This window comes from Electrona antarctica (genome assembly GCF_951216825.1).
Source record: "Electrona antarctica genome assembly, chromosome: 4".
Lineage (NCBI taxonomy): Eukaryota > Metazoa > Chordata > Actinopteri > Myctophiformes > Myctophidae > Electrona > Electrona antarctica.
Window position 1 is genome coordinate 27717233 of NC_136809.1, and position 135970 is coordinate 27853202.

At 42.9% G+C, this 135970-nt stretch overlaps 2 protein-coding genes across 4 annotated transcripts in view; both read right to left on the reverse strand.

Moving 5' to 3' along the window:
* Positions 1-823: 823 nt before the first annotated feature.
* sh3gl2a (SH3 domain containing GRB2 like 2a, endophilin A1) lies at positions 824-64609 on the reverse strand. Of its 2 annotated transcripts, XM_079500319.1 has the most exons (10): positions 64366-64609; positions 10584-10652; positions 10201-10273; positions 9562-9705; positions 9000-9133; positions 8197-8355; positions 7953-8056; positions 7557-7681; positions 6518-6532; positions 824-5013 (listed from the first exon to the last, which is right to left on the reverse strand). In XM_079500319.1, exons 1-10 carry the CDS (start codon positions 64408-64410, stop codon positions 4820-4822), a joined length of 1062 nt encoding a protein of 353 aa, XP_079356445.1. In that variant the 5' UTR covers positions 64411-64609; the 3' UTR covers positions 824-4819. The 2 variants fall into 2 exon arrangements, with proteins under 2 accessions (XP_079356445.1, XP_079356446.1); XM_079500320.1 differs by lacking the exon at positions 6518-6532.
* Positions 64610-96984: 32375 nt separating this feature from the next.
* The window catches only part of cntln (centlein, centrosomal protein), a 174971-nt gene continuing 135985 nt past the window's right edge, over positions 96985-135970 (reverse strand). For both annotated transcript variants that reach the window (XM_079499232.1, XM_079499231.1), the window contains exons 24-26: positions 130661-130861; positions 118379-118453; positions 96985-97920 (exon numbers count right to left, since the gene is read on the reverse strand). In XM_079499232.1, the coding sequence (XP_079355358.1) occupies positions 97810-97920; positions 118379-118453; positions 130661-130861 (387 nt within the window). In that variant the 3' untranslated portion in view covers positions 96985-97809. The remainder of the gene's footprint in view (positions 97921-118378; positions 118454-130660; positions 130862-135970) is intronic.

A 135970-nucleotide genomic window follows, 5' to 3' on the forward strand; every position in this document is an offset into this window, starting at 1 on the left:
AGTAGGTATAGGTATAAGTTTACACAGTAAAATCTCCGGTGTTGACTGTAAGAGTGACATGCGTCTGGCTATACCACAGGGGATCTGGCTTGGCAAGCACTCTTCTAAAAAATATCTAGTAAATATATTTTCATTTTCAAAAGATGAAAGATTTTTTCATTTTCAAAAGATGAAAATCGTGAAAAACAACATACTATAGTATGTTGTTGAAAACCATGAAAAAAAAGTCAAATGTCAACCAATATTTCTGTTATATCACTCTACTGTACATACTGTATCTTCTATTTTGGATCTTGCCATCAAGACATGACAGAGGTTATATTTTACATTAATTTCAGTGTTGATAAATCTGGTCTTGTTGCAGTGCTCACCTAAAAACTGGGGAATAGCTGTAACTTCTAGATCACTGCCCTGCTACAAGTAGTTCCTTAATGTGTCCATGTGAGCGCTACTGTATAAATTAACATTTCATATATTTTTTGGTAAATGTCTTGTCATGTCTAGGGATCTGAATATGAAAAGACACCATTGTTAGCATCCTACAGTACCATGCGGTTTCTTTGGGAAAATACATTGCTGCAGTTATTTATTTTTCCACTTGATGTCAGCAGATGCACAGAATTATACTACTGTTGTCTAATTTATAAATTCAACAGTAGTACTGTATGCATCCATTATAAATTAATAAACACTCAAGCCCACAGTAACACCTGGGCTCGTGAAAATAGTAATAAGTTACTTTTGGAAAATAGTACTTTAGTTACTTTCCAACATCGCTTAGAATACAAAAAAAGGCTGACGATCATCATTGGCATTAACCATGTCTGTTGTTTTATTAACATAACTTACACTGACAGAGTTTTGTTGTCAATCTTTTTCTTTTTCTTTTTCTTTTTTTTTGTACCGTCTTGTAATCCAGTGCAGGAATGGAAAGAAACTTGGTCAAATGAAACCAAAATGACAGTGTTCAACTACACTGGTGTGCAGCATGAAGAATCCCATCCTCTTCACATTGCTCCTCTATATTCACTGTATTATTGTATACGGTAGGTGTATATACATCTATTATGTGTATACTTTATCACAGTTACAAAAATAAGATACAATACTGTGGAAGCATGACTATACATACAAGGTGAAAACAGAACACACAAAAGCTGTACAGTCCTCATTGAGGGCAAAGATACACACACAGTTTAAAACAGTTTAAAAAAACAAAAAATCAAATGCACGGACTCTTTCAAGCTCTGACCATTATATTTCTTCCCCTGACCCACAGAATAATGCGTTCTCTTGAATGTGGTGCTTCGTTACAAATAAAAGAACAAAACATTAAACATGGGTTTTGCATTAACATTAATATCAGAGTTGCACCAGTGTACCAGATGAAAAACTTTGCCATTTGCCAATCATTTCTATATCAGTGATACTTATATTCTTGGTGTGTGTTATCACACAAGTGAGACAGATGATATATATATAGCAAAGCTTTGCCAGTATATTGTAAGCCAATCATTTTCATACCGGTGCAACCCTAAATCCTGAGTTATACTTTGGTGCGTAACTAAGTATAAATCAGGTGGAATTGATATACTGTAGTTTATTTTCTATTTATACTGATTTGGTCCTCTGTATCAAAGGGACATCTACCGTGCATTTCCAGTGTTCAAATAAATAGTGTCAGGAACAACAGAACATATACGCCTAAACTTTGGAGGTGCTTGTAGGTCCTTTTAATATTCCCCTACCTGTACAATTGCCCATATCACAGCCTTTACCCAAACACACATAATCACAAGATATTAAGCTATCATGCAATTATACTCATTGTTATTTTTTTTTTCATTATTGCCCCACACTCACAGATTATTTTGCAGAAATGTGATACATTTACAAACAAAGCCATTCAGGATTCATGAATTATGTCCCAGAAATGGTAGGCATAAAGTGTGGAAACAGCAGCGTTCAGGTGCACAAGTGATGAAGATATTATGTCCTAATCAGCAAGGACAATAATTGCAGAAGCTGCACGATCCCTTGGGAACATATTATATTTTCTAAAAGAACATAACAGGTTAATGGAAATGAACCAGGGTGCATACTGTATATGCACTTTACTGGCATTATTCCCATGTAATACTTGATGAAAACTGTTGTTGGGACACAGTAATGCCCTGTAAGTACTAAGGAGAAATATCCTTAACTTACAGCGTTACACCCATGTAATTACATTAACCACTTGAACCCCAGCATGTCCATTCTTGGGGGAACTGACCAAAAACAGAAGATCTACAAGCTCAAAACATTTCATTTTGAACTTGTAGATCTGCTATTTTTGGCGTAGACGGAAAAGGTGTACAGTGTACTCACTCCACCCTTCTCCATAGGTTACTGAAGTAGGGCCACAGTGCAATAATAACTTATATCAGTGTACTGTAATCTGACATCAGACACGGATAAGAAGCTCATGGCACTTCCCATGTGCCAGTATTATAGATGAGAGAACTGAATGTGCACATTTTGAACATCTGATTTCCAATTGTCACGTTGTTGAACAAAAACATCGCCACTAACTGTCTCTAAGGGAGGAAAAAGTGTCCTTTTCCACTGAGCCATTATTTGGGAAACTCCCACAGCATCCTCCTTCAACACGTCTTTGTATTGAACCGAGAACATAAGTCTACTTTTTATAATCGTATGCCCTGGTTTACAGATGGCTAAATTACAGAGCACTACTGTACTGAACTGTAGTAACAGACAATCATACACAGCAACTAGACCTATGCCTTCCGCTGCAGAGAAAACAGATAAACCAGTAAGCAGTATAGTTCCTATGAGTTATATTATAGCACGATACATCAACCATATTTTTCACAAGTATTTCCACATTGATTAAAATACATATCAGACATTTTAAACGTATTTCATATAGAGACCAAACTGAGGATTTCTCTTTTCATATCTTCAAAGAGGTTTGTGTGTTTAGTCTTTTCATGATTTTAGTTCTAGATTAATCACTGGCTCTATTAAATAATGTCACATAGCCTACTCATGAAATCCTCCCTATACCAAAGAATGGTTGAAATTGCAAGATATTACCCCCTGCATAGCGTCAAGTGGCTCTGTGACTGACATCTGTTAGCTGTCTTGAAGTATTGAAACCAAAATCAAAAGTATTTGAATATCACCTAGACAATCGATGCATCTGCTGTACTGATTTGATTTTGAGATCTAGTCCAGTAAAGTAAAAAAAAAAGCGTACTACAGGTTTGTTAAACTATCATCATTTTTTCAATCACATCATATTTACACAGAAACCTTAGGAGCATGAAATGGACTTTAACCCATTTAGGACGGTTTTCGATTTTTTTTCCGGCATAAATCAGTGCTATTAATTGTTTAGAAAATATTGAACCAATGGAAAGTAGTTAAAAACGCTTGGGACAAAACCTCTTAACTCCATTGGACCCTCAAACTGTCTGCTAAAGCAACTAACTCCACCACCTCTCTCCCTCATGAAAGTTATTGACAATATATAAAGTCACACCATCAACTTTGATGAGGCAGTATTGCTTTGTTTTCAAAATATACGTTTTCTTAAATTCTTAATTTCCTGAAAAATGTATATTTTTCATTTTCTGGAAAATTAACATTTTGGAGTTAAGTGGTTTTTTCCTGACAGCAGAGATGTATTCTTTCACAGCAATCGTTTTTAAATCAAATCTTTGGTTCTGGGGGGTCCCTGGAACAACATATTTTCAGATGGGGGTCGCCGGCCGGCCACATGCATATAATTCTGGGGGTCCTTCACATGAAAAAGTTTGAGAACCAGTGACATAAAAAAAATATTTTTCAGAAAACTATCAGGACTTAGAACACTGTAGAACACTGTAGAACACTGTAGAACATTGTAGAACACTGTAGAACATTGTAGAACACTGTAGAACACTGTAGAACATTGTAGAACACTGTAGAACACTGTAGAACACTGTAGAACATTGTAGAACACTGTAGAACACTGTAGAACACTGTAGAACATTGTAGAACACTGTAGAACACTGTAGAACACTGTAGAACATTGTAGAACACTGTAGAACACTGTAGAACACTGTAGAACATTCCTAAATGGGTTAAAGACGGCAGCAATTTCACAGAACACAGTGAGCTCAAACTGATTTTGATACGATAAAACATCAAACATTTGAAAACATGCTGAAGCTAATTTCTCTAATAAATATGAAGTATATAGAATATGGACCAGATATTCCCACTTAATGTCAGAATGAGGAAGACAGTGCTAATATAGCTAGAGGTTTCCACAGAGTACAAAGGAGAGAAAGAGATTGAAATACCTGCTGAGTAACAGCCAACATAAAACAGGACATAATATGGATAAAATTATTACTGGAGCCTGAGGGCCGTGGGGTAACTCAAAAAGAAAAGAAAAACATTTTAAATACAGTAGTACAACCCCAAATTGGCATTTTTAACCGTTGGGTTTGATCTTATTGTCAACAATCGGTGTTCGAGACGGCTGTCATCAGTTTTTCGAAGTTTGTTTTCATTCTCAAATTGGTGGATTAATCTGAAGTTGGTGTCGTTTGTATATTTTGTTTATATAGTACCGATTTGTGTATCCCCCGCTCCTATCGGAACATGGGTGGCTGGCAGGAATGTTTAAGGATCAGGAAGACTAGGGGAATTTATTTCTGGCGGATGTGACAGAGGATTGGAGGCTAGGAATCAATTGCTTTTTGTTGCCGTTTACGTAAACAAGGCATGGTCGTCATCCTGACGAGTCGGGCTTTGATTGCCCTTATTAGGGCAGCGCCACCAGGATTTCCACATAATTGACGGGGAAGAAGCCTGAGCTGCCCTGCACCATGCCTTCATACCAGTTGTCGTCGATTTTGTTGGTCAGGGTGATGATGTCGCCCTCCTTGAACCCTAGCTCCCCCTCATTCTCAGGGTCAAAGTCATACAGCGCACGGCAGCACGGCTGGTCCATCGGTGCTGGATAGGGTGAGAGAGAAAGGGAGATGGGAGACGGAGAGAGGAAGGGCAAATGGAGGATTAGACAGAAGGAGGAGTATACATGGATATATCTATGAAAGATGCTCAAATAAGAGACAAAGTAGAGATGAAGTGTTATTTCCTGAAACGAAGGGCTCACCTGGGGACCTGGCTGAAAGTGGAATGATAGAGACAGAGAGAGAGAGAGAGAGAGAGAGAGAGAGAGAGGTGGAGGACAGAGGAGAAAAGATGATGAAGATGGTTATTGATTGTTGAAGTGATTTGGCATGCAAAGTTAAGAAAGAGAAACTTGAACGGCGAAAAGGAGGCGGAAGTGTGGAAAAACAGGGGTTAGAATTTCAGGTTTGTACAAATGGACTCTGATAAATAAGCCCAAGAACAATTAAAGTCGTACTGTGTAACATTCATTTTAGTAGTCTGTTTTGGTGACACCTCTTTTGTCCATAGACTGCTGAAAAAGGAACACTGCAGGGTACTAGTGCCCGAGGATATTTTGGAGATCAACAAACAGTAGAAGTGGTATTTATTAACACTATAAGTGTCTGGGGCAGACACTTGCGAATAAAAATAGTGCTTAATACTGTTTCACATACACTGTATGTGGAATGGTTATTTGAAAAAGTTACACAGTATGACTTTCAAGGGGATTAAATAAATAATAGAAATGCATTGCAGACTAGAGTGGCAGCCACTGTAGTGTAGATATCATCCTCTATGCATTTAGCCTGCATATATTGTATTTTGTGCCACACAACACACATACAATAGGACCAAATAACTATACTTTAAAGTCTCCAGACCACGAATTGTGTATACAAAACTATATGTCCTTCAATATGGAGGGAGTACTGTTGATGTGATAGTTTAGACATGCAGGGCGGAGAGGCTACAATGGTTACAACTGTAGCTGCACTGCATAAAATAAAATTAAGATGAGGCCAAAACAATGAGAGTTGAATACCGGTATGAACATCACAAAAAAGAAACATTCATATAGAGGACAAGAGTGACTCTCAATTCACTCTTGGCTCACCTGGAGATCTTGCTGCAAAGGAAGAGAGGACAGAAGAAGAGAGGTTAAGAGGAACTTCATTGTTTATGCTTCCCAGCACAAACAAAAATGCAGCATGGATGAAGCCATGAAAGGAGAGATGGATGTGAATGGCAAAGAAACACAGATAAAATGTTCTGATGAGGTAGCAGTATTATTGTGTCCATACACGCTTCTTTTGTTCAGTTCTTGGGTCAAATTGCATCTCTAACCCAAGCCTACTAAGACACTGTTCAGTGTGCACAAGTGTCTTAGTAGCATGTTAGACACATGGAGAAGCAGGCAGGCAGGCAGACAAACGGATGGATGGACAGACAGTGATAGAGTGAAGGCAGAGATATTGATGTATCCCTCCAGGATTCACTCAGAGCTCATGAAGAACACACGCACCACAAAGAAAAAAATAAGAGTACATTTGACCCATAGGCTCACCTGGTGACCTTGCTCCTATAGAAATTAACAAAGAAATCATAAAGGGAAACAGAAGAACACAATGTTTGTGTTCAGTCGTTGCAGATGGATGGACAAACTGTTGAGTACAAAGTTCTATTAAAAATAAAGGTTATGAAAAGGCATAGGGAAAAGAACAAAGATGTTGTGCAGACACATACCGGTAGTTATAGATACTTCACAATGACTTTATTACACTATTAGCCAACAAATGTATCTCTATAGTCTAGTCATATTATTATATCTTTGTCATAAACTAATGACGTATTTTATACTTTGTCATGTGACAGTGTTGCTCGCACGAAAGTTGTAAAATAACAGGGTCATTTTTCCAGTTAACAATGTACAAGATTTCTGCATAAGTATGTATGATACACAGTAAAGGGCTGTCCACAGACTCCACACCAAGACTATAACGCTAGATAGACTATAAAACGCCGATTTATGATTTTGCCGATGGGTGCTCAAAGACGAGAGGAGAGAAGATTCCAATGCCATGGTAAAATATGAGTGATTTGTTGAATGTGATGGCATGTAAATTTGGATTGATTTTAATTGGCAATGTTGCTCATCAATTCGCTCTGAAAGTGATCCAATTGAAATTGTTTGCCACTGTTGTTGTTAGTTGTGGCATGGAGTCTTGTGAGTGAACGATTTTTTTAATAATATATATTTTTACATGTGTTGTTATAGAGGGTATGCGCATGACATCATCATCATACCCGAAAGTTATGTGGCAAAACTAACTTTCTACAAAAAACTACTTTCTGGCCTTGATCATACATCCAAACAGAAAAGTCAGATCTGATTGCATTAAACTGCGTTAAACAACGTTAAACACACTTTGCCACTCATTTTGCCACTCACTTTATGCATGTGCATACCTTCTATAGTTAATGTGTTCGCATAGAGTTATTGTTCTTTTGTTAATTGCATTTATATGTTAATATACATTTGTCATTATATATATACAACAATTACTACATTATAGTATTCATATAAAATGTCTCCTGGGGCTCACCTGGGGACCTGGCGCCGCTGCTACTGGGGAATCCTCCATTGAAGTTCTCGATGTTGGAAAGGTCCATGGACATACGAGGTTTAGGAATAAACTCTTTCTTAGGCTTCTCAGCGGCATCCTTTATCCTGCAACATGGGACACAAACACAAACCCTCAGCAAGCAAACAGAGATACATTTTGACAAACAGTCAAAGCTGCTGTAAAATGACTTGGATGCATTGGAAAATTATGGTGTCCATTTGGGATCTTAGCTTGTTATGGCATTAATTAATTAATTAATTAATTCGTTAATTCGTTAATTCGTTCATTCATTCATTCATGCAGACAGCTCCCGCAAATTAACTTCAAGCTAGCACACATTCTGAATGAAACCCTTTAGCTGTCACCAGTACTGACCGTATCTCCATCTTGGCGGTGAGCTGTGTGAGGATCTCAACAGACCTGCTGTGATATTCAAACTGAGCTTGGACCAGTGCAGCCAGCTGGCTCACCTGTTCAATCTGCAAAATCAAAAGACTGTTAGATATGGTATATGTTTCTTAGTCGCAGCTGTTCATACGCATCACAGGAGTGGTCTGTCACTGATTGCTTAATGCTGTGTTTCATGGCAGCTGGTGTACTTGAACTCGCAGTTCCTTACATCAGCCTCTAGAAGGTTGAACATGCATTGCTCTGCAAGCTCCTTGGAATCATCAAACTTCTCCAGGGCTTGTTTCATCTCATCGTCTGTCATCTTGGCCTGGCGCTTCTTCTTGTAGTCAAAGTCCAGACGACGACCCTGCATTTTCTTCAGGTGGTGCTGCAAAGGAGACAAAATGGTCATCCAATAGCTAGGGACATTTTTTTGCTCCCGATCCGATTTTAGTTTTTGCTAACTGATAGAGGTCCTGAGCTGGATATGAACATACCAGTGATGGAACAAGTACTAAAATAAATACTTTTTTAGTAAAAGTAATAGTATCAATACTGCAATGTAGAAATACTAGTCTGAAGTAAATGTTACAACTCATTGTGCAAAATGTCCCATTTCACAAGTTTTCAAAGCTTTTGAAAATAGCAGATCTACAAGCTCACAATGCCTTGCACCGAGACACATTGAGAGATTGTAGATCAGCTACTTTCAAATGGCCAAAATGTATATACTGTAGGGCTGAAGTGGTTAATGCATGTTTTGTAATAAAAATCAAAATATACAAAGTTATTTACTAGTAACTAAAGGTTTCAAATGATTGTAGGAGTAATAACCCTCTGAGATGTAGCGAAGTAGAAGTAGGCTAGTGAATATTGGAAATACTCCAGTAAAGTTAAAAAAAAACATATACTTGAATAAATGTATTTAGTTACTGTCCACCACTGGAACATACAGCATAATGTCTCCATTGTGTCTGTGTTGGTAGCATACGTACTAACTAGCTGATGAGTGGCATCATGTGCTCCTCTTACCTGGATCTCCCTGAGGTCTTTGTCATGGAGGTTCTGCAGCGGGTCAATGAAGTTCTGTTTCACCTCCATGTCTAGGGCATCCTTCACCTCCCCGAGCTCATGCATGGCTTCCGCAACATCGACCAGGGAAAGGCCTGAAGCACCCACCAGATAGGAGGAGATGATATACAGTAGGAGAAGATATTAGAAGGGTAGATATATGAAGAAGAAGAAAATACAAAAAGAGAAGGGAAGAGAAGATAAGAGAGAACATCCATGCTGATCCATATAGACAGAAATGTCATTAGCTGCCAACATTCCCTCTCTCAATAACATTGACATTTCAGACAATTGCAATGGCGATTGTGAACGCCATTGTAAACTGAATAACAAAACAAACCTCAGCTGTCTTGTCCTGATAACAAGCTCTTACTTTTTGCCCAACATTGTTATACTATGCTACTTCCTCCATTGAATGCAGAAAGTTATGACACAATATTGTTGTCTAGCTCTAGTTTACAGCAGTTTCTCTATCAGTACTCATTCAAGCAGCATAGGCTACATAGGCATTACTGCACTTTACCAAAGTTGGATTCCTCTCCAAGCTCCCTGCCAAACTTGGCCATGGCTTCTCCCAATACGGTCTCAGTTTGAGTATAGCCCGGACCTTTCTCCTGACCCCGCATACGAGACATGGAGTTCATCATGGTCATCTTGGCTCTAGTGGCTGGAGAAACACAATATCAGTAACGACAGTTAGCCAACTCACAGTGGCCCAAACGAGCCAACACAAACCAACCACACTGACCCAAACGAGCCAACCCAACCACACATTCAGCCCACCTATAGTTTCGTTTAGTGAGACTGTTCTGCAACTGGAAGGTCTCAGGTTCAATCCCCATAATAATTGTGTACTGTGTACAATGAACTACCCTGCCTTCTAAGTAATAAGTTACTGTTTCTAAGTAATAAATTACTGTGGATTAACAAAATGCTTTAACTCCAATATGGACACGTTAAAATTACCACCGCTGAAATGCCCTTGAACAAGGCATCAACCACTACGATGAAATGTGTTCTATGAGCAGGGCCTGGCTGGAAACAAGTTCTTGAGCTTAGCCCAGATACCCTGGGTAAATATAGATTTCATTTCATTTCATTTCATTTCATTTCACAAACCACACAGAAATGGTCCTACATAACTCAATCCATTTGGTCTCACCTGGATTGGGCTGCAGGTACTCATTAGTCCTGGTCATGATGTCCATCACTGCCCTGGAGGTGCTGTCCACCTTCTATAGACCACAACATGAAATATTATAGAATGGACCAAACTGAGTAGAGAGAGAGGGGTAAACAAAGAACTAAGAAGGTACTCAGTAGAATGCAGACCTTTAGGTCCTTTATTTAATTTGATTTAACACTTTACAGATCAGGAGATTCAAAAGACAATCAATGTTTTATCATGAAACATAACAGTAAAAGATCTTTCCCCCCATTTACACTTTCTCTCACATACCCATGAAGTACCTCCACAAACCCCTAGGGGAACCCCATTTGAGAAACACTGCTCTAAGCTATTGTGTGTTTCAAGAACATTCTTGCCTTCTCCATTTCAGTGAAGTCCCCATCCATCTTCGTTCCCTCTGCGCCTCCACATTTCTCACTCACAATCTGTAACACACACACACACACACACACACACACACACACACACACACACACACACACACACACACACACACACACACACACACACACACACACACACACACACACACACACACACACACACACACACACACAAATATCAATAGTGCTCTTCAAGCATTCTAATTCTCACCATATTATATTATATGTTATATATTATATATATTATATATAACAGGTCCTTTGGGCGGGTCTAGATTGTATTTTGATATAACCACGGGTGACGGGTCGGTCTAAAGCACACACAACGGACAGGTCGATTATTGCCGGGCGGGGCGTTGTCAAAATTGGAACTGTGCAAGACTCTGACACAACCCTGGCAGAAATATGCGCCCTGAGGCGTGCCCTTTTCTAGTTTAAATTGTTGATTTGTTCAATGCACTTACTCAGTGCTTGTATTGGATCATAGTCCCCCTGGTAATAAGGTTATGTAAATGTGTGTTGTTCACATGCTGCAATGATGGTAACATATTTTGTTGTTTTCCATAATCTGAAAAACACTGACAGACTGTTGGGTCATGCACTGCTCAGCAACACTGGAAGGCTCCATCACTCATCTATACAGACAAGACATGAACAGAAAAGCAGATAAGGATTGGACGTGGGTAGAAATCTGCTTTAAGCTGTAGTCCCACAGCTATATCCAGCCTCAAGATTGACACACACACACACACACACACACACACACACACACACACACACACACACACACACACACACACACACACACACACACACACACACACACACACACACACACACACACACACACACACACACACACACACACACACACACACTTAGTAGTGAGAAATATATTTCCTTGTCATCGGTTCCAAACAACCCTACAAATACTTTTTCTCAAATCCTCCATGAGCCGGTTTCCATGGAGATGGCCACATTGTCAGACTTGGCAGATGGATTTGTGTGTATTGGACTTACTCTCCTATCATTTATTCTTCCCATAACATATAGAAGTCAGTCAATTCACTCTTCGCTAAGTCCCACCCAAGCCCGTTCTTGGCCAATACCACGTTAGCGACGGTTACTATGTTAGGATCCTGGTCACGCTTTCAATGCTGGTCAAAATGTTTCAGCAGTGTCAATAAATATATTTGCTGTACAGCATGTGTGGACCTCAGAAAGATGGTTTGTTTTCTTACCTTGTTATGAGCAAACTAGTCCATTCCATGAATCAGTTTATGACATCAGGAAAACTCGTTTTATTTTCGTCTTTTGATAGATTTATAAAGTAACTATTTTGGTGTGAAGCGGTTCTGGTGTTCCCAACTCTCGTTTGTAAACAAGTCGCCATGCTGTTTGAGATGCACCCAGCTGCAGTCCCAGACATTTCTCCTAAAGTGTCTCCCTCAAACACGTCCAAAATTGTGTATGGTGTTTGCGACAAGTGGACGAGATCAAATACATTTGTTTAATGTTTACATCCAACGGCCTGAGACCGAGGCTACTTCAGAAGTGGGTGTACAGATTTGGACCAATCAGATCGTTTTGTAGGCAAACCGGAACTTCTTACCACACAAACTTGTCAGGGTTGCCAGGTCTGCTTATTTCCCGCTACTTTTGGCTTAAGGCTAATAATTAGTGTATGTAATACATTACCAAAACATGAATTATCATAGACATATGCCTACATAGTATTTATAATGATAAATGCATACAATCTTTTTATTATGATTATATATGGTCATATTATTGTGTTTGTTTTGGCTTGTTTTTCTTGATTTGGCTTTAAGAGTTGGCTTGTTTTTGGAGGTGGGTTGGCTTATTTCTCTCACACAATGTGGCAACACTGAAGTCAAAACAAAAACAAGACAACCTTGACATTTTTTATTTAAAATATAACCGCATGAGTTTTCCTGATGTCATAAACGGTCAGAATCAGCTTAGTGTTCTAAAAGAGTGACTTTGAGAGCTGTTTCCCCGTTACAATGGAAGTCAATGAGAGCCTATTTTTATTTCTAATATGTACTATTAAACTGCACAACGGAGCGAAATAATTCATGGAATGGACTAGTTTGCTCACAACAAGGTAAGAAAACAAACCCTCTTTCTGAGGTCCACACATGCTGTACAGCAAATATATTTATTGACACTGCTTAAACATTTTGACCAGCATTGAAAGCGTGACCAGGATCCTAACATAGTAACCGTCGCTAACGTGGCATTGGCCAAGAACGGGCTTGGGTGGGACTTAGCGAAGAGCTAATTGGGTTTGTGGTGAGGGGACGGTGTAGCCTGATCAGAAGATACCAGATACAACTGCTGCACATACTTCACAGAAGAACCCATTTAAAACTTTGATGTCATAATACTTACACACATTTCTGAAAACATTAAAAAAATAAACTCTGTTAATACCTGTAATTACTAATTGCTACTACTGTAAATGAGCTGTCATCTCATAATCGCATAATACAATTTTCCACCAGAACATCAAAGAGTCCCCATATGAAATATCAATTAGACACAGGAGCGATGTGCTTGGTAAGACACAGGCTAAAAATGTTGCGTGTGTGCGTGCGTGTTCCTGTTCGCTGACTTGTTTAGTTGTGCTGTTCTGTCTATATATTCAGCAGAGAACAAGACTAGTTCCTAGGGATGCACAATATGGATGGTCCTAAGGATGGTCATCATAATTACTTAAAGCAGCATCCAGCTGGGTCAGGCATCCATACAAGCAACACTGTCTGTGTTCACAGGAGGGATGCTGGGTGGGGTGGGGCTGAACTGCCTCGATGGAACAGGATATGAAGGTCCCCCGTGCACTTGCCTGAAATGCCTTGCATGGGACGAGGAGGTAGCTGTTTGTTGGATATAGTAGTATCAATACTGCTGTATGGAGTGTGCATGGCGGGACATTGGCACAAGAATGCTATGAATGGAAGAAATGTGGACCTAGTCTACGCAACGGAGACCTGCCGCGGGTTACGGACAAGGTCAGGAACAGGAGGAGGAGGCTGGTTGGGCACTGTGTCAAGCACCCAGAACTGGTGGTGAGCAAACTGACACTGTTGGAGCCAACCCAAGGGACAGCGAGGAGGGAAAACTGGCACAGACATATATGCAGACACACTGTGGTGCAGTGACAGTGGAGATAGCAACAGTGCAGACAGGGCCGTAGGAGACACGGAGGCTAGTCCCCCGTAGGCCGCGGTCGCGAACCGTTTGTAGGCACTTGGACCATGCGGTCGCTGACTCGGAGGGGGAAGTGAGGGCTGCCCCAGCCCCCTCCTTACCTGCTGTATGATTACCGGGCTGGCGTTGAATTAAGTATATAAATTCCGGCCTCCTTTTATTAGCCGGTGTTCTTTTTTTCCCTTTTTTTTCGTATATATATTTGCCGTATATCTGTTACCTCCGCTGCTCTGGCTGGCTGTGCCTGGCGCATGCAGGCTGCAGCCTGCAGCAGCCCCGGCCATGAGCGATGTGGATCTGTCATTTATATGGAACGAACGTACGCTTAGCTTGATGCTAACGCGACCCCCCCCCCCTCTCTCTCTCTTTAACGTGCGATAGAGAGACGCGTCTCTCTCTCTCTCTCTCTTTAACGTGCGATAGACGCGTCTCTCTCTCTCTCTCTCTCTCAGCAGGGAATCATAGCTTCAAATTGACATTGGTTGTTCAAGTTAAATTGAAGTGTTGATGTTATTATTTTTTACAAAAGTCGGCCTCTTGGTGGTTTTTCCTTGGCCTCTAGGGAGTGTGCATTCACCGTTTCACATAGATCGGTGCAGTTATAGGTAAAAATGTGAAAATATGCCTCATGGTGGCGCTATAACAGACCATTCTGGAAAATTTGGGGCAGAGGTTCGTAGTTGGCATCCAGGGAGTGTGTGTGCAAAGTTTGGCATTGGCATCGATCGGGTTAACGCACACACACACACACACACACACAGGACGGATGGAGGGCAAAACATACTATCTCTCCATGCCTTCGGCCTGGTGGAGACAATGAGAGAGAGAGAGAGAGAGAGAGAGAGAGAGAGAGAGAGAGAGCAGGACTCTGGCCAGGAAGGGAGCCACAGAGAGATGGTATTTAAGCCAGCAGTTATCTCATGAGCTAAGCAGATAAATGAATGAATAGCACTCAATCAAGCAGGGAGGGCCAGTGGGGGACCATTCAATGACAGAACTGGAACTGCACATGAATGGAGATGAACTGCTCTGGTGGCTGTTCCAACCCAGTGGACTGCACAAACTGTTTACGCTGCTAGCCCACTACTCCTGCAACCACAGGACAAGAGAGTGAGTTTGTTTGTGTGGGCATTCTTGCATACTGTAGTTCTCCCTTCCATCACAACTCAACTCTACATCTCCGTCCTTATCTGCATGTCTGAGTCAGTACATTGGTGCAGGGGTTCTCAACCTTTTTGGCCGGGGACCCCCGGTAATGCTTTGGCAATGTCTCGGGACCCCCGCCCCGCCCCCTCCCGACCCCCAATATAAATTGACTGCTACAATAACCTTAAACCATTTTGGGCGGGAACCCCTTTTGGTGTTTTAAGCATTGTTATAATTTAGCTATTGAAAAATAGCAGATCTACAAGCTCATAGCGAGTGGCGCGCTACGAGCTTGTAGGTCTGCTATTTTTGAAAAATCGTGAAAATAAAATTTTAAAAATAATATTTTTTTTCTTTTTTCTTTTTTAAATAATTTGGGGACCCCCTAAAATAATTTGGCGACCCCCCCGAGGGGTCGCGACCCACGGGTTGAGAACCCCTGCATTGGTGCCCAAATCAAGGATATGCGGAAGTAGAGAGTTCTTCCGGGTGCTTCAAATGCCAAAGCAACTTCCATTGAAATGAATAGCTGGGAGCGGGGAAGTCCGCTCTCTAGTTTATATATAACTCAATGCATTTCCCCCATCCTCTTCTTTCATCCTCTCCCTCCCTCGTGCATGCTGTCTCTCTCTCTTCAGTGGTAAGGAAAGGACAAGGTGACTCTAGCAGCATGTGTGACAACATCGCCAGTGAAATAACAGCAGTGACATATAGCCTATAGGCCATGTCACTGGTGATATCACTCTCTCACACACACACACACACACACACACACACACACACACACACACACACACACACACACACACACACACACACACACACACACACACACACACACACACACACACACACACACACACACACACACACACACACACACACACACACACACACACACACACACAAAATAAATAAATAAACAGTGAAGGCCATTGAAGGGTTTTACAGGCACCAGTGGCAGTGGGTCTTATGGCTGGATTGTATTGGATAATACCAGTGTTGTGTGAAAGCATGGTGAGGTATAAGGTCAGTTTACAAGGGCTGGGGTAACGTAGTGGAGGTATACTGCATTGGGCTGGGGTAACGTAGTGGAGGTATACTGCATTGGGCTGGGGTAACGTAGTGGAGGTATACTGCATTGCACTGGTTAAGAACAAGATCCATGTGCTTCTCTGACCGAGGATTGTATCCCACCAAAGTTTTCTATCCATGTGTTATATCCATCACTGAGCTTCCCAACTGATCCCGTTTCATGATAAATGCATTTTATATATGTGATGTATTCCCATGTTTTTGTTCTTGCCTAATGTAAATCGCTCTGGATTAAGAGCGTCTGCTAAATGCCTAAATTGTAAATTGATCCGTACAAAAGAAAAGAAGATATACTCTGGTTCAATTCCTGGAAGCAGTGCCTCCGGGTTGGACGGGCACTCCAACAAACACAATTGGCAGTGTTTGTGGGTGGGAAGCCCGCAAGGGTTTGTTTCCTTGTTGCCATGACTCCTATACCGGTTGGCCTGTTCAATGGGGACGGGATCTGGGGCGAAGGCATGAACCTCTGTGCATTGCACTCTCCTGGTGAAACTACTCACTGTCAGGTTGCAATCTGCAGTCCCTGTTGCCATGCAGCAACAAGGACGGCAGAACACATGGGGACATGGAAATGACTACATTGGGGAGAAAATCATTTTCAGACACATTTCTGGCTGGATTACTATTCTTAACCCATTTAGACCTGAGCTCGATTCTACAAATGTCTTCTAAATCATGACAGTTTTCTGAAAACCCTATGTTTCTATATCAGTGGTTCTCAACCTTTTTCATGTCAAGGACCCCCAGAATTATCTGTATTTGGCCGCCGACCCCCATCTGAAAATATGTTGTTCCAGGGACCCCCCCAGAAGCAAAGATTTGAGTTGAAAACATTCGCTCTGAAAGAATATATATTCAAATATTTGCGCCACCATTTAAAAAAAATAGCAGACCTACAAGTTCATAGCATGGCACTCGGTGCCACTGTCTGATGAACTGGCCGCATAAATCTGCCACAGTCAGGGTCAGAGAAGGACTGTTCCTCATTTTTATCTTTGCATCGATTTCTGCAGTCACCACCTACGCCATACCAAATCAGGCCAGAATAAATGTGAAGGAGAGAATTAATATCTCTGGTCCCTGCTCCGTCCCAAAAATCTCTTACATCATCACAGGGTCAGCGACCAATGCATGTCCTCATCTGCTCTCCTCAATATGACACAGAGATGATAGAAGAACACATGACACTATAGAAATACATTCATATTAAGTTATCACCAGCATGTCACACAGGTAGTTTATGACATTTATTTAGGCCAGGGAATTATTTGCGAAGACAAATATAAGTTATTTGCGAAGACAAATATAAGTTAACTCACTCTTGTCACCATTACTTATTTATATGTTATTGATCTAATAGAGCAGATTCACACTGATTCCATTTGATTCAAACTGTTCCAGAATACGATTGCCTAGTCCCCGCTGGACATGATTCACATTGGCCTTGATTATTTCGCACCTGAGTACACTTCATTCAACTGTATCAGAGTACACTTCATTCAACTGTATCTGAGTACACTTCATTCAACTGTATCTGAGTACACTTCATTCAACTGTATCCGAGTACACTTCATTCAACTGTATCCGAGTATACTTCATTCAACTGTATCAGAGTACACTTCATTCAACTGTATCCGAGTACACTTCAATCGGTCCCGACTCCTCCCGAGACTACCTCCATGCGGTCCGAGGAACGGCTCCCGGGAACGGTACGCACTACGCAGCATTCACACTATCACAACATCTACGCAGCATTCACACTATCACAACATCTACGCAGCATTCACACTATCACAACATCTACGCAGCATTCACACTATCACAACATCTACGCAGCATTCACACTATCACAACATCTACGCAGCATTCACACTATCACAACATCTGCCAAGTGGTCCCATTCACACTATCACAACATCTACGCAGCATTCAAACTATCACAACATCTACGCAGCATTCATACTATCACAACATCTACGCAGCATTCACACTATCACAACATCTGCCAAGTGGTCCCATTCACACTATCACAACATCCGCCAAGTGGTCCCATTCACACTATCACAACATCTGCCAAGTGGTCCCATTCACACTATCACAACATCTACGCAGCATTCACACTATCACAACATCTACGCAGCATTCACACTATCACAACATCTACGCAGCATTCACACTATCACAACATCTACGCAGCATTCACACTATGCCAAGTGGTCCCAAGTGAGCATCTTTGACCATAGTGTGAATCTGCCCAGTCTTTGTACTGTCTGTTGCTAATATTGTTACCAGGGTTATTATTTTTCATGAAGTATAGTTTTACTGTAAACGAGCCCGTCTTTACAGAACACAGCCTTGCTTGACATCTGTACTGAAAGGTGTCCATAAGGCTATACACAGTCAAGCATTGTGGTTATTACAGCTAAGAGTCAACTTGATGTGCAGTATCATCTCCAATGCAACAGTCTATAATGATGTGCAACCATGACAAGTGGCAATGATAGCAAGCCAATGAGGGAAGTCAAATTACATGTTTGCCTTCAAGGTGTTCATTACGTCCATGAGATGAAAATTATACATTATTAGGGCTACTTCCTCATCTACATAAACACACAAAATGTTGTAACAGTGTTCTACATTCAGTTTAAAGGAGATTTCGATTTAGATGAACGTATGTACAGTAGATGGACACAATCTCTTGTTGGTTCCTTCCTTACGTATCTCCATAATTCACTCTGGAGCGGGACCAAGATACACTGGGAGGGATCGATTGTTGGAAGAAATGAATGAAGTATATGTTTTGCATCTCTCCAACAGCTAAGTAAACGCATTTTGATAAATGACTTGCTGCAGGCTAAGATTTGATCCAGCTCAGCTTTCCTGGTAATTAAAAGCTAAATGGGTTGCTGACAACAATTCTCTTGAGGGCCAACAATACACTCCTTTCTATATATAGAGCAAACACTCCAGTGAGCTGTTATTGGGGAGAGCTGAAGTCAACGATGGCTTTTATAGTGGGTCAAAGTCTCGCACGCACGCACGCACAGTCGCACACACGCACGCACGCACGCACGCACACACACCAATGTCAAGTCGATTGTTCACATATACAGTACTGTAGGTGAACTGTAGGATTACATTAGCACGGTTTATCAAAACTAAACCACTTCAGGAAATCTAATAGACAACCACACACAAGATTGTATCTCCTGGAGTTATTTAATATTCCTTGCACGACAGGATACACTGAAACTCTTCCCTCAGATGTCTATATCTCTCAGATATCTACCACAAGCTATTTCCCTCCATAGGAGACACATCAATTCTTCCAGCTAGAGTAGGCCACTGTACATATAAAACACAATGCTAATAGTGTCCATCTGTCCATCTGTATATTTTTGTCTCCACCAGGCCGAAGGCATGGGGAGAGAGTATGTTTTGCACTCCGTCCGTGTGTGTGTGTGTCCATCCTTCCTTCCTTCCTTCCTTCCTTCCGTCCGTCCGTTATCAGCTAATCTCTGGCACCGTTGGCCCGATCCGTGCCAAACTTTGCACACACACTCCCTGGATGCCACCATAGCGCCACCATGAGGCCGATTTAGGCAAAACACATTTCTGTACATTACTCGTACACATTTTATCCATACATCACACAATTCGGTATACACTATCTCCATAGTCATGTGATCAACACGTAACTGCACCATTTCCTATCTTCCATCCTGATTGGCTAAGATTGGCTTCCAAAGCTCACATGATTGGTCCGTTTCGAATAAAATGCCACAAATCACAAACGCAGTGTGCAATTTCCGTGAAATTATGCACGCACATTTCCACTAGGCCGAGGATGACATGCCACTCCAAATCAGCCTCATGGTGGCGCTATAACAGGGCAATTCCTGTTTTTACCTATAACTGCATCGATCTGTATACAACTTATGTATGCGCACTCCCTAGAGGCCATGGAAAAACATTTTCCTCCACATCTGCCGGTTATAGCGCCACCATGAGGCCGATTTCTGGAAAACACATTGTTTATTAGTTGCACAGATTTCATCCAAATCTCACGCAAATCGGTACACATGATCTCTGTAGTCATGTGATCAAGACGAGTCTGTTGGATTTCTCAGATTGTACACTGATTGGCTAAGATTGCCTTCCAAAGTTTTCAGGAGTGGCTCGTTTTATTCAAAATGCTGCACATGTCCTGCTCATCCAAAATTCTATCCTCAGAGATGCTATGAGTGATCTGGATCTGCATTTCCTCAACAAAATGAAGAAAATTGTTGCAAAAACAAAACAAAAAAACATCCTCCTAAACATTTTGCCAGTTACATCACACACACTCCTATCCTCCTGGTGGAGACCTGTGCCCGGAAGGGCACTTTTTCTAGTTTATTATATTTATGAACCATGAGTCTTTTCAGGTACAACAGAGTAGGTACTTGTATTTAAAAGAACAAAGGGAGCACATAATACATACATACCAAAACAATTAATAAAAGCTTGGTTTAAGCTGTTTTTCTGTTTATCTTTGGGTTTCTTTTGTTGTCTTTGTTTTTGTTATGTTTTTTGTTTTTATTTATATTATTTATATATTTGATTTCTGTTCATTCATTATTTGGTGGATAAAAAATTGAAATAAAAACAGTTAAAAAAGCTTGGTTTAATGTTCCTTTCTTATCATAGGTTACCTCGTCACTCTCGTTGCACTGGAGGTTGACGATGTCGTCGGCCGTTAGCTTTGGCCTTGCCTCCGGCTTAGTTAAACTGCAGATCTAGTTAAGTAGACTTTATCGAGGGCATTAGCCATTTCCCAGACACTGTAGCCATTTTCTTCATTCTCGTTTTCTGACAGTATCAGAGCCTGTTCTTGTGCCTGTCAACATAATCTGGGGCTTCAAGAATCGTATCAGAATCCTCAGAGTCATTGTCATCGTAGTAACCTAAGCTGATGCTAGACGTCTTTATGAAAATGTAATTCAATTCAACATTTAAATATTATATAGTTAAAAAGGTATCCCTCATCATGTCAAGGAGGAGTGGCCTATAAGTTACATTAGCATCAGCATTAGCATTAGTGCAGCACAGCAGCTCACATGGTGCCCAATGTGAGACGCGTTGAAACCTGCTGCCATCTCTCTCCTCTCCTCCCCTGCCATAACCACCCCTACATTCCACGCCCCACCCCCTCCTTCCTGCCTCCCTCTTCGGCTACTCTCTGGTCTAATCCTGGACCAGGCACATCGTGGCTACCATAAATACACCATGTGGTGAATGGATTACACCATGACAAGAGCGATTAGCGAGGCTATTAACAGGGAACTTGCTTGGGCTGACGGGCAATAGCACGCAGCACCTGATTCCTATACGTCCAGCTACGTCACTTAGTCCCTCCCTCCCTTCCGCTGTCTCCTTCCTAATCCTTACAAATGGAACTGTTGCTCCACCCCTCCTTCACTTCACTCCATTCCTCCTTCATGCCAGCTTTGAAGTATAAGTTATCCTGTCCTCACTTCCACTCCACTTCGTGCCTCCAGTCTTCCCCTCCTCCGTGATTCTGACAGCATAACTTATCCCTCCTTTGCTCCATTCTCTGCCCACATTACTTCCTCCTCTGCACCCCCCAGAAAGATCACCATATTGACCATTCTCATACAGTGCCCATTTTGTTCTACTGCCGTACTCTAGTTTGGGAAACTGGTGGTATGACATAAGAGCAAAATGCCTGACATGTGATTATGTTCAGTGTCTTGTAACGACAGAGGAAGAGAGATATTCCATTCTTCTCTTTAGAGTCGGAGCAGTGATTGCTCTCTACTATCAGATGACCGACTGCGGGGTCTTTTTTAGTCATCCTCTTTTTTACCCTCCTCTGACCATACCCTGTCTGTGATGCTTTTATTGCCAATCACCTGGATTCTCCTCCGAATTTTGTCAATCTTTCCCTGTCTCCCTACCCCCACATATCGGCAGGAACAGGAGTGTAGTGTAACACATCTCTGTGTCTATCAATTCCTTTGTTTTCTTATCGATCCACACACCACTTTCTCTTGCTCTTATCTTCAATCCTTCTGTTTGCCAAATGTCTCCGTGTCCTTAAGTTACCTTTGGAGATCGGTGTTCTCTTCTCGCCCAAAGCTGCATAGTGTCACTGTCACTGCCAGAGACAGTTACTCAGCAACACCGCAACAGCCACATTTATCTTAACTGGGAATCTGCACGCTCATGGTTAGATTTTCTGCTGAGCCTGGTATAAAGTGATACATTTTGTTTTGATTAAAACAAAAGGTTTTTTGTTAAAAGGTTAAAGCACTATATTTTGATAGTCTCTATAGCAATGATTACAGATAAGAGTTTGTTCAGTCTCCAGCTCTTTAGCCAATCAGGAGATAGTAGCCATTTATCAGCTTCATTTTTGTGAGTGTTCCAGCTCCAATTTTTTGTCTGCTCATTTGTTTGTGTCACTTACAATTCTACTTGTTTTATCTGTATCCTGAGTGCCTTCCATAACCTGATTGCATAAAATTGGTATCCCGCCCTGAAAATCTGTTTAATAAAAAGCTGGAGAGACATGGCTCCCGTTACTGAACAAAACACTCTATAGCAATGAGTACTATATAGAGCGTTTTAACACTTATGTTAACCAAAGAAAATCGCTTACCCTACTTATTATAATATTAAATATTGTGTGTGTGCGTGTGCGTGTGCGTGTGTGTGTGTGCGTGTGCGTGCGTGTGTATACAGAGTGAGGGATGAGAGAGAGAGAGAGATCAGAGTGAGAGAGCCAGATGAAAAATCATGTGTTTTTAGGATACAGTATACAAAATATATTTTCTAACACCCGTCCTGTGTGTGTGTGTGTGTGTGTGTGTGTGTGTGTGTGTGTGTGTGTGTGTGTGTGTGTGTGTGGCTGTTTTAATCTGTATTTTAAGCCTTTGCATGGGTCTTATGTAACAGCAGAGATCAGTCTGGGAGCTCGGAGCAATGTGTATACGTTTTAACTCATCCATGCACTGCTCCAAAGACAAGCAAGGGGGGGACCAGCTGGCATGGAATGTGTGCGTGCGTGCGTGCGTGCGTGCGTGCGTGCGTGCGTGCGTGCCATATCATCATGCCAGAATGCTGAACATTTTCACATGATGTAACAGCAAAAAGACGGAGATTGCATTTACTGACCGGCTATATCCAGCTATGCTAATCACTGCAGACACCTATAGAGTTCGGAGTCAGCATTGGGGAGGATCTCACAACACACGAGTGCTCTATCTCACTCTACCTATTCCACAAATATAGCTCAGTGCTCTACCGATAACCTGAGCTGCTTTGCGCACTGTTGCACACTGTTGCACAATGTAATTATTACCCAATAATTACTACTTCTTCAAGTAGTCTGATCAATATGTCACAATTTTGCAAAACAGATCTACAACGTAACAACGAGAGAGAGAGAGAGAGAGAGAGAGAGAGAGAGAGAGAGAGAGAGAGAGAGAGAGAGAGAGAGAGAGAGAGAGAGAGAGAGAGAGAGAGAGAGAGAGAGAGAGAGAGAGAAACTTACCCTACCCCCTTAGATAGCAACTTTGTAGACTTAGATAGCATTTGATACAGACTTATAGCATGTTATGTAGACAGCACTATAATTGCATTGTATGTAGTCATATCACGTCATAGTACATATGTATTGCATAGTATAGTATATATGTATAGTTTATATGTATAGTTTCATTATATAGATATTCCACTGTTACGTTCTTAGCTTACGCACGTTTCATGATAAATGCTTTTTATATATGTGATGTATTCCCATGCTTTTTTGTTCTTGCTTAATGTAAGTCGCTCTGGATTAAGAGTGTCTGCTAAATGCCTAAATTGTAAAGAGAGAGAGAGAGAGCAATAGTAGTATACACTTATTATAGAAAATGTGTTCCAAGACCTCTCATCTTAAAGGATTTTGTGAGCTCAGCCCAACCTTTCTTATTTTCCTTTTCTTTCTCTACTCAATATAGGCTACAACAGTAAAAGATCATCAGAATTTATTTTGAGGCTCCGGCAAACCATGTCATGCTTTTAATAGGTGGTTTAAATAAAGAACCTATAAGTAAGAAAACCTAAGAATGAGCATACAGTTATTAAGTTGATAGGATATCACAGATGTATACAGGTAGGACCAGTGGTCCTTGAGGGGGTTCCAGGTGGTCCGCAGATAAATGATGGAGAGTTGGTAACAAAACCTTTGTTAGATCTTTAACTATTGAGAACGTAAAATGAAAACAAGTGGACCGTTTCATTTTACACTCTCAAGAGTAAAATTATTGTTACATATCTAGTCTACACAATTACAGCATGTAAAAGAATTGTCATTTTGATCAATGTTTTCGCTTTATCTGTCCTATGGTACCAAATTCAATACAGCATGGAATTGTGGGCAAAAACAACAACAAAATATTCTTTAGTTTTCGGTCTGTGAGGAAAAATCTCATCAAATGGTGGTCCGTGGTTTATGCTGAATAAATAATGGGCCTTGATATGTAGTCATATCACGTCATAGTACATATGTATTGCATAGTATAGTATATATGTATAGTTTATATGTATAGTTTCATTATATAGATATTCCACTGTTACGTTCTTGATATGTTCTTGATATGTAAAGGGTTGAAAACCAGTGCTCTAGGACAGGGGTTCTCAACGTTTTTGGCCGGGGACCCCCGGAAATGCTTTGGCAATGTCTCGGGACCCCCGCCCGCCCCCTCCCGACCCCCAATATAAATTGACTGCTACAATAACCTTAAACCATTTTGGGCGGGAACCCCTTTTGGTGTTTTAAGCATTGTTATAATTTAGCTATTGAAAAATAGCAGATCTACAAGCTCATAGCGCGCCACCGAGTGGCGCGCTACGAGCTTGTAGGTCTGCTATTTTTGAAAAAAAGTGAAAATAAAATTTAAAAATAAATCTTTTTTTTTTTTTTTTTAATAATTTGGGGACCCCCTAAAATAATTTGGCGACCCCCCGAGGGGTCGCGACCCACGGGTTTAGAACCCCTGCTCTAGGACATAAATATGGACGCAATACAGGACATAGGAAGGCATGATTCTTAACAGCATGTCCAAAATAGGCTATGCCAGTAGCAGCACTGAGTTGACATGATCACTCACTCGCATGAGCAGATCCGTCTCATCTTCTCAGCAGAAAATCGTTTCCTTCTCCTCCAACTTGCCAAATCCATCATTTAACTAGTAAATTAGCAATAGCAATTACGGTGCACCTGGCATGATACACTGACACCACGGCGCGTAAACAGCGCCTCAAACTGTGACTCCGCCCACAAACGGGGGAAGTTCACTGCAATGCAATTTGCGGCATTTTCAAAACAATATTGAGCAGAGTAGCGATTATCAAACGTATTTACAATGCCATACGTTGAAAGATCTGTTGCCCGTGGACAAGGCACGCTACCTCCGCAAGTTAGATAGCATCGGCATAGATGTTTGTCCGTATGTGATTAAGGATTGGACCAAGTTGCATTGGCAGCCCGGATGTGACGTTTTTGGGCGTTCCTGTCTAGCGTGGTGTCAGTGTATGGGACATGACACTGATTTGTTCACGTTACGGCCACATCTAACCCATCTATCTATAAATGCACCACGTCTGTGTGTACTTCTGTACGTATGTATAATCCACGTAACTCGAGAACCGTTCGCCCCACCGACTTCAAATTCGACACACGCTTTCCACACACCCACAGGGAGTGCCGTGCCCGGTGTCGAGTCCGTCGGATAGACGGTTGTCCAGAACCAGCACAAAATAATACATTTGATTCTGTGTCGAAGAAAATAATTTATGATGTACTAATAAATACCCTGTTTTCCACAGAATCAAATGTGTTATGGTCATGATTCACCAGGAATCAGATCCTGGCTTGATGCTAGGCTTTAAATAATTGACATATAGGCTAAATACCTTTGGAAATCTCTATGGGGAAAAAAATTAATGGGGTCTGGATTGATGGAACCAGAAAATGGCCGCCACTGCTATGTTATCACTACCTATTCTTGGTATTGTAGTCACTTAATCTTAGTCTATATTCTTGTACTCAACGTACATTGTGCCAGGGTTTCTGAAACAGTATTGTGTTGGCCTGGGCTGTGGCTCAGCGGTCCAGGCACCTTGGCTGGTAATCCAGTCTGGCAGTGTGCCACGGGTTCGACTCCCGATCCCGATGGCCTTTACTGCATGTCACCCCCCCATCTCTCTCCCCATTTCCTGTCAGCCTACTCTCTGTCCCTCCATAAAAAATATTAAATAAAGGCGAAAGCCACAAAAAAATCATTAAAAAAAAAAGAAACAGTATTGTGCTGAACATACACACAGTAACAGTGATGGCAGACACAGATAATGTTTCTTTCCTCTGCAGATCTCATTAGAACCTCTCGGCTCAGACCAGTCACTCGCTCTCCACAGGGACAGTTATGACAAGGTGTGAAAGACTCTCTTTCCCTTCTGTGTTCCTGTCACCTGCAAAGAGCCTTTTATGCTTGTCATCTGCCCAGATGATTCCTTTCCACTTGATTCATGGTCCAACACTACTGAGCCTGATCTCACGGCAAAGTGGTAGTGATAGCCATAAAAGTACTGTACAACTGTACAATAACAAAGATTCAGACTGCACCATTCAAGCAGTCAAGTGAGAATTTCCTCTCCCTTTAGCCCACTGAAAGGTGTACTTTCAGGCATAATTCAAAGGAAGCCATGTGATCCGCATTTTTTGGGGGAAGGGGTCAGTCAGGGCATTCCACACTTGGGTGCTTTAGAAGGAAAATTAACCCGCCATGTTTGTGTTAAAGGTGGGTGGTACCAGATCATTGTTGCCCTCTAGTATTGTGGCTGTCGGTGTCGCTTACGTTTTTGAGGTAATTAGGCAGGTGCAAGCTGTTTCGTTTCTACTTTGGCACTCGACAGACAGACAGACAGACAGACAGACAGACAGACAGACAGAGGAGATTAAGAGGTAGAGAGGACGAAGGCAGAGATGGAGAGAGAGAAGAAGAGACATGAGAGAAGGAAAAGGAGTGAGTGAGGGCGGTGGGGTGAACACGACACGAAAACAAAGATGATCAATCAGATTCTATTATCAGGACACTGAGTGACTCACACTCACGACACTCATGTGCACACACACACACACGCACACGCACACGCACACACACTTGAATTATTTTATTTGGATCTGCACAAGAGGCGCAATACAATAGATCCAAACACTGATCAGAGTAAGGTTACATTATATAGTCCAACCAGATACAACTGCTGCACATGCTTAACACAGAGAGGAAAAAAAATGACATAATACTACTTGACACTACTAGACAGGATGTTTTTTTTTCTTTTCTTTTTTTTCCTTTAAGCCACTTAAGGATAAATGAAACATCGCCTTCTCCAGATAGACAGATTACCCATAATAGCTGAGACAGAACAGTATTTAGCCAACTTATTTGCATATGTCCTTTGCAACACACACACACACACACACACACACACACACACACACACACACACACACACACACACACACACTAGTTCTTTATTTGATTCCACAAATTACAATTAATTGTACAAGGAAACAAATATAAAGGGATTGACAGTTCATGTTCACTTAAGGATACACATGGCACCTCCTCCTCCACACAGACAACTGCCTATAACAGCCGAAACAGAACAGTATTTGGCAAGTTGTTTGGCTTTGCTCTTTGTCATGCCAGCTATTGGTCTGGCCACTCATGGTCAACTTTTGCACATGGCCCAGGCTTCCGAATATCAGTATGGCAAATCTACAGCGATACCCCAGGTTTGTTATACTTCCAAGTAATGGTTGGTACTTAGAATGTTTATCTTGGAATGCCTGGTCCATGTACAAATCAAAGACACAGCCCACCTCCAGAATCAGGACCTCCTTGTGACTGGTGTCAACAAAGACAACATCAGGTGTATTTGGGATGTCAGCAAAGACATCGCATGCACATCTAAACCAATCAGGTAACACTCTTGAATGTTTAGACATTGCTGCACTAGATGGCACATATTTTCGAACTGCATCTCACACACACACACACACACACACACACACACACACACACACACACACACACACACACACACACACACACACACACACACACACACACACACACACACACACACACACACACACACACACACACACACACACACACACACACACACACACACACACACACAACCTATAGAAGAGAGACCAATGATTGCTTTGGTCTCTCTTCTAGGTTCACAAACTATTTAGCTCAATACCCAAAGAGAAATAGAAATAGCAGATTTATTACTTCTTAAACCCATGTGGGGTAAGCACCCGCTAACAGCTATGGTCGCCCCGAATTAAATGATATTTGGAGGTGGTCTCCCAGGCATTGGGTATAAGACTGTACGGTATTAATGTCTGAAGGTCCTAAGCCCAATATCTCCACCTGCCAAGTAAAGGAGGGATTCTCTCTTGCATGAGCGGTAAAGAGATTGAATGTTGGCTATACATTTTACGGAGGATTGCTGCTACAAAAATAAAATTATCTTGATGTATTTTCCTGATTATGCTTATGATAAAGGACGTACTTTATTTACTTGTTTTACAGATTCACACACTCACACGGCAGATTCTATTCTCACAATGTGAGTCACACTCACGACACTCATGTGCGTGACAGACAGACAGACAGACAGACAGACAGACAGACAGACAGACAGACAGACAGACAGACAGACAGACAGACAAGTACAGTAAATGTACTTCGTTACTGTCAACTGTAACTGTGTTTGGTGGTAGAGTTTGGTCCATGTTTCACACAGTTCCTTCAGCAGTGAGTGTATACTGCACAGCCCACACTGCACTGTATAGTATACGTATTCACATGAAAGCGGCAACACACCTTTTCTGAAGTGTCATCACTCTAAGCTGCAATCTTCACTTCAGAAGGGAGGCGGAGATAATGACAGAGGCCCTGACTTCAGAGAGCACAGTATTCAACAGGCAGACAAAGTATATTATCACAGAGGCTCTATCTATCTCAATGCTTCCATAATGGTCACCCCGTCACCCCGTGTGTGTGCGTGCGTTTTAGCGACGGTGGTGTAGGCGTGTGTATGTGGCGTGCTTGCGTGCGTGAGTGTGTGTGTGTAATGTGTTTATACATTATGTGGTATGTCATTAGCCCTGTGTTCAACATCTTGAACCCTGGCTCCATTGACCCCCCGGTCGGCTCTCTCCTTGCACATTTAAAAAAAGAAGCAGAGCTGGATGATAAGCATTCTGCTGTGTGTACCAGTTACTGTACAGGTAGACTGTACAATGTAGCCACGGAGCTGGTCTTCACAAGACGTGTCCTTTATCCACCAAACTGAAGCCTGATTCATACTTGGTTGTGCTCCGGTGTCGTGCTCAGTAAACAGCATATCTACAGGTATAAGCTTGCAGCGTGTCACGAATGTGATGCGTTGTGAGCTTGTCTATCTGCTATTCACGGCAGGCAATTTCAGATTATTTTTTGTGTGTGCAACTAAATGAGGTTTAATTCAGCACACACTGAAACATCCCAAAATGAATTAAATCAAAATGTAGGCCTACTACCGTAGTACACAAACAACCCTCAATTAAAGTAAACCACCAGCAATACCACCAGTAAATGTGACGTGAATGGATGTCTTTTTTAGAAAGGTCTGTACAGAGACAGAGAAAGACAAATCAAGGACAGATCAAGGACAGATCAAGCACAGAGAAGAGAAACAAGACAGGGGTCAGAGTCGAACCTCCTCGCACTCACAAGAAGCATAATGTGTGTGCTGTGCACCAACTGGCGGAGCCACAAGCCACCCCCAGTGATTGGATTTTGGAGGAGGGCAGCAGGGATGAAAGTGACAGGTTATCAGTTATCTAGATAGCGTTGTGATTCACAACGCATCGACTGGAAAGGACGGAGAGAGAATGATGAATTAACACAATGGAAACACGTTGATTGGTTTTATGATAGTGGAACAGAGAGAAGTTAGGATTCTTTATCTGAACTCTACTTTCACAGACTGGAAGAACGAGCATCAGTATGACAGAGAGAGAGAGAGAGAGAGAGAGAGAGAGAGAGAGAGAGAGAGAGAGAGAGAGAGAGAGAGAGAGGGATGGGATGGGATAGACTCAGAGTATCAAAGTCCCTCGTTCATCCTAGAAACGTCTCAATAAAAATAAACAAATTGTCCCAGTGCTATTGTCAGGGAGGTCGCTCTGTATCAATTACAATAGTCAGTCACTCATATTTGATACTCATATTTTGATACAGAATGTTACTGCCGAAAGCTTTATTAATTCTGCGGCAGTACATTTTTTTTCTCACCATCAGTTGATTCTTCATATCTACAGTATGAACCGCCAGATTCATTTGTTTATTTGTGGAGCACAGTTCGTATATGCCACGATATTAAACACATCTATGGGAATTCAGAATGGGGAGAAAAAAACATGACCCAGATAGGATGCATAAATTACATCAGACTTCGGTGATCTATGAGATGAGAATATAATTATGTATGTAGGTAGTGTTGAGAGAAGATCTACCAAAAGACTATGGGAGAGAGTATGGAGAGACGGGGCATCAGGGAAGGTGAAGGCTGTGTGATGAAGGGATGAACACAGAGATCAAGGGTACATGACAGGAATGAACGATGGCTGTGTGTACAGGGACGGAAAGAAAGGAGCCGTATAGGAGATATGCCAGGACTAAACAACTGCAAACCAGCGTGGGTGGATGGATGTGGGTCGTGACTATAGAAGCCTCAAGGTCTTGTCACAGGCCAGCAGGCCTAGAATTACAGAGAAGTAGAAGTAGATAATGGCTGTGGCTTGTGGAAGGTTCATGCAGTGAGCAGACAGAACTATTAAGACTAAGACTGCAGGAAATTGACCAATATGTTAAATATGATGCAACATAGAATAGTACTTTGTGGCAATGTATGTCAATGCACAGGCCGGGCCATAATGTTGAGGGCTCGTTGTTACTGACTTATAATCTACATACTGTACAGTATGTCATGTCATCTCTCTATTGAAGTGGAAATCCTCCAGCCCTAGCAGTGACAGATGCTTCATCTCACCTGCAAACAGCATACAGTATCACTACACATCTTCTCCAACAAGAGCAACACACAGCTGCACTAAGGACAGATTTATATAGTTGTACTTGTATGCCCGTGTTGCACACCGAAAATAGGAGATCTTCACGATGTGATGTGTGAGCTTGAATGTACTTGTTTATGTAGTATAACTCAGTTTCAGTAGGCTATAGTATACATCACACAATATAATTTTGCTCTGAAAGAAGCAACATTAGCACACACTCACAGCTGACGAAGACAAATGCATTTTATTTCTCCTGTATCTAACTAACAGCCCATACCAGACCAGGACAGGAGAATAATGGTGGCTTAAAAAAAAACCAGGCCTGCATGAATAGAAAAATCAATACTGCAGCAAAAGCAGATCCCTCATCCTTTCAAAAGGAGTATACAGTACCAAATGATATACCTTCGGATTAGGGGTGTAACGATATAGTAACTGTATCGAAATATCGATTTTAATTGAAAAAAATCACACCCGTGACATAATTAACAGACAAAACAAACATGGACAAAACAAACATTAAACTCTGTTCATTGTTAATGGCATTTAATGTTTGTGTTAGTGACAAAACAAACATTAAACTGTCCATTGTCAATGGCGTTTTTAACGTTTATTTAAGGAAAAACAAACATTAAATCTGTAATCTGTCGTATCGTATCGCCAATGGAAATAATCGGTATCGAATCGTTTTGCAATGCAAATAATCAATTTAATCAATACTAAGTAGCCTACTTGTGCATTGTATTTATCAGAAAAAAAGAAAAAAAATTGTGTGTATTCTCTGTGTTCATGTCAAGGTGTGGGTTTGTCCATAGGTGTTCAAATACAATGTCCATCTATTTGCCAGAGAATCACTGTGTTTACTTATTTATATCCACAATAATGAATCTTTCCCTTTAAAACTGCACTATCCACAAGTTTTACACATATTAATGTATTTGCTAATAGTTACTGTATCGATTTCAAATCATTGAATCGTATCGCCATAATGAACCAATATTGTCCATGTATCGTATCGTCAACCATGTAATACGTATGGTATCGTTGTTAAAATGTATCGTTACACCCCTACTTCGGAAACTCAAACAGATCCAGTTCTCCTGCCCATGAGAAAAGAAAAAAAATACTAATATAAATATGATTTAGTGGCAGATGTGACTCAAATGAACTGTACAATTATATTTGAAAACCACCTCGGTCGACTCAAGTCACATTTCATATGCGTTATCCATTGTCGCTATTCAAACTTGGCTTGATTGGATTTTCTGTATGCAAATTGTGTCATGACAGAGAGGAAATGGAAAACTTTATGGTTGCAGTTGGCTCGGTAGCAGAAAGATGTGTGTATGTAACATTATGACTCACTTTGCATAATCATTATTAATAATAGAGCTCTTTCATCTCGTGGGTCGTGATGGAAATTCAGTTTTCATCTTCAACCAGCTGAGTGCTGCTAAAGTATACTATTATAATTGCATTTAGATTTGTGAAGGAAATACATAAACAATATGATAAGAACAATAGAAATGTGTCTTCAAGGTTCAAGGGTTCAAAGTGATTATGGATATTCTTTCATTATATAGTACGTTTTCAGGCTATAAAATAAATCTGAAGAAATGTGCCCTTTTACCTCTAGGCAAGGCAGTCACATATCCAGGACTGCAAAGGAAATACCTCAGGTTTCGACCTTTAAATACCTAGGAATAAATATCCTATTGATAGAATTGCCTTTACTAATTACAACACCTTACGGCTTACGCAATTCCATTTGCAATGATCTAGACAGGTGGATCAATCAAAAATTATCAATAAGCAGTCGAATATCAATTATAAATATGAACATATTACCAAGGGTCAATTTCATATTGAGTATGCTTCCGCCTTCCATTACCTACTCCTCCCTGTTACTGGAGCCAGATACAGGGCCTGGTTACAAAATTAATTTGGAAGGGGGAACGACCAAGGCTGAAGAATACAATTCTTTACCAGAGTAAACAACAAGGTGGATTTGAATTACCCAATTTAGAATTATATATCACATTTCTTTTGCCATCCGCTCACTTGAGAAATGGTTTTCCCAAGAAGAGAATATCCCATGGCTTATGATGGAACGTAGTATAGTTACACCCTACAAATTGAATGAAGTTCTGTTCAGTGGCATATCGAGCAAATACTGCCAATCAAAATTTGGTCCTATTATATCTGGCAACAAGCTGAACAAATTGGAAAATTGAATGTTAAATGGCACACATACACCAATTTTTAAAAACATGTCATTGTGCTTAGAGCGCCGCAAACCCTTGGTAAATGGTAAATGGTAAATGGTGCATTTATATAGCGCCTTTATCCAAGGCGCTTTACATAGATTGTGCATTACATTCACCCATTCACACACACATTCACACACCGATTGCGGCGGAAGCCATGCAAGGTACCAACCAGCACATCGGGAGCAATTTGGGGTTCAGTGTCTTGCCCAAGGACACTTCGACATGTAGACAGGAGGAGCCGGGATTCGAACCGCCGACCCATGGATCATTGGCCGACCTGCTCTACCTCTTGAGCCACAGTCGCCCCTGGTCTTTCCATCCTGGTCCAGTTGGTCCTGGTCATCCATACTTTCTCTGACATATTTAATAATGAGGGTTTAAGATAATTTGAAGACCTTAGGAACAACTATGGTTTACCAACAACTTCTTTCTTCTTCTATTTACAGTTAAAGGACCACTTCACCACTTTCAACCTATCTTCATATAATAGGTCCTCACTAATAATCATGAAAAAATGGCACGATGTTTTTCTACTCAGTCTGTGTCTCATAGGAGGGCTGTGGGCAGTTTAGAAACCGTCTTCCAGTGACATCATCATTAGGCAGATTTTTTTTTAAACAAGATTGTCATTATCGTGAGAACGATGGCTTCCATTTTCGCATTGCAACTTTTCAGGACTAGAGAGCCTGCAGTTTCTATTAGCTTGTATTCCCCATCGATGATGTCACTGGAAGACGGTTTCTGAACTGCCCACAGCCCTCCTATGAGACATTTTTTCATGATTATTAGTGAGGACCTATTATATGAAGATAGGTTGAAAAGTGGTCCTTTAAGAGCAGTTCTTTGAGCACATGATCCAATGGGGCACAAGAAAACACACTTGACATCTTATCCACAGCATTAGAAAAACTTAAATCATGCCACAGCATTAGACAAACTTAAATCATGCCAACATACAGTATCTACTTAGGATCTCGATGACTGTTATTTTCTTTTCTTCTTTTATTTTTCCAATGGTAAAGTACCTGTCTTGCTTACATTTTTTGCTGTATCGTACTTTTTTATCTGTTTGCTGTTCAACCTGTGGGGTGGGGGAAACCCCCCTTTTTTTCCTTTTTTTAGAAAGAAAACCTTCAAGGGGTTACAAGGGTTCAAAGTTGTACTTTATTGTTACATCTTGTGTACAGGTACATAAGAGTACAACTTATTTTGGTTTGGCTTCCTTCAGACAATGCAGCAGCATAGCAGCAGAAGCCTTTATCAGGATATACTCCTGCTACCCTGGCAGTGACAAACACACGGACAGATGCTCCATCTCACAGTAAACAACAAATCACTATGCATCTTCTCCAACAACAAAGCTTTCAGTGCAGTGCTGTATTTGTAGATAGCAATACAACAGCAGGAAAATGATTTACTGTTGGTACCGATACTTTCTATATACACGTCCCAACTTTAGTGATATACCAAAAACAAAACAGCGCGAGAGGCTGATGAAGTGTAATTTGTTGTGCAGTATAGTATATTATTTGTGATAACAGTGATGTAGTAGAAAACAACAGTAAACAGGACACTGGTGGTCGATTGTTATCCTTCCCTGCAGGCACACGCAAAGAGTAAAGATCTCACCTACTTCACTACATTAAATAATGCATCACATTCAACAGGGAAACTAGGTTCATTGTACTCCACCACACTGGAACAAAAACTCATGTCAACAGTTTCTAACATTTTTACATTTATTTTTGTAGTGTAAAATTAATCCTGTTTCACATCCCCCCCAGTTACATCCATTACATTCCCATACTGTACACAGACACAAATGTGCACACACCCAAGGACACTGAGGGATGTGAAAAGCCTCGAGGTAAAAGACCTCATGCTGTAATTAAAATCATGTTACAGCGTCTTTCTGTTATTAATTTTAATCCGAGCTTTCCAAACAATCGTTTATTCTTGGATGCAGGGGTGTTTGTCACATTCGGGGAAGCACAGCACTGGCACTGAAATGACTGCATGTTTAAGGTGTTTTTTGTTATAGAAAAGAGCCAAAGAGCTAATACAGATTATCCATTTACGATACCATTAACACAATTATGCTGTATATAGCAAACCATAACGGATTTAGATAGGAATAATATACTATAATATATAATATACTATATACTGAATACTATAGAAAACAGGATAGAGGATGCTGTACGTACTCTATGTCGTTGTCACACGGCACATGGCGTTTCTAGACAGACACATGTGCATGTTCCTGGCTTACTAATGCAGCTGTGTGATTCTGAGTCACATCCACCACTGTGCCTATCACTATGCTTTGATTAATCTTCCTATAATCCCTGTCAATCCATGCAGCCTCCAGGGCTAAAGGAGCATGCTTGTCTGTCTGTCTGTCTGTCTGTCTGTCTGTCTGTCTGTCTGTCTGTCTGTCTGTATATTTGAGGAGAATGGTGGGCTGACACAAAGGAAACAGATAAGGCACATGAGAGTATCTGAACTCACACACGTGAGCATGCTCAAAAACACATTATGCACATACACAGGCATTAGCCCCTGTAGTATTTAGCGTTCATTTTACAATAAATGCAGGGAATCTCTTTGAGTATGTACGTCATAATCCATGTGTATCTCGAGAACCACTCGACCAACCGACTTCAAATTCGGCACACACGTCGCAGCCAACCCCGGCGTGAGTCGGTCAAATAGGATGGTTGTCCAGAACCGCCCAAATGAGCCAATGGATTACCATGGCAACTCCAGCTTAAGTCTGGCAGGTGTGGGACCTGCCAGTTACTGTAGCCTATCAGATCCACTTTCCACAGTCAGTTAGCACTCTTCAGACATTCTCCACACATTATACACAGACGTTTATCACTGCACAAGGACTTTCCTTGTACTGTTCTTTGTCTATATAGAAGTGTCTATTTGTACGTCTCTAAATGTTTTGATGAATTGAACATGGTGGACCCTGTTGTAAACAAGTGTAATGCTTAATTGGGTCGTCCACTCACAGTTAACAGCCTTTGTATTGAGTTTGTGCTTGAAATGTACTGTAATTCTGCAAACTGTTAATAACATTTTCAATCAATCAATCAATCAATCCAGAGCCGCTGATCCCCTCATATGCCCATATATGGGCATAGCCATTTAGCCATACATGGCCATATACTGATAACATCAGAGATCTCTTATATGGGCATAATAAAATGCAGTGGGACATGCATTCCCTATTTGCATCGTTCCCGAGTAGGCTGGTGACCAACAGGCACTGTTCTAGTGCAGTAAAAAACGGATGAGTCATGTGATGCCAGCTGGCATCACATGCACCCCCTGTCAATAACAGACATTATTGGACACACACACACACACACACACACACACACACACACACACACACACACACACACACACACACACACACACACACACACACACACACACACACACACACACACACACACACACACACACACACACACACACACACACACACACAGATCTATCGCATTACATGGGGTGCATTATGGCAGAAAAAACATTCATTCAAGGCAAGCACATTGCATGCACAATGACAGACAGAAAGCCCTCTCAGTTGGTGGTTTGTATCTTTGCCAGTGATCAACCCTTCATCTTTCCACATATCTGTGCTGACAAGCTAATTGGGCTTTAGACTAGCCAGCCATTATGAGACAGCTGCCTGATACAGCTCTCCTCTTCTCTCATACCAAACGTCCTCCTCTTCCATCCCTCTTTGTCTCACAGTATCCTTCCTCTGCTGTTCTCACAGTGCCATGCCATCAGCCTGGCGTTCCATTCTTACCATCACCAAGTAAAGTACCATAGATCCGACTGTGCACATCATAACAAAGTCTATACCCTAATCTCACACTAACCGAACATGTTTTGGAATAATGGGCTGTCGGACTAATGGGCAGCCACCGCTCTAACGACCCACCAGCTGTCCCTGCTGCTTTCCTGCATGTATAGGGGTGGGAAATATCGTGATAAATATCTATACCTTTAATTTATACTTCTGTAGAACAACGGTTTCGCTCTCCAAAAATAAAAAAGTATTTTTGGTCTAAATGGTCTGTTAATCCCTTTTCTTGTAGTTTTTGATACCTTGTAGGTGGTTGTACTGTTAAGTAACTAACCATAAAAAACACATGAAAGAATATTGTGATAATATTGTGTATCGTGATACTGCTTGCAAAGATATTGCGATATTATATTTTTCCACATCGCCCACCCCTAACATGTTATCTTCTTCCTCAAGCATCTTCACCTTTGTTTCTGCCTGTAATGCGTTACCTTCAAATTCATTCCTTCATCTTGTCATTCACATACTGTTTCTGTAACAATTAATCCCTCACAATTCTCCTCACCTTATACTTCAAACATGTTCTATAGAAGTCAAAGTCAGCTGGGGAATTGGATATATTTATATACAGCAGTATAGGCCAGGGCCGCGGGAAGATGTTTACACTAGGAGGTGCTGAACGTTCAGTTCAGCACCTCCTAGCGCAAAATGCGCGTGCACGCGCCTCATGCACGCGAATCTTCGCCCAATTTCACGCAGAAAAGTGGCTTTTACTTTCCCTCTCCACACGCATGAGAAAACTGACACAGGCAATTAACCAGGATAAGGTGCTGATACTGTGATACAGCATATTTATTAAGCCTAGTAACAGAAATCTGTTTTGATTCAAATTATTATTATTTCCCCCCTACTGTCCGAGGGGGGGCTGTGCCTGGGGGGAGGGGGTGCTCCAGCCCCCCCAGCACCCCTACTTCCCTCAGCCATGGTATAGGCCTATGTTAGATTAGATTGCGTTACACATCAGTCAATTAGCTATTTGTAAGTGCTACCATAGAAATATTCATGCAGTTCCTAGATCACCAACATTAACCTCTCCATCTCACTACTATGATATTGAGTCATACTGTATCATTATCTGGTATTGTAATTAACAGGGTTAAGGGCTGTTCACACAGTGAGCACTTCTACTATAATTATAAGGAATATAGTTTTAAAAAACATTTAAAATGGCAGAGTTCACAGCACAACTATAACAAATATAATGGTGAACAATAATAATTATAGGACTCAGCGTGAATGGCCCTTTAATTGATCTGGATTTAAATATCAAATGACATGTCAAGGAAATATTATTGCCATGAATAACATAATGTTATATTAATATACAAGACCGCCATCGATTTGACCTTCCCATCACCTCACTGGGTTCATGACCTAGCTTTGTTCAGACCCTTGACCCTGCATGGGTAAATGCACTAATAGATCACAGTGGATTGCCTGGCAGATATAAACAAGCCCACCCCTGTAATTCATGGAGTTTATTGGACCCTATATTATCCACACAGAGACTAGGATTGGAAAAGGCAATGACACCGGCTGTGGGAGACTGGGAGTGGTGTGATGGAATTATGGTGGGTCTACTCTCTAATGGGATTTGGTGATAATGCTATGACCTCAATGTCCCTCAATCAGAAGTCTGTGTGTGTGTGTGTGTGTGTGTGTGTGTGTGTGTGTGTGTGTGTGTGTGTGTGTGTGTGTGTGTGTGTGTGTGTGTGTGTGTGTGTGTGTGTGTGCGTGTGTGTGTGTGTGTGTGCGCATGGTGGTGTGACTCTGTGCACATGATTTTAGTTCAATATCATTTTTTAGGCTTTTCTTTCTTTATCTAGGACAGGGGTCTTTAACAGGGGGTCCGGGACCCTTAGGGGGTCCTCAGAGATACTGCAGGGGGGACTTTATTTTTTACATTTTGACATTAACCACTTAAATCCTCACATCCCTATTTCTGGGCATTAGCTAAAACTATAGCAAAATGAGCTTTAGATCGGCTATTTTCGGCAAAGAGGTTTGATGTAGAGGGGGAAAGAAGCAGACCAAGTATGTTTAAAAAGCATTGAACAACAAATATTTAATTATATGATATACTACATTTAACTCTGTTTAGCTGTTTTATTTTCTTTTTTTGAGGCCTACATATATACAGCTTTTGTCCCCACACGTCTCAATATTTGCCATTGACAAAGAAAGGAAAAATTGGGTCAAATGTCCGCCAAATATGACGTAAATTTGTGGCAACACAAACATTAAATGCCATTGCCAATGAAGGGAATATGTACGTCATATGTAGACAATAAGTCGGCATAAATTCAGTTGTTCATGAGATTATGTATGATGATGTATATTGATAAGAGCGCCCCTCACTTCACACGGGTGTGATTTTTTTCTTCTCCACATAATGATTCACCAGGATCCTGGATGGCTTAACATAATTGATATACATATTTTTCTGAATCACTATGGAAAAATGAATGGCCGGTTTTTGAGTGGCACATGAATAGACTATTATGTTCACTCACTCATTCAGAGATACAGTGTAGCCTTCCTTTCTATTTATCTTGGTTTTGGTTTTTGACTCTTACCCGTATCTCTCCTGTGTTTCATTCTCAGAGTTGTTGCTGCTATATAACACCTGCATTGCCCCTCTGGGAATCAATACAAGTTTATCTTATCTAATCTTACAGAATAACAGGCCAAACTCCAATTAATTAAATTATGTATTGAATATGAGCCTCACTTTATCTCTATGGTCTATAGCAAGAACTGTTGTTGTCAAGGTAACGATGTCATAAAGTGCTGCTATCCCATTCTTCATATTTATTACACGTCCTGCGCTTGCACCCTCTGTACTCATTGATTTATGCTGAACACGCAGCTGGCATTAATTCAAGTCAGTGAGGGACGGGTTAATAGGTGGACATTGAGATTGGGCCTTGAATGCAGCTCGCACAGAACAGATTGAGTGTCTGAAGGAGGGAGGAGGGTATCGGACTGGCACACTGAGACAGACAGAACAATTCACCAATAGTATTAGGAAGTCTCCACACGGCAGGCGAGGCTCCTTCCCTTTGCCCCTGAGAATAAATGTGTGCATCCAGAAGCCAAAGCTGCCTCTCATCACTTCTCGTGACATTTCACACATATGGTCAATATTGCATAATTATTTTGAAGAAAAATTGACTAAATCATATACAGTACCGTACTAGAGTACCACTAATAATAACCCATTTCTCATTAATGAAGATGAATTAGGCTGTTCTGTTCTGTTCTGTTCTGTTCTGTTCTGTTCTGTTCTGTTCTGTTCTGTTCTGTTCTGTTCTGTTCTGTTCTGTTCTGTTCTGGAGCTTGTGTTTGCTGCAGTGTCTGCTGCTCGGAATATATAATCCACTAGTCCTGAATAAAACATCAGTGATGTCCTCAATACTGATGCTGGGAGAGATACAGCATGTGAGTACAGGCTGGGAGGACAACGGAGAAGAAAAGGGGGACACAGGGGGAAGACGAAGACGTACATAGAAGAGGGAAGGAGAGATATTCAGTGAGAGAACTAAACAGAGGGAAGGAGCTGGTAAACATAATGGGTGAATATCGATCTCACACCAGAAGCTTCTTTAGAGGGCATCAGTGTTTAAAACAGAGGGAAGAGACAGAAGCAGACAACCGCACCAATATTTCCTTTCCACGCTCAGAGACAGATGAGAAATTCTTTAATAAATACAATCATTCATTTTCACTTCAGCACAGCAATCACACATCCCCTTTATCTATGAAGTAGACAATTATCATCTTAAAATCAGTCAGTCTTCTGTAACATAACATTGTTTACCATAATTAAAGACAAACATCAACACATCTTTAAGTCCAGGGTATTTTAGTAGGACTCTCAGACAAGCTCTTTCAAAAGCTGAACTTGAGCACATGAGCATGGTTGACATGGCATTCATGTTTCAGTACTAACATTAACCTACTAACACAGCGTAGCAGCAGCATTAAGCACAGGGCTGTGCTAAAATGGTTGGGGAGGACCGACATGGCCTGTCTGTCATTAACCTCTGGATGATGTTTATGGCTTACCTCTGACACTGTGACCCTTTATTATCCACTCTCCTCGATGGCTAATAATAACTTGTTGTCACTGGTCATGTGTGCAGGGTCTAGTGTTGACATTTTACCGCTGATATTTGACATTCACAAAAGCAGCTTTGCTTGTATTTCATATTTTAGCAAATAAAAAAGATGGTATTTTAATACAGAATGTGCATATCAAACCTCTATAATATGGCAACATGTAAGTGTTGTGCAAGTAACCAACAACACATGCTGACATTGTTTCATGAATTGAATGATGTAATGTTTGTTTTAAAAACGCCATTGCACAACCTGTGTAGGCTTTGGTATATGTCGCCACCTAATCATAGCAACATGAGTTAGAATTCCCGTCAATTCCGTCACTCGGGTGCAAATTGTGAACACGATACTCACAAACGTACAGCATATACTGTACATTCTAACTGTAACTGCTAATTCCAGACAGTGTTTCTTCATAGTAAAAATCACACCCATGTGAAGTGAGGGGCGCGGAAACACTGTCTGGAATTAGCAGTTACAGTTAGAATGTACAGTATATACTGTACGTTTGTGAGTATTGTGTTCACAATTTGCACCCGAGTGACGGAATTGACGGGGTGCATACTTAGTTTAGACTAGTCATTGGTTAGACATAAGGTTGGTGAGGGGTGCATTAAAACGACCGGATTAAGGTTGGTGAGGGGTGCGATAAAAAGACCAGATTAAGGTTGGTGAGGGGTGCATTAAGGGTTGGGAGAGGGTTAAGGTTAGGTTTAGGTGTGCTGCCCCTTACTCTTCAATTGTGTGAAGGGAAGTTACTCACTCCACTCAAACATTACGCTGGCCTTATCTTGTGTGCACACACAATGCTGCTCATTGTACATAGTATTTTGCATGTAATGATTTAGCCAGTGAAAATGTAAATGGGAATAGCCAACAACAACGATTTGACTAGAATGTCGAAATGGAATGAGAATTGCATCTACACTATGATTGATTGATTGATTGCTTTATTAAAAACAAAATGTAAAGAGCCCAAGGTACAGTCCTGAAGACATGAATGCTGCCTGTGACTACCAATTGTTCTTGTTTGCGGACAACTCAGCACTCCTGATCTCGGGCGAGAACCAAATGCAAGTCGAGGAGGCTCTCAGTTCCAAACTCACCAAAATCTGTATACTTGGCTTACCGATAACAAACTCCTACTACATCTAGGTAAAACAGAATCTATTCTTTTCGGTTCCAAACATTCCCTCAGTAAGGTCAACGTAAATTACTTTAAGGTTAAATTTGATGATATAGTAATCTCCAGCAAAGAAGAGATTACATATTTGGGCTATATTCTTATTCTCGACAACAAGCTGACAGGGGAATGCATGGCAACCCAGTTGATCAAAAAAGCAAATCAAAGAACAAGATTCCTGGGCAGAATTTCCTCTTTTGTCAACAAATGTGCTCTCAAAACTAATTATTCTAATTCAGCCCTTCTTTGACTATGCTTCCACCTTTTTTCTTCATTATCACAATGTCACTTAAAGGACCACTTCACCACTTTTCAACCTATCTTCATATAATTGGTCCTCACTAATGATCATGATAAAATGGCACAATTCTTTTCCATTCAGTCTGTGTCTCATAGGAGGGCTGTGGACAGTTCAGAGTCCCATCCACCAGTGACATCATCGATGGGGAATCCAAGCTAATAGAAACAGGCTTTCTAGTCCTGAAAAGTTGCAATGCGAAAGTGGAAGCCATCATTCTCACGATAATAAAAATCTAAACATTTTTGTAAAAAACAATCTTGTTTAAAAAACAAATCTGCCTAATGATGATGTCACTGGTGGACGCGTTTCTGAACTGCCCACAGCCCTCCTATGAGACACAGACTGAGTAGGGGAAAAAAGTTAAATTTTATCATGATTATTAGTGAGGACCTATTATATGAAGAAAGGTTGAAAAGTGGTGAAGTGGTCCTTTAAGACTTAAGCTTCAGACCTCCCAAAACAAACTAATTCGACTACTTCTCAGCCTGGGGCCCATGACCCACCTCTTTCCATCCCATTTTGCTAGTCTAAACTGGCTCCGGGTGGAAGAGTTAAGCAATTGAAAATGGGTTTGACATTCAAAATGATAAATGCAGCCTTGCCGTCAATGCCCTCAGTACCCGCATACCTGACTAACTACCTCAAAAAAGTGAGTGACACCCACAGCCACAATAGAGGGTATGCACGTGACATCATCATCAAACCCGGAAGTTATGCAGGAAAGCCGACTGAGTGGCAAAAACTACTTTCTGGCCTTGACAGTCCATTCATCCGAACAGAAAAGTTGTATTTGATTGCATTAAACAACGATAAACGACCTTAAAGGGTAAGACCACTTTTTGAGAGGTTTGGGTTGTTTTCTTACCTTATTATGGGAAAACTATTCCATTCCATGAGTTATTTCGCTCCGTTGTGTTGTTTATTAGCAATTTAAGAAATAAAAAATAGTCGCTCATTGACTTCCATTGTAACGGGAAAACAGCTCGCACTCTTTTAGCACATGAACCAACGCAACAAAAGCTGATTCTGACAGTTTATGACATCAGGAAAACTCATGCGGTTTTATTTTCGTCTTTTAAGATAGATTTATAATGTTACTATTTTAGTCGGAGATAGACTGAAGCAGTACTACGGTGTTCCCAACTCTCGCGGGGATGTCTTGCGAGGTTTCGTTTGTAAACAAGTCTCCACGCTGTTTGAGATGCACCCAGCTGAAGCCTCACATACGAGCAGTCTCAGACACAGACACTTCTTCTAAAATGTCTTCTAAAGTGTCTCCCTCAAACACGTCCATTGTGTATGTTTTTAGTGACAAGCGGATGAGATCAAATCCATTTGTTTACATCCCCGTCGTGGCTCAACAGCATTCCAATAATACTCTTCAGGAGTGGTGTACAGTTTTGGTCCAATCAGATCGTTTTTTACTCAACGCGAACAGCAGTGATTCGGTCGGCATAGGCATACCTACCGGATCTTCTTTCTACACAAATTAGTCAAAACAAGACAAAGTTGACATTTTTTATTAAAAGTAAAACCGCATGAGTTTTCCTGATGTCATAAACTGTCAGAATCAGCTTTTGTTGCGTTCGTTTATGTGCTAAAAGAGCTTCCCTGTTACAATGGAAGTCAATGGACCCTATTTTGTATTTCTTCAATTGCTAATAAACAACACAACGGAGGGAAATAATTCATGGAATGGACTAGTTTGCCCATAATAAGGTAAGAAAACAACCCAAACCTCTAAAAAGTGGTCTTACCCTTTAAACTCACTTTGTCACTAATTTTGCACTCGATTTGCCATTCACTTGTGCCATTCACATGTGCATACCCTCTATACTAGTAGCCTCGGTCCCAGGCTCACTTATCTGCGAAAAGAAGAGCCTGGTCACAACGTAAGGCAAAGAAGCTATCGGCGGACGTATCCTCCGGAACATCCATCAGATGTATTTCCCCCGGATACGATATTTTCCCGACCAATCACAACACTTGTTTCATTCGCGGAGAATGTGAACTGATTTGTAAAGCATCAACGTCATTTCCTTGTTTCGGTGGGGACTAGTAAACACAGCCGCACCGCGTGACGTAGTTATCTTACACGCAACACTTCCGCCACTTCCGCTGATAGTCTTTTCAGCGTAGGTCTTGCCCAGGGTGCTATACTAGAGGGAGAGTGAACAACGATCTGGTACCACCCACTTTAAAAACAAACATGGGTAAATTCTCCATCTACACAGCCAGCCATGAGTGGAATGCCCTGACGCCCTCCCTCAAAAAATGCAGATCACTTATCACTACTTTTCCCCCACTCTGTACATACAGCTTTTATTTTTTCCTGAAATGATTTAGATTTTTGATGATATTGAATCTTGTTATTATTCTTCATGTCAATTGATTGCATAGGGCCTAAATGGAAACAAGACTGCAAGGACTTTTTTGTGCTATCCCAATCAATCAATGGTGTGGGGTTTTGAGGCACTGTTAAGAGAATGAGGTTAGAATTTCAAGAAATGCTTATAAGCAACTGTGAACATTTTTAATGAATCTCCTCTCCTCCTTGCAGTCCCATTCATCCAGGTAGTACAGTAACAGCTCAGTACAATTCGTATCAAGTCTATCAGGTTACCGTATGTGTTAAGAGTCATGTGTCCCAAGACCATCATTTTAATGTCAGTAGGGATGATGGATCGTAAAAAAATCAACTGCAGTTCTCTGGCAAAGGACAGCTAGAGACCAGTTCTGTAATAGTCCAATGTAAGGAAATAGGTGAGTAGCTATTTTATACCCACTCTGGTCAGCAAACTGTCACTTCTGCTTCAAAATACATGAGTTGCCGGAAAGCTACCCAGACATAATGTGCCCTTTTGAAAACTTGGGATAAGACATTTGTCCCCTGTAACCAGCATGATAGATGTGAGCAAAACATATGGCCATGCTTATCGGTTGGCTGACCAAAATTAATGCTTTTCTTTTTTAGAAAATCCAGCAGGGGACGACATGCATGGGGCCCCAGGGAGAAGTCTCAGGCCTAATGGAAACATTTCAGTAAAATGGACCCTAATGCTGTAACTAAAAATATGGTGCTTTTCCCGTGAGGGAAGGCAAACGACTGGAAAATATTGCGTGAATAAATCCACACAACAGGACAGGCAGGTGTTATAACGAGTGGAATGGCCCTTTGATGCAACACTTTTGCACGTTTGCTGCAGTGCAGCAAACGTGTTCAGTGGCAGCAGTAGCCTAGAGGTTAGGAATGAGCTCGTGACTTGGAAAGCAGACAGTCTAGATGGGGAAAATGTTTGTCTCCATCATTAGATATTATTGAGCAAACCAGTTAACCTGGAGTGGAGCTACTCAGTGCAGTGTGTCGCTGTAGTGGGCAGCTCTAGTGTGCACTTGACCTGCGAGTATGAATTGCTTCTGTACTGTACTGTACTGCAGTGTTTCCCAACCTTTTTTGTCCCAGGGCACACTTTTCATAGCCTAAAAATCTCAGGGCACACCTAGATATACGGTGTATAGGCCTATGTGTGTAAATATATATATATATATATATATATATATATATATATATACAGTGTTGGGAAAGTTCATTTATTTTAGACTTTATTGAATAAAAAAACCTTGGGGGATTAATAAAGTGACAACTTTTACAATATCTCCATTACCATTATCCAAATTAATTCCTTATTATATATATTTTTTTTAAATACATTTTGGAGAAAAAAATAGCTCATATGCAATGTGAAATGCCACCTAATTCTTAATCCTTTTCCTTGTCTTTATTATGGGCCAACTTGTGAAAGCTGCATGCTTTTATTGTGAAGGGTCTATTGTTCCGTAGTTGTTGTTATCGCACGTCTAATGGTTAGACGTGTGACAACAACGACGATGCAACAATAGGAATCCTGCAGCTCAATAGGGGGAGGGTTAGTGTTAGGGTTAGTGTTAAATTTTCGGTCAAATCAGGCGGCACACCTGGACACATCAAACGGCACAGTAAAGTACCGCGGGACACAGGTTGGGAAACACTGCTGTACTGTACTGTACTGTACTGTACTGTACTGTACTGTACTGTACTGTACTGTACTGTACTGTACTGTACTGTACTGTACTGTACAACCTTATGCATGGGTTCCAATCCAACATTGGCACAGGGGAGAGTGATCACTGACACCTAGAGATGCTCCGAAAATCGGCCAGCAATCGGTGATTGGCCATATCGGCCGATATTCACTCTGATCGGTAATCGGCATTTACCCTATCTGTGATCGACAATTTACCCTATCTAGAGAAACCGATCTTTTACACCATTTAAGTGGCATCAATCAGATATATAGTATAACATAATTTAGCATTTTTGTGACAGGCCTAAACATTCTCCCCTTCCTCCCCACACACAGGAACAGTTTTGACGTGGGTTTTGACATATACAGTAATCATTTTGGAAATATTAAAATTATCGGACCTATCGGTATCGACCGATCATGAGAAAAACAATCGGTGATCAATATTGGTCCCAAAAAACCTGATCAGAGCATCCCTAACTGGCACACTGTGAGAGAGATGGTTTTTGGTTTAAAAAAAATCAACTAAATTAAGTTTCCTCAAATCTGTATGCAAATTACATCCTGCACGTAATTCTACATTCATTCAAACTCTGAACTCTGACTCTGGGGAGGGAGTTTGGGAGATAGGTCTGCTCTTGGGTCTAATGATCATTACATCTGACTGGGGAGGGAGTTTGGGAGATAGGTCTGCTCTTGGGTCTAATGATCATTACATCCCGATAGAAAATATTTCAGAAGAAGGAGAAAAAAGTCAAAATCAGTTGGAAATATAACATTTTGATGTGGTTCATAATTAAACTTCATGTTGATATGGCACACATACCATCAAGAAAATAATAACTTGGCAAAAAGGTTGCTGATCCCTGCTGTACTGTACTGTACTGTAGCACCACAAGTACAGACAGAACCAAATTAAAATAAAGCAGCTGTCTGTGTCCCATTCGTACCCAAATATGGAGATCTCTGTATGAAAGGGACGCAGGCAGACAGACAGGTCTGCCTGCGTCCCTTTCATGCCCATAGCCTACAGTACTAGAGGTTCAGCCTCACATCTAGAGTTTGGGCTGATATGCAGCCATCACACCTACGTCGCACCACCGATCCGACCAATATGTCTGAGTCATATAGTGTCAAGGGGCTTTGTCAGAGACAGAGAAACCGCTGTACACGTCTGTCTGTGTCCCTTCTGTGCCTATAGATCTCTGTATCTGTCTGTCTACCTGTGTCCATTTTATGCCCATGGAGATCCCTGATGGAGATCCCTGATGTCATTAGTATATGCCCATGCCCATGTATATTGTCATGCTCATTTTTGGGCATATCGGTTGTATCTGTGGTTCTGGTCAACTTATCTATATATGACCAATATATGTGCATATGGAAATCCGACGTTGTGCATATAAATGTCCCTCGGGTCATCTGCGATACGTGCGCCGAGTTTGAGATTTTGTGTATTTATTGTAAGATCAAAAGGAAATAAAAATGTAAAACCAGTGAAAAAGTCAAAAGTATATAACAATAGCTTGGAACAGGCTCAAGAAGGCCAGAAGCAGTCCACCATGCCATGTTGATCCACAGGATTTTTTTTTCTATTTTTTATTCAAACTAAATCGGTGATAAATCCACCTTAAAATGCTCTGCTTCTCCCTCCAGGTGATAAGTGAGTGAACTGCCACTGTTCACCTTCACATCCATTAAAGGTGTTTACACTGCAAATCAATACAGCAAATGTACTATTGGCATTTTCTCGCTCTACAGCAAATCTCTTCGCAGAAAATATCAGATCTATAAGCTCCACAAGTCCCCCCCCCCCGCCCCCCAGAATAGGAATGGTAGCATTCAACAAGACTGGACTGTGTATCCATGGACCTGTCTGTGTCATCTACTGTAGAGTTAGTATCCATGGATCTGTCTGTGTCATCTATTGTAGAGTTAGTATCCATGGACCTGTCTGTCCATTCATCTACTTTAGGGTTAGTATCGACTATCTCTCCAGTGATGACTAGTGTGTTTCTGTCTGCTCTTCCCTCCACGGTCTTCTTCACCTGTGCTTCTTCACCTGGGGGGGGTGGGGGGGAGGGGGAGTTCCAGACCCACAGGAACGCACCCAGCCGCCCGCGTCCGAAACGGTTGAGAAATGACCTGTACTGTACTGTACTGTACTGTACTGTACTGTACTGTACTGTACTGTACTGTACTGTACTGTACTGTACTGTACTGTACTGTACTGTACTGTACTGTACTGTACTGGCACACCCGAAATCACCATATATACAGTTAATATGTGCGTGTGTTTGTGTGTGTGTTAGGTTGCGCACAGGTGGTGAAAAACAACCTTGCTGTTTTCGTGCTCAGACGCACCCACCCACCCAGCCACACACTCAGGGCCCGATTAAGCAGGTGAAATCTAATTACATATCATATTACAGTTTTTAAGACGTGGAGGCGTGGGCAATGTCATATTACAATTATGGGCCTGGTAAGAAGCGCTTTCGACACCCCGTGGTGTGAGCAAAACGGCCTTGAATTAGTCATGGGAGTGTTTAAGGGAGTTTTGAGGCTTACCCAATGAACATGTCCGTACTATTCTCTTTACGAGTCAGCTGATGTCCTCATACAGAATGCGCCCTTTTCGGCAAGTGGTATTACATTTCTGCAGACTGGCACCATAGACATGACATGACTTTGTCACATTTGGGTTAATTATTCCTATTGCACTGCATGCTGTCACCTTTATGCCTCAAAAGAACAGATCCACAAGCTGTCACAGCCATGATGTGCATAGCTTGTAGGCCTATGTCTGTATTTTGTTAAGTAACTTGCCGTGTTAATTGGAAAGTAATTACAGCGGCGCAGCCATATGCTAAGGGAGGGAGATATACGCATATCATCACTTCATTTGTTTCTGTTCTAAGCATGAAAAACAGCTGTAAAAATCTTTATTCTAGTTCATTTGATTCATAAATGAATAACTAAGCCTTTGAAATGGCACCTACCTATACCTTTCAGATCGGAATGGAACTGCGAGTAGATACGCAGCATTGGCTGGCAAATTGGCAATCCATGCGTAATGTTCCCAGAATCGCCTAACCCCCGAACATACAAGTTCGTTTGATATTGTTTAATTCGATAAAAATAGAACCATGTACCATACAGCGAATGAAAGCAAGATTCCTAAGGAATATGGGGATTTTTACATTTTAAAAAACGGTTGAGAAATGAGAGAACCATGAGTGTTTATAATATCAAATATTATAAGAATAATATGAAAGACAAACGGGCTGTGAAGAGCTCACCATCCCGACAAGGAGGAAATATAGCCTATAGTGCATGCACGTATATGCACTGTTGCACACACGCTCTTTATTTGTTTCTATTGAAAAACACCAGTAAAATAACGTTTATTTTATTTTATTTCATTCGAGTCACGACTAAGGAATGAGTTGAAATGCCATACGTGCGCCATGCGTTTTGCTGCGGCCCCAATGTTATGGTCTTCGCTCTTAGCATTTTATTGAAGAAGAATTGAGTCGGGTGTGTTACAGCGTATGAAAGCAAACTTCCCAATGATTATGGAGATGTTTTAATTTTTAAAAAAGGTTGAGAAATGAGCGATATATGACCCTTTACAATCTCAACGTTTGAACAGAAAGCCAGAAAGCCAGAAAGCTCGTCTCCTGCTGTTGCCATGTCTCATAGAAACAAGTAAATAGGTCTATAAACATACTCCCTAAAGAATCGCATATAACAGGGGTCTGCAACCTATTTTAAATGAAGTGCCATGTTTTTATTTTCTAGATAGTGAGTCTGCCATATCAAGATTCATTTTAATGACACCACATTAAAATTTCCAGCATATTTTGATTGTCCACAAATATAAAGTTCTTCCTTCTTTTTACATATTTTCTTGCACATTGTTATAATGATCATTATAAATATATATCCCCCTGCAGTCAGAGTTCATAGTTTTAATGAATGAATGTGATGCATTGTGAGCTGGTAGATCTGCTATTTTCAAAAGTAATCTTTGAAAAAAGTGACAATTGTGGAATATTTTTGAAAAATGTTATTGAAACATTTAAAAACACAAATCTGTCATGGGGGTCACTGGCTTAGTTGGGCAAATGCATTCATCTGGGGGTCCTTGACATGGGAATGTCGCTGTGTGAGGATCACTGGTTTAAACAACATTAGGAGAAAAGCCGCTCAAGTGTAAAATCAAACAGTGCGTTTTGCATTTAAGAGGTGGTCAGACCCAGGTGGAATCGGTATGCGCTGAGTGTTTTTAGGTCAAGGGGCTTAATAGCAAATAGTGCAAAGCGAAAATAATTAACATATGGACACTCCCCCAATGCTAAAATATACAGGAACGTGGTATTCCATATGAGTGAGCGTTCACCACGGCTTCCATAATACGAAAAGGCGCAGAGATCTGTATTACCGCATGGGTTTTTCGACTTGCTTAATCGGGCTCTATAGTCACTTAAGGAAGTGGTTGCACCACTTAAAAATGTCCTTGTTTCAGGGGTCAAATCTGCGGGTGGTACATTGCAAACAGAGTAATAGTTGTGTGTTTTCAAACAAAAATATAGTACGCTGCTTGCTCACTTATCCATGTCTCTCTTTGTGCCCAATTCTCTCTCTCTCTGTCTCTGATTCTTTCTTTCCTCCACTTTCTACCCCATCTGTCTCTCCTTTTGCTTCTCTTTCCCCCACACCTCCATCTCTCTCTCCCTCACTCTCTTATCTGCCAACTGGATCTGTTATGCTCTGCACTGCAGTAGGACTAACAGGCATCAAGCCATGGCTGGATGAGTCACCCTCACACAATCTGCTGCCCTAAAGCCCTGCAGGCGTCAGCCACATACAGGGGCCCCTGTGTTGTTCCCCCTAGGCTCACACTTTGTGCTTTGAATTAATAACACATACAGGCACGCAGGCAAGCACTCGCACACATATGCATACGCATGTGCACACACACACACACACACACACACACACACACACACACACACACACACACACACACACACACACACACACACACACACACACACACACACACACACACACACACACACACAGTGTGTGATATTATTATTATTAGCCTAATAAGCCTAAATCATTTGCTCTATTTACCGTATTTGAGGCCAACCGCACAAGGCGGCCTCTGCACATTGCACACAAGGCGATACCAGTATAGGCCAGCCACATATAGGCTACACTTATTGTTAAATGAGAAGCCAGATTTGTCGTGCCACCGCAGTATGCCATGTTCACATATTTGTCACACAGCCTTTGTTTTATCCTCCGTCAATATGTAGTACTTCCATACTGGAGATTTCTTCCCACTTGTTGCTGCCGCCATGCTTGCTAGCTTCTTCAAAGTTCAAATAATTTCCTCATTTATAACCCCTCACCCCTCCTCACCTAGACTCGTCATCAATCATCATCATTGACTGTGTACGTGCGTGATTCGTGCAGTCCACTGTGTTTGTCTGTCTCCTGCTGTCATGCAGGACTTTCAAATTATTGTAAACACAACATGAACATAGTACTCTTATTATGCAATATGCATATCGAATTCTTGCCGAGATATATTTTCGAGTTAATAAAAAAGGGGAAAGAAAATATATTTTTTTATATTAAAAAAGTAATAATAATAAAAAATTGTTCAAGCCCATTAATTAAGATTCGAGTTCCAACCCTAACGAGCGAACATTCGAACCTTGAATGTTTGGGGACAGCCCACACACACACACACACACACACACACACACACACACACACACACACACACACACACACACACACACACACACACACACACACACACACACACACACACACACACACACACACACACACACACACACACGTCTATAGTCACACACACACGTCTATAGTCACCTACGCAAGCATACTGTATTCTATTCCTAATGAACACAGGAAATGTTTGGACACATGTATGTACAGTAGCCTATATGTACATCACACACAGCAGGAATTAGCTTGTGGAATGAGCTATATACAGAGAGAGAGAGAGAGAGAGAGAGAGAAATTATATATAGAGAGGGGAGGAGGGTTATGAGAATATGAAGATTCTGTTTATTATCTCACACCTCAAAAAACAATACAGCATTATCACTACACTCACAAACTGTCCTTCATGTTTTTATACTTGACATTTCAGCCATTCACGATAAGCAAGATGTATTTTTGTTGGCGCTGGTACATTATTCTGAATGGTAGTCTGTAGTCCATTGACCTCTGTATAAAAGATAACAGCTAAACGTGCACGACTGAATGTGCGTGCGTGAGTGTGCGTGTGTGCGTGCGTGTGTGTCTGTGTGTGTGTCCAGCAGCTATCATTGACGCACAGTGTTGTCGTTCGGTTTATTATAGCTCATTGCTGTGCCATCACAAATACACTAGACTGGAACTGACACATGTAGGCCTACTGCAATGTGTGTTGGAATGTGTTTCTCTGCACTTGCAGCCATTGATTGTGTTACTTTCATATTGGGTGCATTCAGTTATGCGCACCAGGAGCGGACATATTAGTATGTATTGCACACAGGGACGAATAGTTTTCATAATCCTCATGGGGGTTATGAAAACCCGTGCCGCCGCCGCCCCCTCCCTCAATGCCTGATCTGCATGTGTACAAGGGACAGGCAACACGGTCCACCCCCCACCACCCCCCACCCCGGACAGTGAGGAAAACAGACGTGTTAAGGTGCCAGACTTGGATGGTTAGAGCGGCGCGATTACATACAAAGTCAATGCAAGACGAGAATTGCGCGAACGGGCGCGAACCAAGGCGAATATATATTCAGGTCCAATTCCTCATGGGGGCCGAGATCCCTGGTCCAATTCCTCATGGGGGCCCTGGCCCCCCGGCCCCCACAGACTCTACGTCACTGATTGCACAGTGCGTTCAGTGCGCTTATATCCGAATGCACCCATGTGTTAACTCACATTGATCCCAGCTTTTTGTCATTCATGAATCTCACAACAATATCCCAAACAACACTTCATACAGTTCACACAGCACACTGATAAGAGGAAATCACCTGCTTGTCAGGAAATTTCACAGGAGTTTTCACATGCACGGATTGCATTCGGCAATGCACACATGACATGTGCATGCATGAAGTCCAATCAACAAATGACAGGGTAAATGGTCAAGTGATAAGAGTGCAAAGAAAACAATTACAAATTAACTAGAATACCAGGTAAAATAAAACATAACATCTGTCAACATTTGTGGACAAGCTATGTCTATCAAAATAACATGCATAAAATATATGCGAACAATTAAACGCACGCACGTACGCCCACACGCACGTGCGGTTAGGATTAGGGACAGTGTTAGTAATGCGGTGCAGCGGAATGGTGATGCGGCGGAATATCGGCCTTCAGAATGCCGGTGTGTAACCGTTGACATTACTGTACTTAAGCCTCCCTCCACCTAATATCTGTTGCCCCGAGCACTGGATAGCATATAAATATAATACTGGTAAGAGAGATTTACAGTATTGAGATTCCCAGGCCAATTGCCATTCCCAATAGGGCATAGCAGGGGCATTTTCGGGTGCCATCGTTCCAGACCCCATTCATTTTTCCCATAGAGATTTCCAAAACTATTTATATCAATTATTTTAAGCCATCCATGATCCTGGTGATTCATGGCCATAAAACATTTGATTCTGTGAGAAAAAAAGAATTATAAAGTGCAAAACATAGGATATTTTATAGTAATAACATATTATTATTCAATTATAAGAATTGCGGGCGCCCGCTGTCCTAGTGGTCCAGACCGTCCAGGCGCATGTCACATATGACGTATGCAGCGCGTTGCGCGTTCGAGTCACGTTCATGATGACCGTTGCTGCACGTCTCTCCCCTTCTCTCTCTCCCTCTTTCCTGTCCGTCTTCACTGTAACTATCAATAAAGGCATAAAAGCAAATCTAAAAAAATAAAAATAAGAAGAATTGTAAAGTGCAAAACAAAGGATATTTATTATAGTAACTATTATAGTAATACAATATTCTTATAAAATATTATTATTATTATTTTACAGAATCAGTTGTTTTATGGTCATGAATCACCAGGATCCTGGATAGTACAGCAATGTCAACAATGTTGAACTTCGCCTTGGGTGCCTTGCTATGTTTGTTTTTTTACTCAATTGCTGTTTCATAATTGATTTAAGGCCTCTGGTGTGCTTGCGTGTGTGTGTGTGTGTGTGTGTGTGTGTGTGTGTGTGTGTGTGTGTGTGTGTGCGTGCGTGCGTGCGTGCGTGCGTGCGTGCGTGCGTGCTTTAGCCACTTGGCTGCAGACGATTAAATGGGTACTATTTAGGTACTTGAAGGCAGACGGGTGAGAAATAATCATTTGACTCAGTAGACATTAAACAAATCTTCATAAGCTATAATGAACAGCCATGTATCATTATAATGATGATTTTTTTGAACACCCTAGACCTAGAGCAACTCAGTCGCCCTAGACTCTGTAATGACGCCCCAGTTATGACTGAAGACTCAACACCCATTTTCAGCCCCTTCATAGTTAGTTACTCTACCTCATACCGCACTCCTCATCCCCTGTGAGTTCTTGTTGCCTATTTTTGGTTAATTGTTCACGCATTTTATGCATGTTATTTTGATAGACAAACTGTTTTCTTGTCCACAAATGCTGACAGATGTTAAGGTTATTTGAACTGGTATTCTAGTGTAGCACTTCATTGTTTTCTTTGCACTCTATTACTTGACTATTTACCCTGTCATTTGTCAGGCATTTTACTCTGATCGTGCACTTTTTGGTCAATCGTGGCTGAATCTGCTAAATGCCTAAATTGAAGCAGGACTGCATCATCAAAAACAATAATAATTGTCTCCACCAGGCCGAAGGCATGGGGAGAGAGTATGTTTTGCACTCCGTCCGTCCGTCCGTGTGTCCGTGTGTCCGTGTGTCCGTCCGTCCGTGTGTCCGTCTGTGAACAGCTAATCTCCGGCACCGTTAACCCGGTCGATGCCAAATTTTGCACACGCACTCCCTGGATGCCAACGATGAACCTCTGCCCCAAAAATTCCAGAACGGCCTGTTATAGCGCCACCAGGAGGCCGCTTTGTGCAAAACAAGTTTTTGGACAGTACACCTACAGATTTTGTCCAAACATCACGCAAATTGGTACACAGTCTCTCTAGAGCCATTCAACGAAACCGGTCTTTCAGATTTCTCAGACTCCATCCTGATTGGCTAAGATTGGCTTCCAAAGTTTGCAGGAGTGCTCAGTTTCAAACAAAATGCTGCAAATCATGAACACATCGCCTGATTTCCGTGAAATTGCGCACGCACATTCCCACTAGGCCGAGGAAGAAATGCCACGTTAACATTTTCAACTCAGCCTCATGGTGGCGCTATAACTGGCCGAAAAGTGTTTTTACCTCCAACTGCACGGATTTGTGGATAACTTTGTATGCCAACTCCCTAGAGGTCAAGGAAAAACCTTTGCCTGGAATTTTTCACATGTGCTCTTTATAGCGCCACCAGGAGGCCGCCATATGTAAAACACATTTTCTAATATTACTCCTTCAGATGTTATCCAAATTTCACGCAAATCGGTACACATGCTCTCCATAGTCATGTGATCAAGACGGGTTTGTTTGATTTCTCATAATCCACCTTCATTGCCTACGATTGGCTTCTAAACTTTTCAGGAGTAGCCCGCTTTGTACCCGTTTTGTACAAATCGCCACAACTACTCAACGCAGCGTCCGATTGTGGTGAAACTGTGCATGCATATTCCCACTAGGCTGAGGAAGAAATGCCACTTGACAGTTTTCAAATCAGCCTCATGGTGGCGCTACAACAGGCCAAGCCGTGTCACACACACACACACACACACACTTATATTACTCCTAAACATTTTGCCAAACATCACACACACACTCCTATCCTCCTGGTGGAGACCTGTGCCCAGAAGGGCACTTTCTCTAGTTACATACTGTATTTAAGTGCTACAGTACCATAAATGGTGCATTTATATAGCACCTTTATCCAAGGCGCTTTACACAGATTGTGCATTACATTCACCCGCATTCACACTCACATTCATACACAGATGGTGGAGGAAACCATGCAACATCACACCAACCTGCATCATCGGGAGCAATTAAGGGTTCAGAGTCTTGCTCAAGGACATGACTTCAACGCTAACTCTGGGAGAGGCCGAGTTCCAACTGGGAACCTCGCAGTTTCCATCCGGCCCTTCTTCCCCTGAGCCACTGCCGCTCCACTATCATTGCATCGTTCATCAGATTATGCACTTGTATTGAAGCTGTTCCAGCTTTTTTATCTAACATGATAGCTGGAAAACACACCCAAGTAGTTACGCCTGAGGAAGAGATGTGTAGTCTAAGCGCCGTGAAAACCAGGCGATTTCCTCTTATCAGTGTGAACTGTGTGAAGTGTCACTTGTTTGTGATTTTAATATTCAGTGACATCAATATGTTTTATTTAGTTTTTGTTGTTATTCATTCCCCCTTTTGTGCCAGGATATCTTCATTATAAAACACAACTGTTCCTGAAACATATCCAACACACATAGCCAGGGCAACATTGATCCATCACAACAGATCAACATTGGCTGTACTGTCATCGGTGAAAGTCAACGTATTTACAGATATGCCAATGGCAGTCAACAAGTCAAATATCGTCCAATACCGATATACAGCTGCTATACAGTAATTGACATTGACAAAAGGATCTATGTGTGATATCTGTACAGGTAGACTTGGAGCTCATGGCTCCAAGTCTACAGCCAACTTGAACAGACATCGGCTATCCCTGATATTTACCAGCAACCAGCCCAACTGTAAAACTGTAACCCAACAAAGATTTGCATCTTACCCGATCTCGTTATTTTTGAGGGCCGCTAGCCCCTCCTATATTCAGCTTTTAGTGGATATAGAAAAATTCGTCCTACACAAATTCCCATCGACAATGAATGAAGATTTTGATGTCCTAGTGTAGCAAATAGGCATATAGTGTCTATTTTACGTCATGATGATGTACGATGATAAGAGCGCCACTCACTTCACACGTGTGATAATTTATATATATTCAGTGTAGAGACAGGAACCCTTAAAGGGCAGAGGAAGAGAGACATGCACGCATACAATACCTGTGTGGTCTGACTGGGTGACACACTTAGTCAATCTTTCCTCTCCCTCCAGAACTGTATGTTTTTCAGAACTGCTTACATAAAGCGTATACTACATAAAGTATGGTAGGGTTTAAGTGACTGAACTGTGATGTACAACACAGCTATAGTTATAGTGTATACTACATAAAGTATGGTAGGGTTTAAGTGACTGAACTGTGATGTACAACACAGCTATAGTTATAGTGGATACTACATAAAGTATGGTAGGGTTTAAGTGACTGAACTGTGATGTACAACACAGCTATAGTTATAGTGGATACAATAGCAGATACTATCAGTTCACACTTCACAATGTCTACACATTTGTGTCGACACACACACACACACACACACACACACACACACACACACACACACACACACACACACACACACACACACACACACACACACACACACACACACACACACACACACACACACACACACACACACACACACACACACACACACACACACACGCCTGTTATGTCTCTTCTGCTGTGTGTTGAGAACTATTTGTACATCTCTCCATCTGTTCCAGTGAGGCTCATTTGACTCATCATAGCTCCTACTTAGGGCAAAGTGGAGTGGACAGATTTCATAACAGCGTTCACCTCTAAACAAATACCAGACACAAGCCACTGCATCTGGGGGAAAAAATCTGCCTGGTTATACGATCTGCTGTTAAGATATGACTGGAGAGAAAATGCCACAGTCAAGGCCAATGGCCTTATCAGAAAATGGATCATTATAATTATAACTGTGATTTATGACTGGACGTATATGCAGAATAATGACTTCATGGTCACGTGCAACGGATTGGTTGGTTGAAAAAGCAATTTCCGGTGGAGCTGCTGGGTTTTACCCTTCATGCCCTGTGCCTTTTCCCTGCTTTAGATTATGACACCCGTTATTGAGGGACCACACTGAGATCCAATGTCCTTGAGATGTGTTTTCTGTAAAGTGCCCAGTGATGGACTGTATAGTGTGTACTGTACTGTGTAGGCCTACAAGAAGAAAAGTGAGAATGTGAATGCAATACAAGGGAAAAACATACAGTAACAGTGATGGATGGACTGTACAGGGGCCAGACAGAAGAGTGCATATACTGCAGGTCTGCATTATAGTAGAAGTATGGGTGCGATAAATGTTGTGTATTGGTACATGCACACATCAGACAATTCAAGACATGTGCAAATTGTGCATGTGTTCTAAATGACTAGGTAATTGTGCATGTGGGTGTCTGTGAGAGAAGGGGAGATAGTTAGCTAATGTGCAGGTGAGTGTGTCAGTGAGGCAAGATTGAAATTTGAATTGAATATGTGAATATTTAAGTGTGTGTGTGTGAGTGTGTGTGTGTGTGTGTGTGTGTGTGTGTGTGTGTGTGTGTGTGTGTGTGTGTGTGTGTGTGTGTGTGTGTGTGTGTGTGTGTGTGTCTCATAGAAAATGAGATGACTCATGAAACTGGCTGCTGGATACTTGATGAAGAAGGGGACCTTGCACGAAACGTCCGTGCTGCAATTAAAAAGTCAATTTAGTTGATTTTTCCTCTAAAACTCTCTGCTTAGCTATGGTCCTTTTTATGACAGCGTTCTGCTTCATAAAGCCCAGACTGGAGAAGTGATATTGAGCTGGCTGTCACACAGCAGGGAAATGGAGATAGCGATATCTGTCTCACACAGACGCCAAACTCTCACAGCAGCAGGTTGAGGTAGTTACTGAAGAACTTTGTATGGTTCTCTGGGAATTATTCTGCAAAATGCCCAAATTGTAAACTGAAGCAATTAGGCCAACATTCAGTGAACATAGGTAGATAGAGCACTAGCCTAGGGCTAGGGGACAGGACAGGAGAGGAGAGGAGAGTAGGGCATATAGAGAGAAGAGGATGGTGCTGTGAGCCAAGAGAGCAGATGGTAAGTATGGATGGAGAGAGGCCTACAGAGACAGGCCATCTCTGAGGCAGGTCTGGAGACAATGTAATACAGTAACAAATCCTAACGTCAAAGCCATGCCTAATGGGTCATAGACATTTTCCCATTCAAAAATCCCATAAACCCTTTTTTTAGGGCCTCCTACGTCCAGCTTTTGGTGTATGTAACCCAATTTTTGTCCCAAGTTCTCTTCTCCAACACAAACATGAAATGCCATTGACAATGAATGGACAATTTTGGGTGCTTGTGTAAACACAAACATTGCGTAACACAAACATTGATGACGAAGGTGAGGACGCAAATGGTGGCCAGAATGAGATAAATGGTAAAAGTGAAATGTTGCATTTATATAGCGGCTTTATCCAAGGCGCTTTACATAGATTGTGCATCAGTTCACCCATTCACACACACATTCATACACCGATGGCGGCGGAAACCATGCAAGGCACCAACCAGCACATCAGGAGCAATTAGGGGTTCAGTGTCTTGCTCAAGGACACTTCGACACTAACTCTGGAGGAGCCCGGGTTCAAACTGGCAACCTTGCGGTTACCATCCGGCCATTCTACCCATGAGCCACCGCCATCAGCCATCAGATGATGTATGATGATGTATGCCCCTCCCTTCACACAGGTGTGATTTTCATTACTTAATATAATATTTGTGTTAAAAATGAACAAAATTAGTCCAGGCATTGTATTCATATTAGAGGTTTGGGCGGCCTGAACACCTATGTCACAGCTGCTCCAACATATGAGTTTGTTGAGTGTGTCTATTTCTTATTATTCTGCCCCCTGTGATGTCACGTGGGTCTATACATCATCATCAGACATCATCACCATTCGTCATCATCAAGGCACCGCTCACTTCACACTGGGTGTGATTTTTTTAAATAAAAATAATATGGATACCAAACAAACTAACTGCTGAAAAGTAATAATTTATCCAAAGAAGCAGAAATCCAGTCACTTATTTGTAGGTTTTATGGTTCAATATAGGATCATCAGGTGACTTACAGCATGTGACCAGATCCCTGTAAGTTTAACTTAGTGTTTAACTGATTTCACACCCAATGATCAGGTTAGTAGTATACTGTAGGTATGGTAAGTGTTTAGTCATGTGGCTGTTTACAAGTGATGGGAGATAAAGCGTCCCACTGTGCCCAGTCTGTACCGACTCATCCCCCTCAGGTAGTTGAAAATAGATACATCAACCGATGTATACCATCCTGTGCAGGCGTGCACCCAACATGCACTAATATAGGCCACAACATGTGACGTGAGTGTACAAATGAACCCAGAAATAAGGTGAGACTATTGGCCATCTGACTTTCTTGGTTCATTCATAAACGTCATGGAGCTGAATTAAATTACATGCCACCCATGTTTGACCCCGGTGCAGTAGTTGACATCCAGTCGACTCCTGGCTATTATTAGTGTGGTGATTCACTCCCTGCGTCCTCCTCTGTCACACTGAACTCTCCTGGAAATGGACAGAGATGCACACAGGCACACGCCATTTACAGGCAGGGCTCTTTAGATAAATAATGAGTGACTGCTAGAGAGAGAGAGAGAGAGAGAGAGAGAGAGAGAGAAGGAAGGAAATGGAAAGGTAATGTGAGAAAGGGAGAGCGAGAAGGAGAGAGAGAGACAGACAGAGAGAGAGGCAGAGGCAAATTAAAACGTACACTAATGTGAGCAAAAGAGAAAGTCAAAAACCAAGCAGCAGAGGCTGGTTGTCAAAGATTATGGTCCGTGGGCGGGAATTCCATTTGTGTCCGAGCATAGGCATGGTAACGCCCCGCCTGCCTGTGATTGGCCTACCGACACTGCCCGTCTTGACTGTCCTCCGAGGTGGATATAATGCTGGATAGTCAGATGCGAGGTTACTCTCCGTGGTGGTAAATACGGTATGATACAAGAGAACTATAACTGTAACTTTTATTTTTGTAGAAGAGGCAAACTAATATTGTTTATACCGTTTGCTTTGATGGAATAATTGATTGAACATGCACTCCGTAATATGATTTGATTTGGGTGTATTCTAAAATAAAGTGTTTGTGTTGATTATTGTGTAATTTGTTTGTATGTGTAAACTTAAAACATTATTGTACTATAAAAAAGTATATTTTCCCTTCATCTTTATCCTTTTTAGTGTAATAGTATTAGTTTACTATAATTAGATTAATACACGATAATCAACACTAACACTTTATTTAGAACACACCCAAATCATATTATGGAGTGCCTCTTCTACAAAAATAAAACGTACAAGTTAGTTACAAGGCTGCATTCTGTCACGCGTGCCAAGCTGTCATTGTCTTTATTTCTCAATCTCACCACAGGGTAACCTCGCGTCTCGGAGGACAGTCAAGACGGGCAGTGTCGGTAGGCCAATCACAGGCAGGCGGGGCGTAACGCCCCGCCTGTGTCCGAGCTGTGTCCGAGCATAGGCATGGCTGAGGCATGGTAACCATGCCTCAGCCATGCCTATGCTCGGACACAAACGAGATTCACGCGGTCCAAACCGATGCACTGTGAGTCAGCCCAGCTACAGGCCTTCTGCTGGTCTTGGTAGTGAGCTGACTTGTCTGTTTGAGCATGCCACACACAGTCTCTGTCCGAAATGAACCGACCCCCCCCCCCCCCCCCCCACACACACACACACATACACACACACAACACTTCTTCAAGGCACAGAATACAAATCAAAGCCACATAAAGCCCTTGAGATCTAGCATTTTAACCTTTCTACATGCCTGACTAAGTGCATTACAGCAGTGGTTCTTAACCTTTTCTGGATCAGGGCTAACTGGAGGCATTTGTGGCCCACCCATATGACCACTTAACACAGCAGCCTGTTAAGTAGTCAGTGCATGTTTATTTTAATGAGCAATCAATCGTGTTCCTGCTTGGATCAAGTTCGTTCATCTGTATGAAATAAACTAATTTTCCAAGGTTTTGAAGAAAAAATTTAATTTTTGTATTCATGTTATTGTATCATTAATCATATTTTATTTTTTATTTTTTTTGCAATATCCTCATGGCCCACCAGTGGGCCCCAGCCCACAGGTTGAGAACCAGAACACAATACAAACAAAAGAGATGTATTAAGCCTATTAGAGAGCAGGCAGAAGCTCATTATTTTACTGAAGGATCTAAAAACAGGGGGATGTGTCTTCCTACTCTATAATCTATTAGCAACTGAAATTAACGATTTATATCTACTTAAATGAACAAAAGTGTCAAATATAGGCCTACAGTTAACGTCTTTGACACCACACACTATCCCGGGTAATACAGAGGACCTCCTTCTTAATCTGAACATTGACAATAAGTAACCTATAACGAGGTATAGAGAGCATGGATGCACATTAAAAAAGAAACAGCTGTGCAGCCCTGCAGAACATTTCTCCTGATAATGTAGCATAACAACATAATCAATCTCAGTCACCTTGAATTGATTACCCCTGCATAGCATTTCAGAAAGACTGATGATTCGCATCCAGCTCAGATCGAGGCCAATAACACATAGTTCTAGCAGTCTGAGTAGACCGTGAAAGATGCGTGTGTCGAGCATTCAAAGGGCGGCGAGGTCATCCGTTACGGTAGGTTAAAGAAGGATTTGCTCGGAACTGCATTATGTAACATCTCGTGATTCTAAAGAGAGTTCCAATATAGTCGCAATTAAACGGTGCTGCCTGCGAATGCTGTGTGCACGGCGAATGTCATCTGAAGGGTAGGGGAGCTTTATGCACGACACCTCAAAATCATCACCAGACATATAGCCTATTGCATTTTCATGTGTCAGCGCATAACAACGAGTAGGCCTATCCGGTTTTCTGCTCAGAAACACATCAGCATCGGTAAGCCATAGACAGACATAAATAGACGCGCTGTGCCAAAACAATTTCAAGCAACTCGATTTCACCCATGGAGCCCATTGGTGCACAACAGCAGGTAATAGAGAGCACACTGTTCCCACGTTACCAGTGCGCACCACCGCAGGCTTGCGACATAGTTTATGCAAATGATCCACGTATGAAGTCATTACCGCACTCTCCAACAACGGCCAGTTTTGCAATAGGCTAGTGTTTCTAAATTCTCCTTACCTGTGAGGCTTTGTGGAATTGCTTCTTGAATCCCGCTACAGACATGGTTATACTCTTTGGCTCAATGGTTGGGACGTGAACGGATGCTGGTGGAGGACTGCTCAGTGAGGAATGACTCGGTCCTAATGGTGGTGGGTTGATAGAGCAAGGCAAGCCCCTGTGTGTCTGTCTGTTCGTAACCAGAAGGAATCTCCTGTGAGCGGTACGTGTGTGAGGTAAAGCCGTGATCGGACGACTGAGCGTACGTACGTACACAGCGTCCCGTGACGTAGGTTTGGTCGTGACCAGGCCCCTTTTAAAGAGGCCGCCGACGGCGAGTCCTCGCAGAGATACCGATGTTATTGTCACGACTCACGACATCCTTAAAATGATTTAAATGAATGTAGGCTACGATAATGTTGTTCATAAAAGTAGTGGCGGATAACAGGACAATATATGAGTGACTATTTCTCTCTTTGAGGCAATGAAACATTAAGCACAGTCAGTCGCAGAAATACGTAGGCTACTGACCATGGTCCAGTTCTCTAACGCTCTGGACCAGGGCTAGCTACTGACAGGACATAGCTGCATAGCATAGCATATGATATTCAGCACCGTGGACAGCGCCAAACAGCGGCCCTTTTTCACACCGAGCGGTGGCTATTCCTTAGCCTGGTTAATAAACCAGACCGAATCAGCCGTTGGCAAAAAAAAGACAGTGTTGTGTGATATTAGTCTGGCTTATTAGCCAGGCTAGCTATTCCTAGCATACTCAGTAACTGAAGGAGGGTAGGCTACCCCAGTACCCACGCACTTTGATTACCCACGCAATTGACGCAAAACATTCAACCAGATGCCCCTCTCACCCATGCAGTGTACGCAGATGGTAACAGGATAGGTGGGCTCCAAGGAAGAGTGGGAAAATTGGCATTAAATTGTCTATTTTCCCCAAAATGTATATATATTTGGAAAATGTTTTAAAATAAGTAGAGTAGCTTATAGCCTACATGATTAGAACACACTTAGGTCTAATATGTCTGCAATTGCTACAAAACCTATACCTATCCAGTCTTTCTGGGGCATAAACAAGTTGTTGAAGGAGAATTAGGCGTAATAAGTCTGATAATGATGTACCATGCATGTTCACATCATGTGTATACTACTATACTTTTACTATACTATTACTTAAGACCATGTTTCAAACATTTTATATTTTAACATTTTGGACAAAATAGCCAATCTTATATGGAGGTGCCCAGATATCCCTATAGTGCCCACCTATTCTGTATCCATACTATTTACCCCGCAGCTTCCACATGTCCTCCTGACGACTGCACCCCATGCCTGACACAGCCCTGGGAAGGCAACCCGGCCTGGCCTGGCTAGGACTTTAATCATGTCCCAGGGTTAGTGCGGTCAGGCCAGGAAACTAGTAAGCAAGTGCAATGGTCAGAGACAAGGAGGACACACAATATCCATGTGATCTCAGACAGAAGTGCTAAGCCTATTACTAGTATACTGTACAAGAGCCAATAGGACAGGAGTAGAGTATAGCTCATAATACAAAGAAATGGCATATAACTTATAGAGGAAGGTGTGGGAGAGTAATGCGTAATGTAAAAGTAAACAACTTTTAGTGAAGCGCATGTGGGATGACAGGGAGCTAAAGAGCTGTTTTTCATAATAGGTATGGGTCTAACTTAAAATCTTAGGGGGGGGGGACGGGGGGCGGGGGGGGGGGACCTGCCTGGATATGTGGCAACTCCAGACCCTCTACACCAGATGGTATAATGACTGCAAGCAGTTTGAGACGCATCCCTTATGGCTTCTATTTCAAAGGATATAGCCATGGCTATAAAAACATAAAGGCCCGTGCAGCAATGGGCTCTTCTACAGATAACACTATGAGCATCCAGCTCCCAAAATGGCCAAATGAAGACATGCATTGATCTGTAAAGGGAACAGTGATATGATACGACAGTGTAGAGACCATTTTGTGAATGATGGTCATACTTCTTGCACTTTAGCAGCAGTATGTATTGTAAAGTTGCTTACCGTAATATGTTTTATTTATCATGGCATGCTCTCTTATATGGTAGCGTGTGATATGCTTAAAATAATTGCAATTGCAATTGTCAAAACGCAATCTTGGATGCCATTGTTTGACCATTCAAATCATTAATAACATGCAGACCAGAACTTACTTTTACAGGAATAAAAAAAAAATAATCAAAAGTGCATGTATCTGTTTCTTTTTTTAAATTTAAAATTAAGATTATTTTAACATAACATATTCAAGGATATCCTTGTTCTTTAGTTTTCTTGATGCTGATAATTCATGCCTAAGTATAAATAAACTGCCATATCAAAGAAAATCCTTAGAAACCAATGGCTCATGGAAATGTAGGTAACTCTCTACGTGAGCATGCCTCAGTCTCCATATGGACAGTTGGAACTTCTAAGGAACATTCCGTGCCAGAGGATCTCAGCAACCTATAAGGTTCATACCTCTTGATCATTATCTGACGTGTATTTTGGTGCATAACTATGACAAATAAAATAATCTTAAAATCTATAGGTATCCAATGCAGAGATCTTAGGACCGGTGTGAAATAAAATAAAAAACGTTCGCTCTGAAAGAATATATACCTATTCAAAGATCTTTACGATTTTTAAGATTTTTCAAAAATAGAAGACCTACAAGTTCATAGCGCGCCACTCGGTGGCGCGCTATGAGCTTGTAGATCTGCTATTTTTCAATAGCTAAAGTATAACAGAATGCTTGAAACACCAAAAGGGGTTCCCGCCCAGAATGGGTTAAAACCAAGCTAGTCAGCTCAGAATAGACTGATCAGGGTTAGGGATGGGGCCTAGAACCCATCTAGGAAGGAACCAGTTCAGAGAGCTGAACTGGCTCTGAGAGGTCCCAATAGTTTTAAGAGAAGAGACTGTATTTTGTTTTACTTATGTGTTTCCTTGCTGCTGTGTTTTTGTTGTGTTTGCTGTGTGCACAGAAACCTCTTGGGTTGAGTCTATGGGCTCGCACGAGTACATAAACCACGTGACCAGTCTGTTTTCTGCCCCCTCAATGTCGTAACCCTGTCTTACTCTATGGCTCTGGTTTTAAGGGACTTGATCAAGCCCTCGAACCAAAATGTATAAGCGAAATCAAAGTGACACAGGATAAGGGAGTTGGCCACCACTAATTTCGTCTCCCTATCCATGTATCTTGCTGTTCGAGCTAAAAACGTAGTCAGTCTGGAGACCTTGTTTAGCACCTTGTTAGCCATTCTTCGGCCGTCTACTTTAAGTTACCCTCCAAAATGCAACCCAGGTATTTCACTGATGATTTTGCTATAGAGCAAGGCTTATGCACCTGCTTTTTGTAATATTTGGTTTTAAAGGTTTTGTTTCTGTGTGTATGTGTATTATATCTTTTTGTACCTTGTGTCTATGTCATGTATGTAAAATCATTGCTGTAAATGTTCTTTCTTGTATACAGGGCATCATTGAAAAAGAGACCCTGCACTCAATTGGATTCCCCTGAAATAAAGGTTTCAAATGACGCTACGTACACGATCGGGTGATCCTTCAAAGGTTAGTGAAAAAAGCGGGTGAAGCAATGAAACGGGTTGATTACTTGATTAATCCGGCAATAAATGTGTTCATAAAGACATGTGCGGATATTTCGGCTGGTAGGCTCCGATACTGAATTTAAAAACACTTTTTCCTTATTTGTATTTATCTTTCCTCTCTCCTTTTTTTCTTTCTTTCATTAATGCACGTTTTGAACTAGCCTAATGAGATATAAACAGGATTTATTTTACGTTTATTCTTTTTTTCCTTTTTTTCATAAATAGACATGTGGAGTAAGCTTATGAAATATAGGATTTATGTTTAAATCATTATTTTACTGGTTATGTCTTGTTTTTCTTCTTTTTGAAGATGGAGGGAACAGAGGATTATACCATATTGTAGGCCTTTTTGAACAGGGGGTGTGTGATGGCTTTGGAATGTTCCTTTGCGAATAATGTCTCGTCATTGGTATATGGTTAGGGTCGTGAGGAATAGTCAGAGGGTTATTAGGATTATGAATCCTATATCGAAGTGTCCTTGAGCAAGACTCTGAACCCCTAATTGCTCCTGATGTGCTGGTTGGTGTCTTGCATGGTTTCCGCCGCCATCGGTGTATGAATGTGTGTGTGAATGGGTGAATTGATGCACAATCTATGTGAAGCGCCTTGTATAAAGGTGCTATATAAATGCATCATTTACCATTTTATGAATTATGATTAGTATTCCTAGTCATGATCCCTCCTAAAGTCCTAAGCCACAGGGACGGATTAACCCCAACGAGGGCCCCTGGGCCGGTCATTTTTGCAGTGACCCCATAGCGCGTGTGCATGTGGCATATTTGTGTTTTTATGTGTTTTTGAGTGGTGCAAACCACTCCAACAACTGGCTTTGTACCCGTGTTTGTTCGTACCAAAAAAACGAGCATGGTTGCTATGGTTAGCAACGAAAAAAACAAGCATGGTTGCTATGGTTAGTATGTGACGTCACTGACATAGCTGATCAGACTATATAAGACCTTGCACCACTCAGTTCACATGGGTGTGATTTTTATCATCTTTTTGACCTAAATTTAACAAAATCAATGGCCAATGAAGGGCCCCAGGAGCCCTTTTCAGGGCGTCAAACCCAGTACCACGCGGTCCAATGGCTAATTTGTCCCTGCTAAGCCATACCTTTCCCCGTCCTCCCCGAGACCAGTGTTCATGCTGACAGGAGAGATTATCAGAGGAGCAGAGTTTATACCATGATTGATGATATATGGATTGAAGAATGGATATAGTTTCTCAGTGAAGGTGCAGCAAGTGTAAGAGTAGAGGTGAACTCTGGTCTTCACATCATAAAAGGAGACCAGACCCTCCTCATAATCCACAAACACTCCTACTTTCTGGAGCTTCTCTCTTACATGGAGGGGGAAATGAGTAGAGCAAGCAGGAGCCGTGTATACAACTCCATACCTCAACTGTATAGTCCAGTAACCATTGATGGGGGTCATTGTGGGCCATATATTCCTGTTGATGGACTCTCTGACCACTCCTAAATTCCAGTCAGTCTTCCCTCGAACCTGAACTTCGTAGTAAAAGCTTCCTGAAGAGAAGCTTTGTTTTCCTAAAACAAAGATGCTTGCCCAATGTAAGAATCTCTCTGTGTTTTCAGGGAGATTCTTCCATACGCTTCCAAGAATCACTTGTTTTCCATCCTCAGACAGGATGAGGGTAGGATGTGCTGTATCAGGATCCAGAGTTATGTCCACTGCATATTTCTGGATGCTTTTCAGCTTAACATCAATCACCTGCTTCTTCATCTCCAGCTGAGACACAGCCCCCCACAACACGGTGGACATGTGGTCGCTGGCGATACAGGCTCTGCAGTAGCTGTGTCCACACGGAGTGACACGGAGTGTCGACCGGATCAGTGAACACAGCCATACAGATTGAACACAGGATGTGATCTTCGGAGACGGGAATGCTGGCGGAGGCCATCTCTTCACAATGAGTATAAAAACAGCAGGGAAATAATATATGAAAAACTGGAAATATATAAATAGGGACTCCAGTAAGAATTTCACCAGTCGTACAATCCAGGTGTTTAGAGAGAATCTACTGGCAAAATACGGTCTTCTCCTTCACTTTTTTACTCTCACTCTCTCTCGGTCTATCTCTTAGAACTGACTACCTCACATCGTTTCATCGGCTTTTAAGCCGAGCTTCCGTTGAGTCTTACATCAAACGTGATGTCAGTCCCTCCTAAACATGGAGTTCCACAGGGATCTACACTGGGGCCTCCACGTACTCTGATCAGACATATTACAGTATCTATTGACTGGCATCTCCATGAACAAAGAAATGCATATTTGTGACCTTTACAATGTACATAGCTGCACACCAACGGACCGACATGCGGAAACAACGGTCAGACATGGGGCGATCTTATCATTGTGCGTGATTCAATTTTACGTCCAAGCATAGACATGGTAACGCCACACCTGCCTCTGATTGGCCTACCGACACTGCCCGTTTTAACAGACTTTCCTCCGAGGTGGATAGCTATATCCCGGATAGTCTGACGTAAGATTATTCCGTGGTGGGAAATAATACAGGTACGGTATAATACAAGACAATGATAGCTTGATACGTGCGACAGCCTTGTAACTTTTATTTTGGTAGAAGAGGCAAACTAATATTGTTTATGCCGTTTGCTTTGATAAATTGATTGAACACGTACGCCGTAATATGATTGGGGTGTGTTCTAAATAAAGTGTTTGTGTTGATTATCGTGTATTAATCTAACTAGTCCTTACCCGTTCTGAATATATGGTAACGGATGGGTTATTCATTATTATGTGCGCGCACACACACACACACACACACACACACACACACACACACACACACACACACACACACACACACACACACACACGGACCATAGTATGCCTCCCGCGATGCAAAACGAAAGTCCTCCACAGTGTAGGCCATAGAGTATATAAAAGGATAGAGACTGAACTGGCGCGAAGCTCCGCCCCCCCAGCTATTCATGTCAGTGGAAGTTGCTCAGTGGCGTTTTGAAGCACCCGGAAGACTGCCGGAAGTACCTCCTCCGGACCTCAAATTTGAGGTCCGGGGTGACGTAGGGAGTGATGGTCCTACATGTTAAAGCCCAGCTGCACGGGGTTTCCCGGTCATGAATACACGGGTCCGTCTGTAGTCCCTCCTCCTACCACTAGGCCCAGAGCTTCAACGTTGAATAGCCTCACTGGCCCCTTGGTGTAGGCCTACTGTGATTGTGACGTTGTGTGTTCACGTTAACATGTCCCCGTCCAACTGTCAGAGCTGGCTTTCAGGTGCCTGTGCCACGCAACCCCCGCGTTGGCCGTGATGCTTCCCCAAAGAAGAAGTTCTGTCGACAGACGCAAGAGTAGCTAGTAGTATCGTTTTCCCCGTGTGGACTGTGGGTCTGTTACGCGGAAAAGTGTGTCCCAGTATAAATCTGTGCCCGTCCCAACATGCAGTTCGCTGGTGACACTGGTGACACGTGATTTGCGGGGAGAGGAAGGAAGTACTCGGACGGACTGACTGACTGAAAGACAGCGAATAGACAGGGAGCGAGCGTCCGCTAAATTATTAGATAGATATACCCGTTCTGAATATATGAACAGCAAATGATGTTCAGTGTGGTGTCGAAACAGCGCGTGTGTTGACGTTAACATGCCCCGTCCAAGTTATTTTCCCCGTGTGGGTCTGTTACGCAGAAAATTGTGTCCCAGTATTAATCTGTGTCCGTCATACTGTAGACCCGGAAGCCGTCCCAACATGCACTTCACTGGTGACCCGGAAGCGGACGGACGGACAGACAGACAGACAGACTGACAGACAGCGATCGCTAAATTATTAGATAGATTACTAGAACGGTGCCCGTGGGGCCTCTACGGCGGTGCCCGCTGAGCACTGGCCTACTTGGAATGATGCAAGTTGGAAATGAATGCCCCACCCAGATATTATGTCTGTGTCCCATTTATGCCCGACGTCAGAATGATGTCAGATTTCTGTATGTGTCTCTCTGTTCCCCTTTCCTATATGGAGTTCTGTGTCAGCCATGCACAAATATGGAGTGTTGCGATGTCAGAACAGGCCAGCTTGTGGGGTTCTGTGTCAGGCATGCCCAAATATGGAGTGGTGTCATGTCAGAAGAGGCCAGCTCCATATATGGACGCTGGGCAGGGGCCCGGTCCAGAGCCTGGGCAGAGGCCTTGTTGGGGCGGTTCTGGACAACCGTGGGTCCGACCGACTCAAAATTTGAAGTCAGTGGGGCGAACGGTTCTCGAGTTATGTGGATTACAAACAGACAGACGTACAGACCTGGTGCATTTATAGATAGATAGTAAACTAATTGTGACCGCACGTCGCATTGACTATGGAATCTTGCATTTCCCGTCAGTGTGTCACACCAGGCAAGCCCCCATGTAAGCTCATCCTAGAGTTACGTTGCAGCGCAATATGGGAAGAAGGAAATTGCAGGAGTTGACAGACTCCACTTCATGTTTCAGCTGTGTTTTTAAACCCAGTATTGTGCCCTGCACATGTAGTAACGGATGGGTTATTATTATTATGTGTTGTTAAATTGTTTTGTATTATTTTGATTAGTGATGCTGAAATCAAACTACGCGCACGCACGCACGCACGCACACGCGCACGCACGCACGCACGCACACACACACACACACACACACACACACACACACACACACACACACACACACACACACACACACACACACACACACACACACACACACACACACACACACACACACACAGTCACTCACGCACAGTTGAAGTCCCCCTCCCCCGTTACGTCCACTCTGCGAGACAAAAATCCTCCACAGTGTGAGCACGTGTCTGCAGTGACACTGACAGGGTTTCCACACCTGAGCCGACAGCCACGGACGTTTTCTCTGTCGGCCAGCTTCTTTTCCGTTTTTTTAGACAGCTGGTGAATGGAAAAGAAGCTCCACCCACGCGGCAGGTTGCTGCGCCGGCCAGATTCCCGGAAACGCTTGCCCCAGCGGCAGTCAGCCGCGGGGGTGGAGCTTAATTTCCATCCACCAGCTCAAAATGCTAAATGTGAATATCTAAAATATTTTGGACCCCAATGGAAACAAGCCACAGGCTTTTAAATACTCTTCGTAGACCATGCATTGAAAACTGTGCTTTTATGTGTTTTTTTCTGCAAGCTAATAATAAAATCATTATATTTCTTCAGGAACCGTTTGGACACCTGTCATTCTTGGGTCCTAGTACCATAGTTACCTGCTAGTTTATGTCACTTTGTTGCTCGATGCTCACTACTCTGCAGCTATGCCGAAATTGCCGAAATTGCCGATGGATGAGTACCGTTTAATTTATGAGGTCCTTTACAGGACCAAACCATTTAGACACTTAAAGACAAAGAGCAATACTTTGAAATCAATCCTGTATCGCATAGGAAGCCAGTGGAGGGAGGCTAGTACAGGGCTGATGTGGTCTCGCTTACGTGTGCCTGTAAGTAACAAACTCAAGAATAGAAATCGACTGACCTCACGAACATAGACATGATGATAGTTTTTTTCTTCTTTTTTTTAACAATATATTTATTGCATTTATTTTTTTTACAAACAGACAATACAACAGAACAATACATAATACATCAGACAATACAATTACTTAAAAAACAAAACAAAACAAAACAAACATACAGTACATACATATAAATACAGTATATTAAAATAAGGGCACTTAGACTGGTAACAACAACAGAGTCCTTATGGCCACAAGACCAAACAGCTGCAGAGAATACAATTAGACATTTTCAGTTTCCACCATTAAATAAGATAAATCATTAAAGAACCACTTCACCACTTCAACATCTCTTCATATGATTGGTCCTCACTAATGTTCATGGTAAAACACCACCATTTTTTCCTACTCAGTCTGTGTCTCATAGGAGGGCTTTGGGCAGTTCGGACACCCGTCCACCAGTGACATCATCATTAGGCAGATTTTATTTTAAACAAGATTTGTTTTAAAATATATTTAGATTTTTATTATCGTGAGAACGATGGCTTCAACTTTTGCATTGCAACTTTTCAGGAAAAGAAAGCCTGCCGTTTCTATTAGCTTGGATTCACCATCGATGATCTCACTGGTGGACGGGTTTCTGAACTGCCCACAGCCTTCCTATGAGACACAGACTGAGTAGGAAAAAATGGTGGTATTTTATCATGAACATTAGTTAGGACCAATTATAGGAAGAGAAGTTGAAAAGTGGTGAAGTGGTCCTTTAACCGTAATATATTGGATAAACCGTCCCCATATTTTATCAAACATCTTTTGTTTATTCTTCAAAGTATAAGTGATTATTTCCAGAGGAAGACACAATGACAGCTCCCTAAACCACTGAGCAATACTGGGTTTACCTATCTTTTTCCACGATAAAGCTATAGCCCTTTTGGCTTGTAGTAAACATAAATCTAGAAATCTTTGTTCGCTACTCTGAATCTTATGGCCAGGTGGGTAAAGACCTAATATAAACAGTTTCGGGTCAAGCTCAATATTTATCAACAATATCTTCTGAATCGCCCTCCTTACTTCTTCCCAGAATTCTTTCACTCTAGGGCATGCCCACAGACAATGGAAAAGTGTACCTTTGTCTTTACCACATCTGATACAAGTATCTGGAATATCTACACTAAATGTATTTAATTTCTCTGGAGTGATATACACCCTCATCAGCCAATTATATTGCAATAGTTTTAACCGAGTGTTACCCGTCTGGGATTGAGCCTCCATACAGGCTGTGCTCCACTCTTCCAATGTAAATTCCTCTTGTAGATCAGCCTTCCATGCATTATATTTGGATTCAGAGGATTCAGGAGAGAATTCTACTAACATAGAGTATAAATCAGAAATGATGCCCCTATTAAAGGGGTTTCTGATAAGCTCTTTCTCTATTATTGACAGGGGAGGGAGTGTCAAAGAGTTCACCTGTTTAACCCCTATAAAGCTTCTGAGTTGTAAATACTTAAAGAAGTGTGTATGAGGTAAATTGTATTTAGCAGCTAGTTCATCAAAAGAGAGTAGATTCCCCCTTTTGTCAAAAACATCCTTCCATTGTTTAATCCCTTTCTCAGCCCATATCTTGAAGCCCCCATCCGCCCTACCTGGGGTGAAATATTCATTTCCCCAAATTGGGCTGAATCGAAAGCTGGGTTGGATATCCAAAAGATACAGTCTGACATCCTGCCAAACTTTAATCATGTTTTTAACAATAGGATTAGCGGTATATCTTTTCAGTTTTTTACTCGAATTAGAGTAAAGATATTCGGGCAGCGGGAGCTTCAAAGAGTATGATTCAATGTTCCTCCACGTAGGGGATCCCTTATCTGGACATGATGATAGTTAAAAAGTAAAAACATAATTGATAACATCGTAAAACATTTACTCATATCTGCAACCAATCATTCCAAACAGGCATTTTCCCAAATAAAATGAAAACGGCCAAAATAATATCAATATACAAAAGACCGATATCACTCCTATCCCAATTCTCCAAAATCCTGGAAAAACTTTATGTAGAAAGACTTGACGGCTTTATTGAGAAACATCAAATACTAAGTAATAACCAATATGGATTCAGAACCAATAGATCAACCTCGATGGCAGTTGTAGAACTGGTAGAAAATATCTCAAAAGCAACAGATAATACAAAATACACTGTGGGGGTCTTCATCGACCTCAAAAAGGCTTTTGAGCTTTTGAAAAACTCACTTGGAAGCCACATATTGACACTTTAAAAAGAAAATGATCTAAAACAATCGCAATATTACACAAAATGAAAAGTATCATGAACAAAAAATCATTCCAAACTCTGTACAGATCCTTACTACTGCCATATCTAACATATTGTGTAGAAGTGTGGGGAAACACTTATAAAACCATAATTCATCCCATCTTTATGTTACAAAAAAGCAATTAGAATTGTAAATTTGTCTGACTACTATGCACCAACAAACCCACTTTTCATTGAAAACCGTACACTGAAACTGCAAGATTTAGTCAACCTCAACTCCACTGCAATAATATACAAGGCTCATAATAATTTACTTCCAAGCTGCATGCAGGAGCTGTTCAAGCCAAGAGAGAGCAAATATGACCTCAGGGGAACAGCTATATTCAAGACGACAAAAGCAAGGACAAACGCCAAGGGGAGATGTCTAACTGTTATAGGAGTAAAACTGTGGAACTCATTAGACAACGAGCTTAAATTATCTAATTCAATAAAAACATATAAGAAATTATTTAAAGCAAAGGTATTTGACGCATATATAGCAGCAGAACAAGCAAACTGAGAAATTATCATAGAAAATGGGTGAATGGGTGCTTGGGTGAATATATATGTAAAAATAATATGTATACAATACACATGTATAGTACTTATACTATTATAAACCTGCTTTAAAGCTGTCTGTCTTTAGGTGTAATGGGAGTTTATTCCAAGCCGCCTGGCCGTAGAAGCAGAATTGCTGCTTCACTGTGTTTTATGCCATACATATGTTACTGTACTGGAGTTGTTGATTGTGACTGATGTGTTGGTTTTATTCCAGGTGTTTGCCATTCTTCATGTGGTGGAACAGTATGGTATCATACCCAGACAGACAGACAACAGACAGACAGGTACACTGTTATACCCCCATGCCCAGACAGACAGGTACGCTGTTCTACCCCCATGCCCAGACAGACAGGTACACTGTTCTGGGGCAGCGGTGGCTCAGGGGTAGAGTGCCTGGATGGTAACCGTAAGGTTGCCAGTTCGAACCCGGGCTCCCCCAGAGTTACTGTCGAAGTGTCCTTGAGCAAGACACTGAACCCCTAATTGCTCCCGATGTGCTAGTTGGTGCCTTGCATGGTTTCCGCTGCCATCGGTGTATGAATGTGTGTGTGAATGGGTACATGTAATGCACAATCTCTGTAAAGCGCCTTGGATAAAGGCGCTATATAAATGCACCATTTACCCATCCCCAGACAGACAGGTACACTGTTCTACCCCCATGCCCAGACAGGTGGGGGGGGGGGTGTTTGACAGACATTTCAAGCACAACTCAATACAAAAACTGTTAACTGTGAGTGGACGACCCAATAAAGCATTACACTTGTTTACAAGAGGGTCCACCTTGTTGTATATGTCATACATATGTTACTGTACTTACTGTACTGGAGGGGGAATGTCTTTGTTGTTGATTGCGACTGATGTGTTGGTTTTATTCCAGGTGGACGTCGTGGCTGCTGGGCTGCAAAAAACAACAAAACAACTCGTTAAGAAATGAACCCCTTCAGGTTAGCTTCAACATTATTATTATTATTGTTATTATTATTATTATTATTATTATATAACTAATTTACAGGCAAAACTAAGAAGGATTTACAATACTGATGTCCTTCTTTTACTTTTGCCTTCAAAAAATGAGACTGTTCATCTCAAGTGGTTATTCCAATCTCCCAGTAAAGAATTTAGAATAGAAAGTATCTTGGCTTTTTAGCGAAATGCATGCACCAATCCACCAAACGACACCAAATAAATCAATGGCAACAGCACAATAAGCTGTTTGGGAAGGGAATCTTTGGCACATTTTCATGATGGGCACGACTCACATACAATACATGTTCCTTATAGTAAGGTAGAAGTTTTTTTTTTACCACAGGGAAATATCTACCAAACACACATTCTCTAACTTTGTGTTATGGATTAAAGTTCTCAGTCCCCACTACTGATTTCAGTCATTTTGAATGGATTCCATAACAGTCAGCATAACTTCCATGGAAGCTTGTCACTCACCGGAAATCAATCTACAAGCTTGTACTTGCATGCATATTTTCGGTTATTTGTTATTTTAACGAACATTGAGTCAAACATTTTTCGTCAGTTTTAGTCGAGGAAATGAACACTGGTACAGTACACATAACAGAAAAGGCTAAACCTTGTATTCTTTTTTACAGGAAGAAGAACACTGGGAAGAACCACACCTTTGGAGGAAAAATGGTTCATCCCATCCATTATCGATTTAATTGTGTTTGTGGCATTGAACATTGGAACATTACAATTTGCATTTCTGTTTTCCTTTTAGGCTTCATATAATGACAAAATGCACAGGGCAGATATGACTGACACATTTCATATTTTCTTTCCCAAAAATTTACAAAATAGCTCCTTCTTGTGCTCCTTCTTATAGCATTATTGTTCGTCAAGTTCAACTTCATTGCTTTTTCTTCATTTTTCTTCATTCGATTTGAAAAATGTGATTTATTGCGAGTTACTTTACTTTTATTATCTATTATACATTTGAAAAGGTGTGCCCAAAAGGTGTGCCCAAGGAAGGGACCCAAAGTCACCAGCTACTACGTCACTGACACGCTGGGTGCCGAAGCCGAAGCAGGAGCAACACACACTGCAACAACACACTAACACGTCACAGACTTACCCTCCGCGTCGTTCGTTCCCTATCTCCTCATGTCGCGCCGCACGCCCACACTCAACAACACCCGCCTAAAAATTGTCATTGCACTGCCACTAAAGCCGCCTCCCGTCCAGACTCGCACACAATATCAATATCAATAATCAACACAAACACGCCACAAGCACCGACACCCCCGCCTAATTTGTTGCCACGTCTATGAAAACAAGCACAGAAAAAATGCCATTCAACACGCTACTTACACACACTACCACTCGCTTACAATACGCGGACCTGGCAACACTACATTCCCTCTCCCATTTGCTCAAAGCCAACCACGTGACCCACACACACACATACCAAAACCAAGTAGAAGAAGAACACCTACACAGCGCACACTCTGATTCTAACTTGGACACTTACCATAATGCTAACACGACCGCGTCGACACCTGGCGTGCTACAAGCGGGACACACCCAGGCGCATATATGGATACCAACAACAACACTACACGCACACGCGCGCGCTGCAACAACAAACAGCTACGTACAGTGTGTGTGTGCGTGCGTGCGTGCGTGCGCGGGGGGGGGGGGTTTGCCTCGCCTCGCGATGCCGCGACAATGGCACTACACTACACAGGGCTCGACAGTGCGACTACGTACTCGCATTTGCGACTTACAATATCACCGTGCGCGTTGTAACATTCACTTTGTAGCACCGCTGCGACTACACAATCCGAACTTCTTCACAGCTACAAGTTGCGCCGTTTACATCCACAACAATGTGTCACTCTCTCGGTTCTGCACCGCTGCTGGAGAAGTATAGCACTGTCGAAGGCAGCGCAACTAATCCCCCCCCCCCCCCCCCCCACACACACACACCACAGAGAGGGAGGAGAGAGAAGAGAGCGAGAGAGAGACAGAGCCCACACGTCTTCACGTAGGAAGACAGATAGACACAGACAGAGCTTTCCAGTCCTTACCTTTTCTCTCACATTGTTTTCTTAGCTTTGTGACTGACCAATGACAAGCAGATTGTATTGTCTGCAAAGGAACTATGTGGCTGTCACAAATAAAAGTTCTGTCCTGCAAGCCCATGTCATGTCCACACAGACAAGGCAGCTGCGCGCGCGGTGACTCCTGCAAATTACACTGACCCAATATTATTTTGTACAACCTAGCAAAGCATAACATATGATGGTTTGGAGAATAGGCTGGTCTCTCTTTTTACAAGACATAAGCCATTGCATACAGGTTCTCAACCTTTTTAATTTCAAGGACCCCCATAACTCTGACAGTAAAACCAAATGGACCCATAAGAGTCCCATTTGATTCCATTTGTACAGTATCAGAGTTAAAAGTTATAAAACAGTCCATTTGGTTCCATTTGTACACTCTCAGAGTTACACACCTGTAGGGTCCACTTGGTTCCATTTGTACACTCTCAGAGTTACACACCTATAATGGGTCCATTTGGAACCCCCTCAAGGAACCATGAGGGTCCCTGGATCACACCTTTGACAGCCACTGCTTTCAATAAATACATAACTAATATAGAGCATATTTGATCAATTTAATGTTAGGCTATAGATTATTTTGACATCTGATTTTAACATAACCGCCCACGCACGACACATGCACATGCACGACGTGCACGCGCATGTGCACATCCACATGCACGCGCGCATGTGTCCTCTTTTTGCTCATTCAGAATATGGTATGCCTACACACTTAAAATAATGCAAACACGCAAATTGCGCAAACGACTGCATCGACACCTGGCGTGGAAAAAACGGGACGAACCCAGGCGCATCTATGGATACGAACAACAACACTACAAGCGCGCGCGCGCGCACGCGCACGCGCTGCAACACAAAACAGCTGCATAAAACGCGTGTCACTGTGGACTTCTGTATCTGTGGACTTCTGTATCGCAACGCGGGGCAACGCAACTCTGGGATGAGCGGGCCGAAGGCCCGCGAAATTCTAGTACTAGACAATACTAAACAATACAACAGCCAGATGTCACTCAGTCAGTCTTTCTGACATGGAAAATATATATATATATATATATATATATATATTTGGCAATTCGATGTTGATATTGTGGCATTAAAAATTGCGATATATATATAATCGATTTATTTTCTCTCTCTTTTTTTGCCCACCCCTATAGCTGTGACGCGAGTCACGTGACCGCGATGGTCAATCGTCAGACATTTTACAAGTGGGAACTGGCCAAGAGGCAGAAATAAAATGACACTTAAATGCTACATGGTACATGTCACATTACAGAACAGCAATAAAACATGATCCATATGATGCATCTCAAAGCACCTATGAAATATTATACAACAAATCACCAAAGGGCTAATCTTTTGGTGGCGGGGCAAACACAAAATGTACAAAGTATAAACAGAAATAATAAATACATGGGCCTGAAAAAGGCTCGTGCATGTCCAAACATGTGCAGGTGTTGGACTGTACATCTATGCTTTTGAAACTACTCAATGGAACTTTCAAAGCCAATTTTAGTCTGGACTGCAGGTCGTTCCTAACCTGACTCCGCCAGATGGGGCAGCAGCGAGTACACTGGGTTCCCCCAGGAGGGGGGACTTCCGATGTTAAGGTCACGATTTAATACGATATTCGATACGATATTTTCAATCTATTTAAAAAAATAAAAAATAAAAACTTTTTTCAGCATTGAGGGCTATATGATTAATTGAGGCCAATGTCTTGATTTGTAAAGAAAAACACTTGTTTCTCAATAAGTCACTTTTATTTGACTATAATAGCAAATGAGAATGAGAATAATAAAAGGTTTAACAACAATATAAACTTTGGGTTTATATTGTAATAGTAAATACAAAGTTTAACCAAAGATTCTGTTATTTGGCTGCTACATGTACACATTCTTAAATTTTGTAGAATGTAGAATGAACAGGTAAGACTAAGAGCTTTAACAAACAAGAAATGTGAATAATTTTACAATTCTTCTAAAAAGAAGATGTGCATGTTCACAATTTCAGGATCAAGGGCATTCCTTTGAGCTGTCATGTCGTGTCACGATGTCCCCTGCTGTTGAGAACACTCTTTCACTGGTAACACGTGTTGCTTGAACAGCAAGATAACGCTTGGCTAGCTTTGCTAAATGTGGGTAAGACTACTCATATAGCTTTCCACCATTCTATCAATGAGATTTGAATCAATAGGGATGACATTGGCCATCATGTAGAACTGAATCTCCTCTTGCCAAACCAAGTGCTGTTTTCTTTGCTGGGGGAGCTGCCACTCCGGCCTCTAATTCTTCTGCACTGCTCTGGCTGGTCTCTTCTCCAGAGGCCTGGGTCTAAAGGTCACATAGAACAGAGAAAATAAATTAGAGGTCTATGCTGCCATCCAGAGGGCCATTTGTGTTTTTTGTGTTACTGCTGCTATCATATTAAAATGTTCTTAATTTATTTCTTAAATGAATTGAATCTATGAATAATTAATCATATCACTTAAAGGGATATTTCAAAACTTTTGGTCATTTTATTGATTCAGTAATTAGATATTTGATATTTATTTTAGCTTCCCCGCCCCGACCGAAAGTCGCAACAATACTCCCGTCCGTCCGTCCGTTAGTTAGTCACCCATGTCTCCATATATGGTATCGCACTTCGTGACATCTTGTGACATCATGGAGACACTTAGATCTCCATATATGGATCTGACCTCGTGACATCATGGAGACCCTTAGATCTCCATATATGGTTGTCAGTCCATCAACTGTATACATGGAGAAGACTGGATCATCACCTAGATCTGCATATATGGAGCCTGCCAGCAACTCTACATCTGAGCTCAAACCCTTAGATCTCAATATGGGGCTGAACTGTTCTGACACTCCATATGTTGATCCTCCCCACCCGTCCTTTCTGTTCTGACATTCCATATGTTGACCACCCATGCCAAAGCGCTGGCGCTTGCCCTGCAGTCTGCCGTCACCCAGGCAGCCCTCAGGGCTTGAATTCTTACTGGTTATTGCGAATTTGCGACCATAGGTTGCATTTACTATGAAAATGTGAATTTCCCGGTGGTTCGTTGGTCACGCCTCCTCCATCATGTGACATCATCAGTGATCTCCATATATGGGCATGTATGTAGTCGTGATCCCCCACAAAGCCGACCAGTGCCTTGGCAAATGCACCACCAGACTTAGCGTGTTCCTCAGTACTCTGCAACTTCTCCGTAACCTCCTTGATTGTCTCAGAAGGGGGCTCGTACTTGGTACAGTACTTGTGAGCACAGGGAGGCATCTGTATTAATCGGGTAGTTATTCAGCTGATCATTTTGCGCTGGGATGTAGACGACATCGCCAGGGGCCCTTCTCCATATATGGGAATGTCAATGTATGGCCATATTGTGACAGTCTCATGAAGACCAGTGTGTTTGCCGCAACGCAAGTTACACTTGCAAATGGATCTCCATATGTGGAGCTGACTATCATCACCTGGATCTCCGTATATGAAGATCACAACACCGACCTCATCAAACCCTGGATAGCCATACATGGTTTGACATACTAGATCTGCATATATGAGCCGGCCAGCAACTCTGCATCTCACCTCACTGACACCAGATTAATAGGTTGATACTTCGGCAATGTAAATCAGAGAAGCCTCCCTCGTGGGTCAAAGAGGTTCGCTCCATGATTCCTCTAGAGAAACATACAACCGTAGTGGTTCTCAAGATAGATACATTAGGACTTGGACCCCTTTCATAGAGTTTGTAGAAAGTATACCTTTCACTTAAATACATTCCCCTGTACAATCTGTTATCATACACCAAATCTGACACTGGGTGGTGACCTCTGAATGATTGGAGGCCTTCAGTAAGTAGACAGTTGGATATAGAGCACCGTACTATTCAACTGTTTGTAACTTAGATACCATATCCTGATGGAAAATGTTTTAATTTTCTTTTTGTATTTTCTTTTCTTTATCTTTACTATGTTTATTAGTACTCTCAATACTGGTTTACTAATTACTTTTACTTTCTTGTACTGTTTGTCTTTGTTTGTTCTACCTGTAATTATCTTGTTCTGACCTAGGTCATGGGAGGGGGGGAAGTTATTTACATGCCAGCAATTTATAATCTGTTCTCAATAAAAACCTATTTGACAAGAAAAAAGGCTATGCCTCCACCTAGTGGTTAAAAGTGATATACCATTTCAGGTTAAAATTACAGGTATGCATGCCTGCCTTCAGTCAAAGATTTACTGAAATGACTGCAAACATACATAAGTAACATTTCATATTAATACAATTACTTAAGGCGCAGTAAGCGATTTTCTTTGTGTACCAATCCTAGTGTTTGTTTAGTACACTCCCGACCCTATCCCTCCAGGGGGGGGGGGGGGGGGGGGGGGTACAGGAAAATGTACATGTATGTTTAATCATTGCACCAATACCAATAAAAAAGTGTTAAAAATAAGAAGCTCTGTTGTTTCAGCGCGACCTTCTCGCTCTCAGGCGTCTTACTGGTTCTATAGTGATCCTGAAATAACATTAATGTGCGTGATTGTTTTCTCACTCAACAGGAAACAAAACAATATACAGTATCAAATATTACCTAAGAAAGAGGCAGAAATTGTATAAATACAGTAGCAGATCTACAAGCTCACAATGCAGTTCAAATATGATTATTTTGTATCATTGTATATAGTTTGTAATAAAAAGGCTATGCCTCACGTGAGGGTGTCACATCTTTATGAACGTGAGGGTGTCACATCTTTATTAATCATTTCAAGTGGCAAACCTATACCTACTACATCAGCTATTAAGTTGGCATGGGAAAATGAGCTGGGGACTTCAATTTCAGACGAGCTCTGGGAAGACAGCCTTGAAGAAATTAATGTGTGCTCTATCAACTCCAGACATTGCCTTATCCAGTTTCGAGTCATACATAGACTCCATTACTCCAAATTAAAATTACATAACATATTCCCAGATATTTCTTCGCACTGTGACAAATGTAATGCAATAGATGCAAATCTTCTTCACAGCTTCGCCCTTTGCCCTCGGATACAAAGATATTGGATTAAGATATTTGAGACACTCTCTGATATTTTGAGTATTCATATTGACCCCGATCCTGTACTAATTATTCTGGGTTTGTCAGACTCCATGCCTAGGTTGACGAGAGCACAGAAACAGCTCTTCTCATATGGTCTTATTAATTAAAACTAATTTTGACGCACTGGAAAAAGGAGGAGGCTCCTGCATTTAAGCATTGGCTAAATGAAATGACTAGTACGCTTCATCTTGAGAGAATAAGGTATTTCCTGAGAAACAGGGAGAAACAATTTGATAAGGTTTGCTGCCCCTTGTCCATTACTTGAGTAGAAACAATTCATAGACAGGATACCACTGATGTGGTTGACTGTACGACATTTTCTTTCAGATGTTTTCCATTTTTCAAATTACTATTTTATTCTATAGTATGCGGTGTCACTGAGCAGTATGGGTGGGAGGGTTGAGGGTTTTCTTTCCATTTTTTGTTTTCTATAAAAGAAAAATGTAATTCATATCACAATGTTTAATCTACAACAATTTATAATCTGTTCTCAATAAAAACCTATTTGACAAGAAAAAAGGCTATGCCTCCACCTAGTGGTTAAAAGTGATATACCATTTCAGGTTAAAAATACAGGTATGCATGCCTGCCTTCAGTCAAAGATTTACTGAAATGACTGCAAACATACATAAGTAACATTTCATATTAATACAATTACTTAAGGCGCAGTAAGCGATTTTCTTTGTGTACCAATCCTAGTGTTTGTTTAGTACACTCCCGACCCTATCCCTCCAGTTCTTTAGTAAACAAAAAAGCATTTTCAGGCTGTGATACCAATGTATCAAATCAGGAGAGAACTCATGCAAGATACATGATAAACAAGTTAAATTGGAAGTGATGACAAAGAAATTAGCAGACAGAATTGGAACTGGAACAGAATTTGGCAACCCCACCAGGAAATGTAGTTGAAGTTTTCTAAAGAGCTGGAGAGACTCCTGTTACTGAACAAACACTATACCAATCTGTACCTAATTTACAATTTAGGCATATGCAGATGGTCTTAATCCAGAGCGATTTACAGTAAGCAAAAACAAAAAACATGGTAATACATCAAAACATAAAAATAGTCATCATGAATCCTGCGTAAGCATAAAGGACCACTTCACCACTTTTCAACCTACCTTCATATAATTGGTCCTCACTAATAATCATGATAAAATAGCACATTGTGTCTCATAGGAGGACTGTGGGCAGTTCAGAAACCTGTCCACCAGTGACATCATCGATGGGGAATCCAAGCTAATTCTATTCCTGAACAATTCGATGCGAAAATGGAAGCCATCGTTCTCACGATAATAAAAATCGAAATATATCTTGTAATATCTTGTTTAAAAATAATCTGCCTAACGATGATGTCACTGGTGGACGGGTTTCTGAACTGTCCAGAGCCTCCGATGAGACACAGATAGTTACATAAGTTGAGCCTATGCATACGCCTGTAGAAGGTCGAGGCTAGGGCAAGTACCTTGATATATGCAACTGAAGATGAACAGGTGTCACCACCCTGCTTCACATGCACAGTTAAAACACTTTATACTGAAATAGCAGAGAGTATGCTGGAAAACATGATCTAAACCAGTAGGTTTCACAACTCCAGAAAGAGTTCAATAAACCATGTGCAACCCAGATTCGGCTCAAACAAGAGATAAAATAAATTTCGCTCCTATTCCACTAAAATGTGAAACACCCAACCAACAGGCATTAAGAAATGTGAATCCCTAGACTCCTTCAAAACCGCCCTCAAAGAGCGCTGCAATTCGGAAAAAGGTTTGTCACCCCCCCTCGGGCCCCTCCCCTTTTTCCCATACTGTACATGTTTTCCCCATATTTACTTTAATAACTGTATATATGATTTCCTTTTTTTTTTCCTTCATAGAAGTGTATTTACCGGTATATGTTCTGATGAATTGAAAATGGAGAACCCTGATGTAAACATCAAGTCTTGCAAAGTATTGTTCTAGTTGTATCCTTGTAGCAGTTTTTGGATGCTATCACTCATATAACTCTGTAAAGTGTAAACATTTAATTATACATAAATTAAAAAGTTTAACCACTTTCATCTTTCAATATTTTTCAAAAACTGTAGGAATAGCAGATCTACTGGTGCAACGTTGTGAGATAGATCGGCTATTGTTGCTATTTTTGAACATTTGTGAAAAAATATTCTTTTTTTTTACTACAATTGCCCAAAGTAGGAATGCAGGGTTACTTGAAAGTGGTTCAAATGTATGCCGGTATATTTTTGGGGGTCTAGAATTTGCCTGTTTAGGTAAACCTTAAACGTATTATATAATATAATATATCATCTTTTTATAGTTATATTGCAGTGATAACGTGTGGCTGTCACAAGGCACACCTGGTGTTGTTTCAAGGTTCCACTGATCTACACGGTAGACATTATAGCAGCGTGGTCTTGTTTCAAGGTTCCACTGAACTACACGGTAGACATTATAGCAGTGTGTTCCACATTTAATTTCCCCAACCTGAATCTTCCAGCTAGCCTCAAGATTCAAGCTGAAGATCTTCGGAACACAAGACCACTTGTCAAACCTCTAGGCCACTGCCTCCTCTTCCTGTAACGCACAGGGTGGTTGGCCAACATACAGCATCATTTTCCACTGGGCTGCTGCTCCACTGTAGGCTCAAAGAGAAAGTAAGAATGAGTGATACATCAACATGGCTGTCGGGGACCTGAATGTGGTTCTTTGCACAGTTTTCCTACTGGCTGGCCTCTGCGTTGGCAGCTCTGATAAAGTGCCCGGTCCCACGGCTCAGTGATCTGTGTGTGAGTGTGTGTGGCCCGAGGTGAGCGTCCATTTGTCTCCACTCACGAGACCATAAATCTCACCTGTGCTGGGCAGACAGGCGGGGGGGGGTAGGTGAAATGTGATATCATTCCCCTGAGGATCCAGGGTGGAGCCTGCTGCTGAGGGTGTGTGTCAGTGGTACCATGTTGGATTGAGACATTCAGAGTTCTATGTTCTTGTTTAGAACATTGTAACGCATTAACACATTGTTTTTAACCGTTTGAACTCTAGTGTCGCTCCCTATTCTGGGCACATCATAATATTAGTGTGTTGTGTTCGGTGAAGATAGCATCTACAATCTTGCAATGCAACGCATTGTGAACTTGTAGATCTTCTATTTTCAGCCAAGACTTTTGGTGTAAAGGGAAAAAGGAGGTGGCCACATAGAGCCTTTTAAGTGGTTAAAAGGAATATTTCTGTCCACCCAGGCACCATCTTAAATAACCATCCATCCTTATTACCTATACTGCAGTATAGGCTACTGTACTGTACTGTACATACTGTATATGTACTATGCTCTATCTATCCACCTACCTGCCTGTCCGTTTATCAGCTTCTATCAAAGCAATAAGCCACTAGAGGTCGCAGTAAGAGTTAACAGACTATTTATAACGCCTGAGGTGTAGGTAGACACCACCAGCCGTCTCCGATCCTCTCAGCTATTATAAAATAGAGGTAAACTGACACCTTCGTGGCTTATTGCAGTTACAAATATGGCAACATGAAAATCATATACACGTCCCAATTAAAACAGTTCTTAATAATTCACTACAAGAAAAACTTCTACAAGAAAGTAGTTCCTGGCTATCAGGAACAGACATTTCCTGACAGACTAGTGCCCGTTTACTCAGCCAGTCTGTGTTAGACGTCGACTTTTCCGAAACACAAACAGGTCTGTGGCCTGGGCCATGGCTCAGTGGTCCAGGCACCTTGGCTGGTAATCCAGTCTGGCAGTGTGCCACGGGTTCGACTCCCGATCCCGATGGCCTTTACTGCATGTCTTCCCCCAAGCTCTCTCCCCATTTCCTGTCAGCCTACTGTCTGTCCCAATATAAAATAAAGGCGAAAGCCACAAAAAAAAAACATTAAAAAAAAGAAATTCAAAGTCTGTGAACCCGTGTAAACTGCTAGCCTAGGCTAGCCTGACTCCAGACAGCCTCTCTTGACTGTTGACAGTCTGATAATCAGACTAAGCCTAGTAAGTACTAGGCTACTTAGCCTTGCAGCCGAGAATCCAGAACAGATGGTTTGTAAGGAATAGAGAGCGCTTGTTTTCCTTACAAGCCCTGCCCAAAGCTCCTCAGTCACTCAAAATTCTACAGGGGTGGTGCTTTTACCTGCAGGTCCAGGTCTTGTAAGGAAAACGAGCGCTCCACTTCCCATATCCATCTACAGATCACTGTAGAAACAAATCACACACCTGTGATTAATACAAACTGACCTGAGGAGTAGATTATAGTCTCTTTTAGTACATCTACTAAACGGAAACCAGCCAATCAGAATCAAGGATTGGGACTAAGCGTTTTAGAATCGTACTTTTAGCCATGTCTTTATGAATTGTGTTAATGTCAGCAAGTCATTGATTTCCTCTGCCTTTTCACTGTTGACACTTTTATTGCAGAAAGATAGTAGCTCATGACAGATGTGGTGACACACAGTCCACCGGCAGTCATTACTCATTTACATTTCAGGGTTGAGTATGTATGTTAATTGGTTATAATAATATAATAAATTAACACAAATATTATTATAATTAAGTTGCGCACAACACACATCTTGTGAGTATTCTTGCACACTGTGTAGAGGGCATGGTGATTGTACTCTGTATCTATGAGGACAATGTAGTGTACAGCACAGTATGTTTATGTACAGTATGTGTCAGTACAGCTGGAGGAAACAGCCTGGGCTATGTCAGTGCATGGACCAATGGTCATTTGTCACACACACTCACACACCAGAGACTTCGCATAACCAACACCACACACACAGGCCACGTGGTCAACTGTGTTTGCGTGCGTGTATGTTTCACCAACCGTAAACCGCCACCCCTCAACACACACACACACACACACACACACACACACACACACTCTTACCCCAACCTCCCAGCATCTTCTCACCCCACTCAAACATGCTAATGTACCTGTGCTGTGCTCTAATTGGTCCCAGCGATGCTTGCCCCTGCTCCACCTGTGTTCGGTGGGGAGCCTCAAGTCATGTCCCGCGGTCGGGCCCGCACTACTGTGTGTGTGTGTGTGTGTGAGAGAGAGAGAGAGAGAGTGAGAGTGTGCACGCGCACATTGCGGGCAGCAACAAGCAGCGGCAGCGCTAATGTTATGCAAACAAACACCTTTGTTGTTGGGTAATACTTGCGCCTGCCACTGTGCAAAGAAGGGGAGAAGACTGGAGAAAAGAGAGTGGGAAGACGAGTAAAGGGGGGGGGGGGGGGGGGGGGGGCTGAGGGGTGGGCTTGAATTCATTAGTGAGATTACCTGAGGTGTGCTACTTTTTTTCCCAAGCATACGTAATCTTACCAGCCGCCTCTTCATCCCCATCTCCCTTCTTACAGTCTCCGAACTTTTAGGCCTGCTAATGAAGGCTCAGAAAAAGTTTGTCAAGGTGGAGACTGGAGAGGTGCTTTGTTCTCATTTCACAACAACCTCTTTTCCACTGTGTGACTAAACAATAACTCCTAATAAAAATATATAATGTTCTGGTGAGAACAAAATGACACTTGACATTTGAGGAATGGTTGTGATATGTATGTCAGTTTCACCTGGTGCCAGTTGCATGCCAACAAACTCTTAATCTGAAATTTCACACACTTGTATACAGATGGTGATTTGGGCAAGAACAGTTACAATACCAACCACCAATAATCAATAGATTTTTAAGTGGTGCAACCACTTCATTACGGAGCTTTGTGTGTCTCTAGCTGGCTGGCTGTGTCTGTCCGAGCACGAAAATAGCATTTGGTTGGTTTTCAAAACCAGGTGTCACTGTTGTGCAGCCTAACACACACACACACACACACACACACACACACACACACACACACACACACACACACACACACACACACACACACACACACACACACACACACACACACACACACAGGGACCCCCTGGGGACCCCCACACGGTAACTCTGTCATTTATCAACCATTTCGGACGCAGGGTGGCTCGCCGGAACCGGCCCGGCCCCCTGGGCGCATTCCTGGGGGTCTGGAAGTTCCGGGGACCCCACACGGGTGTGATTTTTTTAAAACATGTTATAGATGGTATACAGTTAAAGGTAATACCATTAACTCTGGCTTTCTTTGTGTGATGTCAAACTCATTTTAGGTAACAGAACATACAGTTGGGCAAAATGTGACTTGATGCAGGCAGGAAGGACAGCTATCTTTTCCCACCTGCTCTCATTCATTTTATGTATTTTGTTTGTTAATTAAGAAAAAGTTGTGATAAGAGATTAAAAAAAGAAAAATAATTAAAGCTGCAATCTGTAACTTTCATGTCCTACCTGAATTCAAACCCAGGCTCACTGCATTTATTTCAATTACTGTTGAGCTATAACAGAGTGCACGTTTATTCATACAATACCACTTGTCAACCAGTAGTGGTCCTACCCAACCAAAGGATCTAAATGTTAAAAATAAATAAATAAAAACATTGATTACAGCTTTAACACAAAGGACATTTACGATAGGTGCTCTGTTATATCCACCACACAGGATACCGGAGCTAGAGGTGGCAGAGTGACAAGGAAGGGCATGCACTGACTAGGATTAGCCCAGGTTAGAAGGGCATGCACTGACTAAGATTAGCCCAGGTTAGAAGGGCATGCACTGACTAGGATTAGCCCAGGTTAGAAGGGCATGCACTGACTAGGATTAGCCCAGGTTAGAAGGGCATGCACTGACTAGGATTAGCCCAGGTTAGAAGGGCATGCACTGACTAGGATTAGCCCAGGTTAGAAGGGCATGCACTGACTAGGATTAGCCCAGGTTAGAAGGGCATGCACTGACTAGGATTAGCCCAGGTTAGAAGGGCATGCACTGACTAGGATTAGCCCAGGTTAGAAGGGCATGCACTGACTAGGATTAGCCCAGGTTAGAAGGGCATGCACTGACTAGGATTAGCCCAGGTTAGAAGGGCATGCACTGACTAGGATTAGCCCAGGTTAGAAGGTAAGGTACAGTATGAGACAAGAGAGGCCACTCAGGCAAGGTTGAGACAGTTTGGCCATCCTTCTCCATTGGGAGAAGGATGCTGAAGGCTGCCAGGCTGCCAGGTAAGAGGAGAAGGATGCTGAAGGCTGCCAGGTAAGAGGAGAAGGATGCTGAAGGCTGCCAGGTAAGAGGAGAAGGATGCTGAAGGCTGCCAGGTAAGAGGAGAAGGATGCTGAAGGCTGCCAGGTAAGAGGAGAAGGATGCTGAAGGCTGCCAGGTAAGAGGAGAAGGATGCTGAAGGCTGCCAGGCTGCCAGGTAAGAGGAGAAGGATGCTGAAGGCTGCCAGGTAAGAGGAGAAGGATGCTGAAGGCTGCCAGGTAAGAGGAGAAGGATGCTGAAGGCTGCCAGGTAAGAGGAGAAGGATGCTGAAGGCTGCCAGGTAAGAGGAGAAGGATGCTGAAGGCTGCCAGGTAAGAGGAGAAGGATGCTGAAGGCTGCCAGGTAAGAGGAGAAGGATGCTGAAGGCTGCCAGGTAAGAGGAGAAGAGGAAGGCCAAAGAGGAGGTTTACTGAAAAAGAAGTTATATCCACCAAACATCCAACTCAGCCATTGGCTTCCCTTTCTCATTCATAAACAGTTATTTTGGCACTTAATTGAAAAAAAAGGGAAAAAAAGCTTGTGCATTCCTCCTCTGTTCTACCGTAAACCTTGTGGTAGACTGTGTCCCCTTTACTTTCAGACCAAACCGTGTCAAATGGCCGATGGTTGGTGCTTAGGGTGGTAGGTGCTTATGCACCGCGGGTGGCTAACTGCTTCCTATTGTTTTCTAAGTACACATAACAAGCTGCTGCCACAGCAGGTGGCACAGACAGCGCTAACGGAGAGAGAGTGGCAAGAGCAGCTGCCGTACGGTACACAGATACACAATACAATAAGAAATGGTCATAAATATACCTATTATTATATAATAGGTAATAGGTATTACCTTCAGCTGTATTTACCATCTACAGTGTATGACACAACATGTCCGCTGTGAACATGGTCCATTCTGCATGCAGAAAATACCAGACTACTTCATCCCCAAAAGCAGAGACATCACAACTCAATAAACAAAACAGATAATTCCATTGCATAGGCACAAACTAGCATAGAGATACAAGACTGCTGAAAAATCGAGATTTGCAAGTAAATAATTGTGTCTCAATCACCAAATGCATTAATAGGCAAAGTTATAGATAAAACACTGCACTCATGCTGCGCAACAGAATTTAAGGTTTCTATTCGTGCATACAATTTGTGGGGGTGCTATGGCCATGCTAGAGCCCCCATCCGGTGTAATTATAATGTATTCATTAATGTACGCAGTAGACAGTGACATTGAATGGACTTGTATGATGAGTTGTAGAGGATAGCGGTTTCTCTGATAAGCACCATGACAGGAGGAGGAGGAGATGGATTAGAGACCAGATCAACCTTTCTCTCCGTCTCCGTCTCCTCCCCAGGAGATCAGGCTAGAGGCTTTGGAGTGACGGCTGCTATGGGACTGTCCGCAGGGAGCATGTCAGAGAGGAGCAGAGTGTCGAAGAACACAGGGAGAGTGCATTAAGTACAGTATGTAGTAGTAGAACGAGAGAGAGAGAGAGAAGAGAGAGAGAGAGAGAGAGAGAGAGAGATGGAAGGAGTGAGAGTAAGGGAGACAGAAAGGTAGTGAAGACGGGAGGAGTGAGAGTAAGCAAGAAAAAGGTGGAAGCCTTAGAGGGCTCTAGGGGAGGCTGAAGAAGGTCCTGAGAGGATAGATATATACACATCCTTCTCCCTACCCACCCCATCCTATCCTCCCAGTCTCAGCTTTATCACACAGCATCAAAACAGGCTTCAGTCCCCAGAGAGCCTGGGCCCTTTTTCATCTGCTACCCCGGCTTCCCACGGCGGGCCGCATACACACACCCATAATCTGCTGCCGTTTCATGTCCACACAGCACCGCAGGAGGATGAGGGACTGGAGCAAGTGGAGATCAATGAGCCTGGTACAGAGTTACCAACCGGGCACTTTGTGCGGCAAGGACACATATGGTTGTTACTGTTTTATTTATGTTTTGTAATAGTGCCATTTTGATGTAAGGAATAGCAAATAGATTGTGTGGATCCGTCCATTGTGAGATGCTGCAGAGCTGTGATAGATTACTGTGGGCCGGTCAAGCTGAAGTTCGCTGGAGTTCTCAAAAGCTCCTTCGGAGAAATGTGAGATTTTGCTATGTTCATTTCACACAGTAAAAACTGCACGGTGGACTACCGTGCATGATTTACTGTTGTCTCTTTTCTCAGGTTTACATAAAAACAAAGTCTTTAAGAAGCTTCAAAATATATGGTGACGGTATTGAGTCTGTCAACAGCAGTAAACCAGGTCACAGTTATCATTTTGAGGAACTCCCAACTATTATCACAGTGGCATCACACCTCATAGTGTAAGACGCCATCTTACATCCACCTCTGGAAACCGAACAATACCTTTCTCCCCGCGGAGCCGAAATAGAGGATAAGTAAACATGTTGCATTATACATTCAACAAAAGCACATTTGGCTGAGTGTCATATGTACCTTGTTATTTAAGACGGTGCCAAGTGTCTGTGTGCCGATATCAAAGCGGGCTGGTGTACTGGCAGCCATCGGTGGGTGAGGCAGGGGAGAGAAACTGTGTCAGTGAAAGGGAACGGAGGCCACAAGAGGCTGTCTTCTAACCAGGACTGATTGTACAAGGATGGTGACTGGCAGTTCTGTGATTTGACTGCTTCTTACCGATATGCCTGATTTTGCATTGAAAACAGGTGCGTGACAGTGACACCCACGTCCACGCACATAAGTATAACTATGGCCATTGTTCCTGTTCAAGCGCACGCTCGCTCGCTCGCACGCACGCGCGCGCACACACACACACACACACACACACACACACACACACACACACACACACACACACACACACACACACACACAGGAATGCAAACACACAGGAATGCAAACACAGGAATACTGTACATAACACACAGAATCATACACAAACACCACAATCATGGACTGACCTCTCAAAGTCAGGGAACAACCTCTGGTGAAACCAAAGTAAACCAAGTAAAATATATTCAACAAAGATCTGGAAACAGGTGGATTAAGAAGAAAAGGAGCAAATGAGAGGGGTAAAAAAGACAAAGGACAGAAAGAATGAGTTGATTGTGTCGGAATGAATAAAAAGGAGAGAAGTTTGCATTTGAAACTCCTGATCAAAGTCACTCCCACCGGAAGAATCACTAATGAGACATGTACTAGAGAGACAGAGAGAGAGAGAGATAGGTGGCGAGAGAAACAGAGAGAGGGGGAGTGAGGGGTAGAGAGAGAGGGAGTGAGGGGTAGAGAGGGAGGGAGTGAGGGGTAGAGAGAGAGGGAGTGAGGGAGCAAGCAGGGGCTGAGAAAGAAGGATGGATCAACACTCCATTCCTGCACAGAGAATGAGAAAAACAGAAAGTGTAAGAATGGAGAGCATGAAGAAGGAATTAAAATAAAAATAAGGGCAAAAGAAAGAATGCAAGGCAGAAATGACAGAGAGAGACCCAGAGAATGTATCCTATAGGTTTTATGGATGTTGTGTGTTTGTTGTTGTTTTTGTTTTTGGGGCGAGGGGGTTTGAAGGGTGCGTTCAAGATCGTTTTAACGTCTTCACTGAGGGAGTGTCAGAGGATAGACCAGGTTAATTAAACCCAAGAGACAGATGAGATGGAGGGGGGGGGGGGGGGGGGGTTCCTCTGCGTAGATGGCAGAGGAACAGGGGGGGGGGGACATTTGAATATGTCACCGAAATAGCAGGAGTGAGGATAAGAAGATATAGAGAGACCACGTTGACTATGTATTGCACATTAAAAAGGACAGAGAAAGAGAGTGGTAGAGAAAGAGGGGAGGGGAAATGAAGGTGTGTGTGTGTGTGTGTGTGTGTGTGTGTGTGTGTGTGTGTGTGTGTGTGTGTGTAGGGGGGGCTCCTTGCTAATTTGCTCTTTCTCCCCGTCTGTCCCTCCTGTACGCCCCGTGCACTGGAGAATTTATCCCAGTTATTAATGTTTGTCATTAGTCTCATTACGCTGGAGGACAGAGGCTCACAGCTCTGAGAAAAAAAGATATTTTTTATTATATATATATGGGACAAATATTGACAATAGGCAGCTCCTGGGTATTGGGAGGAGAAGGGAAAGATGCAAACTATGTTAATGAATGGTAATTAACCACAGGGGCTTTGTCTCTCCCGGAGACTCCCCCCCCCATGCTAAATTGGTCCCCGAGTTGCAGCGAGGAGAGACACAGTCCTGGACTTAATCCTTTATTACACAAAGATAAAGGGAGACGACATCATTAGCATATATCTGAGAGGAGGGGAACGAAGGAGCGAGGGAGGGAGGACAGAGGAGAGGTGGTGGTGGGGTGGGGGGGGGGGGTTGTCGTAGAGGGAGGTGGGATTAGAAAGTGGAATTATTTCTTGTTAATTCCTCAACGCAGGGCCCTACATATGGTTGTTAATTGTACATGAAGAAGAAAAGAGGGAGGGAGCGAGAATTAGAAAGGAGAGAGAAAAAGAGAGAGTGATGGAAGGTGGGTGAACGGGGGTGGGGTTCGGGGGGTAAGAGGGAAAGTGCTGGAGTGCTGGGAAGAATGAGAAAAAAAAAGAGAAAGTAGGGTGATTAGGGTAGAAAGAAACAAGAGGAAGAGAGAGACGGGTGATTAGGGGGGGGGGGGGGGGGGGGGAGAGAGAGAGAGAGTGAGTCTCTGGTGTGGGACGCCCCAGCTCAAGGACAGGAGACCTGGTCCACGGGTTTGATATTCCAAATGAATAATAAAAGACAGAAGGAAAGAAAGGGAAATGAACAGAGAGACAGAGAGATAAAAGAGGTTGAAGGTAGCTGTGTCAAGGGTGAAACCACACTCTCCGAGTGCACCACTGTGTTGTGTGTGTGTGTGTGTGTGTGGGTTACACTTGTACGTGGGCGGACCCCTCGTTAATGATGTCAACAGCGGGGGTCGCTCGTTAGCGAGCAGAACCATGGGGATGGTCCGACAGTCAGCTGTCAATCACGTGGGGAGCGGGAACCCTGCCGGCCAATGACGAACGGCTTCAGTGGCCATGGCGGACCTGACTGACTGACTGACTGACTGAACTGCTGGAATGAACCCTGCACACAAAAGGCATCATTTAGCAGTGGCAGAAAATACATTTGCATTTTCAAGACATTTTTGCTGATGTTCCTCTCCAGTTTGACTTGAAATGTTTGGGCAGGTACAGTATGAGTATTTCACCACCACATATTGATATGACCCTTTAACACAAGACAGGATATTTAGTAGCCAAAATTTGAATGACATGCATATGAAATGCTTGAATGAATCCAAAACACAGACATCATTTTGCAAAATGCATTTAATTATTTAGGCATTACTTTAAGACACTGTTACTCAGGTGTAAAAATGTATAGGGGCTCAGAGTGATGCATAATAATAATAATAATAATAATAGGAAACACTCTTTATTTAAAATCGACACCAACGATCAGCTTTGTAACATACAGTAATTACCTACAGTAGTGCAACATTGAATAACTATGCCCTGTGCATTACCGTAGAGGTTGGACAGCATCTCTCTAAGATCAGTAAGGCACAGCATCATGGCTAAGGCTATTACAGTGAACATATTGCACTGTGCCTGTACTCCTGACTTTCTCAAAGTGTCGACGAGGCACTGTTAGGTCAAGACCCTGCACCCTGAGGTCCATGAGATCCCAAATAAATTAGGGAGGAGAAGTCAAAAAGAGACAGGAAGAGAAGAGAGAAAAAGATCATGTCCAACTTTTAAGCATTTGCGTAAGCACTTGGCCTTATCACTTTGGGAAAGAGAGAGAAGGATCAGAGAGAGAGCGAGAGAGAGAGAGAGAGAGAGAGAGAGACGAGCGTGGTAAATTAGCTCAGCGCTAAAGGGGGCCCTGTCTGATAGACAGAGTGCGCTAAGTGCTAACTGCAGATGTCGAGGGCTCATTTACAAAAGCCTGGGCTCTCAGCTCACTGCTGCGCTGAGTGAGCTGAGCTGGCCCTGGAGTGACTAGACAGCGCCGTTCCCTCACACATGTATATTGGTGCCGTTTCTCCTTGGCCTGGCTTGGATCGCCACGGACTGGGCCCAGCCCCGGCCCCCACTGAGAGGAGGAGAAGAAAGGAGGGAGGGAGAGAAGAGAAGTGGATGACAGTTTTTTTTCCCTGAGCCTCAGCCCGGGGAGTCAGGCATTTTCGCTGACTGGTGTTGCGAGCGTGGCCAGCTCTTCTGTCAGCACTTTCCTCTCCTTCATCTTCACGCACACAGCCTCCATTAGCTGGCCAGCAGAGGGGATCTGCAGGGGGAAGGAGAGGAGGGGAGAGGAGGGATAGAAAGAGAGAGAGGGATGAAAGAGACAGAAAGAGGGGTGTAGGGGAGGTGGCAGGGGGAGATGGGTTAGAAAGAAAGAGGAAAACAACAACAGGAAGAAAAAAGGCTGTGTTTTTAATACCTGGCAGTTTTTCTTGTCTCAAAAGAAGGCCTGTTTGCTAGTTGTCGGTGGGCCAGACAAGGGAGACTCACTGGCAGATTGGGCCCGAGGACTTTCTAGAAACTTTTGAGGGACTGTCTTATATCAAAAAACCCTGAACTCTATGTTCAGGGGTTTTTGATATAAAAGCATTTCTCAAAATAGATTACACAGCAGCTGCTTTACAAAGGCATAACAATGAGTCTAGCATGCCACTTTGTTCCGTCCTCAGCTTCCATGGATGATCACTCACAACACTTAATTTGCTGAATCAGTGATACTACATGTAGTCTGTCCATCGCATTGCCTTGGGACGTGTCATCCCCTGTACCATGTGTGCAGTAGGAGCATTGCCTTGGGACGTGTCATCCCCTGTACCATGTGTGCAGTAGGAGTACAGTCTGTCCATCGCATTGCCTTGGGACGTGTCATCCCCTGTACCATGTGTGCAGTAGGAGTACAGTCTGTCCATGGCATTGCCTTGGGACGTGTCATCCCCTGTACCATGTGTGCAGTAGGAGCGAATGTCTATGGGAAAGTGTTGAGACATTCCAGCAGTGGTGTCTGTCACCAAGACACATTTGGGTGAAGTTATTGGACAGTGGAAATAAACCGATTAGTATACACATAAAGCAGAGGATTGTTTTCCAAGAGGAATGTGGTTTCAAACCAGGGCAACACAGGAAGGAAAACTGACAAAGGGGAGGGCCCACTTTAAAACCACATCCAGAATCTCTAAAGTTTGGAGTTCTCCCTGTGTGTGGTTTCCTCTGCTGTGTGTGGGCGAGGAACAGAAGGAGGCAGGAATGGAGAGAAGGAGAGAGCAATGAGAGAGAGTGAGGGAAAATAAGACGGGGAGAAAGTGAGAGGGAATGGGCTGTCTTCACCTCTGCACTCCTGTTTTTTTATTTTGTTTCTTCTGAACAGACACAAGGACTTCCTGGTGATTAGTGCAGAACGATCAAAGGCACACATACAGGCAGGATCAGACATAAATATTCACACTTCTACACAGAGCTGGGCAAACAAACCCTCAGCGACTTCCCCACGTCACATGGTCAGAGATGAGACGTGGACCGACCAGGCTCACTATGGCATCGGAAATATTACACAGTCTCTCGGATGATTTTTAAACTTTTACAGAATGGATTGCAAAAACATAAGGCACTGTCCGAAATATCTGGCGAGACTGGCGCAAGTCAAAAGCAGTGGAACAAAGTTTTTATTTTTAAATCTCTGCCAGGAAGATTTGCCCCTGTCTGTGTATGCGTCTCTGCAGCTAGTCTTGCAATCTGCTACTAGGCTGACCGGGGTAATATTTGTCGTGCACATTTATGGCAGGAAAAGGATCTCAATTCTTAAACATTTTTTCAAATCAGTCAATAACAGTACCGCAGGGCTATGAGATTCGTGTCCTATAGTTAATTACAACATTTCTGCGCAACGTATGGGATGCACCAGGATAGGATGCATAGCATTAGCAAAGATACTGAAAGTCTCAAATACGCAGGATAGTAAAGATTTGGGAGTCGCACAGATTATTGTTAAGACACGGCTCGGTCTAGCATCCTTACATATGAGCAGTAGCACGTCCTGAGATCCTCAGACAGGGCCCTGCTGGTCATTCCAAGAAAACAAAGGGTTATTGGGTCTTTGCCACAAGGGCCCCTGTAACTTTAGAATTAGAATATATAACCTGCCTGATTGCCTGGTTTCTCATGCAATTTTCCCTATGTTTTATCTGTGCGTCTTAGGGCCTGCAATGCTATTGCTTTGCGCTTCAAATTAAGACCAACTTGCAATGCCCAAAACACACCCATGATAAATTCAGGGACCTTTGTGCAGGTCCTACAGAAGACACATAAACAATGAAAACCATGCACCATGGCACAAAGTTCCACTGTTAAAATAGGGCCCTTAATGGCTGTGCACATTATTTCCCCCTTTTTCTCTATCAATTTAATCATTATGCCAATTAACCCTCCTCAGTCCTCACACATTTCTGTGTTGTCACTGCTATCGCACCCTACTGGCTATCCTGACAGTGAGGAACCCCTTACTGAAGGATGTAGGGTCTTCCGTCCTACTCCTCCCGTTTAATACCCGCCTGCTGACAGGCGCCACCCCAACTCATATGAGTTAATACCCGCCTGCTGACAGGCGCCACCCCAACTCATATGAGTTAATACCCGCCTGCTGACAGGCGCTACCCCAACTCATATGAGTTAATACCCGCCTGCTGACAGGCGCCACCCCAACTCATATGAGTTAATACCCGCCTGCTGACAGGCGCCACCCCAACTCATATGAGTTAAAGGGGAATTTCACCCTAAACCTTTTTTTTTACAAAAGTAAGTTGATAATTATTTATATTGACCAAAAAATAAAAATAAAGATATAGGGGAGCTGGGGCTGGGGCTGGAGCTGCTGCTGGAGGGGTCTAACGCTAGAACTCCTATTCAATTGCGCAATTGTTTTTTGTTTACATCTGTTCTAGATGATGTGACAGCAACACCTGGTCTACGTGAGCTGATGTTAGACCCCCCCAGGAGCAGCTCCAGCTCCAGCTCCAGCCCCAGCCCCAGCTCCCCTATATCTTTTATTTATTTATTTTGGTCAATATACATAATTATGAACTTACTTTTGTAAAAAAAAGGTTTAGGGAGAAATTCCCCTTTAATACCCGCCTGCTGACAGGCGCCACCCCAACTCATATGAGTTAATACCCGCCTGCTGACAGGCGCCACCCCAACTCATATGAGTTAATACCCGCCTGCTGACAGGCACCACCCCAACTCATATGAGTTAATACCCGCCTGCTGACAGGCGCCACCCCAACTCATATGAGTTGCTAGTGTAGCGATGAAGATTGCCGTTTGGCAGTTTAGCTTCCCTAAACATGGCCAATTGTGTTCATATATAGATGCTCAGCCTACACTCCCTCCAAACCCTACACTCCATGGTGCTGGACAGGTACAGTACTTCATCCCAGAATGCTGATGTTAGTTAAGGCAGAGAGAAAAATGGCGAGAGGTAACTAATGAATGTAATTCATTCAAAAAGATAGAGAGAGAGAGAGAGAGAGAGCGAGAGAGAGAGAGAGAGAGAGAGAGAGAGAGAGCGAGAGAGAGAAAGAGGAGGGAAGTCAGTAGAGACGACCATGACTGTAGCCAGCTGAGCTATCTGGACCTCGGTAAAGTAATCGGAAAAGCATCTGTGTAATTTTAGATTTTTGTACTGTACATCTTCAAAGTGTGAGAAGAACTAATGATTTAGAAGGCATTTTTGGAATTGGCCTCAGGTCAAAAAAAAAGAAAAAAAGAAAGAAAAAAAAGGTATATATATATATGAAGCTGTAAAACAATATAAATATTCAGGGGTTGGAAATGTCTCCTTTGAGTGTCTGCCTGCGAGCTGTGTGTGTTGGTGATAGAGCTGGTACTCCACTGACTGGTGTGAAACACTGACAGATGTCAAGCATGGCGTGGGCAGCCTACTGCATGTGGTACAGTGTAATCCGTCAACTCCATGGTCAACTTTCACCACAGGAGCTCAGTCAAACCACAGGGATTAAAGCAAAAAATAAAATCTACACAACTTCTTTTGTGAGGCTCAAGTCCCAATCTGCAATTTGCCTAATAGCATGAAAGAGACAATAGCGTTGTTTTCTAAACGATTTGCAAAATAAGTAAAATGATCATGTTTTGATGTTATCGTTCTCTAATCTCTACACTCATTTTCCTGCATGCTCTTCTACATACAAAGAAATATACTAAATATAGGAGATTTTATGTAAGATATTTATGAACATGTATTCAATTGTTAGTCTGACCAAATCAAATACTTCTGATATGAATTGTCTATTATTAGGGGTCAGACCCCCTACGAATTCCGTCATCAGTTTTGGCAGTTCTGTGCTATATCGTTCTTCACGAAATTCGGCAATATAGTAGAGGGCCGTGAGAATCCCTCAGGAACTGAAGTTCACAATCATTCGTCAAAAGACCTCTGACCTTTAGATCTCCCATTGAGTAAGGGGAAAGGAGTTAACCACCACTCTCCTTTGAAATTGCATTTCCATTCATTTGTGTGGAGTCTCGGCCCTGCAAATGCATGGTTGGCTGCGGGAGTACAGCGTTGACAGACAACCCCTTCAGCCAATCAGCGTAACAAAAAAAGTAACGTCATCTCCAGTCTCCAACCAGATAATAAAGGAGGCGACACTGTGAAGAGGCTTGACCCCGTCTTATCGCTGCCACTGTGTGTAAACACAAACATTGAAGACAAAAGTGAGGACGCGAATTGTGATTGGCCAGAATGAGATGATGTATGATGAAGTATGATGATAAGAGCACCCCTCACCTGCTCACACAGGTGTGATTTCTATGTCCAGCTTTTGGTGAGTGTGTAAACACAAACTTTGTCCCAACACAAACATTAAATGCCATTGACAATGGATGCACAATTTTGAGTGTTTGTGTAAACACAAACACTGCATAACACAAACATTGAAGACGAAGGAGAGGACGCAAATTCTGATTGGCCAGAATGAGATGATGTATGATGATGAGCTAGCCCCCTCCTATATTCAGCTATAGTGTAGATTTCAATCCTAACACAAACATTAAATGCCATTGACAATGAATGGAGAATTTACATCAGATTTACATCATATTTACATCACATGCAATTCGGCTATTTTGTCCTAACACAAACATTAAATGCCATTGACAATGAATGGATAATTGATGTCATATGTAGACGAGAAAATCAGCTATTTTACTCCTACACAAAGATTATATTCCCATTGACAATGAATGGAGAATTTACGTCATGTGTCTGAGCAACTCTGTATTTTTGTTAGATTCCCATTGACAATGAATGGAGAATTTACGTCATGTGTCGGAGCAAATCGACATGTTACGTCATGATGATGTACAATGATAAGAGCACCCCTCACTTCACACGGGTGTGATTTTTATTATAGGGCTTGACTTTACCAGCCACATGAGGCAGGACATCAGTGATTGTGTAAACTTGAATTAAGTTATAAGTGAAAGACATGCTTCCCTCCAAATCCAAACGACTGAAATCACTCATGGTGACGAGAACTTTAGTCCATGAATTCATTTTAAGTAATCCACAAAACCTGCATTATGTCAGATGATCATAAGCATTTGACTTCCGCTCTGTGGATTTCAAAATAATTGGGTATTCTATTTTTAAAACGTTTTGTCAATTTGCATTTTTCATTTTCTTTTCTTTTTAAATCAATGCTACTGAACACCTTTTATGCCTGTGTGTTGGATAAAACAAATATTGAACCAATGAAAGTATTAAAAAGTGCTTCTGACAAAACCAGTTAACTCCCTTAGACGCTCAAACTGTCTGCTAAAGCAGCTAACTCCACCGCCTTTCATGCAAGTATCTGACAATATATAAAGTCACAAAGCCAACTATGATGAGGCACTATTGCTTTGTTTAAAAATATAAGGTTTTCTTCATTTCCTGAAAAAAGTAATTATATATATATATATATTATTATTATTTTTCTTTTCTTTTCTTTTCTTTTTTCTTCATTTAATGAAAAATGAACATTTTGGAGTTGGCTAGTTTCTGATATAGATATATGGATACAAGGTTGAAAGTGGTTAATTCTGTCTATGAATATCTAACTAATAAAAGTGTATTAACAAGAGTGTGTGACTAAATGATGACTACACTGGATCCTTGGAAGACAGGTCACTTACCTTAATTAAAAGTAATGGTTCTGATCAGACAAAGGTTTCTGACAGAGATGGTATTTTGGGCAAGAACTCACGTTCCTATGCATGTATGTATGCACACAGAGGCACAGAGCCACCACTTCATTAGGGAGAAGAGCTGAGAGGAGTGTGTGTGTGTGTGTGTGTGTGTGTGTGTGTGTGTGTGTGTGTGTGTTATTTGTGTGAGTCGTTGTCGGTGTCTGGGTGTATAAATGGCTCTACAGTATGTGTTTGCCTGTGCAATTGTGTTTGTGTGTGTGTGTGTTGTGTAGGGAGTGAGTCCCAGTGCTGGGCGCATCAAACACAGCCCTGCTCCTTAGAGAGCCACTCTAGCACTGTTACTGCTGAGACATCTCCTCTGCATGGTCCCCCAGAGACACACACACACACACACACACACACACACACACACACACACACACACACACACACACACACACACACACACACACACACACACACACACACACACACACACACACACACACACACACACACACACACACACACACACACACACACACACACACACACACACACACACACATACCCCTAATCAGCTAACTCCACTTAGAACGCTACTAACTATAAGCAAACAAACTCACTAAAATAGAGACAGAGCCACAACACAGGGCTCTGTGGGACAGCAGCAGCATCATTAGAAGGAAAACATAACACACTAACACCTGTACACACATTGTATGGGGGGGGGCATACGTTAGACGGACATACCAATAGTTCGACATACATGGCCATTTAAGACACATACGTGGCCGGTTAAGACACATATGTGGCCGGTTAAGACACATATGTGGCCGGTTAAGACACATACGTGGCCGGTTAAGACACATACGTGGCCGGTTAAGTGGCCGGTTAAGACACATACCTGGCCGGTTAAGACACATACGTGGCCGGTTAAGACACATACATGGCCGTTTAAGACACATACGTGGCCGGTTAAGACGCATACTGTATGTGGCCGATTAAGACTCACCCGTGGCTTCCGAGTGGGGTTAGGGGTATAGGTGTCGGACCATAGCGTGTCGGACTGTTAGGACCCAAAGATATGCACCCCATTGTATGGACGAGGCACCATACTGTTGTAGGATATAGGGCAGCCTGAGGAGAGGGCATGACAGGAGAGGACAGAAGACGACAGCGATGGAAAGGGCATGAGAAGACAGGACAGAGCAGGAAAGGACATGAGAGGGAGGGACAGGACCATGAGAGGACATGATATGAGATTAGAAGAGAGGATATGACATGAAAGGAGAAGAGAAGACAGGACAGGACAGGAGATTATAGGACAGGACAGACCAAGAGAGGCCAGGACAGCAGAGCATTTTATATATATACAGTATATATATATATATATATACACACACACACACACACACACACACACACACACACACACACACACACACACACACACACACACACACACACACACTCTCCTTTACAGCCATTCCCTCTATAGGTCCCCTGGGACAGTGCTGGCTAAGCTTTGATACACCTGCTATCCTAAATCCCCATGGGTCCCTTAAGGCAGTTGCTAGCGACTAGTGCTACTCTGCAGCTGATTTAGCTGGGCCCCCTGTCCCCTTTGGCAGAGCGGGCTGGCGTCAATGCAAAGCTACGGTGCCTGGCCCTTTTCTGCGGGAGGCCCCCCTGTCCCCTTTGGCAGTGCTACAAGAGCTACGCTAACTTACAGCCATTACTATTCAACAGGCCCTGCAGAGAGGACCTTTTGTTAGCTATGATTTCATTAGCACGCCCAGGTGGTGAACTGACAGGGTAAGCCGGTGAAACTGACAGGGTGCTCCTGTGGTCGTTTCTGTTTGTGTGCTTGCATGTCCGAGTCTCTATTGTGTGCATGTGTATTTTGTGCCTGTGTCTGTGTCTGTGTGTATGCAATGCATTTGTGTCCGAGACTTTGTTTGTTTGTGTGTGTTTTGTATACCTGTGTTTGTGCGTGCGTGCGTGCGTGCGTGCATGCATGCATGCGTGTGCGTGTGTGTGTGTGTGTCTTGAACCTGTGTGGCATAAATATGTGTGATCATACAGTATGTGTGTGTGTGTGACGTGTGTGTGTGTGTGTGTGCGTGCACGTGTGCACGTGTGCCTCTAAGGTGAGGGTCTCTGAGCAAAAGGTGTTTTTATGAGCCAATTAAATGACATTGGTATTCTTTGGCCCCGGGCGCACCTTGAGGCTGGGAGCGGGCTCAATGCTACAACACTCCTGTGACCGCTGTCAAGGTAGTGTGGTTATTGTAGTGGCATCGCGTATGGCATCTTTTCTCTTAACCGATCGATCATACTCCCAACCCCCCCTGTCTTCTCACTGTCTCTCCCTCCCTAGGAGCAAATTAACGCAATTGATTTCAAGGGCCCAACTTGTGGTGGATGTCTAAATGATGAGAGAACTAGCTGGTGGAAGAAGAGATGGGAGAATTAGGGAGAGAAAGTGATACGATGAAGAAAGAACAATGGAGAGAGGGAGAAATATAAATAGACGGACGGACGGACACACTGACATGGATGGACTGATACAGTGGATAGAGAGCAACTGTGGAGGGGACGCAATGGAGTCAGAGGGAGTCAGAGATGAATATAAAAATAATACATGAATTCAGCTAAATGGAAGATAGGGTTCTTTTTTTGTCTTACTTACTTCAGCACTTTATAAGTGTTATTCAATTATTCACTGGCCTTCCCGGCCACTCAATACTGTGTCCAGTATACATAATATGTAAATATTATTTAAACCCCAGTTCAACAAGTTCAATTAAATGCATTGTACTGGCTTCACTTTTTGTGTAACTTACCGATGCTGAACAGCTTCAGAACAAGACTGATAAATGTATTAAAAATGCAGACAGATGGAAATACATACATATCCTGAAGAGAATGACCCAACGGTTTTCACCTTCAGCGTCAGAACCAGGGAACAAACTTTTACCGAAAAATATCATGTTCACTGATATGTCAGGTCCAACTTCATCATAAAAACAAACCTGACTAATATCAGCCAGTTTGAAGGTAGCATTCATGTTTCCCCTGTTCTATCTTTCTGTCCCTTTCTTCCTGCCAGAGATGCTATCTTCAATCTAGGCCACCATTCAAGGTAACAGGGGAAGTAGTTACTGTACTTTTCATGATCACAGAGGGAAGGGGGAAAAAACAGCTCTCTGATCTTTGATCTTCTCACTTTTGTTTGAAAATCAAATTTATCAAACGGGGGAATAATGAAACAACACAAACAACAACACCGCAAAGGTAGGGGGGGAAAAAAGCACAAAGGCACCCATACTATTAAGACTTGCATTTGATTATGCCCGATAATGAATATGTCACATTTGCAAGGAGGCGCTCAGGTAAAGAAACCACCAATGCGCCAACGAGACCCTATTCTCTCTCTCTCTCTCTCTCTTCAGTAATTACCTTCCCCTGCAGTGGAATGGTTCCCTCTCTCCCTTCTCCCCTTCAGGCCACAGGAGACTGATATGAAAGGGAATTGGACACTTGGGGCCACAGATACCATAATTAAAACAATCTCTCCTTTTCTTGATACGTTGTTTGGGGCGTGGGTGGGGGTGGGGGGGGGGGGGGGTAACATTCAGGTCTGCATGCAACCTGCGTTTGTTAGGGATCTGACCTAAATACACCCCTAAGATTAAACACACACAGGAACGCACACCGGGTCTTTGTTTCAAGGTTCACACTCGTTAGGCGTAGAAAATGAGGTGATTTAGATTATCAGGGGTTGTGTGGGAGGTTTAAATATAGCTGTGATGGCTGTTAGTGATATCTATATAAAATAAATACAAGCTTTTAGGTAGTGTGTGGATAAACAGCAGCATGAACTGTTCTGTGGTGCAGTGTATTGAGTATAATTCATGACAATTGTGTATCTACCAGTGGCAGCAATGACATAGAGAACACAACCTCTGTATCTCTGAATAGTGACATAATAAACTTGGCACCAGCACACTTCCCACAAACATGGCTCATTGCAAACGTACTGTATTGCAAGACAGGCGAGGCTCTGCCTGCAACAACTTCCCAAAGACAGGCGAGGCTCTGCCTGCAACAACTTCCCAAAGACAGGCGAGGCTCTGCCTGCAACAACTTCCCCAAGACAGGCGAAGCTCTGCCTGCAACAACCTTCCCAAAACAAGACAGGCGAGGCTCTGCCTGCAACAACCTCCCCAAAACAAGACAGGCGAGGCTCTGCCTGCAACAACCTCCCCAAAACAAGACAGGCGAGGCTCTGCCTGCAACAACCTCCCCAAAACAAGACAGGCGAGGCTCTGCCTGCAACAACCTCCCCAAGACAGGCGAGGCTCTGCCTGCAACAACTTCCCCAAGACAGGCGAGGCTCTGCCTGCAACAACTTCCCCAAGACAGGCGAGGCTCTGCCTGCAACAACTTCCCCAAGACAGGCGAGGCTCTGCCTGCAACAACTTCCCCAAAACAGGCGAGGCTCTGCCTGCAACAACTTCCCCAAAACAGGCGAGGCTCTGCCTGCAACAACTTCCCCAAAACAAGACAGGCAAGGCTCTGCCTGCAACAACCTCCCCAAAACAAGACAGGCGAGGCTCTGCCTGCAACAACTTCCCCAAAACAAGACAAGCGAGGCTCTGCCTGCAACAACTTCCCCAAAACAAGACAGGCGAGGCTCTGCCTGCAACAACCTCCCCAAAACAAGACAGGCGAGGCTCTGTCTGCAACAACCTCCCCAAAACAAGACAGGCGAGGCTCTGCCTGCAATAACTTCCCCAAAACAAGACAGGCGAGGCTCTGCCTGCAACAACTTCCCCAAAACAAATTGAAAGATTGTACAGGTCTGCACAGTGACAGACTAGAAAAAGTGCCCCTCTGGGCACAGGTCTCCACCAAGCCAGGTCAGGTTGTGGCCTCCTGGTGGTGCTATAATAGGCCAATGTGAAAAGGGTGCCATTTCTTCATACGCCTTTGATGGCAATTGGATGATTTGAGGCATTTTGTTCCAAAAATGTGTTTTGCAAAAATCAACCTGTTGGTGGCGCTATAACAGGCCAATGTGAAAAGGGTGGGATATATTCCTCAGCCTAGTAAGAACATGTGTGAAAGATTTCACGTAAATTGCATGCTGCGTTCATCATTTGAGGCTTTTGTTCAAAACGGGCAATCTTGCAAACTGTGAAAGCCAATTATAGCCAATTAGGATGGAATATGAAATATCGGACAGATCCGACTTGAGCACATGACCATAGAGATACTGTGTAACGATTTGTGAGATTTTTGGACAGAATCTGGAGGAGTAATATAAAAAAATGTGTTTTACAAAAGTGGGCCTCCTGGTGGCGCTATAAAAGGCAGATGCGGAAAATGCAGGTCAAAGGTTTGTCCTTGGCCTCTAGGGAGTGTGCATGCAACGTTTCACGCAGATCGGTGCAGTTTTAGGTAAAAATGTGAAAAGCTGCCTCATGGTGGCGCTATAACAGGCCGTTCTGGAAAATGTGGGGCAGAGGTTCATCGTTGGCATCCAGGGAGTGTGTGTGCAAAGTTTGGCATCGACCGGGTTAACGGTGCCGGAGATTAGCTGGTAACGGACGGACGGAAGGAAGGACGGACACACACACACACACACACACACACACAAACGGACAGAGTGCAAAACATACTCTCTCCCCATGCCTTCGGCCTGGTGGAGACAAAAATCAAGAGTGTACTTCCTGTTAATGAATACAATGACTGTCTATAGATGTCTTTTCAAATAGAACGCTTCACTGCCCAAGATGTCTGTAGACGTCCAATGGTCTTTTCAGTGGTTTACGATAGATGGCACTCTTTGCCAACTTATGAATGATTCTAGATTGCTAGGCGACGGCTACAACCGGAAATTAATTTTCCCAGATTGCGTTTTTGGTCATAACACATTTTTATTCAACGGCCCATAACTAAAGAACCGATGATACAAAATCTATTTTCCGAGTGAAATAAATTATGATCGTCCACCACTCTGCACAGCATCTGTTTACATCCGGTTCACGTCTCAGGTCCCGTGGGTAAAACCTGGCAGGTAATGTGTCAACAGTGAAGCTTTTTTATTTTTTGCCAAAACCTGTACTGGTTCTGCCATGCAGCAACTAAACCCCTAGACACACCTTTGTAGAGGTATGCCTCAGTAGGGGTACAGTGAGCATGGCAACTGAGAGCACACTGGCCACTTTGCAGCATAGCCATGCTGTCAAGGCGCTGTGCTTGAGAGATGAGGCTGACGACAGTGGCTTGGCTCGCAGCAAGCATCAGCATACAAATACATAACCTCTGCTGTGCCTGTCTGCCGACATACTGTAGTGTGCTGGACAAATCGAGAGCACACACCTGATGTGCAACATGGCGTCATCAGCAATGTGCTGCATTGTACAGCAGGACTGGTACAAGTGGTCCTGCCTACATCAATGTCGACAGACAGAAATGGTGTCTTGTCTCAACATATACATAGCACCGCCAAGAGTTATAGTGGAGTTTTATAGGACCCCCTCTAAAACCAGATGTTGCATCTCAAGGGGCCATCCTCCCAATAAAATCAAGTCAAGGTGACGTGGCCATTGTCTGCCCACCCATTAGCCAATTTTAATATAGAATATATATACTGTATATACATACACATATACTTGTACACACTGTATTGAGAAGCAGGTGCGATCATAGTGTGTCTGCCAGCTGCCACTTCCGCCCACAGACACACAGAAACGACCATGTGATGTGTGTTCAATGTATACAACAAAGCCTGCTTTCGTACGCCCACATCAAGAGGGGATGTAATGTATAGTGTAGTACAGTCCGTAGGGACCAAGCTTGTAGGTTTCACTGTAAAGAACGGAATGACAGTACCACGAGACAGTGTCTAGTATTGCTAGTTAGATAACTAGATAATGAGCTGAAATAGCTGGTGCCATTTCCGTAATGAGTGGGTGGTGAATGCAGAGTAGGCCACGGCCTGCTTTGGCATTATAATCCTCATAATAGCAACTTTAAACACACTGGCACTCAGTGGCCCCTGGGGGCCATCTCCACTACTAACTGCCACCCCGCCCCCCAAGTATACTGTACCACTGTTCCACTGTCACATTTACAGTACAAAGGCTCAGCCTGAGTCCCCACCGCACACATTATTCACACATGCAAAAACACAGAAAAACAAACACACATGTACAGACAATCAGAGAGTGGCTGATTTAATTACCCCAGTCATTAAACGAGGCTTAATTAGAGTCGCTTTCCATTCAGAGGGAAGTTGAGGGGGACTCGGAGCTGTTCCTTTGTCATTACAGAACTGTAATGAGACACACAGACACACACACAAAACCCCTCATGCTGCAAACGACACCAACAATAGAAAACTTTCTCACTGTGCTGGCACCATGAATCCTTTGATACAGTTAATTTAGAGTGTTAACGAGTCAATGCCTTACGGAGCCGGCAGTATGGCCGGAAGCCTGGGGAACAAGCCTGGAAGAGATGTGACATCAACAATGTCTGTTTTTATCTCATAAGAATGAATGCCATTCCTGGTCCCATAAATGAGCATTCTATTTTGCTGAAGTCATTTTGCATTTGAAGCTATAAGAAGCAGCATATGTGGGGCGTCTCGGTGGTCTAGGGGTAAAGTACCTGGTCACCAGAGAGTTTGGGTCCTGCACGCAATGCCTCCAGTTTGCACAGTCAGTCCAATGAACACATTTAGCGGTGTTCACTATGGTGGGAAGCTGGCAGGGGAGGTGTTCACTATGGTGTTCACTATGGTGGGAAGCTGGCAGGGGAGGTGTTCACTATGGTGTTCACTATGGTGTTCACTATGGTGGGAAGCTGGCAGGGGAGGGCGATCTCTGTTACCGCAATGGCAACTCCTACAGGTTGCATACAGGATATCCTGTGACTCCGGATGCGTTACATCCTGCCTGTGAAAGTCAAAAGTGTCACATGCAAAGAAGCCCCAACATCGAAAAGTAGGGGTTAGCACTTAGCAGTGATAGCGATGGACTACTATACAAGACTCTACAGGCTGTGGCCTGTAGAATGATGTTACCATAGGTGAGCATCGCTGTTTGATGATGTTGCGTAGAATGGTCCAAATGGGAGGTGGCTGAATAATGTGTTTTATATTAACTGTACAATATGTGAAGACATTGAGGGCGGGATAATAAGCCTAGAACCTTGGGAGAGTACTTATGAATAGTCTGATATGTGGAAGTGTGGAAGGAAGTGGAGTGCTGGTAAGCTCGGCCCTAGCAACCAGACACCAAGTCGACCCTATTCTGATAGAGGGATACTAATGGATGGAATTGGCGATGTCTAAATTGGGAGAAAGATGAAAAAGAACAAAAAGAACCGAAACACAAGCAAGCTGGCCAGATGCAGTATATGGATAATCGTGATGACTGGAGACACCGATGGAGGGCTCGTCTGAGGACGGCGTAGAGAGAATTAGCCGACTAATTCATATCTCGCCAGTTGTCCAATATGCACCACTTCATAGGCCACTGATGAAAGACATTGCATTATTGCACTCTGAACCGTAGCTGATTGTATCTTTCTCGCCAATTAGAAGCGCTCAGCCTGTTCTCCTGTATGTCCAGTATATGCTGCAATGTGTGCTTGTTATGTTATGCATGCTGATGGAGAGTGATGTAGCTCTCCCTGGGGTGTGATCGGGAGTTAAATATTAGCAGGCCCTCCGTGTCACCAGTGCACCAGTAAACCAAACCAACCTGCTCCCATAAAAGTCTGAGCACAGTCGATGACTTCTTAAATGTTATTGTGCCACGAGGCTTAGACAGACCCCGGATAGCTTCACGTGTACATACTGTACACGTGAAGCTATCCGAGTGTGAAAGATGATCTAAGGGGGAAACATGCACGTTCGAGTATTATGTACGTGTCTACTTGCATGTGTACGGACATGGGCATACGCATGTGCGTGTATGTGCGGCCCCCAGCCCCCGCCCGCCCTCTTCATTACTGGCCGGCTGGAGAAAGCCAGTCATTTCCCTGTCTTCATAAAGACTCTGCCCATTAAATCCTACCTCCAGTCAATAATTAGGACTCCACAAATAAACCAAAGGCAATTAAATCGATGCTACCCGCGGTCCCGCGTCTTGGACCCCATGGCTCTTGTGGACACTCAATCTTCAGCCGTCGAGGCCCTTTATTTGTGGCGGGTGGGTTGTGGCCGGCGGTGGAGCCCTAGAGTACGGATCAGTACAGTACCACCCTCCTACACCCACTCCCAAACCCCTATGCTCACCATGCCCCGGCCAGCTCACCATTATTAGGACTATGGCTGCCTTATAGTGTCTCTCTACTGAGGGATGCAAGGCTTGGTTTCATTAAATCACCGGTGGGGGTGTGTGCGTATGCATGTGTCTGTGTGTGCGTATGCATGTGTCTGTGTGTGCGTATGCATGTGTCTGTGTGTGCGTATGCATGTGTCTGTGTGCGCGGAGGAAATTACTGCAATGTTTCATTTAGGTTTCAGGTGGACTGTGGGGTGGGCGGTGAGAAGGCACTGGGAGGGAGATGTTTCTGTAGATGTTGAGGTGTTAATGTGCCTGTTTGAGGCAGGGGAGCTGCTACTGTTGCCTGTTTGAGGCAGGGGAGCTGCTACTGTTGCCTGTTTGAGGCAGGGGAGCTGCTTCTGTTGCCTGTTTGAGGCAGGGGAGCTGCTACTGTTGCCTGTTTGAGGCAGGGGAGCTGCTACTGTTGCCTGTTTGAGGCAGGGGAGCTGCTACTGTTGCCTGTTTGAGGCAGGGGAGCTGCTACTGTTGCCGAGGAACATAGGGTGGGTGGGGCAAGGTAACTTAACATGCAGTCACACTGCATCTTACGGTGCTCTCTGTTTGCTTGTTTTTCTCTCGTCTGCATACCGACCGACAACCCCCTCCCATCTTTTCTTCCTCTTCTCTCATCTCTCTCTCTCTTCCTCTGTTAGCCAGCGTGGTGAGGCTGGGGCTGTCTCTCTCTTCCTTGTTAAGTTGACATGTGGCTAGGGTGGTTTGACAGTGACGGGGAACAACGGGCCACACACACTCACAGGTACACACACGGTCTCCTGTCGGACCCACACAGACACAGTGACTGATGGCTGTACTATTGACAGGGCCACAGAGTTAATAAAGTGCTGTCCCACTGGTGGCTCCATTAGGCTCTGACAGTGACAGCACAGGGCTACCGGGAGTCTGCGTACACGTGCGCGCGCGCACACACACACACACACACACACACACACACACACACACACACACACACACACACACACACACACACACACACACACACACACACACACACACACACACACACACACACACACACACACACACACACACACACACACACACACACACACACACACACACACACACACACACACACACACACAGTGACAGCCAGCCAGTTGAGGACACGTATCTCTCTCTCATCTTTCCACTCACTTGGTCTATTTCTGTCTCTGGGCCTTTTTAACTGGTAGAACAAGAGATTGTGTACATGCGTGTGTGTGTGTGTGTGTGTGTGTGTGTGTGTGTGTGTGTGTGTGTGTGTGTGTGTGTGTGTGTGTGTGTGTGTGTGTGTGTGTGTGTGTGCGTGTGTGTGTGTGTGTGTGAACGGCCAAGGAGAATTGATATTAAATCATTATCAGGAGTGTGTTGTTAGTTTCACGGGTAGAGTGACAGCTTCACACATGTTCTGCTTGAAGGTCCTTTCCATAAGCCAGGACATGGACACAGAGGGCAGGTTAACACATAAGGATGAGGCCCTCATTAGCCAACACAGCATGAGGCCATATTCATACAACAGACATATTGTTTGGACACACTCATTGGTCATATCAGACCAGAATACAGTAGAATAATAGAATAGAAAATGTATTGCCTTCATGGATGGAAATTAGCGTTTAGGTTCAACTATGAAAACAAAACATTTGAAAGAAAATAAATGTGTCGTACAAGCAACTACAATATCCTAATGGTTGATTAACAGCACACACGCACATGCACACGCACGTGCACACACACGCACACACTGACTATAGCCTAGCCGCCGTCTCCTCAGCAAGGGAGATTTTATAGCTGCAGAAAACTGCCCTTGATAACAGGAGGGAGGGAGGGAGAGAGAGGGAGAGAGAGAGAGAGAGAGAACCATGTGTCCCCTGGCGATGTGACAGTGTGTTTATTAGGCCGAGCAGTGAGAAGAGGAGGCCGCCAGAGGAACAGAGAGGGAGGGGAGGGGAGGGGAGGAGAGGGATAGGGGGAGGAAAAACTAGGGGAAAAAAAACTAAAAGAAAAACACAACAAGACAGACTTGAAAGGGGATAGAAAAAGTCTGGTGGTGGAGAGAAAAGGAGGAGGGTTGGGTAGAGGTGTGTGTTGTGTGTGCGTGTGCGCAAGTGTGTGCGCGCAAGTGTGTGCGTGCACGTGTGTGACCGGGTCTTCCTTGGGGACCCAGGGGCTAGTCTCAACCTTGTCATCATCCTTCGCTCTTCTCTTCCTCTCCGTCTTCCTCCACCCCCCCCCCCCCCCCCCCCCCCTGCACACCCCCCCCCCCTCCATACCCCCTCCACCCCTCTCCTGCCCACGGAAAACGTCGATAGCGAGGGCTGGCGGTGCCGAGGTCTCTGGTGGATGCTAGCTCATTCTCCCAGCATCGACAGGCTCCGCCAAATCAATATTTAGTTCCCCACTAACAAGCTGCCTCGGGGTCTGAGCCAGAGAGAGACAGAGAAAGAGAGCAGGAGACAGAAGGAGAGATAGATAGGGAGAGAGAGAAGGAAGGAAGGAATGTGGGACAGTGGAGGATGGCAGAGAGAGAGAGAGAGAGAGAGAGAGAGAGAGATGGGACCAAGAGCTGTCCAGCTTGAAGGGAAAAACATGGATTGAGTGAAGTTGTATGCTGTGTGTGTGTGTGTGTGTGTGTGTGTGTGTGTGTGTGTGTTAGAGAGGATGGGAGGAGGGAGGGGTGGAGGGGTGAAAAGGTCAGGGTAAGATCTGGGGAAACGAGTGAGAGGAGTCTGGTGTGTCGCGGTGCGGAGGCGACGCATGAGTGCCTGCGGCAGGCCCTGACAAGAGTGTGCTCATGCACGTGCACGCACACACACACACACACACACACACACACACACACACACACACACACACACACACACACACACACACACACACACACACACACACACACACACACACACACACACACACACACACACACACACACACACACACACACACACACACACACACGCTCTCAATCATACACAGACACAGCGGTCAGGCATTGACAGCACTCCAGGAGATGAGTGGCTGAGCACACACGGAAAAAGTTAAACACAGTACACACACACACATACAGGATATTTTTTAACATGAAAAAATTAAGATATGTATACACATCCATTCTGAAATAGTTTGATTTGTATGATATTTGGAAAATAAGAATGTTTCTTTATGCATCATACATTTTTTAATAAAAGGAGTTTCACTCCTATGCCGCAAATACCTGTAGAAAATCGCGTATCTACACTACAGTATACGGTTACCTGTCAGTGTTTTAGTCTATCTACATACAGTATACCTAGTCTTTCTATGAATCAACTAAATAAAAATCACACCCGTGTGAAGTGAGGGGAGCTCTTATCATCATACTACATCATTCCGGCCAATCACAATTTGCGTCCTCACCTTCGTCTTCAATGTTTGCGTTTACACAAAAACGCAAAGCTGGCCATTCATTGTCAATGGCATTCAATGTTTGTGTTAACACAATGTTTGTGTTTACACAAACAAGTCCTGACTGCAGTATGTATGTATGTGGTCATTGCGCTGCCCATTGGTTTAGCACCAAACCACAATGGTTTCAAATCCATAACATACCTTGCTTGACTCATGTTACCGTCCATCGTCTACCTGCTCCTTCCTGTGCCTCTCACTGTGTGTGTGAAACTGACCTGAGTTACAACTGTACCTGGACCGCATTTTTAACACCAAATCTCTTCGCCCCAACATTTTTTGCGTGAGTTTTAGGTGAATCTTCCTACCAGAATAGGGATGCATGGGATCATGTGGTCTTTACATACATACTGGGGACTGAGGACACAATTTGTCACCGTACGGAATCTCATAAAAATCTACCTTGTTCCGTAAAAATCTCCATGGAAATAAAGCGACATCATTATTTTTACGGAACAAGGTAGATATTTATGAGATTCCGCACTGTAACAAATTGCATGAACCTGTGTGGATATGAACAAGGCATTAACTACAGTATATGAATAGTTGACTTTTAATGATAAATAATCGCCATATTTCTCATTTTCAAATTGTTTATTCACTGACAAAGGCTGGATAGCCGAAACCTGTCTCTTGTAACATGTAAAGATATAGTAAAATAGAAAAACTCCCTCTTGCCACTGTGCTCAACCCAGTACCTTTATGAACAAATTGTGTATTTGTCATACCGCCACTGTGTAAAGACATTTACATCGACTTTACATCGGCTACAGCAGGGGTTCTCAACCTGTGGGTCGCCAAATTATTTTGGAGGGTCCCCAAATTATTTTTTTTTCACGATTTTTCAAAAATAGCAGACCTACAAGCTCGTAGCGCGCCACTCGGTGGCGCGCTACGAGCTTGTAGATCTGCTATTTTTCAATAGCTAAATTATAACATAATGCTTAAAACACCAAAAGGGGTTCCCGCCCAAAATGGGTTAAGGTTATTGTAGCAGTCAATTTATATTGGGGGTCGGGAGGGGGCGGGGCGGGGGTCCCGAGACATTGCCAAAGCATTTCCGGGGGTCCCCGGCCAAAAACGTTGAGAACCCCTGGGCTACAGCACTGTTTCCCAAGCATTCTTTATTATTATAATTTCAAAACATTTAAAAAAAAAAACATGCCCCCCAAAAATACTAATACTAATACTAATAAAATACATTTCTGGGTTCTGAGCACCCTGGGCAAGACCTACGCTGAAAAGACTATCATCGGAAGTTGCGGGATTTTAGCGGAAGTATCGCCCAAGGAAATGACGTTGATGCTTTACAAATCAGTTTACATTCTCCGCGAATGAAACAAGTGTTGTGATTGGTCGGGAAAATATCGTATCCGGGGGAAATACAGCTGACGGATGTTCTGGAGGATACATCCGCCGATAGCTTCTCTGCCTTACGTTGTGACCAGGCTTTTCTTTTCGCAGATAAGTAAGCCTGGGACCGAGGCTAGGTTCTGAGCTAAAAGGCTTGGGAACCGCTGGGCTACAGTAACTGGCCAGCTGTATGTAATGTGAAAATCACCTCACAAAAGCATTCTACGGATTGCAGACTAAAGGAAAACAGGCTACTCCTCCAATTTCCGGGTTGAATATCACCGAAACAATACCTTTTGGATACTTGCACACATTTTGTTGTGAAAGGTGGACTGTCAGTAAAGCTGAAATGGACAGCATTGAATGTATGTAATTGCATGGCACGGGTCTGACCTTCTGTTGCAGGAGGTGGTCAAGTCTCTCCAGCCACAGCTTGTCTCTGGAGGGTTCCGAGGTGTCCTCTGCCTCCTACAGATAACACACAACCATTGACATTGTCTTACATTGGGAGGAGCATGTGTACATTGTTAACAATATGCCAATTTAACATTTAGATGAAAAACCATACGGCGTGTAATGAATTTAAGTTGTTTAAGTTTAAGTTGGAGGAACATTCATGTATTAGAGATTCTACAGTATTTTAACCCATTAAAATGGGAAAAGCATCCGTGTCGTCTTAGATTTGAACTAACTCAGCGCCGAGATTGCCTTTTGACGCTTCCTGGTCCAAACACCCTCTGCGCCGAGTTCGCCTTTTGACGCCTTTTTAATATCAATTGATTCCGGTTCACAGCTGTGTTCTGTACACACAGAAATGAATTCCGCTGGCTTATGCCGTCTATGGGAACGCAGTTTTTAGGATCGTAATATCTCGGAATATTCTTTTTTTGGCTCAAAACATTTCTGCCTCAGTTTTCTAAACCGATTCCCGGTTACAAAATGTATGTTTCGGGTGAATTAAATAACAACCGCAGCACCCGTTACATAGCAATAATTCAATTCCTGGATAAAGTAAAATGGCGTTCAAACTATAAGAGTCTCGCCGTATTAAATGGCGCTGCTGGACTACACTTTAACCATTATTTTATACTTTGGCTATTCAAAAATAGCCCTCAGCTCGCCACTTCGTTTACTTCTTGGCAACACTGGAACAAAATATTTTGAGATGGGGGTCCATCTTTTGAGCACCGCTAATATAGCAACATATGCTTTTTAGAAAACTGTTAGGATTTAGTAGACATTTGTAGAATCTGCCTCAGGTTTTAATAGGTTAATAAGGAACAGAATCACAGAGTCTCTTTATTCTCTCAGTACAATGAATGCTTCGCTATTAGACTTGGTGTTGTTACAAACCCGACGGACATGAAATACAGAAAGAACCGACATAGTAAGTGCACATTGGCGCACGTGGACAGGGTTCAACAATGCCACATAACACAGTACGAGATACAATGCGAGGCAATACAATACAATGTTCATGATTGATTGATTGATTGATTGAAGTATTTATTAACAGTTTGCAGAATTACAGTACAGTTCAAGCACAACTCAATACAAAAAAACTGTGAGTGGATGACCCAATAAAGCACTACACTTGTTTACAAGAGGGTCCACCTTGTTCAATAGGGAATGCAAGGCTGACGTCACGGTAGGCTGTCACGCCTACCGGCGCCATTGTGATTGTGATGGCCTACAAGCCCTACTACATATTAGATCTGCATCAAGTGTATAAAGTTGGTGTTTGAGTGTTTAGTGCACAGTGCTAGAGCTCTTTCAGTTCGCCGAAATGGGATTTATTAAGCCTACTTGAGTAGCCTACTAAGTAGGCTTCTCACCATAAACAAGGTCAGAATAAAGGGGATAAAATAAATAATGGACTAACAACGTTTCACCGGCGCATTCATCTCACTGCGTGAGTGTGACTCTCTCGCGCTATATTATGGATATATAACTATTCTGTCTCTCTCTGTCTCTCTCTCTCATATATCTCACACACGTTATACATTTGCGTCTGTGAGTAGATCGGCGACCCGTTTCCTACCTGCTGCTCCATCTGTCTGTCAAACCACCACCTCGGTCATTTCATTATTTAATATCTCCAACCGACGGCGACAGTCAATGAGAGTCAAGCTCGGCTATAGGTGGCCAACACAACAAACTAGCCTGCAACATAAAACCTCTATTTATTTACTGCAGAGAGAACACATGTTTGCAGTTTTCCTGATGATCACTTGTCAGTTGTCACTCTTGTGGTGTTTCCCCATCTCCCTTCTTCCATAAGGATATAATATGTCCACGTGCATCGTGCACAACTCTCATCTAGTAAGTTGTAAACATTGCCAACATGCATCCATACCATAGTTACCATAGTTGCATAGTTACCATAGTTGTTTTACTTTACACACACACACACACACACACACACACACACACACACACACACACACACACACACACACACACACACACACACACACACACACACACACACACACACACACACACACACACACACGTGCATGATTCTGCATCGATGTGGTGATGTGACATGATCGATGCGTTTGCTGTTGATTTTCCTCTGAAGGCATTCCAGCCTTCCAGGCAATGTTAACTTTCTGCTTCTGTCTGAGTCTGACTGGGACAGCGACTAGTCTGGGACAGATCGAGTGACTGAGACAGAGTCATAAAGTCATTATTTCATAAAAACAATTTCAAAGCGGAGATTTGATTCGGAGAGTCTCTTGCTCTCTTCATCTGTGATTTACAACAGCTGGTCATCACAATACATCGCGGATGCGTTCGCGCACCTCTCCCGTACACTCTCAGTAACCTCAGTAGTTAATTTAACTCTCAGTCAGATTTAAATGAACACTCGTGTTTTTAGTGTGCAAAACCTCAATGAGAAGTGCCCTTCTCAGAAATAGTATAATTAGGGTAGGCTATACTATATTTTTATTGTCCATTTAATTTTCTTGACAAGTGACAAAGCACCCATAGGTTTTTAGTTCTGCTTGGGGGGAAAAGTGTCATAGGACTTGAAATAATAAATATGTTCATTCAGTCAGAACTATTCTGGGTTTTGGGGAACATAGTCATGATAATGAATAATGATATACTGTATTTGGTTAAGTCAAAGCTATGTTAAATCCATCTTTGCCCACTACTAGTATTTGTTACCTTCATGTGTGCTAATACTACACAGATTAATATACATTTACAAATAGCCTATATCTTTATAATTTTTTATATATATATTTGAATTTATTATCAGTTATCGGTATCGGTCTTGAGAAGCAGGATGTTATCAATATCGGTTAAAAAAAGTAATGGTGATGGGCCATGGTGGTCTGCTGGCCCTGCAAAATATGTTTTACTTGTAGTACTTTAAGTACATTTTGATGCCGATACTTTTGTACCTTTACTCAAGTACATTTTCAATTCCATACTTTTAGTAGTAGTTCTAAATTGCAGTATTGGTACTTTTACTTAAAGGGATAGTTCAGATTTTTTGAACTTAAGTTGTATGAAATACTTGCCATTAATATAGTGGTTGCAACTGTATTAATTGATTGCCCGAGTCCTGTGGTGGGAGTTCTGCTCTGGTTTTGGTCAATATTAAGTAGTTCCGGTCATTTTGTGGGGGGCACTGGGGCCACGCAGTAAAAGTAAATGAATCCACAAAACGAAAGTAATTTGTATTGTTGACCTATTTCTAAAATATTAGCGCGACTTTCGTTCAACTTTGACCCCTCTATCACATGGGACAATTTTTTGGGCGTAGTGATATGGACACAAAAAACATAGTTCTGTGTGATAGAGGGGTAAAAAAAGAACGGAAGTTGCACTAATATTTTAGAAATAGGTCAACAATACAAATTACGTTAGTTTTGTGGATTCATTTACTTTTACTGCGTGGCCCCCAGTGCCCCCCACAAAATGACCGGAACTACTTGATATTTAACCAAAACCAGAGCAGAACTCCCACCACAGGACTCGGGCAATCAATTAATACAGTTGCAACCACTATATTAATGGCAAGTATTTCATACAACTTAAGTTCAAAAAATCTGAACTATCCCTTTAAGTAAAACAATTGAGTACTTTTTCCACCACTGTATGCCTATCCGTTGGCCAGGTATAGTAGTGACTCATCACAACCAAAATGGCGCACCCCCCGAATTTGCATACCAAAGGTGCGAGGTTTGCAAGCCCATCATAACATTTAGAGACATACAAATATACACTTGAATATTGCCAACAAACTGGAAATCATCACAAAGGAGGTAAAATGGGAAAAGAAAACATATACAGTGAGGGGAAAAAGGGGTGGGTGGGGGGATTGATTATGTATAATCAATCCATAAAATATAATCTACGGGGAGAGAGAACTGTAATAGCAAAGTGACACCACAATTTACTTACATACAGTACAACAGATTGTATCCTTTCTTTCCTTCTGCAGAAGGTAATACCCAGGTTTTGACACTACTTCTTTTTAAAGCAGGACATGAACACAACTAGAAAGGTCGCAATTTTAAAAAATTGCAAAGTGTGGTTGCCGCAGTGGCTTACATATGCCCCTCCCACTGATATTGCCAGCCAATTACAATGTCGCGTCACCCCTGCGATCATGCGTAAATAATTCGGAGGGGATTTATCCCCCAAAAATCATGTTTTTGCGACAAACGGTTACATTTCTCGCATTTGCGGCGCCCCCTATGGATGAAAATGGAATTGCTTTTGGTACTTGGTTGATTTAACCACCCGCGACATGTGATTCAAATTTGGGATGGATCGGACATTTCGTTCGGGATTTATGGCATTTTTTCTAAAATAGGCCCATCCCACTAACTTCGGAAGCCGATTACGGCCGAACGATACGCACTATCAAAATTCCGCCTGTGGTGACTTCATCGGAAAGGTCCAGAGATCATGTGTACCACTTTTTGTGAGATTTGGACAAAATCTGTAGGAGGAGGAGCAAAAAGTGTGTTTTGAAGAAAATTCTAAATGGCGGAAAATCTATTCTGACGCAAATGGGCGCCATGGCCCAAGGAATTTTGAATTTACGACCTACGGTTCAAGAGTTATAAGCCAAAACGTAAAGTGGGCTGTTATAGCGCCACCATGAGGCCGACCGATGTAATTATAAGTTAATTAATTTTAGTAAGTATTACGAATTATCCCTCCAAGTTTTGTAACTATAGCCCTTACGGTCTCTGAGAAAAAAATACTTGAACGTGATTTTTCACATTTTCCCATTCATGTCAATGGGGAAATTTAATTCACTAATAAATTCATATCAATTAAACTATACAATATTTCTCTTAGAAATGAGCAAGCACACCATTCCCGATTTTTCCGGTCAATTTGACATATGGGTCAAGTGCGTACAGTTAAAACTGTGGGAGGAGTAGCGTTTAAAAAAAAAGGTTACTCCAGTAAAAATAAAGTGTTACAATTACAATAGTCTGGTTGCCCTTTAGGGCAACCACACTAATTATGCATTACTGCTGGGCACGCAGGAAGCAGTGTCACAAACGTAGTTTGGAGGATTCATTTATGACAGAAGCAGAAGTTCTTTGTCTTAAATGCATTTGGAGAGAACTTACAAAATATCGAAAAGGAAAACCTACTGTATCACAGCCATGGTCTTTATTGGTCTGCTGCTTTGGGGCAAAAAAATTTCCTTGTACTATGACACACACAAGCATAGACCCTGAGGAACCTCTCAGGAGACCCTGTGTGTGTGTGTGTGTGTGTGTGTGTGTGTGTGTGTGTGTGTGTGTGTGTGTGTGTGTGTGTGACCGAGAGCTACTCATGTATAAAGACCTAGCTGAGTAGTAAGCTTGTTACCACTAATGAACAGGGCACAGTAGCGTGTACACCTCCATGCTAACACAAGTCGCCTCTCTCACTCTCAACCCCAGGTGTTGCTGTTCCAAATGATGTCGGGAGCCTTTTGCGCTCCCTCAAGGGGACAAGGTAGCAGGGGTGTCTAGATGCAGAAAATGTGTGTGTGTGTGTGTGTGTGTGTGTGTGTGTGTGTGTGTGTGTGTGTGTGTGTGTGTGCGCGCGCGCATGCACGCATGCACAAACGCGTCCCTCCTGGCCTCCCTTGGTAAGGTCTGCGGAGGGTTTCTTGGTGTTGTAAGTGGCACTGCTTGGCTCATTTTCATATCTGCCTCATTAGTAACTACTGGCTAAATTGGGAAAAGAAAAGACAAAAAGCAAGAGAGGCAGGAAGAGAGAGAGACAATGGGAGAGGCTGGAGGCCTCCTGTCAGTCCTCTTTCCTCGTGCGTCTCCCACCACTGTGGTGAAGAGGTGTGTGTGGCATGTGTGTGTGTGCGTGTGTGTGCGTGTGTGTGTGTTGTGTGTGTGTATGTGACTGTGTGTGTGTCCATTGTATTTGTCCTCCCTTGGCAGGTGCATAGCAATGCACTGACCCTCTGTCTATCATCAGGAGTCAGCTGGAAAACAAACCGGCCTGGCAATTATGGCCTTATTAAGTCCACAACAAGCTGCCCAGGGAGCCCAGTGAGGCTTGGCACTCGCTTTCTGGGACACTATGGGACAGAACAAAGACATGTGTGTGTGTGTGTGTGTGTGTGTGTGTGTGTGTGTGTGTGTGTGTGTGTGTGTGTGTGTGTGTGTGTGCGTGTGTGTGTGTGTGTGTGTGTGCGTGCGTGCGTGCGTGCGTGCGTGAGTGCGTGCGTGCGTGCGTGCGTGCGTGTGTGTGTGCGTGCGTGCGCAGTAGATGAGTTTGAAGGGAGAGAGCCTGTTTTCTATGTCATGTGTGAACTACGAACAGATTAACATTAAATGGAGTCAAGCATGCTTGAATAATAATGTCACATAACACATTGAGGAATGAGGTGTGTGTGTGTGTGTGTGCACTGGCACAAGGGCCTTTCACAGCCAGTGTGTGTGTGTGTGTGTGTGTGTGTGTGTGTGTGTGTGTGTGTGTGTGTGTGTGTGTGTGTGTGTGTGTGTGTGTGTGTGTGTGTGTGTGTGTGTCTGTGTGCATATGTGCATGCTTGCACACATGCACGCACGCACGCACGTGCGTGAGAGCTTGGATGTATTTTTGCCTCTGTACATGTGCCATTGTGTGTGTGTGTGTGTGTGTGTGTGTGTGTGTGTGTGTGTGTGTGTGTGTGTGTGTGTGTGTGTGTGTGTATAGTACAGTATATGGTGTGCACTGCATGAATGTATGTATGGTGTGCGCAGGAGTTGCAGTATGTTTGGCTTGTCCTTGACAGCACAAGGGCCTTTCACAGCTTGGAAAAAACTAAAGGAATACAGCAGGTGAACACAAAATCCCTTTTTCAAAAACAATGAATGGGCCAGAAAACATTATGCATGCCAGTCCTGTTTACATATACAACCAGCAAAACATTATGCATGCCAGTGCTGTTCACAAATACAACCAGCAAAACATTATGCATGCCAGTCCTGTTCACAAATACAACCAGCAAAACAGTATGCATGCCAGTGCAGTTCACAAATACAACCAGCAAAACATTATGCATGCCAGTCCTGTTCACAAATACAACCAGCAAAACATTATGCATGCCAGTGCAGTTCACAAATACAACCAGCAAAACATTATGCATGCCAGTCCTGTTCACAAATACAACCAGCAAAACATTATGCATGCCAGTCCTGTTCACAAATACAACCAGTAAAACATTATGCATGCCAGTCCTGTTCACAAATACAACCAGCAAAACATTATGCATGCCAGTGCTGTTTACAAATACAACCAGCAAAACATTATGCATGCCAGTGCAGTTCACAAATACAACCAGCAAAACATTATGCATGCCAGTCCTGTTCACAAATACAACCAGCAAAACATTATGTATGCCAGTGCTGTTCACAAATACAACCAGCAAAACGCCTGCTGCTTAGGAAGGAAGGAGACACTGAAGGCACTACGTCAGGTAATATAGACAAGATATCCAGAAAGGAGCATTAGATCAACATTTGTTTTGATCAACACATTCACTGCCAGGTATGAATGTATTGGTAATGTATTGTATTGTATTGATAATCAGTCAAGACCCATATTTTGAAGGCCCACCGGGACCCGAGACGTGAACCGGATGTAAAATAACGAAGTGTTGTTACAAACAAGCGTCTTTTCTTTCACCCGGAAAATACATTTTGTAACCACAATCATCGGTTATTCAGTTTGGTTGAATAAAGCTTGTTTTATAAACGCAATCGGAGAAAAGAATCTGGGATCAGGGCATTCACTTCTAGTCATTTTTAGTTAGTTGACTAGTTGCCTAGTTTACTAGTCGACTAGTTGTTTAACTACCTATTATGTAAAACATAAAATAAATAAAATAAATAAAAAAAAGATTTTCTTTTTTGTTTTTGAAATAAATATGTGTACATTGAAAAACTGTGTACATGGTGATTATAACTATAATCTACCTGATCTTGAGGCCTACAAAATCTTATCAACTAGTCAACTAGTACCAACAAGGTCGACTAGTGGATTTACTAGTCGACTAGTAAACTAGTCGACTAGTTGCTTAATGCCCTATCTGGGATACATGCATTTTTCTAAATCTGATAAATGAAGCACAGCGTTAGTTTATACAGGGACATGTGAGTCGCATGCCAAAGCTGTGGTCAGCGTCAGTCATTCCTATTATAATTCACATCTCAGCTGATCATTACGTCATGCATTCATACTCCAATCAGAATCGATGCTCAAGCATAGCGCTCCCTATAAATACGGCTTGCATTCACTTAACACCCCAAGCACCCAGGACGAAGCTCACGTCCTTTCTATTAGTAACACCCAGCGCCCAGGACGAAGCTCACGTCCTTTCTATTAGTAACACCCAGCGCCCAGGACGAAGCTCACGTCCTTTCTATTAGTAACACCCAGCGCCCAGGACGAAGCTCACGTCCTTTCTATTAGTAACACCCAGCGCCCAGGACGAAGCTCACGTCCTTTCTATTAGTAACACCCAGCGCCCAGGACGAAGCTCACGTCCTTTCTATTAGTAACACCCAGCGCCCAGGACGAAGCTCACGTCCTTTCTATTAGTAACACCCAGCACCCAGGACGAAGCTCACGTCCTTTCTATTAGTAACACCCAGCGCCCAGGACGAAGCTCACGTCCTTTCTATTAGTAACACCCAGCGCCCAGGACGAAGCTCACGTCCTTTCTATTAGTAACACCCAGCGCCCAGGACGAAGCTCACGTCCTTTCTATTAGTAACACCCAGCGCCCAGGACGAAGCTCACGTCCTTTCTATTAGTAACACCCAGCGCCCAGGACGAAGCTCACGTCCTTTCTATTAGTAACACCCAGCGCCCAGGACGAAGCTCACGTCCTTTCTATTAGTAACACCCAGCGCCCAGGACGAAGCTCACGTCCTTTCTATTAGTAACACCCAGTGCCCAGGACGAAGCTCACGTCCTTTCTATTAGTAACACCCAGCGCCCAGGACGAAGCTCATGTCCTTTCTATTAGTAACACTCAGCGCCCAGTTTTATCCAAAAGAAATTAAGTTTATTGATATGAAAACCGATCGCATCGCTCCACAGCCTAGGAGCACCTGTTGCGCAATCCTCGATGTTGACAACAGTGGGACGTCATCGAAAATGTTCCCCCCCTGTTTAGCCGACAACGGAAATCTTAAAACGTTAATAACTCGCGATCTAAATCATCCTGTCCAATTCTAAGAAAAGATCCTGTGTTAGACGGCCCCCCGCTGTCCAGTCGCTAGTCGCATTAGATTTAATCATGCCTCCCGTTGTGCCTCCACCCCAGCCTCCACCTTTTGATCCGAGCCTGGCATAGGCTAAAACATGTACCTGTATGTATGTATGTATGTATGTATGTATGTATGTATGTACAGTATGTACAGTATGTATATATGTGCACGCGCGCGCGCACACACACACACACACACACACACACACACACACACACACACACACACACACACACACACACACACACACACACACACACACACACACACACACACACACACACACACAGATTTTTATCTGATTTTATATCTATGGCCAGCCTCGCCATCACACAATCATGTACAGGAAAAGGTTATCCAGCCATTAACCAAAGTGAGTGACAGTGCTTGTCAAGTGTGTGTGTGAACACATGTATCTAGTATTTCACATGGCTTTCCACTAGTCCAGGGTTCTATAGTTTTACAGCTGGAAGCTGAATCTCAGTTAACTTGTGTGTCGCCTCCCCACTTGGCTGAGCTTTAGATATAGATGCACATCCACCGTCTTTCCTGGTGTCTTAGGGGAGTTTCAATTAGAGCACACCATGACTGGCCCTTATTGCTCCCTGACATGCAGCACACTCTCTCTAACTCACTCTCTCTCTGTCTCTCTCTCCCCTCTTTGACAGTCCATTTCCTATCCTCTGGTGGTTTGCTCTAACTGTTGTCCACAAACTCTCAATTAACACACACACACACACACACACACACACACACACACACACACACACACACACACACACACACCCCCCCCCCCCATCCGGAGAGAGAGCGAGTGCATTTTCCGGCAACTGCCAATAGTAGCCAGAACCAGAAACTTAACCTCACAGGGTAGACACAGTGATTTTTAAACGGTAGCGCATGTCGGGAGCCACGGGTGAGTTTTAACCAGCGACGCTGACACTCCTACCCCAAACCTCACAGGGAAGCCATGGGTGATTTTTAACCGGCAGCACATGTCAGGAGCAACGGGTGAGTTTTAACCAGCCAAGCATGTGTCTTACCGACAACGCATGTCACCACAGTACACTGCCAGTCTGCCACGGCTGTTACCGGCAGTCGCTGCGTCTGAACCGGTGGCAGAGTGTCATAATACCCCCACCTTCCCCAGCATGTGCCGCCCCTCCCCCGGCAGCGCCATGCCTGTTCGCCACTACCAGAGAATGTACTCGCTCCTTCTGCCCATCCGACCAATCCAACTTACACAAGCGCGCACACACAAACACCCACACACCTCGTCCTCCATCCCTCACAGCCTGCCATTAACCACCATTATCTTGCAATGGAAACAAGGGTAGAGACGAGAGGAGAGCAGAGGAGAGGAGAGTGTTTAAGCTCTGATTGAGGGTGACTCTTTCTCAAGTGAGAAACAGTGGCCTGTCATCCCCATGGGTGTGTGTGTGTGTGTGTGTGTGTGCGTGCGTGCATGCATGCATGTGTGCGTGGGGGCAGCGATGAAGGCTCAAATTGGTTTCAAGTGTGAGTAAGTGCTTGGCGTGGCCCCCTCTCATTATGTGATGGATGGGGGGGCGGTCCCCGGGGGCCCAGCAGCTTGATTGTAACGTGGGTCTGTTAATTGACAATAAGGCCTGGCAAGGAATGATCTATGGTCTTGACTGGTGGCTGTCGTGAGAAGGAAAGAGTTGTACTTTACAACTTTGTTTCGTGTTAGAACTTGTGTGGTGTTGGTTGGTTTATTTTCTGAACATCTCGTTGAGAGTAGGAGTACTGAATCTAAGCACACAAGCTCTGCGGAACTTTGCAGTATAGTTGCTGTACAGCAGCAGCCAGGAACATAGCTGAAGTATCGGTTTAATATTTCCAGTTTAACAATGACGCAATTTCAGATAAGCTACCTCCAGTTCTCGTACTTGAATATTTTTGGACCGACAGACCAACAGAGCCCTGAGTTGTACAATATACCCAACGTTATTGAGAGCCAACTTCTTCAAATTGTCTTCACAAATAGTTTGTTTTGACAATAGACCGTTCAAAGGCATTTGTTTTGGAACTTACAGTACATGCTACTGTAAGTCTGAATGTTTACACTCTTACTTGCATTTCACATCTGTGCTTGTGCTGCCTGTGAAGCTTTCAATTTATGCTGCTATAAAGGTATAAGCAGAAGGGAGTTCCAACCGCGCCTCTAGCCTATGGCATCTCAGAGGCAGGACAGGTTACAGGAGAAAAGGAGGCACTGTGCCTCTAGCCTATGGCATCTCAGAGGCAGGACAGGTTACAGGAGAAAAGGAGTTCCAACCGCGCCTCTAGCCTATGGCATCTCAGAGGCAGGACAGGTTACAGGAGAAAAGGAGTTCCAACCGCGCCTCTAGCCTATGGCATCTCAGAGGCAGGACAGGTTACAGGAGAAAAGGAGTTCCAACCGCGCCTCTAGCCTATGGCATCTCAGAGGCAGGACAGGTTACAGGAGAAAAGGAGTTCCAACCGCGCCTCTAGCCTATGGCATCTCAGAGGCAGGACAGGTTACAGGAGAAAAGGAGTTCCAACCGCGCCTCTAGCCTATGGCATCTCAGAGGCAGGGAGTTCCAACCGCGCCTCTAGCCTATGGCATCTCAGAGGCAGGGAGTTCCAACCGCGCCTCTAGCCTATGGCATCTCAGAGGCAGGACAGGTTACAGGAGAAAAGGAGGCACTGGAGCAACTCCTTATTTTATTATCAAGTAAAAAAGCGACAACGTTTCGATGTTTCAGTTACATCTTCGTCAGATCAAGCTTTTTTACTTGCACCCTGATAATAAAATAAGGGCTTAAACTGTCTGCGTTGCTCCAGTGCCTCCTTTTCTCCTGCTATAAAAGTACATCATTAAATATCTTACACAAGGTTTAGATGTGTCTATGCAGCATTGACCTGTGGTTCTTGGAGCCATTACCTGGTCGGTGTCCATCATGTCTGCCAAGTCGCTCTCTGACATGTTGAGGATGGAGGCGGCGATGCTCTTGGCTTTGATCATGGACCTGGCCGAGAGGCCACTCTTCTCAGCCACGCTGCTGGCCTTCCTCAGTTTCCTCCTCCGTTTCATCAACTGCTGTTTGACCTCCTCCACATCTCGGAGCATTTCACTGGCCAGAGCCTGGAGCGACAGGAGCAGGAGGAGAGAAAGAGAGGATAAGGAGAAGTAGAAGAAGAGAGTGATGAAATGGATGTAGTCAAAGAAGTGGGATATCTCAGCATGGCAAATGAATAAATGAAACTGATCAAGCACGCGCCGGAGAGGCCTGGTACATTATGGAGGAATATTGAGTTTGACACTCTCAGATTCTCTTCGGTTTCGCCTCGTGCTCACGTGTACGAACGCAGACCTGAGGGGGTCCCCCCCGCCCTTTTTTGTTGCCCTGTCGATTGAGTGCGAAGGGAGTGCATCTTTGATTTCAAACGCACCCAAAGTTTCGCTAGAATTGGCAGGGAATCATGAATCACTGCAGAGGGCTCAACAGAGAGCGAGAGGATGAGAGAGAGAGATTGAGAGAGAGAAAGAAAGAGAGTAGACGCACAGCACTATTGAAAATGCAGCCATTCATTTATTTAGTTGTTTCTGAATGTCTCTACAGTGCAAACGGCGGCAGCATAACACAGTAAATAATTAAGCTATGAGGAGCCGTTTCAAATGGGGCCCGAGCGGACGGTGCGCATGAGACGAGACGGTGCGGCGGCTGGTCGGCCGCTAAATGGGAGTTTGGTCTAAATACAGGGAGACAATTAAATGTTAAAGCTGCCACTGTACGGCGGGAAAGTCAATAAAGCAAACTCCCCTTTGCTTCATTTTGAGCTTATTGATCGAGGCAATAATCTTCTGTATCATTCCCCTGTAAGCCGCCTGAAAAGCTGACCTTGGAATAGACAGGACCAGATGAGAGCGGCAGCCAGAAAAATCACACACACACACACACGCACACGCACACGCACACACACGCACACACACACGCGCACACACACACACACAAACACAAACATACAAACAAACAAAATAATAAAAGAACAAAGAAGCGACGCACTCACATTGCAATATACAAAATAAACAAGCAAGAAAGGTGCGTACTGTGCACACAAACACACACATACTGAAACATCGACACAAACAAACATGTGAAAACTCTCCAGTGCAAGTGCAGCAACAGGGCTAATCACACATGGACAGCACTGAGCGTGATGGATATCTCCATTCCTTTGGCTAATTTTACACAGGTGCGCAGTAAAAACCTCAGTGTTGATTTATCTCTGTGAGTGAACAGACGTATCCAGATGGACCCGTAACGGTTCATCTGGTTACATTTGTACAGTCTCAGAGTTACAAAAGCAGAAGTAAACAGTTAAGTTAGGGCATTACTGTGTGCACTTCAGGTGCAGTTTGGGGGTGTCAGAGCAGGCAATCCTAAGGGCGTTTGTGTGCGTGTGTGCGCGACTGCGCGTGCGTGAGACAGTTTGCAGATTGTTATTTGGCTATTAGTGAAATCAGATGCAGAGAGAGAGAGAGAGAGAGAGAGAGAGAGAGAGAGAAAGAGAGAGAGAGAGATGCCGAGTTAAGACCAAAGCCGTGTCTGAAAACCGATATGATCAAACACCCTGCCCCACGCTGTTAGAAATACAGTATTCATAGAACTACTGATATGGTAGAAATTGTGGAACGCATACGTTCCACAATTCCACAAAAACAACAAAACAAGTGGACTGAGTTCAGTTTCCTTCACCTTCAATTAATGCCAGTTCTTTTCAAATTAGAACAGTTTAAACCAAAAATAATGAAGGCTGCACACTGATCTCCAATTCCCCATCACAAAAATATTAATAATCCACTGATATTACACATTCCTCAGGGTGTAGAACAGTAGACCAGTTAACAATACTGACAAAATCATTATTTTGTTGGCTAATGGGATTGTGATATGTATTGCAATACACATGGGAAATACATAATTAAGGAATTAAGGGCAAAAAAGGAGAGGTTTTACATTAATTTACTTCATCTGAATGTAAGGAAAGATTTACTCCACTATGACTTGCAGGCCAGGCATTCTGCACAGCAGGACATTGCTTAGAGCAGTGGTTCTCAGAGCTCAAACAGGGTCCCCCTGGGAGCAGATTGCAGAGAGTCACCCGCTAAATTAGACAATATTAAACATACAAAAAATCACATGCCCCGTGGGAAGTGGGGCACTCTTATCACCATAGCCTCGATGACCTTAACAGGCGTTAGCATTTTATGTAGACATACTGTAGCACTCTATAGTATATAAGAATAGTTTCATTATATAGATATTCCACTGTTAGGTTCTAAGCTTACATGATATGATTCATGATGACTATTTTCATGAATATATATATATATATATATATTGTTCTTGCTTACTGTAAATCGCTCTGGATTAAGAGCGTCTGCTATCTGCCTAATTGGAAATTGTGAATTGCACGTAATCATACATCATCTCATTCTCAACCAAGTGCACATCTCCCACCCGATCACGCCGGCCATTTGCGTCCTCACTTTTGTCTTCAATGTTTGTGTTTACAGACCCTCAAAGATGGACATAGGAGGGGCTAGTGCCCCTCAAAAACCACCACTTTAACCTTACATCAGTGCTTTGAAAATAGCAAATCTACAAGCTCACGACACGTTGCATCGTGACACGTTGTGATCTTGTAGATCTGCTATTTTTAAACTGGTATAAACATAAAATCAGGGAGTTCTCTGTACTCAAGTTACCTCACTCATAGTTGGCTTGACACCTCCATTTTGTGAAAAAGGTGCAGATGAAATAGGAGGTGATATCCCAGCCACGGTCTGTGCCTTGATGAAGTAGAGGAAGATTTAGCCTCTTTGGTGTGTGTGTGTGTGTGTGTGTGTGATCAGAGAGCTATGTTTCCCTGAAGGAATACACAGCTCATTAAGTAACAGCCTGCGATCCTATTCTTTTATTTACAGCCTAATAGATATTCACTGTCGCTAGTCAAGGGTTACATTCAATTGACCTAAACCCTGCATGTGGAATAATCCAGAAAGAGATTAAGAGCTGAATTTATCACTCATTCTCAGCCCTGGGAGAGACAGAGGGTGTGGGTGTGTGTGTGTGTGTGTGTGTGTGTGTGTGTGTTTAGTCTGGCAAGGCCCTGTGCCACAATCAGTGTAGCCAGAGGGCCAATTTAGACAGGGAGAGGATTAGGACATGGCAATGGAGATCAAATGAGCAACTAAAGTGCACCCTCTTTAATAACTGGCTACACACACACACACACACACACACACACACACACACACACACACACACACACACACACACACACACACACACACACACACACACACACACACACACACACACACACACACACACACACACACAACACGCTTATTGAGGAGAAAGTGATTGAACTATGTTAAAGGGTAATTACAATCATTTAGCATGAAGCAGTAAATCACACATTTTTCTTTCATTTAATTGTGTTGCATTTTTAATCTTTTCAAGTAATGAAAGTTTTATGCAAAATGTGAAGATTACGCAAGCCAGTATATATGTCCAGTAGGCTATAAAGCGTTAACAGTGTTACTGTGGTGTGTGGGTGTGTGCATGCGTGCGTGCGTGCGTCTGTGGGTGTGTGCGTGCGTGTGTGGGTCTGTGGGTGTGTGCGTGTAGCTTCATGCAGCAGGGCCACTGTTTAGCAGTTCAACAGCAGTGCTTATGGCCTGGGGCGTGTGTAGGGGCCAAAGGGGTTCACAATAAACACACACACACACACACACACACACACACACACACACACACACACACACACACACACACACACACATGGCCATCTCTCCTAGTTTCTTTCTAACATACAATCGTGCACATACAATCTTTTCCTGTCTCTTTCACACACACACACGACAAACACACATGCACAAAGAGAAACACAGAGACGCACACCCACACACAATCTTCTTTCTCACACACACAATCCACCTCACCACACACACACACACACACACACACACACACACACACAAACACACAAACACACAAACACACACACACACACACACACACACACACACACACACACACACACACACACAGGCCCCCGGTCCCGATCAATACATGACAGGAGTAAATCTCCTCTGGACGTCAGGCTGTCCAATCAGACGTCTGGCTGTTATTCGTGCAGGGGATCACAGGGAGCCACAGGGAGGCAAACAATGATGTGAATCCTCTACAACTAGACAATGTCTGTCCCCATGAGCCAAGGGTTATGGGAATGGAAGGAGACAGACAGACAGACAGACAGACAGACAGACAGACAGACAGACAGACAGACAGACAGACAGACAGACAGACAGACAGACAGACAGACAGACAGACAGACAGACAGACAGACAGACAGACAGAGTCCCTGCCAGCCCAGGGTTATGGGAATGGAAGGAGACAGACAGACAGACAGACAGACAGACAGACAGACAGACAGACAGACAGACAGACAGACAGACAGACAGACAGACAGGCAGAGAGTCCCTGCCAGCCCAGGGTTATGGGAATGGAAGTAGAAAGGACACAGACAACCAGGTGACATGTTGTGATTACATTTATTTGCGTGATAATGTATGAGCTGTAGCCAAAGGCGCATAACGTGTGTCTATTTTGTATTACTTTCATACATGAATATATTATTTATTATTCTTATTAGTAATTTAATAACTAATAACATACTACTACTACTACTACTAATAATAATAATAATAATAATATTATTACAGCTGAGCTGTGTTGTCTTCGTAACAACGTTCAAATCCAACAAACTGTTATAGTTTGTTTATTGTTGACATGGTTAAGTTGATTTACTGTAGATATACAATATTAACTCCTTTGTAGCCAAGGGCGATAGGGGGTGGTAGGTGGAAAGTGCCAGAGCAAATGGACGAAATAAGCAGAGAAGAAGAGCTCTTGTTGCCATGTCGAACACGAAAGTAAAAATCACCCCTGCTCTGCTGAGGCTCAAAGAGCTATACAAGCGACCAGATCATTGTTTTGTTTAGCGGCAGCTCGAATTAATTGTTAGACAGCCTAAATCCGAATCTGACATGCACGTGGCCGTGCACGTGCTTATTTAGACCTTTTTCTGCTGAAATTGAGACAAACTAGGATCTTTAGGAGCTTATAAAACATGAAAACAAGCTAAGCTAATGATGATGCTGCTGCCGGTCGATTGTCCC

Bases quoted from the DNA above. Each gene is read 5' to 3' on its own strand.
- sh3gl2a (XM_079500319.1), bottom strand. From the start codon at position 64,410: ATGTCTGTAGCGGGATTCAAGAAGCAATTCCACAAAGCCTCACAG. The intron at 10,653-64,365 runs GTAAGGAGAATT...TGTGTGTTACAG, and splicing joins AATTCCACAAAGCCTCACAG to ATTGTGAGTGAGAAATGTGG. The intron at 8,356-8,999 runs GTAAGAGGAGCA...TCTCCTTTGCAG, and splicing joins AAGACCTCAGGGAGATCCAG to CACCACCTGAAGAAAATGCA.